Source organism: Zosterops lateralis, assembly GCF_965231275.1.
Source record: "Zosterops lateralis genome assembly, chromosome: 3".
In the NCBI taxonomy this organism is placed as follows: domain Eukaryota; kingdom Metazoa; phylum Chordata; class Aves; order Passeriformes; family Zosteropidae; genus Zosterops; species Zosterops lateralis.
Genome location: NC_139764.1, coordinates 107,464,450 through 107,608,628, shown reverse-complemented (window position 1 = coordinate 107,608,628; position 144,179 = coordinate 107,464,450). Strand labels below are relative to the sequence as shown.

Below are 144,179 nucleotides of genomic sequence, written 5' to 3'. Positions count from 1 at the left end.
GACATTCCCCCTTGTCCTGTCACTATCTAGCTGTGTAGAAAATGTCTCTTGTTCTTTTTCGCATGCTCCCTTTGAGAACTGGAGTGCAGTGAGGTGTCCCCAGAGCCTTCTCTTCTGGTTGAACAAGCCAAAGCTCAGCCTGTTTTTGCAGGAGAGCTGCTCCAGCCCCCTGATCATCTCTGGGGCCTCCTCTGGACTTTAAAGAAAACATTTAACATCTATCTTAGGATAAAATGCATTTCAGCTTAGAAGCATCTCATTGTTTCTCCATTATTATAAAGGTAATCTGGACAGCTTTGCCACATATTAATCAACTGTCAGCTATATTTGTCTTAATATCCCACAAGAGGCCTGACCACAAGATTGTACAGATTACCTTGTCTGAGTGTGAGAAACTGCATGTTCTCCCTCTCATGCACAAAGACAAATTTAAAAATACCATTTCCTTAGTATCCTGAGACCACAAAACTTCCAGTAAGGAATGCAGAGAAGTGTTTTTCTGTTGCCTCCTATGTTACATCTGGGGCAAGCACATCAAGGAGAAGCTTGACAGCTCTGAGGTGCCTGCAAATTTAGGCAGAATTGCTGTTTGCATCCAGCATCACCTCAGGATGGGAGATTAGAACATCACTCCATGCTGACACCTTGTTTGCTCTTTGTATTAGTGCTTAGACATGTTTCAGGGCTCTAACACGGTGGTCTACCAGTAATTAAGATTAAGGCACATTCTTTGTTGACAATTCACTGATGAATTAACTTGTCTCTGCATTCAGCCCCAGATTCAGAGTTTGCTTCATTCCTTGCTGGGGACAGAATCCTTGTTATGATTTATTGCAATCCTTATTATGATTAATAGAGATCTGCATTCTTCATCTCCTGAGCAATGAAAGCAGGATGCAGACTCAGCCCAGGGAGGACCACGTGGACTCCCATCAACCAGCCTCAAGGCAGGCCTCTACATCAAATATTTTTGAAACCCTGTTTCTCACTGACAGAGAAGAGCTGACTAGTTTTGTGCTTTAGCTCCCTGTTTTTCAAATGCACTCAACTACATGCTACGTGTAAATTTTGTGATGCATCTGCAGTGTATCAAGCCTATCATTTAAACATTTTCATTCAGTATGCTTCAATATTTCAGCTGCATAACATCTAATAAAACAGTATGAAAACTGCTTGATAAAATGTCAAGGAAGAGCTGCTACTAATTAGGCAATAAACAGCATGAGAAAATGTGGGAAGTAAGAATATTAAAAAATAAGTAAAGGGCTGGGTCTTTTCCCACACTGATCAGAAAGTCAGCTTGAATGAGATGTGCTTGTTTAAACTGTTCAGAAATCCAATGTCTGCAGTTACTTACTTTAGATGAATTAAAGTAATTTAATACAAAACTCACCTGACACTTGTACAAAGAGCCAGAAGATTGTGTACTAGGTGATACACTAATAACAGAAGCTTTCCATGCTGAGTTGCCATTCCCTGGTACCAAGCTTGTGATTAGGCTGAGGCTCCTATTACCAGGTATCCTGAGAGCTCCCAAAATTAGTCTCTGAACACGGTTACACCAGCTAAGATTTCTTCCCAGTGCATCAACTGCCTGCTCAGGTAAATATGGAATTTTGAATGTAAATTGTCTAAAACTAATTATCCCTGTAAATACTGATTAAAAAATGTGATATGACAAATAATGAATGCCTACTAATACTGTAATAGATCCTATTTAAACACAGTTAATGCCCATTTATATTTCTAACTAACAGACTTCCTGACTAACTTTCCTGACTTCCTTCATTTCCAGCTCATAGCTGGAAGTCACTGTGCACAGCCTAAAAAGCTGCACTAATCTTATTGAAGTAAATATAAATAATTAATATTTGCCTGTGCAAAAGCAAACTGTCATGAAACTGCCCTGTAAGGGGCAACTGACAGCAATAATTTCAGTTCCTGAGGTACATCTCTCAGATGGCTCTGTGTGAGCAGTAAATGAGGTGACTGTCATCACTCACCCCCTTCAGCCTCTGGAGCTGTTTCCTACCCTGCGCTGAAAAATGGTTCTTAATTGACTTGAGTGAGACAGGGACTGAAAAGACAGAGAGGTTTTCTTTATGGAACCTGTTTCACTTTGCACTGGCATGGATTTAGGGCTGCTTTAATGATCACTTATCATTTCTCAGCTAGAATAGGTAGCAGAGAGCTCGAGGTTCAGTGACCTCTTTAACTATTCTTAGATCCACAAAAGAATGACAGATTTCACACCAAAATCTGCCTTTCAGAGTGGGTATCAGTGCACAGATGTGGCCTGAGGACCCTGCAGTAGGAGCTCAGGATGACCATGGTGCTGTGGTGGCAGGGGCTCTGGGCCTGTGCTTCCAATGCCATCAGTTCTTCTTTCAACAGTTATTCAGTGAGTCTGCCAAGAGGGGAAAAAAACCTAATTACAGAGCAGTCCTTTGAACGGGGTTGTGGTTCATATATCTTGATGTGATTCCTTTTTATCTGCACTGATGGCACCATTAGAATGCAATATCTAAGTTTAAAAGGGTCTAGTTTAAGGAGTATTGTGTTCCTGTTTATTTTCTTCCTTCATCACATCATCTTTTCATGTCCTTTTTATAGTTTTGGTAAACACTGCCACTATCCTAATATCATATCCAAAAATGAATGCCAAAGTGGAATGAAAAGGAGTTTTATTTTAAGACTTTGGTGGAAGCAGAAGGGACCTGCAAAAGACAGAGGAGCACCATAGGATCAGCATTTTTGTCTATTGAGAGACAGGATCAAATATTTCGAGCAACACAGAGACCTCAAGAAATGGAAGGAACAGAGGAAAAGCCAAGGGAAAGTAATAAAGGTCAACATAGACTAAATGAATAATGAAAAAACCTCTCTCTCAAACTCAAAGATATTTGGATGTCTAGAATATCTTGAAACTAATTATATCTCCTGGATTTCTCTGGACATTAGGCACCTACTGACACTTAGTACTTCAGACACTTGCTGTGGTTGTCCAGGCATTACTATCCCAGGAACAGTGGGGTGAACAACAGCGACCTCCCTCAGAGATGGAATGGAAATCTTCAAGGTCAAACACGAACATTCATAAACCAGCCTGGCAATGGAACCATGGCTCCAGGGAATCCTCTGTGGAAATTGTAACAGACAATGACACAGTTATTGAAAACCATGTCCCAAATTATTTTGTCCAATAACATTTTGGGGGTGGCACTGGAAGTTTGCAGGAGTTGTTTTGGTAAGCTTTGGGGTTTTGGTAAGATGGGGAGAAGCACCTGTGGGTGAGGCTGGTTGTTTTGACTATATCTCTTGGCTCATTAGTGCTAGAGAAAGGTGATTATTTGATTACTGTTCAAGAGGGGTTAGACAAAGTTTTGGCAGATCAGTTGCCCAAACCTGAAGTAAAAACCAGCCTCTGCTCTAAGCACAAACACAGGTCTCCTGCAGGCATGGGATTGAAATAAATTTTCTAGCCAATGCATCAATGACTACAAAAGGGTGTGAAGCCTCAAATTCAGAGAACCCTGAAGAACAACACCCACTCATTTCTTCGGAACACAGCCCAGGCATTTTGCCAAAGGTGTTAGGGCAGGTCTTCCTGATCTTTGCAAAATTGTTTTTTTGGCTCTCAAAAAAGTTCCAAGATCAACAAAAGCACTCAAATGATCTCATGTTGATGAAGAAAAACAGGAGCTTCTCTCTTCCAAACATCCAATTTTGAGTGTTAGTTTAGTTTGGTCATGCTGTCCAAAGTATAATAGATAATATATTTTAATTGGACAAATCCTCACCTGAAGAGTTCAATGAGAGAAATAAATCTTTTTCTGGCTCTACCGTGTTTGACATAGGCTCAATTCTAATCTCATTTACAGAAGTCTGACCACGACTGGCTGGATTGAAATCGACTGCATTTTCTAGTGTGAAAATAGGATCAGGCCCCACAGCTACAATTATGAATAAAAATGGCTCTATAAAGTAAGGGTTTAGGTTCAAAGGAATCCCACTGACAGACTTAGACACTAAGACCTTTTCTGTGAGGGTAAGAAAAAAGCACTTTTTTTTTAATACAGATGAGGAATAAATGTCTAGCAAACTTCTTTGCTTGGTCTATGGATGTAACCATCCTTACAGCTGGGAGAATGGAATTTGATGCCTCTGCAGACCCCTTTATTTGAATTTCTTTGTGCCACACTGAGAAGTTATGACCAAAACTTAAAATAAAATTAAAATGCTTACACTAATAGATCTGTGGATACAGGAGGATATAGCTTTGTTTATCCATGAATGGAATTTATGGGTTTTTTTTCCCTTTTGTCCTTTTTCCCCCCCAGTGTTTTCCTTTTAATTCTGATTAAGTGCCTTGGAGATGTGGGATCATCTGGCTTCTGAAAGTGAAGAGAGGGAAGCAAAAACCTTTTGCACTTTGTACCTTGTTCAAGTTACAATGGTTTGCTCACAGCTCTTTTCCCTGGACCCTCTCTACTGAACCCAGTCCGTTACATGAAGTCCTGAGTTTTTTTCCCTTCTCCTCCTCCTCTTCACTCTTCTCCTCCCCATCCTTGCTTACCCACTGCCACTGGTTCCAGCATCTTCCATCTCATTGATCAAGCACATCACTTGGCCACTGGTAGTGACTCCAGCATCCTCCCATCTCAAACCACCTGGATCTTGATTTTTCTTACCCTGCCAGATCTCTTTTCCAGAAATATCTGTGGAATTTACACTGAACTTTTCACTGAGATTGGATTGCTGATTAAAGCAATTTCTCCCATAAAAGGCTTCTTTTAAAGATAAATCTACAAAGTTGAAAGCCCTAATGCCCTGGAAGTCAGTGATTCTACTTTTATGGTGTCCCATGGGAATAATGGGTCAGGAGCTCTGTGTTCCTGTTCCCAAGCTCAGCTACATGGCTGGCTTACAACTCCTTGGGGGTGTAACCTGTGCAAGAAGGAACATTGTGGTAGATCATGGAGATGAAGCCTAAAAAAAGCTCTACCTACAGAGAGAAGAATTTAAATCACTCACGTTATTACTTCTGTGAGGAAGCATAACATTATTTCTCAGACAGAAGACAACTTGGAGGCAAACATCTGGTGGTATTAGAATTTGTGCTAAAACATATTTTTTATGGAAAATAGAAAACAATGTAGTGTTCTTGCATCAAAACTACTGTAAGAACAAAACCAGCAAATCTTTCTAATATTTTAATTTAGGCCATCCCCAATGAGCTCTGTTCTAGCCCCATTTTTTGTAGACTTGCAGCTTTCTGATAGACTTCTCCCACACCTCCCAGCCTCTTCAGAGCACATTTTCTCTGTTCATTCTTCTGAGAGGCTTTTTCACCACTCACATCCAGTCTTCTCTTCCTTCATCAAACCAGGTCTCAACCCTCCCTGATTGTTTACTGGTTCATCCTGTCATGATGACTCTCACATGGCCTTCTTTCCTCACTGGCTGCCAAATTCAGCTGCTAATTTCCCCACTCTTTTGACATGCCTTTGTACCTTCTTCTATTCAGAGCAGTCACATACATTAAACAATCTCCATAATTTATGGCATTTAATTTTTTCACTGGCAAAATGTCCTCAGCAACAGAATCAACTCACAGAATCTGTGATAAATGCACAGTCTTCAGCTTTTTCTCCTCTCTTTGGTTGTGAGAATGATCCACTTTATCTCTGCTCCTTCTGTAACATCGTAATTTCCATAATTCATTAACAATTCAAACAAAGTCCCTTTGCTGGTTTCTCATGCTCTTTGAATCTTGCTGATGCTACAGGATGCTGCTGCTCCTCTTTCACCATCAACACAGAGCAGGCTGTTGTTAACCGAGCTGTCTTTAAGCAGACAAGTTGGGTGCTGAATTAAATCAGGCTGTGCTGTGTGGTACTGGTCCAGGCATCCTTTAAGCCTCCTGAGTTTTTCATCTTTGCTCCATGAAACTGCATCACAGTGTCATCGACTTTCATAAGTCATTTGGAGCACTCCATGAGCTGAGCTCTGGTCCTAATTAATTTGTTCCTAAGTTTGCAAAGCTGTGTGAGCACTCACTGAAATTAGTGGAATCATGCAAATATGGAAAAACATAGAGAAGTATGCAAAATTACTTGCAGATTTCATCCAAGTGATTTTTTTTTCTAAGTGCTCAGTCAGGTTTGAATTGAAATCACAGGGAGGTGACAGGAAATCAGGCCATCAGAGCTGTCAAAATTGATGTGTGAAGAGAAAGTTTAAACTTTAAGTCTTACAGCTTTCTCATTTCTCATAAATTTGTGAGGTGATGAGCTCAAAAACTAAATTAGTAAAGAGCCTATACCAACTCATATTTATTCATATAGATTTTTCAATCTATATTTACTAATAAAGGAGAACATACATTTTGTATTTTCTCTAACACTGGGTGTCAGGTGAAGGAATTGTGAGTGACATTGCATCAAACCATTCAGCCCACCTCCAACCTTCTCATTTCATCATGCCTCAAATGTAAAATCAATATTTCCACCTCTGGAATATTTGACACATGATTCTCCCAAAGTGTAAAACCTTGTTCCATGACTTTCACTGCATTATGCAAGAGAGTAGAAAAGAAGGACCCTTGTCCAAGTGATAATAAAACTATGGCCTTGTGAGGAGTCATAATCCTGTGTCACTGCTCCCATACCTTAACTTGAGCAAATGCCAAATTCCCATATTATGTCAAAGCCATTTGGGCTTTTTTCTTCTGAAGTATTCATCAACTTTCTAATATTTTGGGATGAAATGCCCACGTTTATACTATCTAATAAAATTATCCAAGGATCTTTTTCTAGTGTTGAGGTCCAAGAGGGTGAATCACCTCCCATCTCCAAATCCCCAGTCCAAATTGCTTACTGGGAACAGTCCCTGGCTGATGCTGTTCCCTGCTCCAGGCCTGTACAGTGTCTGGGAGAGTTTTGTTTGCCATGGGCAGCATTGCTTTAAGCAGCATGGGCACTCATAGGCAGGACTTGATCCCATGTCCCAGCCCCAATTTATTTATTAATATAGTCAAAGTCTTCCAGATCTCTTAACTATAGCGTAAAAACCCCCCAACAAAATATTTAAAGATGAAAAAAAGAAAGGAAAATATGTATATTTTACATAATTTTATAATAATAATAATAAATACATATTTTCCTTTCTTTTTTTAAAAAAGAAAGGAAAATACGTATTTATTTTGGATGAAGTGTTCTTACTTATGATGATTACTTACAGCACAATATTAGGCTTTAGCAGTTGTACTTCAAGGAGCATTTATCTGACAAAATTGGTTGTCTCCGATGCCTACCTTTGACTAGCCCACCTCTGCCCCTCATTGAAGAAAAGTCTCACCTTTTTGGATGGGTTCATTTCATCCTAAAATGAATGTCTAAAGGATGTCAGAGACATTGCAGATACATTGAAAGTGTCTGGGTTTTAATATAGGTGCATAGACACTGAAAGGGTATTGCATATCTAAAATTAATAACTCCAAGGGCAAGTGCAAAATTAACTATGCCCTAAAATATATGATCTCTCAACAGCTGGAACTCTAATTTCCTCAACAGTCCAGCAGTTATCTATTTAGGAAACATCTACAAGGTATGTAATGGCTGAGCCAATGCCTCATTGGCTTTTGTCTAACAATCTTTTCTATTGTGATTTGGAAAGTGTCTATAAGAAGAATTTTATTGCATAAATCTCTGTGGTTTTGAATGAATATTAGCTGCATGCTTTGTGGATGAAAAGCATTATGTGCTACAAGAACTCCCCAGTATCATTTATCTTCTCTGAGGTCTGGGAAAACCTGGCAGGCCCAGTGATTTAGTTAGTGCTTCCATACCTGCAGGTGCTGCCTGTGAGGAACTGGGCTGACAGGAGAGGATGGGTGAGGCACAGATGGACACCCAAGTGTTCTCCAGTATCTTTAAATTATTTTTAAATAACATTTACAGTCAATCGATGGGTTTAGAAAGATCCAGGTATAATTTAATAGCATGTAGATAGAGGCAGGTACTTAGGTTCAAATTCCCATCCCTGGAAGTGTCCAAGGCCAGGCTGGATGGGGATTTCTTTGAGCAATCTGGTAGTGGAAGGTGTCTCTACCTGTGGCAGGGGGTTTGGAACAAGACGTCTTTAAGGTCCTTTCCAACCCAAACCATTCTGTGATTCCATGGAAAGCTACATCTGAAAAACCTCCCTTCACCAGGGAAGACACTTGGACTTAGAAGAAATCACCCTGTTTACCAGGCAGGTTCACTAGGTTATCTTTCTAAGAGCGGAATGTATCCAGTTCCTGCCTCAGACAACTGAATTGATTAACTCAGTGAGCACCAAGAATTTGGCATTGTTGTCTGTTGGTCAATAACACATTAAAATGAACAAGTCTACTCACAGCTCTATGGTTAAGATGTTCATAAAAGCCAAGGAGTGATTCTTGATACATTTTTTTTAATTCTACCTTCTCTACCTTCTACCTGAAAGCTAAATAATGACTTCCTCCAGAAGTGGAAAACTTAAAAGCAAGCTAGCCCTGTCTTAATTTCTCCCATCAAACAAGTTTCAGGAGGACCATAACTTCAGAAAATAGGTCAGAAAACCTCAAAATCTATGAGACATAATTTCCTACCAGGTGGGAAAAGGGGAGTTCTAAATCCTTGAAGAGTTTCACAGGAGAAAAAAAAATCACTACATTAAAAATATATAAAAATAATACAATAATGAAATAAAAGTTAGAAATAATTCTGGACATCTAAATCTAGGGCAGTTTTTCACCTCATCTGTATGGGCAGAATAATAGGAATCGCCTACACATGATTATTATAACTAAAACAGCCTTTGCTGCATATTTCTTTGCAAAGAAAATCTGAAGTTTTCTTTGAGAATTATTCTTTTAAATTATGGATACAATTTTCACCTCCAGCAGAGAGCTCCAGGTGTGGGATCCCATGGACCTGTTTTCCTGCCTTGAGCTTCTAAAAACTGGAACAATCTGGGAGTTCAAAGACACTTCTCCATGTGGTATCATATAATGATTAGCTGGAGGCATCTCCCCACTCATACAGATGGTTATTCTGGATCTTGCTCCCTGGGGAATCAATACCAGATTTTGAACAAAACATGTCTAAGATCTTACCTCTCTTCTTCCTTCATTCTTTGTGACAATTTTTTGGCATTCTTTAGCTCTAGAAAAAAAATAACATCCCTGCCGTTTGTTAATGGCAGTGACTGGATACCTGTATTAATAGCAGAGATGAGTGAAAGAAATTAGTAAGAAATTAGAAAGAAATTAGTAAGAAATTAGTCTCTTTTTGTTTTGATCCAAACCAAAACTGTCCATCAGAGGGAAGCAGCTTCCACAAAGCTGAGCCTTATTTAAATTCACATCCAGTTTTTAAATGAGCTGGACAGCTTAATTGCATTTGGTCAGTCAGTGGAATTTCCATTCGCTAATTAAATATTTGTAACCTTGCAATGCAGACACCTTTGAAAAGGAAAAAAAAACAACCAATACAACTAGAAAAAAAAACCAAAACTCATGTTCTTTTCTTTGGTTGAGGACATGGTATAATAATAGTAATCTATAGAGGTGAAACAGACAAACAGGATTAATGAATTCTAGAAAACATAAGCCTGTTTGGCTGTTTTGGTTTAACTTTGATTGGGAAATTGTGCTTAGGCTAAATTGAGCTAACATGCAATTTGTCAGCTGGACTAAAAATGCTGTAATTGTTCTTTGCTCCTGTCACCCTAACAGAAGAAAAATGAAAAGCAAACTCTCCAAAGCCTGGCTGGATGTCTGGCTTGTTTGAGTGTCTCTGCTGAGGGCTCTGGCGGGGGAGGGCGCGGAGCAGAGCCATGCCCTGTAGCCATGGGGATGTCCCATCCTGCCAGGAGACCTTTCTCCAGGGTGGAAGGTGCTGCAGTTCGGCTCTGAGATATCACAAGAGGCAAGGAATTGCTTCTCTGAGGGATTTAAGTTATTTTACACTTGAATAATGTTTAAAATAGTTTTCAAGGGTTCCAAGGAGAAGGAGTGAGAGTGGAAAAGAAGAATCTATTGGTATGTCCTGTCTATTGGCATGAAACAGGTAGGGTTCTTAGAATCATGGAATGGCTTAGGTTGGAAGGGACCTTAAGACCATCCAGTTCCAACTCTCCTGCCAAGGGCAGGGACACCTCCCACCATCCCAGTTTTCTCAGAGCCCATCCAACCCTTAAACACCACCAGGGAAAGTTTGGCTGACTTTCACTAAGCCATGTGAGCTGTTCCCTTGCTGAAGCCCAGCGAGTGACACATTTGTGGCAGCATAGATAAACTGTGACTGCAATCTCCACTGCTGATTTGCAGTTTATAAAACAGCTTTCTGCTTGTGGGAGAGTTGGCAAGCTCATAGGAGTCCAGGAGGGCTCCTGCTGCTGGCAGAGAGGTTTGAGTGGCTCCCATGGGAGGAGCATCACACCTTGCACACAGGCCACAGGTGTCACCAGCCAGGTGAGCTGCTGGCTGAGACTCTTGGGCTCTGTAGTTACATCTGCATTAATGAATGAAATAGTGACAAGGCCCAAGCACCACCTCAGCTGTCAATGCTGCCATGTCCCAGGACTCACCAATGCAGAGGGGTCTTGTAGGTGAGTTCTGCTTAGCAGATGCACCCGGATCCCCCACAGTGGTAGACACTCTGTAGGAAGAGTAAAAAGGATCACCAAGAAAAACACCCACAAAAGAAGTCAGGATCCCAAGGCTTCAGGGACAAAATTAAAACTGAAATAAAAAAGTGTTGTGCATGTAACTCTGAAGAAGGAATTCTTTGATTTGTCAAGATGTATTCAGAGACTGGACCACTCCTTAGCTCGGGAACAGCTGCACAGCTTTTGGTGCTATTTCTTCAAGAAGACAAAGATGTTTTCTTACTGCTCCCCTGCTGTTCTTTGCATGTAGGAGGAAAGCCAGGAACAGAATAACTGCACTTTTCTATTTTTCCACACTCTGTTCTTTTTCCTACTTATTTCTCCTCCTTCATTTAGCAGCAGTCAGCTAGCATCCATTCTCCAAAACAAGAACAAGGTCAGTCCCATCCCAGACTGAAAGCTGGAAGCACAGGGATGTCTTGCAAGGAGAAGTGCAGCTGCCATTCCATTTAACCTCCACTCACAAATGCTCTTAGCCCATGGCATGTGATGCCCTGAAATTGTTACAGATTGAAATATTTACATCTGAGATATTTATATCTCTTTACATTTGTTTGCTCTTTGGCTTCAAATCAGATGGCTTTTTGATATTTTGAAGGTTCAAGATACAAATTCATAGAGCTCATATGAGCTGCTAAGATTAGCTACATTGTTTAGATAACCAGAACAAATGACAAAATTACATGAAAGTTTATTTTCTGAACATGCCCTCTGTTACACACCAATCATCTGCAGGATTTGGAGTCTCCTAGCAAACCCTCTCATTAAACCCTACTGTTTCAGAATTCCTGTTGTCTCTGTCATCTTTCAGCAAATTCTATTCACATTCAAATTCCTTGTACTGGATTTTAACATGAATGCCAAAGTTTTCTTAAAGGAACAAAAACAGCTTGACAGGAATCCTGAGAATTTAGATTCTGACTGCAATTTCACTGTATCACAGAATCACAGGATGGGTATGGCTGGAAGGGGACACAGTGGATGTGCTCCAATCTCCCTGCTCAAGCAGGGTCATCCTAGAGCTCTGGCAAAGTTCTGGCAGTTTCCCTACAGGAAACTGGGAAGGATGGCAGGAAATTTTGAGCTCAAAACTATATTTTTTAAAAAGAGAAGTTTCAAAGTTGAATGTTATGATCTTATAACTTTTTTTTCCCTCTTTTCCTTTCTTTTTTCTTGTATGCATGAAGAATTTTCAGGTCACAGAATCACAGAATTACAGAATTACAGAATAGTTTGGATTGGAAGAGACATTAGAGATCATTTAGTTCCAAACCATCTACCATGGGCAGGGATCTCTTCCACCAGATGCAGAGATTTATGTGATACAGTTCTTCTACTGATCTCAGGCTTCCTTTATTGTACCTACAAGATAGAGCTCTTTAAAGTAATATACTAATGGATTCAAGAATTTTAAGCAGTATTCACCATGTTTCTAATCATGTTTTCTAATCACTTTAAGGTTGTTGTTTGACAAGGGACTCGAGGCAAATGATGCAGAAACAGAATCAGTGAATTTTTCCTGTGACCTTGAACAATGCCATGGGTAGTGCACACATGTGCCTATTTTGGTCATGAGGCTAAAGGAGGTTTAAATCACTCTGAACATTTAAAGCAGGCTGAGCTATATGAGGCTCCAAGAATTTAAACAAAACCACTTCCAAGACTTTAAGTAATTTGAGCATTATCTTTGCCCGGCTGAGCTTTACCCTAATGGAAGCCAGATTAAAAAAAAAAAAAAAAAAAAAAAAAAAAAGATAATTTTTAATAGCATCTTGTTTTAAAGAATAAAAAAAACCTTAGCTGCAAACAATGTATTTGGGAGATAAGGAGGTTAGAGCGGGTAGAGATAGCTGATAACAAATTTCATGGCTCTGATGGCTTTGGATCAAGGAGTTTAGCTGATGTTGAAGCACCAGGCCTAGCTAAAGTGTTGAAATAAATAAAATGGTCCTGCCAGCAATATCACCTCTGTGTGGTGATCAAGTATTTTTTAAAAGGTGGTGTGGGTACAAATGCCTAATGAATAAAAAATCCCTAGGTCTAATGATTCAGGCAATAAATCCACCTTTGCATTTCCTCATTAAATTCATCAAATATTGACACTGCACACACATCCAAACATATTTCAAAAACCAAACATTAGCTGAGCACAAATTAATGTGTATTCTTGAAAGGTAACTACGCCAGGACAGTGAATGAAAAGGAATTGGATTGAAAGCTGGTGGCCTTTACAGATGAATGAGCTGATACAAGCAATTTGGGCTGATACCAATTAAGTACATTGTGCAGTTAAGGAAACAAAGAGCAAGTGGAGAAAAAAAAAAAAAAAAAAAAGAAGATTAATTTAATTGCTTGAAGTGAAAATCTAACCTTTCCCTGGACTACAGAGGGATAATGGAGAATAAGCTCTCAGTTACCAAATATGAGCCATGTAGACCAGACACAAAAGCCTCACCTTGCTTGGCATTTTCCTGGCCTTTTTTTCCTCTCTCAAAATGTATAAATATCCCTTTCTGGTTGTTTTTTGGGCTTTGGGTTGTTTTTGGTTTGTTTGTTTGTTTGTTTTTGGTTGGTTTTTTGTTGTTGTTGTTTGTATTTGGGTTTTTTTGTTTGGTTTTTTTTGTTTGTTTTGTGTATTTTTGTTGTTTTTTTTTTAATTTGCTTTTATTTTCACTCTGTATTTCTGCATTTTTTCTCTAAGAATATCTGGATGTCTGATATTCTATTTAAGAACTGCTCTAAACCATAATTGCTTGTTTTGACACGTGATAATGACACTGTACTCCTAATTGTCCTTGTGTTTTTCCTAAGGGTAGAGCATATCAGGCATCTGACATCATGATGGGGGTGCACTTTATTTGCTAGAGAAAACAACTAAAAAACAGTAGCAGTGTTCTCCTAAGATTTTGCTGGTTTATTACTGGCTACTCACCTTTTTAGTGAACATTGACTTTCCTGTTAGAACAAAAGTATCATTTGGGATCTGCACTATCTTCTAAAATACCAATGCAATTTACATGCCATTTCATCTGCAAATAATTCAACCCTGTCTAGAAGTTAATGTTTAAATTGGCTGAATTAAGATGCTGTTGCAGAAAATCGAGTCGTATAAATGCTGTGGAAAAAGAAAGTGTAAGGTCTTTTTGTAAGACAAAAATTACTATCCGAGAGCATCAGATCAGTCAATGACACTTTCAGCACTTATGGCAACATCAAAATCGCTCACAGAATTGTTTATATTTTTCTATATTCACACTCTGCAGTCGGGGCTCTCGGAGCCAGCATGGAAGGGGAGGGAGCAGGAGGTGTCTCAGCCGAAGCAGCTTTATCAGCAGCTCAGTGTTGTACTCAGTGGCTGTGCCTGGGCTCTCCCTGGGAGCATTGAGGGGTTGTGCAGGTGCACACCTGAGCACACCAAGGCACACAGAGCCTTGCCCAGGGAGGGTGTCTGAGCCTGCCTGCTGTCCTGATGGAATGTGATCTGTGTTATTGCTGGGCTTCCCAAAGGGTTGTGAGCCAGCAGCAAGGAAGGAGTTTGCCCCTCGGTCTTCTCCTCAGTGCTGAACATCAAATAAATGGCAAAACCAGGAGGAGAAGGAAAATGAGATTGCAGTTTCCTTAAGAGCCACTGAAGGTGCTCAGGGGATGGTGCTGGGTGGGTCAGGAGGGCATGAGGAGCAGGAGGAGCATGAGGAGCAGGAGAAGCAGGAGCAGGAGGAGACAGCCTGCAGCAGGGCAGGCACAGCAGAGCATAAAGTGAACTGCTCCTGATCCAGCCCCGCCACTGAGGCTGAACAGATTAAAGAGGCAAATCCATCTTTAACCTCTGGCTGACTCCCAGCCTGCTCCCACCAACTGAGTCATAACAGAATGGATTTTGCTTCTGCTAGTTTGCCACTTGCCTTCACTCTTGCATAATGTGCAAATGCATTAGGAATTACTTCCTGTCCTGTCATTTCTGTGAGGGAACTCATGAGTTTCTTTTTAACCCACCAAGCTCAACCTACAGAGCAGTCCCACAGTAATATACTGAGGGTAAGGGAATGTACTGTCTTCACCCATTGGTCCAGAGGTTTTCACTCCATATTTCTCATCAACTGAGAGTTATCCTGTCACTTGACTTCCATGGAGTTGGCTTTGTTTGGCCTGGAGAAATTTTTGCTCATAAAATCATAGACATATAGAATGGGTTTATGTTGGAAAGGACATTAAAGATCATCCAGTTCCAATCTCACTGCCTTGGGCAAAAATACCTTCTACCATCCCAGCTTGCTCAGAGCTTCATCCAACCCAATCTTGAATACTTCCAGGGATGGGGCATCCACAGCTTCTCTGGAAAACCTGCTTCAGTGTCTTACCATGCTCTGAGTGAAAAATTTCTTCCTAATATCCTGTTATTGGAGTGGCCACAACATTTTCCAAAGCAAATATCCTACTCACCAATACCACAATTCTGTTCCCACCACATCTTTGTCAAGGAAGGGATTTGCTTTTGCAAAGACTCCTCTAAATGCCCAGCCAGCCTCATGTGTCCTTATTCCACTTAGTCAGCTGGTGGTGCCAGGAGGGAGAGGTGGCTTTACTGCCAGGTGACAGGAGTGCAGTGCTCAGGGAGGTCTGTTTAGTGGCAGGAGCCTGAGCAGGAAACTCTTTGCTGCAATTAGCATTAATTCTCTGAGGGGTGGCTGGCAGGAGGGTCCTGCTGGGCAGGGAGGAGGCAGCCAGCATTTCACTGTGCCAGGTGTCACAATGTCTTTGCTGGACCTGGTGGGAAGATCTTGAAGGAAGCAGGGTGGGAGAGATGTTAAATTTCTGCTCTAACTGTGAGGGATTTAATGCAGCTGGGGTTGTAGGGGATTTTCCTGGCGGGAAGGACTTGCACAGAGCTTTTTGGCAAATGTCCTTTTGTTGTTGGCAGGTTGCAGGCTGGGGCTGCAGCTGAGGCAGAGAGGGCACTTCAGGGGCTTGTGCTGCTGACCTTTAAGGAGAAACAGAAGGGCATCTGAGACACCTTGTCAGGGGGGAAGGTGGAAGAAAGGAGAAGGGTGCACATGCCAAGGCTATCCAGGGCTTCTGGAAATCCTGTTCCAGTGTGAGTAAGCATTGCTGCCTGGCAGCTGGACTCAGAATCTATCTCTAAGTTTAAACACCTCCTTTAATCATGGCAGCATCCTATCACTGTGTTTTTGCTGGATCCTGCTCATAAGATATTTATCATGCTGTCTCTGCAAGTTGAAAGCAAACTGAAACAGGAAACAAGGACTTGGCTTTAATAGGATAAATGATTTTTTTATCATTATCCACTTTATCCATTTTATCATTTATCATTAACCACCATTTTCCCTGCTGCATTAAAACAATCTGCTGTTTTGCAAGACAAACAGATATAGAAGAGAGGGGGCATGCACAGGAAAAAGGCATTTGTCACAATTTAAGATTTACTATAGAAGGTGTGTGCAATGATGACCCAAGGGAATGTCCTAAATGCTGCAAGATCTTGTGATAGATTGGACTAATAATAGGTACTTATTTCCACTGGTGATGCTGGATAATGGCCATAATAAAACTCTATTATGATATTAGATTATTGTTTCTCAATTACATAAGCTTCAGTCTTCAGAGGAAGAGAATGCAGCAAGATAATTTAAATATCAAAGTTATGCAGTCAAAGGAACGTGACGCTATTTCAACTCTCACCAACTATTTCTGTTATAGAACATTGCAATTCCCAGAATTTTTCCTATTGTCCTTTCTGCTGTCCCAGCTCCTGGAACATGGGAAACTCAGCTTCCCCCTTTTAATGCACGAGAAATTTCTTTTCTAGCTCTTACTGATGCATGGAAAAGCTTGCAAATGTGAGCGCCTAAGAAAATAGGACAGATGAAAATAACTCTTCTTTTTTGTTGTTATTTAACCTCACAATTTTCAGCAAATCTTCCAGTTCCAGTCACTCCTCAAAATTACCAATACTGGTTGTGGTGTTACTGGCAGATGTTCACCTAACCCCTGTCTCAGTGTGGCTGACAATGTAGAATGGTAAAACCCAAGCTTAAAAATGGCTACAGAGCAAAATTAATAACTTACTTGAACTTTCATATAAGTGAAACCTACTTCCTCCAGCATTCCTTGATCCAAAAAGCATTTAAATGTAAACACAGTGACAAATCACATCCAAATGTTCAAAAATATGAAAGAACAAGTATTTCTGTTATACTTCATTCTTACATAACCTCGTTTTTTTCCTTTAAGGACTGAAAATAATGTCTTTGTAATTGTAATTATTTAGCTGTTTAAAGTGAACTTGGTGCAAATTGCAAGAAAAGTATTATTGCATGTTCAGTTCCTTTATCCTGTTGAACTGAAAATACAGAACGACATCTTTGCAAGCTCTGAATTTCCTCATTCTAAGAAGCACAAATTTCTTTTAATGCAATTTTTTTCTCCATGACTAATACATTGGGCAGAGATGAAGCATCACCTGATTTTTTTAGTAGAAAACTATGTTTTTCCCCTTGGGCCTAAGATACCCAGAAGCCAAAAAAAGCTGTGATTGGGATTTTAATTGAGAGATTTGCCATGGGTGAAAGCAGGTTTTAAATTATATGGTGCAGGACAGAACCATCACATTCCACTGCTGACTAGTACTGTAGCTGTGTTTGCCATTTACAGTGTGCGGCCAGGCTTGGAGAGATAAACCTGGAAAATAATGAGACAGAAAAGAGTTATCTATCATCTGTGTTTCATTGATTGCTCAGAAACAGCAAACCTATAGTTAGGTGGAACATATAGGAAAGAAGTGTGTATTACTCTCCATCAGAGTAAAAGATCCATCAGCAGTGTGGATGGGTGATTTCTGATGTGACAGCCTCAGAGTCACAGCAGTTACCCTGACAGCAGGCAGAATCAAATACATTCTGAGTTTGGCTTTAGATGAAGTAAGCAGATACAAGACTTTCCCATTTAAGTGGAAAACAAAGCCCAGGATAAGCTGGAGCAAAGGCCTGTGCAGGCAGCTGCCTCCACAGCACTTCTGTGCAGGGTGCAAGTGTGGCTTGCCCCAGGCAGACATAGAACAATCACTGCAGGGAGCTGGTTTGGATGCTGCTGTTGGAGGGAAATGAGCAAAAAAAAAAGCATAACCTGTGAATGCCCCATCCCTGGAGGTGTTTATGGCCAGGTTGGATGGGACTTGGAGCAACCCAGTCTAGTGGAAGTTGTCCCTGCCCATGGCAGGGGATTGGAACTAAATGTTCTTTAATATGCCTTCCAACACAAACAATTGTATGATTTTTTTAAAAATTAATATAAAGAATATCACATGGGGAAGGAGTGATCCTTCCATTTAAAATCCAGATGCATCTGTGTTCCGTTTTATCAGTCTAAACTCATATAACTTATCAACTTCATTCTCCTTTATTCTTTCCATAACTAGTAGTTCAGTGTTACAGAAAGTTCATATATTCCCTATTTCCTACCACAGCAACAAAATACCATTTCAAGTTTTTGAGCACTTTTGCACAGAAAACCTGCCAACAAAGAATAAAGTGGGGGGAATCAGAAGAGTGAAGCTCATTCCTGATCCCAAGCATTTCATGAGTGCTCACAAGAATCCCATGCCTTAACCTTGGGGTCAAACATTTGCTGTAACAATGCTCAGAGCTTAATTCACTTGTAGCCAATACCACAGATACCAAAATCTGCAGAAGTATATTGAGTTTAATGGGGTTTGGATTCAGGCCATGCCAAAGGAAGTTTATTCCTGGGAGTTATACACTTCTTTGGACTCCTGTAAGAACAGGCAAACATCTCTATTAACTGTTTGGTTTTTTTACAGTGACCCAACAATCCCACGTGCCTTAGCTTGGGTGGGTCAGTTTATTTAAAACAAGTTGAGATGTACAGAAAGTCAATATAATTTGAGTCTTTTAGAAAAACTGCAGCATAAGAAACTGCAGTGATTTCATTTCTCAATATTTTTTCTTCATATTGCATTAAATGACCCATGACTTTGATTAAATTGAAATTTTAATGTATTGGCATTTTCAATGCCTTCAGATTTATATTTTTTCATGGTTTCTATTTATGTTCCAGTTTTACTTTATTATATTTCTAAGAAAAACTCATTTCAGAGGACTCTGCCAGCTGCCACATAATGAAATCCAAATATCAGAAAAGTTACTGTTTCTTTTTACACCCCCCAAATCAGGTGGGACCAGCTATTGTAGCTGTCTGCTCCAAAGGGGTTTAGAAGGTTTGGGCCCATCTTTGAGCTAGGCTTTTCTCATTTTCCTATCTGTGCAAGGTACAGATACCAATTTAATTCTTAGAAAAAGTTGTTTATGTGTGAGGAGTCAGATGCTTTCAGGGAAATCAGGGTTTTGTTGTCCCTTGTGGCAAGGCATACAGGAGCCACAGCCACCACCTGCTTTTCCAGTGTTAAAGGGATTACCAGAATTTCTGGGTTTTGCTGATAGTTATCTATGTCTGAAAAGGTGTAACCATCAAGCTGATTTTTCTACAGAAGCTCAGTGAAAATAATTCAAGTTTTTCCAAAATGAAGAGCGAGTAATACAGGATTTTTGCTACCAAAAGAAGAAGAAAAAACCCTAAACCCAACCAAATGTGACAACAGTTGCACCGAGAATTCTTGCAGGATTCAAAATTTGGGGGTGTGTGTGATTTTGGGAGGGATCCTGTCTAACACTGTGAGCACACTTTTTATCCTTCCTATGAAAACCCAAGCCAAATCAGCCACAATTTAAACTTCCAGTTCTTATTAGGATGATCTTCTTCATTAGGGTTGATTTAAAGCTGAATTTTTTTTTTTTTTTTTTTTTTTTTTTTTTTTTTTTTTTTTTGTGGTAAAGGATGTTTGTCCCTGTCTGCTGATTGAACCTGCTCTGTACAGAATATCTTAGAGCAAAGCACGACTTTGACCTGCGGTTGTTGCTCCTTCAGGGGCTCTGCGCGTGATGAGCTCCAGCACTGAGAGGATGAAGTTGCCTCTCCTGTGCCTTTAGTGCTTCCTACAGCCTGACAGAGAGGAGAGTGGAGAAGGCAGCCTGGATCCAACACAGAATGGGGAGGATGGGAGTGAGATGCAAAGTAGCAGCAAAGTGAGGGGTGGGACAGAAGGGCAGGTGAAGGCTTGGAAGAAGGAGGATGAACAGAAATAGAAAAAGTGCTGGAAAATAAGCCAGAAGTTAGAAACTCTACAAAAGATGGTGAAGAGAGTGCAGTAGAGAAAGAAGGAAGAGGCTGAAGAAAAAGGATCATAACTTCCCACCAGGGAAACTATGTCCTTTGTAATTCAAAGCTGGTGCCAAATTTTGGCATCCTTTTGCTTCCCAGGAAACTGCTGTGAGGAGGGAAGGCACCTGAATATACAAGTCCATGTAAATTTTCCTTCTGCATGTAACACTCTGTGTATGTGTATGCATCTACTGCCTCTAAAGGGGACTGGAGAACTGGGCTCCATATGTTCCTTGTTCTTCAAGCACTTGACATTATAGCCCTAAAGCTAAACCTCTTTATTTTGGAGTACCAAAAGAAAGAGTCCTTGGCTTCCTATTGGGAAAGACAATGAGGTGTGTTCTTATTGTAAGCACAAATGGGACACTAAACAGGTAGACCACAAATAAAAATAGCTGTTCAGTACTGCAGAAGGAAGAGAATGGAGCTGGAACCTTAATTAACTCCTTCCATAAGTATCAGACAGCAATCAGCACAAATTATGGAGTAGGAGCTTTTGGCTCTTGAAAACATGGAGTCTTTGCTTCCCTGCTTCCTCCTCTCCCCACAGCTGCAAGAATCCAGCTGAGACTAAGAATGTTGGGGTTTTTAATAGCACTTTTAAAAATCAAGTCCACAATCAAGTAGACAAAGAAAGCCATCATGAAAGGAAGCAAACATCCGGCCTCGGTGTGTGCACGGAGCTCCGGCTGGAATGGAGCCTCTTCAGCACAGCTGAGAGCCTGCTCAGCAGTCTGAGCTGGCAGCCTTCAACTAGCCCCTAATGAGCCTCATCAAACAAACAAACAGAGAAAGAGGCTTCACAAATTAGTGCCAACGACAAGTGCTGGATGATTCCTATGGCTTTGTGCAGTGCCTACATCCTTCTGGCCTCTGGGAGTGAGGGGAGCCTGTCCTAACATCACCCCTCGGAGTGTGGGGCAGCTGCATTCACCCTTCTTTCACCCTTCTTTCATCCTTTTCTGGGGCCTCTACTGCAAAACTGCTGTGGCTGGGGATGAGCCCCCTGACTCTTTGGAAAACATCTTGAGGTGCCCCCACCACTGATGACAATGAGCTGTTCAAATTCTTTGCACAGTTGTTGTCTCCTGCTCATGGGTAGTGAGAAGGCTTCAGTTCAGGGGCCATTGCCAGGAGGAGGAGCACAGCCCACCAAAGTGGGCTTCAAGAGCATCATCCCACTTTCTTGTGTTTCACTGGCTTATTGAGGAGCAGCTTTGTCCTGCCTGTCTGCCTGAGGCGTTCTTCTTTCTCCTAATACAGCCTCTCATGTCAGAAATTAAATGTTATAATTTCTCAACATAACTAGGGGTGTCTATTTCTCACTCAGCAAAGGACCATATTCCTCAGTAAAATTTGCATGTGTATGAAAATATGTAAGGAACAGTATATGCTTTCCTATGCCAAAGTTTCCTTCCTGTGGCAGGAACTGCAGAAACTGCTTAATAAACTCCCTTTTCCCCCCTCAAGGAGCTCTGGTTTGTAATAAGAACAGAGACTAGAGAATGATTCTTACATAAAGCCAAACTGCACAAATCTGCCTAATTATTTACCCTTGAAAGGAGACCTTGTAATCTATTTTCTGATGCATTTTTTTCCTCACTGTGAATCTTTGCACAACTGTCCTCATTACAAATATCATTTGATCTGGGGACAGCCCTGTCTGGAGTGTTTTTGTCAAGAGCCTTTTGCAATAAGCTGCAGCTCCTACCTTAATGAGAATAAGAGCCTTATAACAAATACAGGGCTTTCAATAGCAAATACAGCATCTGTGCAGCACACTCAGGTCTCTCCTTACTGAGGAATAAACTAATAAATTTTTCTTCCCTCTAGTTAAAAAATAGCATGATCAGTGCAGTGTTTGCATAGAGGAACAAGGCTGTGTTTCAGTCTTGATTCCTGTCTCAGAAAGGAGTGTTGAGAAGGCTTCTAGGGAAGTATCTACCCCAGCATCTTGGTTATTCTGCATTGAAAAGAAGAGATGAGAGAGCCCAAATGGGATTTTTTTATCTCTGAAACTGAACAAGAAAATGCAATTCCAAGACACTGCTAACATGCTCTGAACACTTGCAGTCCCTTGGGACCAGAATGGACCTGGAGCAAAGCAAAACCCTCTGAAATGTGGAGGTTGTTGCATCCTCAACACCAATTGTGTCACTCCATGGATCTGTTTCTGCTGCTCTGCACTGCCTGTTCATGCAGGGCATAACCCAGGTGTGCAAGGGCAGGGATGAGGATGAGGAGCTCTGGGGTCTCAGGTATTGCCAAAAAGAGATTTCATGAACAGAGTGACATGAAGATGTGTCTGCAAAGGAGACTATCAAGGATAAATAACAGGAGAAGGCTGTAGGGCTGGAGGTATCTGAGAAACTCAACACTGTTTGTAAAGCTGCAGCCATGCCAGACACCAAAATGAGTTTGGGAGCTGTGGGAGGAGAGGAGATGTTGACATGGGATATGTAGAACTTAGGGAAATCAGCTGCTTACAGAGATGGGTCTGCAGCATGTTGGACATTTGAGGTGAACACTTGGGACAGAAAATACAGAATTCACAGAAATCATGTGAATTCCCAACTGATTTTAGCTCTTACAAACCCAAGCCTGGGCAGATGAGGCTGCAAAAGACCCAGGATGGTCCCAGTTTCTTCAGTCCATTTCCATCCTGCTTGCAGGCTGAGCTCAGCAGCACTTTCCTGGACACTCACCACAAGCTGGTTTCACATACCGAAAGCACAGCCAAAATCGTGGCTACAGGTGATGGCAAAGCCCAGCTCTATTTAGTGAGTCCTTATCCAGCCAGAATTAGCATCATCTTTTCTAAAATAAGTCTGAGGAACAAAACACAGTGTCTAAAGGCAGCGACCAATGAATCAAAGTGAATTGCTGATGAAAATGTCGCTTGGGATTGTTTGGCATTGCACCCCCAGTGATGTCAGCCGAGTGCAGTGAAATGGAAATAATCCATCTTATCCTGCCTTGCTTGCTGAAGCACTGACTTGGCATCAAATTGTACAGAGCAAAACTTTTGCTTTTGATTTTTGATGCTTGTTTTCACTTTTCTAAAGACTCATGGAAATGTTGAAATGAAAACTGAGATTTTCAGTAAAAAAATTTTCCTTTTTAGAAAAATTTATTTTGGATTGCCTCTGATTTTGTGAGTTGTGTTGGTGAGACTCACTTCATGTGTTCTGGCAATGAGAAAAAAAATTCAACTTTATTGGTAAACTGGGTCTTCCAGCTTCATCCCTGATTGACTCATAAATTTTGGAGACTGATCCATTAGTAATCATCTGTTTGGTGGGATGTAGCCACTCTGCTAAGCTCTGAGGGCAGCATCAGGGCTGGGTTCAGTTTCTACAGGTGGATAATAAACACTACCCTGAGCCTGCACTTAAAAATGTGGAAAATCTAAAGTCTCTGCACAGACAGCGAGTGATAAGTCCTTCTTTCTGACTCTTAAATGTAGAGTATCATCCTGAGGGAAGAGAGAAAATTAAGAGAAGGAAATAAAAATTGCAAAACTAACCAGCTAACCTTTCCTTTTCATTCAACAATACAATAGCCTATTTCTCTCATTGTTTTCAGATGGAGAAACTGTGAAGGCAGCTGGAGGTTTCCCAGCCCAGATTCCCCAGGACTCTGATGAGCCCTGGATGCTCTCTGGTGCCTGGTCCTTATCCCACACTGGGATAAACAACATCCTTGGTGCTGCACCTGCTTCAGTGCATAATGATGCTTTCCACTCCTTCCTCACCAGCCTCCTTCCTTCACCTGATACTTCTTCTGGCTCATCTTGTCCTTCCTTTTGCCTTGGCACCTTGTATTCTGGAGCCAACACCACACCACTCTGAAGTGCAACTGTACTTTTCAGCCAGCAGAAACTTCTCAGATAATCTTAATGTGTTTTACCAAAAACTTTCCCATAACAAGGCCTGAAGTAATTTTTCTACATCATGCAGCCAACTCACCTCAGTGTGTTAAGTCACATCTGGGGACCCCAGGCTTTCATTGTTTATTACAGCCATATGCTTAACTCCAGCTCATGATACAGCCATATGTTTAAATCCAACTCATGATACAATTATTTTTCATTTCTTTAACATAATTCCTCCATTTTTGGTAAAATAAAGAATGAAAATTGAGCCTTGTCCATTGGTTGTTTTTATGCAATCCCTTTCTCTGTGCCAAGGAAGATGAAGTTTTTGTTTTTCTTGGGACCTTCACCCCTCCTTTGGAAACAGTTTCTTCTTTGAGTACACACCAGCAGGATTGAGAGCATTTCCCTTCACCTGCATTTCCAGTTTCATCATGAACACATTGCAGCTTCCTTAAGACTTAGCAAATATTACAAGTAGTCATCCAATATTTGTTTATCTCCAGAGTTCTCCACTTGTGGCCGAAACTGGATGAGTGCAAGGTGCCATGTGGAACATGGGTGTTTATTTTTATCAGAGAATTCAGCCAGTTATGCTGTTTTGTCATCTATACCACCTTAATTCCACAGCACATCAGAACCAGAGCAAAATCCAGATATTTTAAACTGAGTACAGCAGTTATACACAGGGCATATCAGCCTCACTGGTTAATGACACTGGTTAATAATCCATTAATCCATTGACCATTTCTTATTCTGTCTTTGCCTTTTATTTATTGTGTAGGAAAATACTCAGCCCTTGAAAACAGCATCTCTGCAGGGGAGCACCAGCATGGGAATCTATACTTAGAGTGCCTTCTCTTACAGAAGTGTTAAAATTCACCCATTTTTCACTGAAATGTAAGGAAAAGCTTTTACTGTGAGGGTAATCAGGGCTACCCAGGGAGCCTGTGGAGTCTCCATCCTTAGAGGCACCCACTGAACACAGCCCAAAGCAGTGCTTGGAGCTGAGCATGCACTGAGCAGGGGCTGGATCAGGTGAACTCCAGAGGTGTCTTCCAACCTCAGTCATCCTGTGATTCTGTGAATCCTTCATAATAATGGACAGAGTAAGTGTTTTAATTTGTTTTCTGGAGGCTGGAAGCAGCAAGCAAAGACTTCTGGTCTGAATAAGGATACATCCACAGCACAACATCATTAACAGAGACTAGCCAGGATGGACATTCTGTGTTGAGCGTAACAGTGCAGAGCTTACAGTGGGGCATCCTAGAAATGGCAGGTAGAACTAATTTAGGTGATGGAGTTAGGAAAGACAGTACAGGAGCATGTTACACTCCCAGAAGGATGGGGAAGTGGGGGAGCATTATCCTGCAGCTGTAAACCACAGCTATGGATGAATGTTGAACTCTGCCTAGCACTTGTGTGTGGCTACCTAGTACCCAGGGCTGGGCTCTTCTCTAGGTGACCTTAAGTGTTTGCATAATACACTTCTCCTTGTAAGAGGAACTCTGCTGTCTGTCCCAGGATTTAGTAATTCAGCAATTTTGGAAAGGTCAGATCTGGAATTTAGCCTATTAATAAAAACGTAGGCAATTCATTGCAGGCTAAGTGGTAATTTCAATTTAGCATCAACCTGCAGGCACATACCTCATCCTTTTAGCTGGCTAAATTTATCATTAATAGAAGCACTGAAGTAACCGATGTCATTGCTGGCAGTGCACGGATCTGCCATCAGGATCAGATGATGGATATAATTCCTGAGCTGCACAGGGGAAGGGCAATCAGTTTAACATGGACGTGTAAATAAATGCAAAGGGTTTGGCTTTCCAGACTAAAAAGAATGGAGAGTGTTAGATTTGCCTTAGGCAGCCAATGGTTCCAACTGAATATTTTTGAGGCTTCTCTTAGTAATTCTAATGGCACAACATGGAGGTTAATGTTACTCACATGAACATGGCTTTTTCTTGTTTTCAGGTATTACCATAAGGCAAATTGCTGTCTACATTCAGAGACAGGAGTATTGACTTACAAAAAAACTGGGGGAACAGCCTATAATACCAGAACACGTGAAAGAATGGGAATTCTTTCCTTTTGCATGTGGAAAATCAAAATATAAGGGGCTAGATTTGCTCTTTTAAAATAGAGAGCAGAGGGGGCAACAGAGATGTGGGTACATGCCAAAATCAGATCTTAGCTGGGCTCAGGTTCCTCCTGAATTCCCTTTGTCTGTCACTGTTGCCTATGGGGATGATACAGAATATCAAGTCTTCCATCACAGGCATCTCAGGAAGATGTTAAAATGAGGTGGGGGTGAATTCCCACCTAAATAATTTGCTCCAGCTTGGGATAGGTGAATGATTAAACAAGGTTTTCCAGAATCCTGGTTGACATGTTCACCATAAAAGAGGACTCTTGATCCTGCAATGAACAGCCTTATTTATTTTTCTCTGTAGCAAGTACAAAGACATCACATCTCATGTCTGTCAGCCATTTCAGATCGTGTAGTCACCATTTTCCCATGAAATTTGTAACAAAACAACCAACAGTAGCCTTTAACACTAAGATATGAGCAACTACTGTGGGCAAAAATAGTACTTTGTTCCTGAAATCCACTCTGTAGCATATAATCAAGAACTGGACCTTTTTATTATACTGCTGGTGAAGTATTTAATGAAAAAAAGAATTCCTTGACTGCAAATGTTTTGGTGTTTTTTCTCATCCTGAAAGAGAGAAGAAATAATCAAAGTATCAATCACATTTGCAAAAAAGAAAGTTTCCCCAACAAATGTTTTCTGTAATATTTGTAAAATTGCAGTTATAATGAAAAGCCTTTTAAAATGCATTGTTTGGAGTTCCTTTGGATATCCCTTAGGGCATTCTGCCTAGACTGACATCCTGTCCCTGGAAAATTTTAAAGGAAATGAAGCTTCACATTTCTCTGCAGGAGAATGTTTCAGTTGAACAAATACAAGCAGATTCAGTTTAGGAATTTCAGTGGAAACACTGGAGATAATTATACAGAAATTCCAGCCTCTTCAAACAGATTTCCCACCAGTTTTACTAGTAAAAAAAAAATGTTCCCCCAAATTGTTAAGATTGTGTAATAAGGTATATGTCTACGTTTAAAATTTTTTTTCTTTCTAATCTTAAAGTTAGTCTTGAAGTCCTCGTATGATGGAGAGTTTCTTTATGTTTAGAGTTAATATTCAGTCCCTCCTGTTATTTGCAAATACGTAAATGAAAGATGAATTCCTGACTAGTGCACTTAGCAGCTGAATTTATTTTTATGCTTTTATTGTTTTATTTATTGAATTACACAGAAACTCAGTTACCCACAGACCTTCATCTTCACCCAGTCTTCATCTGCTGATGAACATGAAGCCACTACTGACACTGATAAACATTGCTGGAGCAAAGGGATAACACAAAACTGAGCAGGGTTAGAAAGGAAATAGGAATGGTGAAAACAGAGGATTTGACTGGAATGCTGGTCATTCCTTAGGGTAAGTACAGTGACCTTGGACTTTGGTTTGGGTACCAGGAGAATATTTCTTCACCTCAAGGGCAAGGCAAGGCAAGCCAAGGCAAGGGACAGTACCATAAAGAGCAATGCTGAAATTTAAGAGGATGCAGGAGCTGAGATTATTTCTAGTTCTGACTCAAAGACCTCATATTGGTGGCAAGACACACGAATGGGAGTTGTCCTGATGGGAGATGTATCTCAACAGAAACAGGCAGTTGTATCCCACACTAAGGTTCCTTCTGAAGTCTGTTCAACATTCATTCAGGCTAAGAGTAATTACTTCAATTGTGTTAAGAGATTTCTACCCAAATGAGTCAACATTCATGGTAACAAAAGACTTTCTATATCTATTTGCATCAGGGCTAAGCACCAGAATTAAGACTATGGAGAAATTGTTATTTTTTTCCCACAAACACAGCATTTAGCAGAAACTAGAAAATGAGGAATTGTTGAGACAGCAGCCCTTTATACTTGTACATGTGAGCTGAACAATATGCCAGACTATTCCCATGTCAGAATGTCCTACAGTATTTACCTTCTGCAAGACAGATGATAAGTATCAGTGGGAATTGTCACTTTCCTGATACTCACTGGCTTTCCCCCAGCCTTTATGTTTGCACTGGCAGAGTCAGTTTTCAGAACAAACCTTCCTTCATCATAGAAGTTGCAGGAATAATATTCTGCTCCAAGTATGATGTAATGAAGCCATCATTTCGCCAGATTTCTTTTTCTTTTTTCAGGTGTTTTTTTAACGGCAACATGTATAGATGAGCATTCAGTGCAGGACTATGAAAAAACTTAATTCCCTAAATACTTAGCAAAGTCTCCCATGAAATTTCAGCCAGGGTATTAGTCATCAGGGCCCATTGTCCATTTTCCAGGAAGACTCTGATTAAGATAGATTTACGACCAGGTCCTGCTAATGCAACAGTAAGAACTGAATATTAATGATTGCCAGTCAGTTTGAATTAACCTTTCTTGGAGGAACTTGAGTCAGTTAGGATCTCAATTTATAATTTGATTTAATGGCAGTAGGTTTGGCTTTAAAATCATCATCTATTATACCAGCACCTGGATATTGCAGGAATGGAACTCTAAAAATTTGATTTGATCAAAATAATATTAAAACATTAAGAAACAATATGTAAGAGACTGCACTGACACCACAGATACAAGGAAGAATTTAAAGATGTTTGAGCTCCCCCAAAGTGTTCCTGGTCTCCCATACCTGTTCCAGAGGAATGCTTGTCTCTCATGGGCTCTGCTGGCTCTGTGTGAACATCTGAAGACTCCTACGTGAAAGCAACTGGATCAAGCCTTGTTTATTTACCAGTCCTGTGGGCAAACACCGTAACATTTACTCCCTCATGAAATAAATTGGACAGCAAGACTAAACTGAAGAAGAGCTTTTATCCTGTGGTTTCCACAGGCAACTCATCGCTGTGTCTCTGCTTTTCTTTTTCTGTTGTGTCTGAACCACAGACACACAGAACTCTGTGTCTCATCAGGAGCCTGGAACAAAACAAACACAGAACCTCTGAAAGGTTCTGTTGCAATGGAACATTCAAATAGATGCTAATCATCAACTATTTAAGGTAATGGCAGCAGATTATCAATTTTTCCGTATATAAGCCTGCTTAAGCCACATTGCTCATTCTCCATGTCCACTTAGGAGGGCACAAACCCTTCCCATCTCTCACTTTCACTGCTCCACAACCTCCAGCAGAAAATTCATCTGATCTTGACCCAGCTCCACTAAGTTTCTCAGTGCACCATGGTAAGAGCACACCCATCTCAGCTCATTCCACTGCCCAGATCAAATGCAGAAAGTGGCTGAAGAAGAAAGACTAGGACATTGTCTAATACACTAGTCCAGTTGGTGAAGTTTTTCTGTTCCAACCCTTTTGTCTCCTTTTATCAGTCCTAATGACAGCAGCAGGATTGTTATAAAATGGGGACCTGTAATTTCTTCACAGTCTACTCTGCTGCTTTACTAAAGGCCAGCTGTGGGAGAACACTGTTAGGCCTTTTTTGTGGGTGAAGCATGTCAGGGTATCAGTCTGTCCTCAAAGGAGAACTTATCTGATCCTATGCACACACATTCCAAGTGCCTCAATCTATGTGAAATTCCCAGTACAACAGGAAACTCTCTGCCTTTTGTCAACATCTGCCTGACACATTAGTTGGCACAGTTTGTGAAGGTGAAGGAATGTCTCTAACCACACTGGTAGCTACTATAGACCAGTTTCAATGGAATAGGGGCTTAAAAAACACAGTTCAGTATCACAAAAGAAGTGATCCAATTTGGCATACCATCTGCTAAGTGCCTTGTTACCAAATATCAGCTGGGGAAAAAACTTGCTATGGGTTTATGTATAAATAGAAGATGTCAGTTTGGAAGCTTGTCAAACCAGCAGTTTTCAGGAAACTATTTGTAGAAGAAAGATGTCAGCTTCCAATTTTATTTTTGTTCTCTTGAAGATGTATCTTAGAATTGACATGATTTTTTATTCTTTGCAATTAAAGAGCAATCATATTCCTTTTATGATAGTGTGTTTATTCCTCCTTAGTAGAAGTTTTGTAGTAATTGACCTATTTTCCATATAATTTTCACAGCTGAAATGAGATAACCCTATATAAAATAGTTTTGAATTGACTTATTTCCATATTCTTTCCACAGATGAACAGAGACAGTCCTATATAAAATTAAACCCTACTATTAGTATTCTTCATCTTTCTAGTGTTCATTTACTCATATAAATCCCACTGGCAATAAGGCAATTACACCACAGATGGTAGAGTTCAAACAAATTACATTCTACTCTCTCTTCACAAATAGCTTCACTGCACAAACTTCTCCAAAGCACGTATGTGCCGAGCCCTCATCTTGCCACTCAGTCGCTTGCGTAACATCACCAAAATTCTCTTTTATCTGCATTTCATCTTATCATCTGTGCCTCTTCCCTGGCTCCTTCACCTGCCTTAGCTGGCCCCTCACAGCCAGATACCCTTCCCTTGTTGCTGCCCTTAAAATGCAAGGCAAAGACAAACATCAGGTGTGCAGTTACTCCCAGAGTGCTTTTCCCATGTTTTGCATCCCTTCTTTCCAATCCCTCTTTCCCTCTCCCACCTCCCCACGTGTACATGTGCATGTGCCTTCCATACCCTCCATCCCTCAGAACACAGACCCTGCTTCCTTGCATATCCATAGAATGGCTTTTTACAAGGAGACTTCAACTCTGGTTGCATCAGGGGTTCTATTGTGCTGGACAGAAAATAATTAATATCTTCATTAACAGAGCAAACCCCTTCCCCTGCAGGTTTTTCATAGACAGATAGATTCATTCTTATTTTAGCAGTCAGACCAGCTTGACTGCTGTGTAAATAACAGGAGTCTTGCCTTGTCATGAAGGAGAGCTGAGGCAATCTCTCTAAATACAGGACACTGATAAAGCTCGAGGAGCTGGGTAGCTACCACCATCAAATCAAATCAAATTCCAGAGCAGTGCAAAGGCAGAAAGGTCTCAACACGACGTTCCTCTGGTGGAATCACCTCGGAACACGTTGACGCAACAAGAGGAACAGAATCGCTCTCGATAATTCTCCCCATCTCTGCGTTGGGTAACCTCAAGCTCTGGATCACTTCCATCCAATTTCAGCCACAGCAGATGCCCAGTCCTCTGTGGGACGGGACTGGTCCAAGGTGAATGTGCCTTTGGATTGCCTGCCTGTACTGTTTGTGATTTAAATTCATAGGACACGCACCCTCAGAGTAAAAGGGGCACCTCTAGCTATATTTATGAGGCTCAAAGGAAGACAGAATGACACCAGACCTCTATATTTCAGCTGAATCAGAAAAGAGGTGGACAGAGGACAGAAAAAATATTCAAGAGATCCAGCTTCAGCTCAGGCATCACAGAGTGAAACAGTGAAATTCTGAAACCAATATTTGATTGTGATCTTAATCAAATCTTAAAGATTCAGTATATCCTACAAAAAATTTTAAACTTAGTGATCATAGGAAATCTTCCCTGCAAATACCAAGTTTTACATTTAAGGACAACATCAGATATTTATCACACTAAAACCTAAGAGAATTTTTAATTGACTACACTTTACAAACTGCTTTCTACGTTCCAGGTGCTTGGATTGGTGCTTCCTGCGTTTTGTGAGTAAATATTTTCTTCACTATTTTAAATTTCCATTTAATTCTTTCCTTTTTAGAAGGAAAGAAGCTATTATTGGTTGACAGAAACAGTTTTCAGAGCCCACTTCCAGAACTTTCTTGCTACTAAAGTTATTGTAATCATAAACGATATAATCAGCTTTCCTTCATTTACACAGAAATTTGACATGGAAACCCAGAGAAGTAAATATCTTCCTCCAAGGTTTAGATAGGGAAACTAAACTCTGCTCACAGCCTGACTGAGAGTTTATTAACTTAAAGAACTTGTAGTATCTGCTACCCTCCATCTGGAAGGAATTTGCAGTGCTCTGTAAGATGTATACAACCAGATATGGAGGCAATCCTGAAAGACTCAAGGGGACAAAAAGATGAAGGATGTGGGACACTAACATGCCCAAATAGTGAACATGGAAAAGAACTAATAAAACTTGCCTACATTTGGAGTTGAAGACCTTTATTAAGGTAAAGTTTTACAGGAAAAAAAATAAGTTACAAACGACATGGAAATAAATAAAAATTTAAAACATGTAGAAGCAGAAAAAAAATTGGAAATGAATAGTTTATTCACAAATGCAAATTTTGAAATGAAATTACTGAATTAACCAATGGCCAAATTTCTACTGTGTCCCGAACATATCTTTGCTGCTGTTTTTGTCCTGTTTCAATTGAATTTCTCTCTTTGTTTCTTTAGTTGATTTTTTTTAAAAAATTACTTCTAGACTACTGGTTATAGTTAATAGCAATTACTTCTAGTTGCATTTTACACATTTAACTTCAGAGTAGTGAAGCCTCATAGCAGCCAACAGTGCACAGATTCCTTTCAGATGTACAGCCAAGTGTGTTAAAGATGGGAGGAGGACAGTTCCAAGTATCTAATACTAACATCTAAATCTTATAATTTGATGTATACATTATATAATACATAATATCCAAAATACTCTGGGTAAGCTTTTAGTTGACTCAACTGAGGCAATTTTAGGGTGGAGGGGAAAAGCTGGAACTGATGTAAAATGGGGTCCTGGTTTCTAGAGGAACTCTAGAGCTCCTGAAGACTTCTGAGACCTTGTCATGGAGCAGGGAAAATTCGCACGATGGCTTTGAAACTTTCTTTGCTTTGAAAGCTAATGGCATCTGGAAATACTGTAGGCAAAGCACTGAATTTTAATACGTGGCATTATTTCTGTGAAATGCTGGATCATGTGTCCCAAAAGTGAGAAGGGCAACTAGGAATGACAATGTCAGAGCAGGAAGGGCTGATGGCTGGCTGACCATTGCTTGGAGTGCACAGGGAGGCAGCAGCCAGTAAAAGAATTTAAACAGCCAGACCCCATTCAGAAGTGAATGGAACAAAAGCATCAAAGGCTCTTCAGGAAATATTTCAGTAGTATCATTTCCAGTGCCAGGATTCTGGGTCTGAGCAGGAGCATCACATTTGATAGGAGTTGATGGAAATTAACTTTCTCTTGTGTTGCAGTAGTCCTGAGGCACAAAAAATCAGCATTCCAGAAGGGCAAAAACCAGCAAGAAAACAGTGACACAACCATGAGCCTTCCTCAAACCATGTGACTAGAAAATAAGGAATACTGTTACCAGCTGGAATATATATGTTTAGGAAGAAAATTAGTGTGAAAATCAGGAAAAGAACATGGCAAATAGTGCCAAAATGGCCAAAAAGGATTGATACCACAATTCTAAGAAGCACCTCTGGCCATCACATTGTTTTAGAGCACAGTAAAAGGAACTGTTGGGTTTATTACTGCAGGTGAGTTAGATGGAAATAGAGACAGAAATAGAAGTACTGTTGTTACAATCTGTCTACTTGACATGTACATGTATAAAAGAAAGAGTAATAATTTGTGTTGTTTCTCAAATGCAGAAAATTGAACAAAGTTATATTTGGGTTAAAAGAATGGCTTGTAGGGCTAAAAAATACTCAAATGTATTAGGAAGAAAAGAAAGCACTAAGGAAGTAGATAAGCAGTCAGACATGCAATGATGCAGAGAAGTCAAATGTATTCAAAAACTTATTCTATTCTGTATTTTGAAAGAAGCAGAACACTTATCACTTTAGCATGACAAAGTCCATGAGTTACTCAGGAGGGTATTATACCATGACTATAAGAAAGAAAACTCTCTAGCAAAGCAAAATAGCTTGCACCTGAGGCAAAAAAAAAAAAAAAAAAAAAAAAAAAAAAAAAAAAAAAAAAAAAAAAAGGCTCAGAGGACTGTGCAGAGCTGTTGTCTATTTTCAGTATACCTGGTATTAGCACAGTCTAGAACAATGGAGAAACTGAAACATCCTGATTTTCAGAAAGTGAGCAGGGATAACCCAAACAACAAAACTTCTTTTTATAACCCCAAATAAATTAATGGAAAACATGACTGAGCATTCATTTATCTAAGAGAAGTAGGTAACAGGGATATAAGTACTGCCTCTCAACAGTGTCTCTTGAAAAATAAGTCACGCCACATAATCCTGATTACATCCTCCAGGAGAATACAAATTCAGCTGATAAAGGAGATAGTAGAGATATAATGTGCTTAGGTTTCTACAATACATTTGACTGAGCACAGAACAATCTGATGAAAATATTAGAACATTACATTATTAATAAATTCCAGTTTAAACATATTAGACAACAACCCAATCTCAAAAAGTAGCCGCTAATGTAAAATCTTTAAATGGAGAGATTAGCTGTCTTTTTTTTATGAGATTGGGATGACACATTTATTGAGACAATAAAAATATCTACTGGTAAATTCAATAAGAATAGGCAAATTTGTAAATCTCCATTTCAGAGCAGGCAAAAACAGGGATCTTGATTACTATCTTTTTAGCATTTTTTTTAACTGTCACAATGTATCTGCACGAGCAAGGGCTGCAATGCAGGTAAGTACAGACCAGGGCCTGTGGAGCCATCAAAGCATTTAAGAGTTCTGGATGGATATCCATGGAGCAAAAATGGAAAGCTGGGAAGAAAAAGAATTGTTCATATACCATTGGCAAAAGTGAGAATGGTACTATATAGTTTTGATTTTCACATTTTATAAGGAATAGTGAAATGCAGATGAACACATTGATGGGAGTTCATCTACTGTGAATGCATGCTTCCAAAAAATGTGAGAAAGTTATCTCATACAATACCAGATGAAAAGCAGGAAGGAAAACAGATGTTAATATTCAGCCATGAGTATTTAGCCACAGATTGCACTCTTAGCTGATGGTGGAATCCCAGACTCCGTCTCTTAGATTAAGAGATATCTTCCTTCAAGGTTCGGTGCAGCAAAAAGTAAAATTAAACTAATATTTGAAGCTTGACACAGGCAGAACAGTAGAAATTAATGGCCCACTAGAGACATTGAACCAGGTAAAGATCTTGTTGCATTGGATGTCATGGGTAGTTTGCTGATCATTATGCTGGCAGATTTTAAAAAGCTGCATCTTCATCAGGGCAGTCCTGAGCACAAATACAGGCTGGGTGTAAATGGATTGAGAGCAGCCCTAAGGAGAAGGACTTGGGGGTGTTGGCTGATGAGAAGCTCAGCATGACCCATCAATGTGCACTTGCTGGAGCCCCTCTCCTGTGGGGACAGGCTGAGAGAGTTGGGGTTGTTCAGCGTTGAAGGTTGAAACCTTTAAGCCCCTTCCAGTACCTAAAGGGGCTACAGAAGAGCTGGTGGGACTTTTGACAAGGGCATGGAGAGACAGGACAAGGGGGAGTGGCTTTAAAGTGAAAGAGAACCTGTTGGAACAGGTACTAGGAAGAAATTCTTTACTGTGAAGGTAGTAAGTGACTGTCACTGGTTGCCCAGAGAAGTTGTGGATGCCCTGGAAGTGTTCAAGGCCAGGCTGGATGGAGTCCTGAGACACCTGATTTGAGCAAAGGGGTTGGAATTAGATGATGTGTAGGGTCCCTTCCAAGCACTTCTGTTATTCTATGGTCTTAAAAATGATATATGTAGACTGAGAGGAGCAGAAATCTTGCCTTCATCTATTTATACTCTGAACTGGCTAGAACAGAGCCAGTAATGCTCTGCAAGCTGAAAAACTTCATATTTCCTCAGCATTATACCTTGGCTGTGTCTCACAATTTCGTACTTCCAGCAATATAGGACAGCAAAAATGTGACTGAAGCAAATGTTGCTGAAGAGAGAGCGGAGGTTTTTTCCTGCACTCATTATAGCTGTGTTTTGGCACCAAGGAGGAAAGCTAAAAAGCTGGTGGTGCCCTCTTATCTTAACATTTCCATCCCAGCCGTGGGCAGCCTGCAATGAAATCACATTTTCTAGTGTGCCATAATGTTACAGCAAATGCTGCCATTCAGCTGGGAATTCCACTGCCCTCCAACGAACAGTCAGGAAATTCCCTATAGGATAATTGACAGTCTACTGTGAATTACACAGCTATAAATAGCACACCATGGGTGCCTGGTGGAAGGATGATAAAACACAAGTGCAAGTTCAGTATTTATGAAGTCATTTGCACCACAGAGAAGTATTTATCGCTGTACTTGCAGTTTTTATATTTTTCCTTCCCCAGTACATATAGAACAGGGAACAGCCAGTTATAAAGAACTGTGAAATATGATCTTTAAGAAGTTCACTCTCTCTTTCATTTCTGTATTCTTTCTGTTCCTGCTCATTTGCTAAAGCTCCTGCAGCACCATTCATATCTGATCATTTTTATCCTATCTTCCTCCAAATTGCTTTTCCCATCAATAAACCTCCCCTATTCTTTGGATTATCACAAAAGACAGAGGGGGAAGGGTGGGCTTCACACGCCTGTGGCTTCTGCTTTCAGGAGCACAGAGACACAGAACTCAAAATTCCCCTCTAGTGAAGAAATGAATCCTTCATTTTCTATTCTCAACATTGAAGAGACAGCTTGAAGGATCATATGGTTGATTAGAGCAGAAATGCCTCCCCCTGAATGATACAGAAAAGATTGGTAGGAATTTAAATATTAAATGCAACCTTCAGGAAGGTTAAAGACAAACACTTGCAGACATGGCTGTTATTTCTGCATGGACAGTGTGCCCTTATCTACATATACAGTGCTTCAGCAGTCTATGAAACATAGATTATGACTCATGAAAATGAGCATTAACCCAAATACATCAGTGGTTTTGTATTCCCATATACTCAGCAGAAGCACACAATGGTAGTGGAAGGAATCTGAAAGCGTGCACAATTGAAGTGTCCCTCAAAAATAAGAGTTTCTATCCTTGCCACATTAAAGTTGATCAAATAATTGCCTGGGAAGTCTGGTCATAGCAGCTTTTGAATCCATCAATAAACAATTACCATTAAAAACCACTCATCTTTTACTGAAAACAGAAGCAGAAATGTAAATCACTAAAAATGGTTCTTAAACCAGTGCTGCTTCCCCCCTCTGACACAACAGCTCTCAAGCTGCTCTTTGGGGAGAAATAAGGAAAAACTTAGTTAAGACAGACTGTGACCTTCATGTTCACTCAAGGTCAGTAATCCTAGTTTTGTGAACGTGTGATCTGACATAGTCAGTGAGAATAAAAAAAGAAGTAAAAAGAAGATGCAATATTTTGTTTCCATCCTACTCCACTGCAGAGGAGAACAACCACACCACATCATCTCCTGTACTGTGCCATAAATGCAATCTCACATTTTAGTGATTATTTCAGCTCAGCATTGACCATGAGGTTATGTCTGATTATCTTTGAGGAGAATCAAATCTGTACCTGGTGGGTATGTCACTGCACATGGCTTGTTTTTGGGTTGTGGTTTCCTCCAATAACTCAGTCAGTAACTGCAAGAAAATAATAAATAAGGAGAGAGAAAAGTCAAATAAAAGTTAACAGGAAAAAAATAAAGAACACAAGTCTCACATTGCAAGCAAGGACTGTGATCTCTCTCAGGCTTGGGAGATGTGATAGAAAGCAGATCATTCTTCCTCATTCTGTCCATTGAGACTGTCTCCCAGACTAACACAAGCCTCAGAGTGCCACAGACCATCCTGGTATCTCAGGAAGTAAAGGGCCTTTCCATTTCTATTTCATTCATCTGATCTCAATGCCACATTAAGTTCTCTAGGAAAAAAAAAAAAAATATATATATATATATTCTCGTGTTTTTCTTCACTTGTTTCAGTTGATCAGCTTTTGTTCATTCACTTCAGATCACAGTCACAGGCATGATCCCAGCATTGTTCCCAGGTGGTATCAGCAGACATTTCTTCTGAGGTGCATTAATGTGTCCCCATGCACATGGCTAGACAATGGCAAACCTACCCACTTAGTATTGCCTTTAATGAGCAGAAGAATAAATTACTGAGACTCAGCTGATGTAAGGGAATTTATTAAACTACTCTGACTCAACTGTTTATCTGAGTCATTCAGATAAATCTTCTAATTCATAATTTGTAAGAAGTGAAAGTTGCAATTTACCTCTTCTCCACTTATTGCTTTATCTTATCCATTTAATTGGAGGTTGATTTCATGTCAGGGCAAAGACGTTTTCATCCTCTGTGCTTATACAGAATCTTTCACCAATGCATTTCTGATCTCATTCACAGATTTAATTAGCTCACTGTCTACTTATCCAGACACTTCTGTGGTCTTTGTTATTCTAAAGAGGAATGGAAAAAAGAAAGCTTCAGCTTACTTAGACTGTATGAATGAAATCTGTGATATGAAATTATAAAGTGATTCACATTTTCATTATTATCAGTCATAACCAGTCGGATTTCCTGACAGAAACTCATCAGTTTGCAGAGTATTTTCAATGTTCATTCTGAACACTCACTCCAAGAAGTCTGGCCCAGAGAAAAGATTTTCATCACAGGGAGTATCAGTCAAATAGTATCTCTGTTCCTTCAAATATTTCTCAAAATTTTAGCCCTGCTAGTTAGGTTTTTCTTCCTCTTTAGTCCACTGAACTTCACGGACTTTAATTTAGCCTATGATTCCAGAGAGAAAAACAGTCCTTATTCTTTAACTTCCTCATCTCCTTGCCCATATATTTAAGGATGTGATTAAACCAAGTTCTCCTTTCCTGACCTGGTCCTCTACAAGGTTCTTAGTTTTTTTATTAATAACATAAAACTGCAGTTAGTAAGAGCTGGTTTTGAATGAAGGAATCTCACACAAATGAAGAATCTTTTACTTGCAGCCAGACAGGTTTTTCTATACATTAAAAAACAGTAAAACCCAGACATAATACTACAGGCATGCAAGGGAAAAAAAAGAGAGATATTAATAAAACAGAATTTAAAGGAAGTCACACCACATGCAAATAACCAAATCTGTAAGTGATGCTCTGAAGAGAGAGAAGCTCTCTAAAACAGTTTCAAAAGAAGAAAGGAGGCCAAGCTTGACTATTTTTACATAGTGTCAATTTGCAGCTCATCATCAGGACAGTGCAAGGGAGGATTATGCAACTCCTTCAGGATGGTTATCCTGTGAGGAATGTAATTAGAAGGGCTCTGCTCTCAGAGCATGTCAGTCTTGAGAGGTTTTCTCAAATGGAAATAGCTACTACCCATCCTAAAGATGGGTCAGGGTCATGGAAAGGGAAAGGCAATCAGAGAAAAGGCATCTCCCTTCACAACAGGGTCCAAGAAGAGGCAAAACCCGACAGTGCAGAGTGGTCGTGTCATCACTTTGGTGACAGCAGTGGGATCAAGAGAGCAGGAACTCATATTTACAGCTGGAAAAAGACCAAATATATGTGAGGGGAGCAGTGTCTCCCCTTAAAGAGGGAGGGGTTTGTGCACTGTAGAGCTGCATTATCCTATAGCTGTGGATTGTGAAACAAAGCCAAAGCTGTGTTTGCTTTCACATGGTAATTGTTTCAGTAGCAGTGTTCTCTGACTAGTTATGCAGCACATAACTACACTGAAAACAGATGGCAGGCTGGGCTTGCAGGACCAGAAGCAAAAATGAATTTGTGTGCACAAGCTTCCTGCAGCATTCAGGTACCAAAGCACCTGGCAAAGTGCTCAAGTTGTTCTTCTCAAAAGACTCCAAGGGCTAATGCCAGAGTGGGTGCAGGTCCTGTGGTGCATCTCTCTTCCCAAATGCTACACTGAGATCAGAAGGCACCCAGCTCAGCTGCAGGTGTGTGAGAATTCATTTAATTTTTCAGCTATTGAATATAAAACAATACAAAAAAAAGTTTTCTCACTCTTATTATTAAAATGTGGGTAAATTTTCAAGCTGAAAACCTTAAGACCATTATTGCATTTTGTGGACCATTGCTTTTGATCAGCAAAATAAAAGATGTAACCTAATTGAGTCATTTAGTCCTGTAAAGAGACCACAGCATGGGAACAATAGCTGCCCCTATTCATTCAGGAAGGTGCTCAGTATATGGACTTAATGAGCACAAACAGCAGCTCTGTCTCCACAATAGATGGTCCTGTTACTGATCCATAAACCATGCAGGATTCCAGCAACATGCTCCAGCAAGAGATCTCTATGAGCCCATCCTATTTTAATGGATTGATAATAGAAGTCATTCTCCTTGGAAGAGAGAAATCAGAAGGCATCTGATCATCTGTGCACCGATTTGCATATGCTGCTGCAATGATCATTTCTCAGCTGTGCTTTGGGAGTGAGGCGGCTCCTCAAAGAATGGGAACAGAAGTATGGGCAGTGTCACTGTATTGTGTTGTTTGTCTCAGAGAAGAGACTCCAGGACTTGTTTTCATCAGTGAAACCAAGCAGGCTGACCAGTCTCCTTTCCTCTTCACTACCCAGTGTGCATAAACAAAATCTCTCATCTCATACACTCTGTGTGTGGCTACTCAAGTAATTCAGAGATAGATGCTACGGGGAAAGGAGACAGTACCATCAGGTTTCCTTCTAGGAGCGTCCCACCTTCTCTGCACTGGGAAAGCATGATCTGTACAGAAAAAAACAGAGTTATGGGCTAATACTCATTTTCCCACCTAAGCACCAGCCCAGACACCAAAATTAATCACAAAGGGTCTTATTTATATCTACCTGACCCTGGCTAGGTCCATCCTCATACCACCTGGAACTGAAAAACCTATCAGTTATCAATTCATCAGGGTGTTAGCACGCTCTACTTCAAGACACTGGTCCCTTTCTGACTCTGCTGTCAGTGGGCAGAAGAAATCACAAGTCTCCTACTGACAACTGCTACCAGCAGGTTCAATGTGTCCCAAACAGCAGCATCACAAACAAAACCTTTACCACACAGTGGTCCCAGACCAAAAATAACACCCAAAACTTCCTGGGGGTCTGCAAAGCTCTGAAGTTGGTAAATTCCAGGGGGTTTTGCACAGCTAAGAAATAATCAGTTATTTTTAAAACAGAACAGGGAAGGCCCTGAGGAATTTGCTAACTTAAAATAGGAAAGAAACACCCACACCCACAGCCTGTTTTAGATCCATGCACTAATGAAGATGCTGAAACACAGAGTCCCCCTCAGAATTTAATTTTAGTGTCTTAGCTACTGTCTTATCTCAAAAATAAAGACTCTAAGAACAGAAAATCAAACACCACCCACTCCCTTTACTACATCTGTGTCAGAACTCCCACTAATCTCCCTTCCCCTTGGCTCCAAGCTTCTCTATTTCCTGATTAGAGGGGAAGGATTTTCCCATTAACACCTGCATATTACATCCTAAAGATGTGAAAAGTCTTGAAACAAGGGGCAGCACAAAGCCTTAAGTTAGATAAAGGACCTAAACTGAACACATTCAGCTCATCTCTGTGCAGGGGCAGGATGTGGCATCTCTTTTTATTTGAGTGGTTTGCATAGAGATTTGTATTGTTTTTTCAACTATTCCTCCTAAATATGTATTGGATTCCTGGAGGGAACTAAGGGAGGGATGAAGGAAGGATTTGAAAGGTTCCAAAAGATCTTTACCCATTTGATGCAGGTGCCTGGGTCTGACAGCACTGATGAGTAGAAGGTCTGGATTGTTCCTTGCTCCTCTGGATGCATATGACATCATGAATGCCTGATTTCATCAAAGATGTCATGGGAGGTCACCTAAAAAAAAAACCATCATCCACGCCTGCCCCAAGACAATTCCTGCCTAACAAAACACAGCATGGCACACACAAGAAAAAACCTGCTGGAGGATTGCCTGAGGGAACAAACCTCATGAGGCAGATGCTGGTCTCAGTGAGCTGGTGGAAATCACTGTTGTGATTTGAAAGCAAAATGAGTGAGAGGCTCCAAGTCAGAAATACAATTTCATAAGAAAGGTAAAAAAGTAAAATAAAAAAAAACAAATGCAATAATACAAAAGACAACTGACAGAGTCAGAATACAACCTGAGCAGGGTGGTGGAAGCAGTCCAGGTGAGGTGCTCTTCCTGAAGCAGTGATCCTGTAGAAAGGTCTGGTAGCTCTAGTCCTCTGGGAATCCAGTGGGTAAAGGCTGTTTGTACTGTCCCAAATCATAGATTATATCCAAGTGAGAATGCTTGGCTCCTCTCCCTGGGTGGAGCATCTCACAATGGGATGATGAGCTGTGAAGTGGGTCCTTGATGGCCCATTAAACAGAGATAACTCCTGGAGGGAGTTACCTGTGAGTCATGGGCAAGGCATTGATGGGCCATTGGCAGAAGAGCCCAGAGGCAGGGGGGGCTGGGAAAATACTACCCTACTTGGTTCTAACAGATCATGAAGATGGTGATAGAATAAATACTTTGTGTACATCCTACACTACAACCCAGGACAATCACTCAGACATGGGCTGGGTGAGGATTGAACAGCTGCTGTGGAGGAGATTCAGTACTGAAACAAAACATGTTCCACTGCAATCAAACCCTCTCTACCTGTGTTCATCCACGGGGTAATTTAGTCTTTCCCTGCTGCTCAGCTGAAGGAGATTCTCTCTGCCTCTTCATACGGAGGAATTTGAGGGCACCACCTGGCTGAACTCTCTCAAGTGGATCCTTTCAGAGTGTGTGGTGCGGGCTGGGGAAAGGAGGAGGAGAAAGACAAAGCTGCCTATGTATGGATGTATAGGAAGATGAATATGTAAAATACACATCCATTATGCATTAAAAATTTCAGAAGTGTTCTGAGTGTCTTTGTTCCTAGTATGAAAAAATTATGTATTAATAATGAAATAGTGTATACCTTAGCCATACTCCCCCATAAACACATTCACTTGGCTGTAGCTTGAAATTTTTAAATATTAAAATGAAAGTCTTGAGGCCTATTTTATCAGCTGAAACTAATTGTCTTAATTTTATCTCTATTTTGGCTGGGAAATTGTCAGTCTCTGGTTTTGCTTCTTGGAATACAACTTTGTCTTCATGCCTGCAAAGATTAGGCTGTAGTAACACAAGCACAGCAACACTGGGCAAGACCAAACTGCCTTAGAACAATCCAGTGTTTCTCATAATGCTCATTAACAGATGCTTAGTGAACCTGTGAAACAGAATGAGCATGTTAGTTAATACTGCTACAAATTCTGATTAATTTAGGGAAATTCTGAGGTCATAAGAGCACTCCTGTTATCACATTTAATAGTTTTTAGTGACCCTTTCTTGCTAGATTTTTCTCCTCACCCAACCTTCTTTAGCCCATGTAAGGCCATTCTTTGGCATCCCAATTACTCTCCCACAGTAAGGCCCCTGGTTTTATTAGGCATTAGGTGAAAAAGCACTGTTACTTTATTAGGTTTTCCTTAACTGTTCTGAAATAAAAATAATTTGATTTTTCTTTTTCAATTCAACTTTTTTACTGCCCTCATTGCAGATTCCTCTATCACATTTTCCTTTCAGCCATTTCTTCTTCATACATTTTCACTCTTTTTCATTCTCCTTGAATAACTTTTTTGTTTGTTTGTTTGTTCTAGGCATCTTCATGCCCCATCTTTTTACTATTTCCACGTCTAAACAGCTCCTTTTCAGGATGGGCTCATTGGTATTCTGGATGTGGGCAAGGCATAGATTTATACAGTGCCATAATGATCTGTTCTGATTCTTTCTTCATTACTTTTCTAATGCATCCTAACATTTTATTTGCTTTTTTGACTGCTGCCAAGAATTAGGATGAAGTTTCCAGAGAAACTGTAAATATCCAACTGCAAAGTTGTGGCAAACTATTTTTGCATGTCCTGTCCCTGATCTAGTTTTGTTGAATTTTAGCTCAGCTGATATTAGTAGGACATTTTCAGAGATATACTGGGAGGGCTCTGAAGAAATGCTACAAATGCTCTTGGGATGAAGAGTGTCATGTGAATGTGCTGCATTTTAACTAGGTGAAGGCAATTTAAAGAAATAAAATTTTGTTCTGGCTCTGGAAACTGGTCCTGAAAACACTCACATACACAAGGAGATAGTTCTTGCTACTGCAGACTCCAATCCTTCCTTGCCCAAACATCTCACCTCAGAATGAAGGAGTTTTACTACAAAAGTGAGAAGAGATGAAAGGGGATCCATGCCTGTCATGTTAAGCACAGATAAAAAGAAAGTCCTTAGTGCAAGGAACTTCTGATCTAAGTAATACAAAAAGAAAGAGGAAGATGAAAACAGGAACAAGAGCAACACAAACAAATCAATGCCACGTGTGGAGTTCTGGACACCACAAAAAAAAAAAAAGATATAAAGCTATTAGAGAGGCCTCCACAAGAGGGCAATGAGGATAGTGGAGGACCTCGAGGGGAAGCTGTGTGAGGAGCAGCTGAGGTCACTTGGTCTGCTGAGCCTGGAAAAGAGGAGACTGAGGGGAGACCTCACTGCAGTTACAGTGATCTGGGGAGGAGAAGCAGAGGGGCAGGCACTGATGACTTCTCTGTGGTGACTGGTGATGAGACTTAAAGGAATGGCCTAATGTTGTGTCAGGGGAGGTTTAGGTTGGCTGTTAGGAAAAGGTTTCTGTCCCCAGAGGGTGGCTGGGCATTGAACAGGGTCCCCAGGGCAGTGGTCACAGCCCCAGCCTGACAGAGCTCAAGACGTGTTTGGACATCGCTCTGGGGCACAGGGTGTGACTCTTGGGGATGGTCCTGTGCAGAGCCAGGAGTTGAAGTCAATGATCCTTGGGGGTCTCTTCCAACTCAGCATATTCTGTGATTCTGTGTTCTGTCAGGAGAAATAGCTGCAGTTCTGCAAGGAAAACAAAACCTGAGCAGAAAGATGGCAGTGGAGAGAAGATGGAATACAGAAATACAAAGAAACTCTGAGAGACTGGAGTCAAGATAGACTGACATGAAAGCCAGTGTGGGAAAGGGTTCTGGACTTCACAGCTGCAGGGGAAAAGAGTGTTGGGAGCAATGAGCAGGACATCACAATATGCACTGCCATGGAGCCAAGAAAAGGTTCCAGTAATCATTAACCCTTAAAGCAGTGGGGCAACTGAACCTCAGAGGGACAAGGAATGTGTGTACTGAGGCTGTGTTTAACCTCAAAAGGCAGCTAAGCGACATCTCATCTGATGCCACAGCCTTGAGAAACAGAGACAAGAAGCTGCAGTACTGGAGAGATTTATTGTAATTGCCCTTTGTTTCTTCATCCCTGGCAGAAATGCAAAGCATGTTCACTGTTCCTGACCCTGCCTTCCTAGAGAGTGGGAGGAAAAGGATTACTCTGTGGCACTGAGCAACAACAGTTGTCCCTGCAGCAGGAGGAAACCATGCTTCACACTTTCCCAGTAAATTTCAAAATTTGTCCTAGTCCAGCTCTCCCTATTTTTCCCCACAACAGGGTTAGATAAGGCTTTTAAAAGACAGCAGTTCATCAGATGAGCAGATTTGGAGGATGAAAGGGTTTCCACACTCATTTTTCTGAATGTCCTCATGTCACAGCGCTGCCTGGTGTTAATCCAGGAGGTCCAGGAAAACACATCTTGTCCACTGGCAGTGCAGACTTCCCCAAGGTCTCAGAAGGAAGGAGGCTGCTATTGCCCTGTGAGTAGCAGAGTCCTATTCTTTACTGCTCTGGGACAGTTTTAGCAACTCATGGATGGTGAGCAAGCTTTTCAGAATTTGAGCCCACTACATGTGGTGCTACAGAAAAACATCTCCCACCTGCTTTCCAGCACAATCCAGCAGCTCCTTGATTATCCATCAGATCAGCCATTTAGCAAATTTCATGTCATGCTGACCAGCTGCATCTGGCATCACAGCTCATTTGGTAAAAAAGAAACTGTGCTGCTGCAGCTCAGTCAAAGACAGAACATCTGGCCCATCAAGCCAAGCAAACCAGACACTATCAACGTGGTGCATTCTCCATCCTCATCATCACTGCAGCCTCTTCCTCTTGCTGCTCCCTAAAACATCTGAAGCACCCCTGTTATGTTCAAAGAGTCAATCAGTGATTTACAAATCAGGAGTAACAGTTCAACTTGTTTCATCCCCCCCTTTTCAGAAGCTTTCCCTTGTGATAGAACAGCACATGATCCTGGGGAAATAGTGAGTCAGTTTTAGCTTCCCTCCCCCTGTTCTGTCCCCCGTGATTAAGAACCAATACTCTGGCTGGTACCTACACACTTACATTGGCTCCTTGGTGAAGACAAGGAAGCACAGGCCCACCACAAGGCCACCTTGTGTAGAGGTGTCTTGTCTCTCTGCCTTGCCCTGACACCTAGACAGGGTACGGTTTGGTAGCAAGACGAACCTCACCGATCCCTTGGGTTTTTGTTTGCCCAAAGGAGTGAAGCGATGATGGCAGGAAAGAAAGAGGGAGTCTGCTCAGGGTTAACTACTGGCTTTATTTATCCCCTAGTGGGGATAACCTCAGTTCAGGGTATCTGCCTCAGCAGACACCCCTCAGCAGAAGTGACCCCTTGGCAGAAGCAGCAGGGAAAAAAAGAGCAGGAAACCCCCTAAGTAGCATCTTTTATTGGGGGGAGGAACTCAGGGTTGAGTTTAACTGGGAACAAATCAGGGATCATGGGGATATGGCCCTGCAGGTAAATGACACATATTAGAACAAATCAATAACTCGGGTGGGGAGACAACCAGGGTTTTGTCCTATTACTCAAGGCCCTCACTGGAACTTTCTAGACTTTTGGGAGAGGCTTCAAAGTGACAGACAAGACCCAGGGGCTCTATAACTTATGATTGACACATAACTGGGGTTGGGGTAAAACCAAGAAGGGTTGAACATGGGTGATATGGGGCAAACCATTACAACTTATAAAAGACAATACAAAACAAGGAACAAATACATACATAAAACTGATAAGACCAAAACCACACCACTACAATCTTGAATTGAGCTCATAACCTCTTCATTTTCTCTTCTGCCTTCATTAATAGATTTTTTCCTTCTTCTGAACCTAGTCCCTTGTGAAAAGACCTTTTTCATTCTCTCCCTCACCCAAGACTCCGCAGCCTACCCAGCTTTGTTTGCATCTTTTGTCTATTTTACTATAGGTAGTGTTAAAAGACAGGGGGAGAATATGTTGCAGTGATCACACAAATTCACTGTGGCCTTTTTTTTATTCCATTAGCAGAGAGTTTTTTGGGAACAATCTTGAGTTTTGCGAGTTATTTGTTATCATAAGTCTTAGCTCTTCTCCAGACTTTTTCTCAAAGATCCAAAATTGCTCTACAAATGTCAATTAATTAAGCAGCGTCCATGCAGAAAGTTTCATAATATTCATTTTGAAATGAAAAAAAACTAGAGCAGGGGAAGTGTGGTTGCTCATTACCAGCTAATGGAGAAATTAGAAATAGAGCTTTGGAGTCTCCCAAACCTTGTGTTTTAATAGATTGCAGCTATCTCCATTATTATTTAGAATGGGAAATTTTACCCCATATTTCTAAAATGATATCTCCCCTTCCTTCTTCAGTACAACAGAAACATCTCCTTTCTCCTCATAACAATCATGCGAGTGCTATTCTCCCCACAAATAGAAGGAGCCTCTCTCATATCTAAAAGGAATCCATCTTTAGCCTTTCTCCCCCCTCTTTTCCAAGGGCTCTCTGGTTACTGGACAAGCCAAAATCAGAGCAATACATTATTATTATTCACAACAGGGAAATTAGTGCATTTAAATCCTGAGTTTATGAACAGATACTGCTTTCTGCCCATGAAGCACAGGCGGGACACACGGCCAGCAGATACAGACTCAATAACATTCAGACACCTAAAGCCTTTTGTGTGTGTGAAATCAAATCCCACAGGTAGCTATGCTATCAATCTACCCTCCAAAGTGTATGTGAGAGGAAGAAATGGATGTGGGGGAGGAGAGCAGAAACTCAGGCTGAGCTACACAGCCCACAGCACCTCGTGGTCCAGTCCCATTCCTTCATTTCATGTGCTGCAGGGCAGATTTCTGGGAAGTCACCATTGAGAAATGCAAGTGTTCTGAATTGATGCCACTCAGACTCAGTTTATTCCTCATACACAGCATCTCTAAAAGCACTGCCACAGAAAGGAGAGCCCTGGGACGGAGGCTGATGGCAGAACACAGAACCTGTGCTCCAAACCACTGCCAAGGGGACAGGTTTTCCAGCAGGTTTCAGATACTTGTACTCAGAGCAATCTCCCTCTTCAGCTGCCAGGCAAGGACTGGTGTGCATCACATCTAATGCCTTGCTCAGGGTGGCCTCTCATAAGTGACTGGCTCAAAAATAAAGTAAACACAAAGAAACGGAATTTCACACTTGAGATCCATTACCCCTTGCCCTGCCACTTCATGCCTTTATAAAGTCTCTCTCCATCTGTCTTGTAGTCTCCCATCAGGCACTGGAAGGTGCTCTAAGGTCTCCCTGGAGCAATCTTTTCTCCAGGCTGAACAATCCTAATTCTCTCAGCCTTTCCACCTAGGAAAGGTGCTCCATCATCCTTTTCTACTGCACAGTGCTGGCTCCAAAGGCATTCATTTTACTCTATTAAATGTGGACACCTCCACCCACAGCAGTTACCCCAAGATTCCTTCATACTCTAATGAGAGAAATAAGCATATTTAGGAGGGAATTTATCTCATCAGCTTTTGCTGATGTCTAAAATAGCTCAAATGAAATGCAGACTAAAAGAACCCATCTTTCTCCATTGATTAAAGAGGAAGCCTGTGGGGTTAGATCAGATATAAATGTCAGCATTATAGGCAGCAAGATAGGTGAGATGAATCTTAAATTAACTTACCAGTTAGATATGATGGACAAAGATAGAAGAAAAGAGAAAATGAGGACGTTCATGAAAAGATATACAGATAAACATTGCCTGGCCAGAAGTAGACCTCAAATAAATCCCATTTCAGTCCACCTCCTTGGCTCTTTCTCTGCAACTTCAAATTAATTCTTGTACAGCATAAGTGTGCATTATAAAATTCAGCAAATAATTTCGTACACAGAGATAAATTTGATATATATATATTTAATTTATGCTTTAAATTAAGCCTGGCTTTCGACCCAGTGAGTTTCTCCTTGTGGAGGTCAGCAAAACTGGTGTTTTGAAATCTGGTAATCAGGGAGGCACATAGGCAAATAAGCATATCCTGACTTTAGTTTGGTGAATAAGTGTTATTTCACCTCTCAGTTTTCACATCCTTTCTACCTCTGGGGTCACTAATGTAATTTCTCCTTTCAAGAATTAATTCAAGAATTAAAATTTTACTAGCAACCTGTGTGATTGGTTGGATTAGCTGAGTAAGTGTAGCAGTCTGAGATGATACAGGAGTCACTGACTCACTCCCATCCAAGAATATGAAGATTGATTGTGCCACTAAATTAATAATGACCTTGGCTTTTCCTCAGGTGATATTACAACTAAGGTCAGTGAATATTGATAGTCATTAGCACAGAATATTATATAATTATATAATTGTCTATATGGTATATATTAATAGCCTATATAATTATATATTAATGCAATGCCTTGGCATATTTTAAAAAATATTCCATACAAATTTATGTCAGGATTTTGCAATGAGGAGCTAGGAATTTTGGCCAAAATACTGCCTTATGCAAGTGTGTTTGGCAGAATGGAGCTAGAAAATCACTATTTCCAAACCCACTCAAGGTGTATTTGTTAAATAAACAATGTTGGGAGACACCCTCTGGTCCTAATTGATATGTCCTGGCCTCATCCATACAGCTAAACTTTCTTAACATCCCAAACATCACCCAACTGGTCTTTCTGAAATGAGCCCAAGTCTCAGGAATTGTCTGGGAATTGTCTAAAATAATTCTGGTTTGTGCAGTGAGAACTCTGACAGAAGCTGCCCCAAACACTTCATGCCCCAGCTGAGCTGTGCAGCCTGTGCCCTTTGAGCACTGCCCAAAATACCAGGATGAGCAAAATCCACTTGTTTAACTCTTTTGCCTCTATACACTCCAAATAGTTACTCAGATTGCTCTAATTAGGGTTTTTTCCCCAGATCTTTTCCAAGAAGTGAGAAAAGGATGATAACCCATCAGGTCCACACTGGGTGTCACATCAGCCATGAGATAAATGAGCTGCCTTGCACCTGTGGCTGCTGTGGGTGTTGGTCTGCTCAGTTATTGCAAACCTTTCTGCCAGTGGTGAGACAGCACCTAGAGATTCTGCATCCAGAGAGGAAATACAAGCTGTGTGACTCATGATGAAGTAATTAGTAATGCTCTTTTTTCCCCCAAAGAGTCAAATTGGTGATTTGGATTTGTGTTTTGGGGGGGGGGGTTAATCTATCTTGTCTTTCAAGTAACTTTAATATTGCTTAGCACATGAAGATAACAATTTAATCAGCTGTGAGACTCAGGCTCCAAAGAAGTTCACTTTTTTTTTTTTTTGTATTTAAATACATTTTTACATTTAAAATAATTTAAATTTTACATTTAAATATTTATTTAAATAAAGATTTTGTCCCTTGTTTGTACTTAATCATTTGATTTTACTTACTGAAGTAATTATCCCTTTGGATTTTCTTTTTCTACTGTTTTTCCAAAGTGAATTTTGGCATTACCTGTTGCAATAACTGCCCCTGCAGCTCCTTGTCACAGCTGACTGGGCACCTGTCAGGTCAGTCACAAATTCACAATATATTCTCCCCCTCCAACTCCATTACACATGTGTGCAAAGATGATTTTGCAGAGGGAATTAAAAATGAGACACTATCTCACACTGCAGGATGACAGGTGAGCTTTCCAAGATGCTACAGCCCCAAAGGTGATTTAATCATGACTTTGCTCTATACCATGAAATACAATTATTTTGCAGCTAACCAGTTTCAGAAAAGCTTAAGTTAGTCTGAAGCAGTGACTGTGCTGGGCTTGCATCTGAGGCAGGAGGATTTTAAATGGATGTACCTGCAGCCCCTACTGCAAGTAGATGATGATTTGTGTGGAATGGTTTTTGCATTCCTCCTTTTGTGAATGCTGAATGCTCTGATTAGTTTTCAGCTGCTCTCCAAAAGGGCAAATCCCTTCCCTCTTGTCCAGGCTCAGTGAGGTGGTCAGCAGAAACCCCCAGCTGGGCTCAGCCCTCGTGATGTCCTATGGTCCTTCCGAGCTTGTTTCTCCGGCTAGCTCTGCTCTTCAGATACCATATAAATGAGTTATTCCTTTGGGTCCAGATTTCAGACAGAGACGTGACCTTGCTTGGAAGAAATGAGTGGCTCACACTTGGTGATAAAGAAGGTGTTTATTCAGGGAGAAGGCCCAGGTGTCAGAGAGTGTGAGAGGAGAGTCTATTTTTGGCTCTTACCTCCCCTTAAGTACAGGGGTGTTACAGATGGAAATGAGGGGGAGTGATTTAGATACAAAGGGGATTGATATTGCCATTTTGGGGCAAAAGGGTGTGGGGATACCTGATGCCGTGGCTGAAGCCTCTGGCTTAGCCAGGGTACTCAGGTATTGAGGTGTGTCTATAGATAAGATACAGTAGAAGGTACAATACATTGGGACAGGCTATTGAGGAGATACAATAGAGAGGGCAAGGCCTATTGGGAAGATAACGACAGGGTTTAGGGAAAGGGGTGTGGGTAGGAATGAACCATTACAGAAATTCAATAATAAAAATCATACAGAACCTTAGAAAACCCAAAATGCACATTGCAACAGTGTCCCTCCACAAAGTTCTCTGGAGGGGATCTCCACATCCCTCCCCTGCTCTCAGTCCCTGAGCCCCAGCACCCAAATCCACCAAGAGGAGGGGATGCACTCAGGGCTCTGACATCAGACAAGCACCAGCAGATGATGAAATAGGACAGGAGTAATGGGGTTTGGATTGAGAGAGATGTGGAGAGTGAAAAGCTGCTTCCCCTGGTGCCCACCTGCCTTCATGACCCATCTCTTTTTAGGACAGCACGACTGCACAGTTATTGAGTGAGCAGCTCATTGAAGGAACAGGGGTGAGCAGGTCATTGCCATTAAACCACTTAATGAACTGGGTCTCTTTCTTCTCCATAAGTTATGCAGACTGATTTTCATATTTTGTTACTCAGTGAGTGCCTGTGACAACATTTTTCACCCCCAGGGACCACTTGAAAATTGGCTGATGCAGCTACTGTTTCAAACCTTCACTCTAAATAATATGCTGTTGGTTCCTTAGCCCAGCACAGAATAGCTTTGCTGCTCAGTGGGAGAACTCAAAATCCTCACAGGAATTTTCTAGGTGGCTGCACAAAGGTTTCTGATAATGGTACTCATGAAAGAGCAGTTCTTTGAAGTATATGCTGCCTTCCCTTTCACAAAAGTGTTAGACTGGAAGCAACCTTACAAAAAGTCTTTGCCAAATTCTGAGATGGTTTTTGTCTTCCTTGCAGTCTCTTCTCCTTCCCTGTAGTATTTGGAATCCTTCACTTTTTGTACTAAAAGAGCAGGAAGGTGCTTGGGCTGTAAGGAAAACCCTGCAGAATTCTGCACATATCCATGCATTATCCAGTTTTTCTGGAAAACAGCTTAAAGGAAATTAACTCCTTCTATGAAATGTGAGTTATTTCTCTGCCTCAAGAGTGTCTATGACTGAAAAATTTGGGAAGAGAGTTTAGTGTCATGCAGAGTGCTAAGAACAATTTAAGCAGTATGAGGCAATGAATTTTTTTTTTATGCTCTTTCTACATCTGTTGGTGTTCTTTTGCTCTTTGTGTTTATTTTTTGTAGGATTTCCAAATCATGTTGCTGTTACTGTATTTTTGTATCTATATAAATACATAAATCTGAGTATCTGTCAGACTCCCTGGAGCTTTTAATATAAACAAATTATAAACAAAGAACTTAATATCTCCATAAGTAACACATTTCACCCGACTGTTCTCTGATAGAGAGCAAAAAAAACCTGTACCATAAATTTAAAAAAAAAAATCTTTGGGATTTCTCATGTCTAAGATCATGACAGTCCCTTTCAGAGAGATTGATCTGTAAGTATTCACTTTGCTTCATTGATCTCATTAATTTCTTTTATTGTAAGACCTATAAAACTTCCTACATGCAGACACCCATATTTTTGTACACTTTATTTCTGTCTGCAGACCAATACTTTTATTTCTACCTTTCCCAAATATCTGTGTCTTAACTATTTGCCATCTTTGTCTTCATCTGCAAGTTTTCTGGGTAAGAAAAGGGGATTTCTGTATGTTTTCTTCCAGCATGTTATAACACAGCACAGTGAAAGGCACCAAATGGGATTCCTTTGTGATCCAGCAGTGTGAAAAAATAGCCAGCGTTTGGCTGAATTCCATTTTCTACATCTGCAAAAGCAGATGGACTCAGGAGAATAACTAGAAGGTTCTCAGTGTTGTTTTCTAGTTCTGCTCTACCAAACACAGCTTTGTCCAGACTGGTCTGAGAGATTTTATCTTGAGGCGTCAGGGTGAAATTTGTTCCTCTTTCCAGGGAGCTGATAACAGTCCTTTCTCGTTGCAACCTCAGTTTCAATCAGTCCCTGGGAGCATTGAGAAGTCTTCCACTTCCTGAATTGCACAGGCTTCTGAATTACACAGACTCGTGAAATACCAAGGGTTTGCTTTCTTTTATCTCTTCTGGGATCCAGCCTTTCTATAGAGTAGAATCATTAAGATTGGAAAATACCTCTGTAATATAATTTCCAACCATTAACCCAGGACTGCCAAGGCAAACACTAAACCACGCCACATCTATGTATCTTTTAAATCCCTCCAGGGATGGTGACTCCATCACTTCCCTGGGAAGGCTGTTACAATGTTTTGGTGAATGTCTTTTTCCTGATATCAAATCTAAACCTTCCCTTGCACAAGCTAAACCACCCATCTGCCCTTCAAACTTGGAGGGTATCATTGCCCTGTCCTAACCAGTTCTGCACATTTGCTCAAGGAGCACTCAATTAGGATCCAAGTTCTGCCACTCAGCAAGTTCTAAAGCAAATCCACAGAAGCATTTTAGGTTACTGATATCCCTGTTTTACAATCTATCCCACTGTGTCATTGACAACTGGAACAAGTTTTCCTTCAGTTGCCAGCACGGCCAACTAAGGTCCCATTCTACCCTGTAGTTGGAGGCATTTTTTATGAAGCAGAGATAAAATCTTGTGCTTTGATCGTTAGTTAGCGTTCTTAGAGGGAGGAAGTAAAGGCAGCCATGCTGTCAGTGTTTGTGTGGCTGCTTCTCCCATCCTTTTAACCTTAATCAATCCTCAGGACCAGTTTCACACAAATTTGGCAGAGGAGCAAAAGCCCTCAGGTACATCAATCTTCTGGAATTTTCATGGGAAAATCACTATGAGAATGACTCTGTCAGTGACACTTTATTGGGAAGATTAGAGTGCAAGATTAATTTTTCATACAGTTTTGATGCAAAGACCTTGACAGTGGGAAAGGCTGAGGACATGCTTGAATCTTGTTGAACAGCAGAGTGTTGCACAATGCACAACATTTTAGGAAATTAGACTTTATAAGTTTTGCTAGTCCACAGAAAATTTGTAAAATTGCAGATTCTGTCTGTGCCATCCATATGTATAGGAAGTAACCAGAACACACTAAAATAACAGGAAAGTTCTATTTTAAAGTAGCTGTGCTATGAGCTCCCAGCTGGAAGGGTTGCTTGTTTATCTATCAAATGTTCTTTTTGTTTGAGACAAATGTGGACATGTTTCCTAGAGAACTGGTTTCTAAAAAAAGCAATGCAATACAAACTGTTTATCCCAGAACCACAAAATCGACCAGGTTGGAAAAAAACCTTTGAGATGATGAAATAAGGCCTTGAGCACCCCATATGAACAAGCAGTGAATCCCCAAATGAGAAAGAACTCATCCATGGCATCATGGTACTCATGGAAATGAGAAGGGTCAGTCCAAGCTGTGGCTGTGCATCATCACAGAATTGGTCAATGCAACTGATCCAGTGAAGAACCCCATGTCACCTCCAGGTATTTTCTATGCGTGTAATTTCTCTGTCCTGTTTAGGAAAAACTTAGAAACAATCTTCGAATCTATCCCTGGAAACACAATCACAACTTGATTGGATGTCAAAAATAATTGTATCAAAAGAGGCACAGCCATCTGACACATAATAATTTCCCTCAAATCTCATTCCAGCTAGTCACCAGCTTTTGTGCTATAATTACCTGCCTTTCTATCTCCACTAACCACAGGGGCTACAAACGTTATTACTTCTGTTCTGATTAAGTACCTTGCTCTGCTCAGATACCAACTGCCTTTTTTCTTTGAAATTGTCTAATCAGCTAACATAATTAAGTTGTATCCAGAGCAGTTTCCAAACTCTTCTTAGCTTGAGGCTCTCTGGTTCTGCTTTGGAACCAAAGTTCCAGTGAAAGCAGAAGCTTGTCTATTTTTCCAGCTGCCAATAAGAATGTCTAAGAAATGGTATTTCCTCTCTTTGCAAGTTTTGATTCACTTTTCACCCAAAAACTATAACTATATAAAAATCCTCCAGTCTTTTGAACCAGACATTGGCTAATTCTCAGCTCTGTGCTCTTTGTAGGAACTACTATATATATTATTAACCTTCCTCCTTGAAACAATACAATTGCAAAAATAAGGAAACCTTACAGCATGTTAGGAATTATGCAGAAAAGTATTTCTGGATAAAGATATGCATTTTACCTGGCTTCTTCTACCTTTTTGCACTCACATGTAGTGGAGGCCATGCAGGTTTCAGTGTGACAATTCCCAAATGTGTGGGAACAAAAGCCAGGGCACGAATGTAATAAGATACCTGAGGATCCCAATTTTTAGAGGCACAAGACATTACTTAAAATGCTTTCTTTTCTGAACCATAGAGTAAAAGCTCTGGCAGTGAGTTATCTGCAAGCTTTGGACAAATTTTAGTCATGGAGATGTCTGAAGGAATTGAATAGTCCTGAGATGTCTGTGGTGATGGACTCAAGGGACAAGAATGAGTCAGCATCAGCGTAGGGACAAATCAGGACAATTGCCTGAGCAGTCAGTAGCACCCAGTTTAATGTCATGAAACACTGATTTCCTTTTCTCCCAAATTTTAAAGCCGGTCTGACAGAGGAGGTTTCTCCATTTCCTCTGCTGCTTCATCATTGTGGGTGGAAAGAATAGAGATGTTATTGTCAAAAGCTCTGAGATTCTCCACAGAAATGGCAGCACCTCTACCATCTCTATCCCATTCCTCAAGCATTTCTTTTTCCTTGAGTCATTTTTAGTGTCTAAATTCGTTGGACCTGCAATCTGTATTCATATATCTTGCAATCGCTGCCAAAAACTGCCATGGGAAGATTTGTTTGTGGTAAGGAAAATCATAATTTGCTTTACTGCCAGAGAAAATTTATAAAGGTGATTTCTCCTTTTCTGAACCCAAATCATTAAATAATGTGGTTTTTTTTCTTTTATTTTAGCAAATCTTGTCCATATATCTGACAATAGCCATACATTAAAGATGGTCAATGCATCTGCACAGAATGATACATACAGGGCAGTGAAAAAAGGAATTATAGAATCATCATTTGAGTTAAAAATGCTGAAATGTTTTTCTTCCAAACGAATGAATATTCCTTATAAAGAAGGAGGAATGAGAGACTGGATCTATGACATTAATTCATAATAATGCCAAATCCCTATCTGAAAAAAAATAATCCACATTCAGCAGAGCATTTGCTTTAAATGACAACTTGAAAGGGTTTCCCTCTGGAACATGCAAACAGGAAGATCCCCAGCCTGTCTTCTTCCTGTCTCAAAAATTGTGAGCAGATAAAGGAAAAAATCATGGAAGTGAAACAAAACTTTCCCCAACTGTTTCAAGCCTATTTTCTCCATGTAATGCCTGTCAAGTTGTTAGTAAAGCTAAAGGGATTTGAGTTTGAATCTGAGCAAGTACTGAACACCTCATTTCGTCTTAATTGTATGGATTGAATTCTGCAGCTATAATGGAACTCGCAGTTGTTAAGTAAACTGAAATGCTCCTGTAATTGATTGCAATGAACCTGCATGGTTTGTGCTTTATTCAAACAGAACTGGGAGTATGTCTTGTCTTCTAGTGGGAGGTTCCTTGCTCATGGCAGAGTGGTTGGAACCAGACGGCCTTTGAGGGCCCTTCCAACACAAACTAATCTGTGAATCTATGAGAAAAAAAAAAAAAAAAAAAAAAAAGCAAAGATAATTTATATAATCAAACAAAATCTAAATGCCACCAAGATTAAAACAATATAAATTTTCAAACATTCTTATAACAACCATTCTGGGGCATGCTTGCTGTAAAACAAATATCCACATACATATGCACAACATTTATTTTTATAGAACGTGTCCATTTACAGATTTATAACATAGAGCAAACCTCCCATTTCCAATGGAAAATTCAAAATCAGTAAGAGACTGGTGGGTGAGTCCAATCCCTGTGCACACTCCCCAGCTATCTCTTGCTGTTGTACAATTGGATTTGCAGCTCCCAGCAACTACAGATCCCACTGGGAATGTGCAGACCCCAATCTGCAGGTCTCATTCAGTGTTTCAAATATAGCAGCTTATAACTGTGATCATCTGCATTTTATATTGGGAACACACTCACCAAGGATATGACCTGGTTTTTGTTAGAAGTGAAAGGGGGGCATCAAAACTTCCTCCTCTGCTGATGCTCCTTCTGCCTCTGTAACTTCACTGAGGTCACGAGAAGTTGGACAGGATGGTAGAGCTGAGCTACATAAATGGCACAGTGTTAAAAATATATTTATTCAGAATGGCTAATTAAGGTGAATGACTACCAGTCTTCATTAGCACTGAAGTGGTGTTAATTTGATTAGACTTCTGGCCTAGATAGACTTGCAAGGCGTTATGTTCCTGATGCAATTTCTCTAACGAGAAAGCATTTCAGGTGAAATGTTACCCCATCAGTGTCTTTCTTTGTATAAATATTAAGTAGACATTTGCCTTTTAATGCTGATGTAATTTTTAGGGAGCAGGGAAACAGTGAAGATGTGACATCTGCATTGCCTTGGGATATGGGGAAAATGTGAGAAAATAAACTTGAAAATCTTCCTCCAGTTTCATTATTTAAATACTTTGCAACATTTTCATAGTAGAAAGTCATACTTGAAAAGTGTTCATGAAACCTGCCTTTTCTTTAAACACACCATTATATACTTCTTGCTCTTAACTCAAAACTCTCTTCAATCAATATTTCAATGCTTAAACATAGTGAACATGGCAACATAAGTTTTAGATTAGGAAAATTTCCTTCTGCTGTGCTCCTTTTACCATGAGCCAGGGGGGAATAGCAGGAGCATACTGTTTACTTATTAATTAGAGCTCACAGTGATATGTGCTGGAATGATGCTCAAGAAAAAAATACCCATTTAGTTGGACTATGGTTCCTTTAGCACAAAAAGTCTTGCTGAATGACTCCTGAACTATAAGGTGTTATAGAAATCAGAAATCAAGACATGTTTAGTCTTTCTCTTCCATCCTATCTCCTCCACATGACACAGTCCACACTCATTCTCCCACATCACTTCTCTAAAAGGTTTCCTCCACACAGTTTTCCCCCACTCCCTTCCCTTGTAGCCACCATTTAATTTCATGTCATTTCATCCATAGAAGAAATTAAGAAACAACATCACTTGACATCACTGGTGTGGCAAAACCAAATTTCCTCTGTCATCACAGGATAATTTATGTTGGGTCTGTCTCTTCCTGAAGTATACTTAGACTTACAGAAATCTCTTGCAAAGATACATGAGGGGGAACATGAACAGGAAAAACAAATTTTAACAAAGACAAGTGAGACATAAAATTCCAAATTTCTTAGATATATTAAAAATCCCAACAAAACTCTGTGAGAAAAGTGTTACATTCATTGGTATTTAACATCTTCTCTGTGTGTTTATAAACATACTTTTGTGCCATAAAATTGTGTGGCAATGAAAATTTGGTGGTTTTGAGTAGAAGATGATGGAGGGCTCTGCAGAAGTAAAGGATCAGGATCTTGTCCATAGGGAATAAATTTTTCCTATGTTTTATTCCAATTTATCTTCTGGTCTTGAGTATGGAATAAAAATTCTGCAGATGGAGAGTACAGGCTTGGCTCTTGGAATGAGAAAAGCAGTGACCAAGGGAGTCATGGCTTTGCCATGGCGTTTTCTCTTAAAAACAAAACAAAACAACCCCAAACAAACAAACACGCAAAAAGCTAAAAGCTGCCCCCCTCCTCCCAAATACTTCTCAAAATCTTCTTAAAATATTTTTTTCAATCTCATTCAAAAATTTCCACTTTTTAACTAAGTAAATACTTTTAAACACTTTTTTTCTGGTTTGAGTCAACGTCATAATAAAAGTTATTTTACTTCCTTATGAGTAAAAATAGTTGCCAGTGATTTAGAATCTTAACAAGCTGAAGAGCAATTAGAGTGTTTAATACTCTGTTGGGCCAATATTTGAGTCAAGTCAATGCCCAGTACAGATGGGAAAGGATGGAGTTTAGATAGACATACACAATTGGAGTTTTAGTACTGTCACCTCCATAATTCAGGTTGGGATTGTTTTTACATTGATTTATGTTATTTAACCCTAAAATGCAGATAACTCCATGGCAAATGGCCTGGAGTCAAGGTAAGATGGAAGACAAAAGCACTGGGAGAAAGAAGAGGGTTCTGGAGTCCTGACTGTAACTGTGATTCATTCTGGCTGTCAGCTGTACCTTGTTAAAGAAATAACTTTATTCCCCCTCTTTCAAAAAAGCATTGCAGAAAGACAGCTCAAGAGAATGGATTAATGGTTGCACCCTTGTGTTCTGTAATATTAAATGCAGGGAATGCTTTTTTCATCATTGAAGCTATATATGTCATTAAAATTTCTAAATAGATTTATATAAAAGCTTCACCAGGATTTATAAGGCCAAGTTTTGAAAAAATGATGGTCAATAGGATCATAAAAGATGATAGTTCTCCCAAAATTAAAAAGTTGGCATCACAATAAATAAGGAAGTACATTATAAACTAGTAAAAATTTCTCATGCACCAATGCTCCCAACATCTTTACTACCTTTTTAGAGGACAGAAAAGCAAGGACTTCCATTATATTTGATTAAAACAACTTGAAAGTTTAACTCCATTCAGCAAGCTTCTGCAGCCTCTGAAGACTTATGTCCTTTTCTAAAAAATGAGATTTTGTATAAATATTAAAAGACTGATATAACAAAGATGTTATATAATCTAATAGACTTACAATAAACAGGGATGGCCTGGTTTAAATAGCTAAACACTTAGTGATATTTCTTAGTGAAATACCATATTCTAAATGTTTTCCAGTTGTTTTATTTTTTTTCATATTTATTAAAAGTTTTTCCATGAGATGGACCTTTTCTCCTTGCCTATGGGCAAAAAAAAGTATCATCTTCCACACAAGCTATTAATAAGCAGTTCTATTGAAACAAATTAATCTAAATTAAAATCTTTTAAAGAACAGAACTCAACTAATTTTATAGACATTAATTAGATACATATCAAATGAAATTGGATGTTATCTAAGGAAAAGTGAACAACAAAAGTTGCTTTAACAAGTTAATCTGAGGGAAATCAGGTCTAATAACTTTGGGTTTCAGGACAGACACAATGTGTATTTCGTATAAAAAGTAGGAATAGTCTAACCTATGCTCTAAATTACATCCATCCAACATATTGATTTTAAATTGAGAAGCCAGAAAACAGAATTTAGCACTTTATAATGCAAAAAAGAAGTCAGTACATACAACTCTTCTAGGTATATCCTTGCCTATCTAAGTACATCTGGATGCAGCTAAATTTTCACCAATTAATACTTTGAACTCCTTGCCATCATCCATCCTTCTCATCTCTATTTCTTTGTTACTTTCTATATAATGAGGCATGCTGGAACTGAAAATAAAAGTACAAAAATTGTTTTAATTTGAAAATATAATTGTGAGACAGTATTGAAATTTTTGAGGGAAGCCAGGAGTGATCTACCCAAGAGAACATAAAAAGTGCAATGGGGAAAAATAAAACCATTCATTGTCCTTTGCAGATTTTCTGGGTTCTTTTTTCATTAAGGCAGAAAAAAAACACATGCAGCTTATTTAACATTTTTTATTTTAATAATTTATTACATACCAGAGGAAAAAAACCTGTGCAGATGAATTTGACACAGTACAAGGGTGTTAAGGATAAGGATGTCAGTTATTCCTGGATGTTTTCCTACTTCATAATCTTCAGATGCACTTAAGAGAGAGAAAAGTACACTTTGAGAAGAAAAGGGGCACATTGGAATATTTTCTTTTTTACCAAAAGTCAAACCTCACCTTGACCTCAAACTTTTCCTGGTGCCTTTGTGAGTGATACCTTGTTCAAGCCCATTCCTGTCTCTCCAAATAGAGATTTCCATCCTCCTTTGCCAGGTCTGACCATGGAGACCCTGAATGCACTGCTCTGCTCTCCAGACATGGGAGGAAATGGGAGCCTGTGTTCCAGAGCACGTATATTTTGCTTTTGTGAATTTAAAAACAAACCTGCATCTCTTTCTTAGTCCAGTCAGAGCTAATTGTACTGGGTCTTTATGATGTCCACAGTGGGATTGATATTTATTCTTGAGAACTGTCAATGTTTGAATACAAAATGAATGAGAGGCTCCAAGTAAGAAATACAATTTCATAAGAAGAAAGGTAAAAAGGTAAAATAAAATAGAATAAATGCAATAACACAAAAGACCACTGACAGAGTCAGAATACAACCTGAGCAGAGTGGTGAAAGCAATCCAGATGAGGTAGTCTTCCTGAAGCAGTGATCCTGTAGAAAGGTCTGGTAGCTCTGGTCCTCTGGGAATCCAGTGGGTAAGGGCTGCTTGTACTGTCCCAAATCCCAGATTATATCCAGGTGAGAATGCTTGGCTCCTCCCACTGGGCGGAGCATCTCACAATGGGATAATGAGTTGTGAAGTGGGTCCTTGATGGCCCATTAAACAGAGATAACTCCTGGAGGGAGTTACCTGTGAGTCATGGGCAAGGCATTGATGGGCCATTAACAGAAGAGCCCAAAGGCAGGGGGCCTGGGAAAACACTGCCCCACGTGGTTTAACAGTTCATGAAGATGGTGATAGAATAAATACTTTGTGTACATCCTACACTGCAACTCAGGACAAGAACTTACAGGTGCACGTGTCAGAGAAGCAGGGTTGAAAAACTTTGTTAAGATTCTTCTTTAGTCCTTCAAATATGTTTCTTCCCTCTCATTATGGGCTGAGTTAAACCATGCTTTGGAGCAAGGTGCAGAGATGTCAAAGCTGCTGAAGATCTGAGCATTCAGCCAGTACACGGCATTTCAATCTGCAGAGCTGCTCAAGTTTCTGCACACCCACAGGACAGCCTGCCCTGATTATCTCAGTGACAAAGAGCAGGATGCTCAGATTTGATACCCCAGTCCCTGCAGGATACAGCAGCCAGGTGAAATCAGGTCTGGTAAACCCCTGGTTGTGCTCACTGGTGCTGCAGGATCCTGGTAGAGATGGGCTTTAATGGGGCCACAGGCTTTGAGACACAGGCTAATGCTCTTTTCCAGCCAAGACATGACATGGCTGCTGTTAAAAGATAGTGTCTAGAATGTGGAAGGGAGAGTAAAGGACAAAATAATGGGTTTTATGTCAGTTCCTCAGCTTAGAACTCTCAGAAAAATAGATGCCCCCAACTGGAAGAAAAACAACATGAAACTTCCTGGTGTTTCACATCCTATTTCTTCAGTGAATGCACCTTGCAAATATAGAAACACAGAAGCATAGAAACATAGAATATCCTGAGTTGGAAGGGCTCCACTAGGATAATCAAAGTGCAACTCCTGTCCCTTCACAGGACAGCCCCAAGAATCCCCACATGTCCCTGACAGTGCCATCCAGACATTCCTTGAACCCTGGCAGGCTTGGTACTCCTGCTTTAAGAGGTAATCTCAAACATGGGAGTGGAAAGTGTGATCTTGGAGGAAAGAAAGGGGTGAAGGGAGTGTGTGAATGTGTAATTAGGAAGTCACTCTGGGATTTCATGAGTTTTCAAGTTCAAGAGTTTACCAGGCACTAAGTATTGGCATGGGCACAAGCAATTAGTAGCAGTGTTAGAAAATCACTGATTAGATGTGCAGAATGCTCAGCTCTGAGGGAGTCTGAAAACAGAAAAAGGCCATGAGGAGGGAAAAGCACTGACTCAAATAAGAGCAGTTTTGCAGAAGGGGCAGGAAACAGCACAGATGCTCCTTTGCCTCCTTCCACAGCTAACATTGCTGTGATTGGAGCAGACTTCCAGATGGAAAAGTTTTCAGGGAAAGATCTCCTGTGAAAGCAAGCAAATAAGTGCTTTCAGCACAAAAAGAAGAGCCCAGCAACAACTAACCCAGCTTGTCACTTCCTTTATTACAGCTTGGATACAAGTCCATCCCCTTGTGGGACTGAGGCTAGTGCACTGACAAAAATACACTGTTTTCTTGCCAAATGGACACATTTGGAGAATCTGTTATTTCATCATGATGAGACATTTAATTTGCCTTGCCATCTAATAGATAAAATGAGAAAAAAAAGGGGACTCTAAAGCACAACACTGATGTTCCAGGCTTCCGAGCTCCTCTCCCTCAGATAACACATCTCCTGCATTAACGAGATGGAGGCACTCATGTGTGGTGCAATAAAGACAAAACCAAGTATTCTTTCACAATATTCTATAAAATCCTCCAGGAGAATCTGTGGCTGCAGCTTTTATGCCCTGATTCAGAATTATATCTGAGGAAGATATAAAAAAGCAGAATTCAATATGGGCAGACTCATTTTGAAGGCTGAAGAAGTTTCTAAGCATTCTAACACTTCCAGGGAATAATTAAGCAGAGGGCAACATAATTAAACAGACGGTGCAAAGACTAAGGCCTAATAAAGTCTTTAAGGGTTTTCTTTAAAGGTTATTTTTTTTCTTTCACTGGACTTGATGGAATGCAGATTTGACTTTAACTGCATGTGCTATATTTGTCCACAGCTTTACCAATAAGATTGTTCATTATATTTTTCATCCCAGCATGAAGCTTTTGTTGCTAGTTAGATGAAAACATGTAATTAATCAGAAGCTCTGCAATAGCACGGATACTCTGTATTAAAAACATGAATCAGGCCACACGGGCTTCTTGCTTTTCTTTATGAAACCTTGTTGCATCTTTTCTTCCTCATTATCTCTCAGAAATGAAAACAAGGAGCCAAAATTCCCAGTCCAGAGTGTCTCCCATGTGGGACTCCGGCAGATTCTACCCTTGATGTGCTGTGCAAACAAAGCTTTTGCAGTGAAGGTGTCACTGCCCTCGTGCTTGGTTCAGAGTGTCCAACCTGTGAGTCTCCCAGATGCTTCTCAGCTTTCATTTTAATAACTCCTTGGTGCAGGTGTTCCTTGTATTTCTTTCTGTTCCTCTTAATGATTTTTCTTTCCCTCTGGAAAGAAGATGGTTAACAGAAAATTACTACAGGTAAGACACTTAAGTCTGGAGTTCTACAAGGCAGGTGTGGAAATCGGAGTAAGTCAACACTTAGGTCTTTTCTTATCATTAAATGGAAGGAAAAGTAATTTTAAAAAACTTAATCTGACTTGTTTTGCTTCAGAATGGGAAGGATAATGCTCTAAAAATGTCTCAATACAGAGGCAGCCAGGGTGACAGCACTTGTCATAAATGTGGGTGTCTACATCTGGTGAGATGAAACATACAAAATTCCCAGAAAACATTTCCAGACTATGTTCACTTCTTCTCCAGTTTCTACAGGATGAAAAAATGTGCACTTGTGCCACAGAAATGCAGCTAGAATTCTGCAGAGTCAAAAATTGAAGTTTTTACCATCCTTTTTCCACCTGTAAACCTACTAAAAAGCTCCATGTGGCATCCTGCAGAAGAACTGTACCTCAAAAACCAAACACGCAATTAATCAAATACCAAGATAAATCATCATTGAGAGGAAGGAAACAATGAGGTGATTTAGACAAGGAAACAGATACTTGTTCTCCGTGGATGTTTGATGAGCCAGTGTAAGTCAATGAGGCAGAGATGGAGGAGGTTGTTCCAAAAGACTGGAGCCTCAGAGGAGAAATTCCTGACATGAAAAGCTGTGGATGCGTGTTGAGGTACTCAGAGAAACTGAGTGAGAGAAGTGGAGGAGAGGAGCAGAGAAGGTCTTTAAAGGGCCATGATCACAGGCACTGGGAAGACATGCAAAAAACTTCAGTGCCAACCTGAAAAATAAAGGAATTATTTGTTGAGGTGCAGCTACTCCTGTAAAAAGCTACAGGATTTTTTAGTATTATTATTTTTGCAGTTATTTTGCCTCCAGTCAGCTTGTAGTGCTCACAGTCTGGTTCTCTTTCCATTAATATTCTTCCAGTAAAACATGCACTGATGTTCACTTAAGCACCTATCAATTGGACATATCACAGCAGCACCCCTATTTCTTTTAACAATGATATTAAACTGTTTATGGAAGCTGCTGACCTTGGCTGGTCGCTAATGGGACATTGGTTCATTACCCAATGTATTTTTATCTCTGCTAAATCATCAATTAGAAGGCCTCAGATGGGAGTGCTTCAAGCTCTTTATAGGATTCCATTTAACAGGTGAGACAACACTAAAATATGTGAATAAAAGTTTCAATGTTTCCAAAGATGCAAAGAGAAAAGAATATTAGAGAAAAGGTCTGTTTTCTCATTTCATTGGTACAAACAATGAGGTTTGCAAATAATTTTTTCTCGTAGAGACACATCTACTGAAGAAAATGTGCAGCTGAGGTGGAAATAAACCTTTACAAAACCAGTTACAACTTAGAAAAAAATGTATTTGTACCACAAGCAATTAATTCTGCTGAGATTTATTTAAATTGCAAATGCAGGAAGGAAATAATTTCACTTCTGCCCTATTCATCAGAAACTCCACCCTATCCCAAATCTATCAGCATTAGATCCAATCACAAAATATGCAAAACAATGTCATCAGAGCAAACTTTAATTAGGAGATCATACCCAGAGGGCTTGGCATTTTTTTCTAATTGAGAGTTTTTGTCCCTTTCAAATTAACATTTCAAAAGGTGTCAGATGGAGTAAAGGCTTGGTCCTTTCCAACAATTTTAAAGTCCTTTAAATTTGGGATATTACAGAAGGAAGAGACATGACACCTTTGTGAAATTATAGAATTATGAACTTTCAGGCTGCTTGTTGAACACAGGTAGATTTCTGTTGTATGAGAGGTCTATCCATGAGGAAGGAAGGAAGGAAGGAAGGAAGGAAGGAAGGAAGGAAGGAAGGAAGGAAGGAAGGAAGGAAGGAAGGAAGGAAGGAAGGAAGGAAGGAAGGAAGGAAGGAAGGAAGGAAGGAAGGAAGGAAGGAAGGGCAAATCATATCACTAAAGTTAAAAAAGAATACCTATGAAGTCTAGAAATTTTTTTACCAACTGGTGCTTCATTTGTTCAGGTTACCATGCCAGAAGTCTGAAGTCCCCAGCACAGGTAGGGCAAGGCTCAGGTGCTGCCCAGAAAATATTGGCAGCACATTCTTCCATGCTCAAAAGCATTTTGACAAGGCAAACTTATTTAGTTACAATCAGCATTTGGATAGAGATTGAAGACAGCAGCTGCTAAGTGGTCTTCTCCTTTATTTCCCTTGATGGAAAGAGTCAAAAGATCAGAAGTTCTAGATGAGAAAAGCATCATGTGAGATATTATGAGCTGCAGGATGTAACTGCCATATGTCCTGCTAGGTGATCACACATTCAGTACCCAAGAGTGGCAGAAATAGCATCCCCCACCCAATCCAGCTCCCACGCTTTCCTTTTCCCATGAACCAGGAGGGAGGGATGCTTCCCAAAGTTTAAGTGACCAAAGATGCTGAAAGCAGATGGTCTTTTTATTTTCATCCTGTCCCTGCTTACTGCAGGGCAGCAAACCTCCTGCAACTGCCAGAAACATCTCTTGGAACCATCAGAGGACAGAAGGGCAGGAGGGATAAATAGGGAAGGGCCATGGAGAAAAGTGGCTCAGGGAAGTGAAGGGCAGCCAGGTCCATGTCTGGGGAATTCAAAGAGAGAAGAATTGATGAATTTAACCTTGGAAAGGAATGCTACATCACGATTTGTGGTCTGTCACTGAAGGAAAAGTGTTTTTGGTTTTGTTTTTTTTCTTTTTACTGTAATTGCTAGAGAAAAAAAATAGAGATCTAAAGAGCAGCTTATCACTGGCAAAAACCAAGACCGCTGAGGAAGAAACAGTATCATGATCTAGTTCACTCTAAAAGACAAGAATCACATTTATTATTTGAAATAATACAAGGGGTTTTTGGTTTTTGTGGCTTCTCTGTTTGTTTGTTTGTTTTAACTTGATTGATGCTCTGCGAAACTCAATTTTTAAATATTTCCCCATGTCTGAAGACTGCATTTTATCTCAAAATGAAAGTTCTGTTATTTATGTAGCAGGACTTCAGGAAAACAAAAGGAAAACAGTAAATATCAGGAAGTTTGTCATAAAATCACCAGAGCTGATAGCAATGGCAAAATAGGAGAGTGTTTCCTTGCAGTGACAGTGTTCGAAGTACTGGTATACTGTGTCTGAATAGACACCAGGCAACCTGCAGCAGAGTGAAGAGCTGTTCAAAGTTGTCTCTGAACCATTAAGTTTGCAGATGATGCAGCACAGTGTGGCCTGGCCAGAGCAGATCTGTGTCTGCCTGGGCTGTACCTCTGCTCTCTGTGCAGAATTACCCTGCTGACAGCATGAGCTGGCTCTGCCAGCCTGTGAGAATTCTGCTGCCCACCCTTCTGGTCCTGCACAGTGCCAAAATTCCCCTGGCTCAGGGCAGATTTCCCTTTGTCTGAGGCAGCCACCACAGCCCCTCTTTGCAAGCAGAGATCTCTGCAATGTTCTTGGCCATGCAGCTCCTTCTAAGGCAGGTCAGACAGACAGCATTCCAGAAGGACACACTGCTTAGTGCCTGGAAAGAGGGTTCCAGGAGAGTTCATAGAATTATGTAATCACAGAATGGTTTGGGTTCAGAAGGGATCTTAAAGACCACCTTATTCCAAACCTCTGCTATGGGCAGGGACACTTCCACTACCCCAGGTTGCTTCAAGCCCCATCTAATCTGGCCTTGGACACTTCCAGGGATGGAGCAGCCACAGCTTCTCTGGGCAGCCTGTGCCAGGGCCCCACTACTCCCACAGTAAAGAATTTCCTCCTAATATCCAATCTAGATCTTAAGTAAAGGCAGCTCTGTGGTAGTGATCCAACACCAAATGAGAGAAATCCACCTTTTGGGGAAGAATGAATCCATGGGGAGCAGTGGACACTATCTAAAGGATTGTGAACACAATCTTAGATGTCTTTTACAGCATTAAGGATTCTGTGTGTGTATAATCCCAGCATCCACAACAGCGAGAGGCTCCAGTGAGGAGACTTCAGGCCAGGTGTGATCTCCTCACAGTCTCAGTCACACACAAGTTTAGCAGAGAGCTCCAGCAACCTCTGTAACCTTCAAGGTTGATCAGCACAGCATTTACTCAACTTGCACCGGACCTAGGAAAAGGAATAATTAATGTTTTCAGGAAAATTAATCTTGCTGGGAGCACTCAAGCACTAGCATTAATCTTTCTAACTATTATTGTTGCACTATTGTTTGCTTCCTTTTTTTTATTGGCTTCAGTTATCCCTGACCTTGTTGACTATAAAAGAATCAGGCAAGAATTTTATGTAGGTCGACAAGGAGGTCAAATTAGAAAATACAAGAGAAAATAATTAATTTCCTTAGCTCACAGGAATTAGTGATCTGATCTACTTAGCTATTCTTCAAGGTTCTTATGCATTAAAATAGTGAATAAGAATGTGTTATAAATAAAAAGACAACTAGTGGAATTTTAACATTTTTCCAAGGCAGCTGGAATGCCCTCTAAAGTCAGTGCAGCAAAATGGAAAGTTGAGTTGGTTTTGATACCAGGAGGGATAAGCACAGGTAATGTAATGTCAAGTTCCTTGGTAAAATATGGGATGTGAATTTGCTACTCAGGTTGCAGTCTGTACTTAGTACAGACTTAGTAAGAGAATAAGCTTTCATGTAAACTTGAAATGCTTGCAGGACTTCAGTTTTGCTACAGAAATGAAGCAAAAAGAAAAGTGGGGACAAAACTGCTAAAGGGCAAACAATTATTGATCTACATAAGGGAACATTACAGCAGAACAAAGTGAGCTTCATGACTATAGAATAGTTAAGATACTTGGAGATTTGATTGTACACAAATCCTCAGCCCCTCCCTTTGATATTCTCATTCAGACACAATACTGACATCTTCCTCAAACTGAAGGTTCTGGAAAATAGGAGATACTGAACCACTACATTTTCATCTGCTTTTTTTTCTGGGTTTTGTTCAAAATATGTGATTTTCTGAAATTCAGATATTTCTCTTGGACTTATTGAACTAAGTTCAAGCACTGCTCCATTGATGTAGCAATCCCATCAGCAATTACAAGGGTTTTTGGAGCAATAGTCAGGTGTCATCAGCTTTCTCCTTCTGGTGATGCTTCTGCCTTGGATTGTGTCTCTCAGAAACACAATTTTATGATAACCAGTTAAAAGACCTTTGGGTGAGACTGAAAAAACTAGTTTTACTGTAGGTCTTCAATCTAACAGAAACGTCAACATGGAAAAGGAGAACAAGTGTACCAAGAATTAAAGTACAGCTCCAGAGGGAATTATGTTACATTATGGGGATGAAAGTTACTTTTGAAATAGATAAAAGATAAAATGCATTGGGGATTTTTGTAGTTTGTTTTGTTTCTTGGGGTTTTTTAAAAGCATCATTCCAGTAATTATTTATTAGTGGTAATAAAAGAGATGAAAATGGTAGAGGAGGACTGTGTTTCCTATTCAATATCAGAAGTAAAATTGAGAAACTTTCAAATATTTAAACCATTCTTCAGGTCTGAAAAAAGGCAAGAAATTTCCAAGCTGCCTTGAGAAAAAACACACACACACAATCTCTGTACCTTTTGTAAGTACCCACATAACTTGAGGCAAGAAGAGAAAATTTGTCTTGGCTTTTACAAATGATATGCCCTTACAAATGTCCCAATCACCTCCAGGGTTGCTGCTTATATAAGGGATCTGTCCTCCTCAGGACAAAACAAGATAAAGTTCAATCAGCTGAGAGGCTGCAAATCCCTTATCTGACCCAGCTGGGCTCATTGCAGGAGGAAAGTGTCCAACTATTTTCCTGATGTGGTTTTTAAGCCCACACACTCCCTGCACTCTTCCCGCGGTGATGCACTTACCCTGGCCCTGAGCTTTGCAATCACATCCTCCTGTGTTCATGTCATACCTGGCCAGGGCTGCCTTTATCTGCAATTGCTGCCACTGACCATAACTGATAGAGGAACACAAATCACTCTTGTTTAATAAATAAAACCCTTGACATATTTTGGATTTGGTTTTAATTGATGAATTATAGGATGAGTTGTAGAAGACATCCTTGTGTCCTTGTTTCTAATTCTAATAATATCAAAAAGTGACCCAGCAGAGGACTATTCTTTATCTGGAACTATACAGATGGATTCTGTATGCTGAAAATTCATATAGACTTGAGCTTAAAGGAATTGAAATTTCACTATGGGCTCTTCCTAGACAGCCAAAGAATTCAGGTGACAGTAGATGTGAGGATACACAAAGGGGTTAAAAAAAAAATCCAGAAAGTTATCAGAGAAAAAGGAATTTAAGAAGCCAGGGAGAAGTAAAACAAAGTGGTGGGAAGGCAACACTTTTCTTTTTCTGTCCAGAAAATGGATGGAATGAAATGAGTGACCTGAGAAGGATGTGAGTGGATTTACTAATCAGAAGAAGTGTTCAGAAATACTCAGATATTCTGACTTCATTTGTCATTTGATCACAATCAAACCATTTGTACGGATTGTTTAGCTCAGATTAATGTTGGTCCAGGAATCTGAGAACATTTTGATGAAAGCTAGCTTGGATTCTTGCCTAGACATTTCTCCAAGACTGTCACAGACCAACCATTTCAGGTAAACTTACTGATAGATTGACTTGAATCTTGGACACCAGACTCTCCTAAAAGTCACAGACCTTTTTGGGTCCAAATATCTGAGATCATTTTACCTAATCAGGTTTTGTTTTGTTGTGAATCAAAAAAAGAATGCATTCGATAATATTAAAACACTCTTTGAAATAAAACTTCTCCACTAAATGCTGCAAAGATCAATTTTATGGAAAATTATGAAGCAGAGCCTGGGATAGGTAACTTTTTGGCTTCTCTGTATGAAATCCTGACATCCCAAGGTGCAGATTGGCACTCTCTCTTTGAAGGTTACAAGAAGGTCCTAATGGTGCTTGTTGTTCCCATTTTCAGATGCTGCAGTTCTGGCTTCCACTGTGTTCAGGGCTCTTCTGGGTCTGCAAACACCTGAAACCTGTCCAGTGCTTCAGGCTGGAATTCAGCATGAGTGGGTAGGAAGGGTATACATGATGTGAGGATTGTTCTGCAGCCTTCAGGGCAATCAGCACAGAGCAGCTCCTGTTTCTGTAGCCGGACTTGCCTGGCACACAGAACCGGGCTACATCCAAAGTGACCATTGGGAAAAACAGTTGGAAATGGATAATACAAACATCATTTACTAAATCAAGTATGCTACAGCAGAGATCTGAAGCTTGGCACAAGGCTGTCACTGAAACAATCCCTCTTGCTGCTGTCACCCATCAGTTAGCATTGTTCCAGTGCTGCCTGGACACAGGAACCAGCCCTGGCCAGAGATGTTCCCCATAGGAATCCTGAATGTATTTTTTTCTTGTTTAGAGTCAGAGAGTGCTTATCAACAAGGTTGTGTCCAAAATGTGCCAGCTGGCTTTGGGGCCAGAGAACAGGCCTTGGTGCTGCTCAGCATTAGAAGGGCTGCCAGTACAGACTCCTCTCCTCCAGCCTCTATCCCCACCATCTCCTGAATGGATTTTCCTCAGAGCTCTCACATACCATCAGTCCTGCTGTGATCAACACGTTCCCCAGAGCCTCTGGGCTCAGAGAGAACCTTTCCAACCCTGTCCCTGTCCTCTGCCATCCAGAGTTCACTCTGATGAGATTACTTACCATTCCCAGATGTGCCAGAGGCAATACCCACAAATCCTCATGCCCTATTCATTTTGCCCCCATTCCTTCACAGCCTTTTCTCTCTCTCTCTCTCTCTCTCCCTCTCTTTGGGATCCACCCTTTAGGGTGTCAACACTTCAAACTGTTGGGAAACAGTAACGCTGAGACAATTTTCACACTGGAAAGTGTCAATATGTTCTGTCAACTGTTTATATGATACAGAGGCAGTGCCAAGAGCTGGCTACTGACAAGATTTCAGCACGTCTGTCTAACACCAACGTCGTCCTCCTCACTTCCTTCATCTCACTAAAATCTGCTTATATTAGATTGCCTTGGATATTCCACCTGGTTTCCATCTGCCAGATCAGAAGGATATGGGTATATGTACCTTCCCACCCCATGTAAACAGCCCAGGCATCTCCTGGGCATCCCAAATATCCTGGGCAATAGAAACGATCCCTAGAGTTCTCTCCACTACAGCAAGGATTAAGACTGGTTTTGGCCCCAGAATGGAGACTCAAATTATATATTTGAGGTGAAGGTCAAATTTTTAAGAAAGATTTTACAAGTGATACTTTGACTGGGAAAGGTCAGCTGACAGGCATCTTACTATTAATGATAATTTCTAATAGAAGAGATCCTTTTCTCTGAACTGGAAACAACATTACCTTGGAACCTGTGGTTAACAATATCATACATCTTAATCGGGCTGCAGACCTTCCTATGGGAAATGCTATCAAATCTTTAAAGCCAATTTATTGAAGGAAATTGCAGACAGCTTGAAAACATCCACGATCCTTTATCCTGACATTGGCTTGTTAACACTGTACCATGACTTTGTGTCACTGTTCTTTCTTATTTTGGTCTTTCACTTTATCTGACTTTGGCTTTCATGTCATGTCTTATATATCACTTTGCCTCTTCCATCCCACCATCACCTCCTCCCTTTTCCTATTTCAGATATGACAGGATCTATTTATTTTCTCCTGGGAGTGCTCTGCTCATGCAATTAATGAACAACAGTTGTGGGCATTTTTTTAATTCAAAAATTTATTTTCCCTGCAAATGACACCTCCCATTTCAGAGATTGGTCTCTAGGTAGGATCTTTGAGACAGGTATTGAGACTATTGTGGTTTTTGGGCCCATGGCACACTGTAGAGTCCCTGTCTTCTTTTCTTCTTAGTCTCAGCAGTCCAAATTTCATGTCCCAGTGCTTTCATTATTTTTTTTAGTAAAGGAGGCAAGTAAGTCAAAATCTTTCCATTCTCTTTACAAAATTTTGTCTATTTTCACTGTCTGTTTGAATACAAATTTGCCACATCATAGTTCCGTTCAACTGATAGTGAGGACACCACAACTTTATAGTCAGGCTATTTCAGCTGTTTAATTGCAAGACCAGGGACCAAGATGAATTTTCAAACTTTATTTTCTCCCACATGCAGAAATAAATATCTTAGAATGATGGAAAAAACATGTTCCTCCAAATTTTCAGGATGGAGAAAATAAAAGACTCTACAAACAAACAAAGAGACAGAGCTGTCTAAGCAATACCCTTTATTATTATTTATGGCAAATGAATACTAGTTTTATTGCCAATTTCATTTGAAAATATTCAAAAGAAGTAAGAAGTTAGAGGTGGAGTCTGAGGAGGAGGTATAGTGCTTTTCCCCTTGAACCATTCTTGTGAGGAAAAAAGTCACCCAAAGTAGCTGAAAAGCAGATTTTCATTTCTGTCAGCCCTTCCTAAACCTCATCCCAGAGAAACTTAGGAAACTCCCTTCCAAGGCAGGAGCATCAGTCTGTTCCAGTGAGAGAAGGAGCTCCCCTTCTGGTTTTGGACTTCTCACTTTCAGAAGGAGAACTCCAGTTATTACATGGAAAAGAAATTGCTTTGTCAGCCTGTAAATGGTACACACATTTATATTTTGACTGTTCCCACTTTGCTTGAGCTAAAATGCTCCATCAAGAATAAAAAATCTTGCTTTGATTGATATGTATTTTACCACAAATCATAAAATAAAAATGAGAACTATGAGCCACCATAACATTTCTACTCACCTGAAGGCAAATTTCTTCCTCTGGTAGACCAAGGTTTGAATTCCAGAAATATGCCTTATTTTCCTCAGAATAAGAACAAATGAGAGTTAATGCACACCTAGAGTTTAAAATGAAAGGAAAATTATTTAGGATTTGTAGGTACTTAATGAGACAGTACTTAATAAGACAACATAGAATTTCCTTCTTATGCAACTAGTTTGCATTACGTAAAAAAAAAAGAGTCAGAAAAAATGTCTGTGATCATGTTTAAATAGCAAAGATTCAGGAAAAACAAATATGGAAAATGGAAAATAATTTTAAGAAATTTCGAAACCTAAGACATTTTCAAAACTCAGGTTTGTTACTTGTGCTTTGTCTCCTCTCTTTGACTTGCATATAGAAAAAAATAATGGCCCCTAGGTTTGATGGAAAAAAGAAGGTTTTGAGATGATGTTACATTTCTTTTCAATGCCATTTTTCAAAAAGACAACATTTTTACAGAACAAAAATTAAAATATAAAGTTAAGAAATATTTTAAAAGCCTCTCAAGCTCTTCTGCTCCTCAGTGGTTGATTTAAAAAAACTCAGAGTTGGGAGATTTTAAAAAGTGCTATATATGACTGCTTACACAGCATTCCTACTTAACAGTAATTGCATTACCCAACATGCATCAAACAAAGTGTGAGCAATTAAACCCCTTTTCCAAACTATACCTCAAGCCTTTAAGAGAGCTAAAGAGTGATTACAAACAAGTGAACAAAGGACAGTCACAATATTTATGGTCTGTTTTGGTTGATCCATCTCAAAGCATAAAAGAGGCGTAAAGAGTCTATCCATTAAGAACAAAGCTTCCATGATCTCATTATTTGGCAAGGAAAGAACTTGAAGCTAAAATACACTATTTATTAGGGAACATTTACGTTGTTCAAGAACTCTGGGTGGTGAAAAACCTTTGAGGAGTAGTTTAGGTGACCCTCAAGTCTTACAACAGTCACAGTGAGTCCATGGGTATCCCTGACATCCAAAGCATTGGCAGACAATTACCCTGGCTTGCAGAATTTCAGCAAATGCTGGTTTATTTGTCTTCTTCCAACCATTGTTTTTCACTATTATGCAGGAAATAGCTTGAAAGTGTTAAAAAACATTTTGAAAATTATTTTAGCTGCATACTAGAGCGGCAGCTTCTATACCAGAGTCCTGCTGCCGCCATGGAAACTACACTCAGTCAAACTGGGATCTACATCCAGGAGGGGCCAAATACCACACCAGACTGAACTTGGCTGGCTCTGGGTCATGCTGGAGCACCTTAGGGCATCAGAAAACTTTCAAAGGAAGAAGGGAGAAGCTGTTGGAAAACTGCATTTCAAACAGGGAATCATAGAAGTGAACCTGTAATCACCAACTCCCTGACAAAAATAGAAACCAACTTTATATCATATTGTTGCCATATCATGGCAGTGGAGAACATGTACATCTTTAGATATTTTGAGAATATTTTGCCACAAGAGTTTTATTTGTCTCAAAAATCCTCACAAGAGACAACATGTTCTTGTAAAATCAGTAGGAGCATGCAAGTAACTAAAAAGAGAAACATAGGAAAACCTTGCAATTCTGAATTGTGATAACATATTTGTTGCACTGCATCCTATTGCTTTTATTGGCTGAAGATGGATACTGAATGCTGAAAACAGAAGGTGTCTGAGTCACAGGAAGGATAAAAACAGATAGGCATAGTCTTTTGTAGAAGGCTGATGACAAAGACTCCTCTTAATCAGAAGAAAGTTTTGTTGTAATATTTCAGCCTACAGCCTAGTTTCAGTGTTGCTTTGTCTTAATAGCCCAAAAGTTGTAAGGGTGATAAACAAAATCGCTCCTCCTGACTATACTACAGGACTCAATCCTGTTTCTGTGCTCAGAGAACTGTGGGTGGGGAATCCTCCTGGCTCCCAGGAGTGCATCCACCTGTCCAGACCTTGTGGCATCAGCAGTTTCCCATGACTCCCCATAGAGTAATTAGTTTCTTTAACTGAGCTTGGGTGTTTTATTAATTCCTAAAACTGTGTATGTTCCATCTCATTTAAAAGCCGATGAGGAGAGTGGAAAGTGTCTCGGTCAGTGCTCCTTGGTAGGTAAGGCTGAATGTCCATGGCAGCTCCCTGTGCCCTTCTGACCCCTGTATCTGCAAAATCAACCCAGCTGGCTCAGATTCAGACCTGTGAGGTACATCCTGAATGGTTCAGCAGCTCCCATCCTGCTGAGAGGGGAGAGCAGGCTCAGCCTGCTTTGCTCCTCTCACAGCTGAGGAGAAAAAGGCAGGAGAAGGACTCAGCTCCTGTGTCCTGCCAAAGCAATTATCCAGCTGCCATATCTGGAGGACTTCAGCAGCAGAGGCGTCCACTCGGTAGGTGCCTGGAGCATCCATCAGCCCTCAGATCCTTTGGCATGGAAGAGACTTTGAGACTCCTGCACTGGAGTTCAGGGAGCAGGAGAGGCTGGCAGGGTGCACCTTTGGGGATCAGCCTCTTCTCCCAGGCAACTGGTGATGGGACAAGGGAAAATGGCCTCAAGTTGCACAAGGGGAGGTTCAGGTTGGGTATTAGGAATAATTTCTTCACTGAAAGAGTGGTTAAGCATCAAAACAGAGTCCCCAGGGAAGCAGTGGAGTCACCATCCCTGGAAGTGTTAAATGAAATGAGTAGGTATTGAAACAAAGATAAAACCATTTCCCAGTGTTGTTTAGTGAGCATGGTGATACTAGATTGAAGGCTGGACGTGGTGATCTTGAAGGTCCTTTCCAGCCTTAATGATTCTATGGTTCTGTGACTCTCTTGCTACCCTTGGAGGCCTGCAGCAGCCCAGTCACTCCCTCACCAGGCTGAAGCACATTCCTCTGTGCCTCAGGTTCTCTGACAAAATTTAGACAGAACTGGTGTATTTGCTGTGCTTGGCCCTAGTGGAAAAGAAGCTGTCCTGGTTTGAATAGACAGGTATTTGCCAAGGAAGATTGGAGCTTCTCTTGGAATGCAAGCTCCTTTCTCTCCTTTTTCAAATTATTATAAATTTGCAATTAAAAGGCTGTCAGGCAAAGATTTTGGGAATAGGTATAGCAGTTCTTTATTAAGGATATTAAAAATACAAATGTTGCAGTACAAAAGAATAAGCAAGCAAACAAACAAGGAATTCTAGAAAAAAAACCAAACCTTGGACAGAGTCAGAAAATACAACCTGACACCCTGTTGGTCAGGGCATTGGAAACAGTCCAAAGTCAGCCCTCCTGGGGTGGCAGATGTGGTCCTGTTGGAAGCAGAGATGATGGTCTTGTGGAGCCAGGGGTCCCAAAGTGGGTCCGGTCTTCTTTTGGGAGTCTTGTGGGAAACACCGGAGTTCCTGGTGATACTTGCAGCTTCTTTTTATCTCAGTGGAAATGGTCGCCCTTGTGCTCTTGAGTGAAGCATTTCACAATAGGGTGATGAAATGTGTCATGCCATTGGTGAGCTTTGATGGTGCGTTGACAAAAGATATTCCCATGGGGGCAGTGAAAGACTGAGCAGAGATAAGAGAAAATACCCCACCCGGTTTTCAACAGCTGGCTTGTTATCAGGGAGGCAGATACCCCCTCCCTTCTGGAGTTACAACAGATAAGAAAAACAAAACTTTGGCCATCTCTTTGTTTTGGTCAAGTACCCTTAAGTATCCAACACTTAGTCTCTTTGGTAACTTATGGGGAAAAATTGTTTAAAGTAAAAAAAGGAGCAAACCTCCCCTCAGCAAGGACAGGATGGCTGCTGACGTGGCTGCTGTTCCTCACAAAATGTCCACCATGGTGGCCAGTCCTCACTGCAAAATCACTGCCAGGACAGACACTACAAAAGTTCAGCTGGCTTCTTATTACTTTGCCCTTCCCCATGCCAAGAGTTTATTTTCTTTTCTGTTGCAAACGTGGCCTCTGCCTGCTGAAGGGGAGGCACTTCCCTTTGGGGTGCCATTAGTAATCCTCCCACAAGGATGATGTGAAGAGGAAAGATCACAGGCTCCCAGCCTCACTGGTACCTTTCCTCACTGCAAAAGTTATCTAGTGAGCTATGGGAGAATAAAAGATTACAATTCTTAATGTTATTGATATGGAGCAAAGGAGATGAGGGAATGTAAACAGCCAGGGAAAAGGCATGGGGGAGAAAACAGAGACGGGAAATAGAGCAAAAAGGAAAATAGGCCAAGAATAAATTTGCATCCTAAATTCTGCTGAACTTAGTCTATTAATAAGTAGACAAATCTGTCAAATCTGCTCATCTGAATGGAAAGTTTTATATGAGGCTGCACATCCCTAGCAGAAGTTAACACAGGCTGTGCAAGGAGAGAGGCAGTGAAAGCCCTACACAGCAGCTGTTGATTACCTGTTCTGAGGGGAATGGGGCTGACAGCAGGACAGGCTGTCCTGGTTTGACACTGGAAAATACAGAGTTCTTTAGCAAAATCAGGTGTGTGTGAACTAGGAGGTGACACCTTGGAAAGACTCCTGCCTGTGTTTGACTTGACCAAATGGGAACAGCCATTGGTGTAATTGCAATGGAAATTAAACTTCTGAAGCACAAGTTAATCTTGATGTTTTGATTTTTTTAGGAAACTCCAGGGTGCATTTTTCCCAAAGTGCCATTTTCTGGAGACATGCCATGAGATGTTGTTTTATTCAAGATACACACTCCTAATCTTACAGGTGAGAAATAAAGGCTGAACAAGCTGGGTCCAGCAAAGAGAATAAAAACAAGCAGTACCCAAACATGACCAACTGTATTATAATATTGCTTCTTGAATGTTATGGTCACTGGGACCTGAACCATGACTTGCAAATTGTCAAGGCTGTCATAACTGTGCAGTTTTTTGTTCAGTCCTTTACCATCAAAGTTTTCTTTCCTGAACTACTGTACTTGAACATTGAGCCATCCTTCCACAGAAACTTCTCCCAAATCTCCCCTCCTGAGTGAATAACTTGAGGTGACTCCACAACAGACTAGCAGTTCTGCTGTATTCCAGAATTTGGTCTTTCACTCTTTTTTTCCCAGTATTAGAAACTTTCTGTCTTTTTATATAAAGAAAGCCCGTGCAGTGACTCACCAGCCACAGGTAGCTTCGATTCTGACATCCAGAGTGTGTCTCAAGCTGGAACATCTACTATCACTTGAAATGTTGTGGTCTCTGGTGTCAGGTCCCACAGCCTGATGGCACAGAGGACATGGGTCCATCTCTAAGCCTCCTATCTCTCCTGCTAGCCCCATGCAGATTCAGAAACATGGTGTGATTTTTTGGGGCTGTATTTCACACAGCCAGGGGTTGGGATCGATGATCTTTGTGGGTCCCTTCCAACACAGGATATTCTATGATTCTATGATTTTTGGGATATTCCAGGATGTCTCAAATGGTAAGTACCTATTTTATGAGCAACTGTGTCAAGTCCCTTCAACTCAGCTGAGTTCAAGATTTCGATACCTAAATTTAAGTGATTAAACTAGTTTGGTTTATGGACACTAAGAGCATAAACATCTATCAAAATAAAAGGTCTTGTCCACCTTGTGGAGCCTAAAGAACAACTTAGCTGTATAGTTAGGAGATGTTCAGTTTGAACATTTGAGGCAAAAAATACTGGGCATCATAAAATACTCCTCAGAGGGATGTTCTCCTTCCTCCCTTTATAGTCAATGAAGAAAAAAATGGCAACTCTAGAATTCTAAATCTAACCTATTTCAGATTACTATTTTTGGATAGATTGTTTGCAACCTAGAAATATCTTTTGTTACCCCTGTCCATGTCAAGAGTCTATAAGAATACTTCAAAGGCAGAGAATTACAGAAGGGGTGACTGGGGTCAGGTGAAATGGATTCCACAGTTTGAGTCACCTTAATCTGTATCTCATTTTCAAGCCATACTATGGATCAAGGTTACATTGTAAAGACACAAAGCCAAAAGTTTTCCAGGCAGTTAGAAACTCACTTTTTTGCTTCAGGGTAGGCTGGTCTAAACCACCTTCAAATAAGAAACTGAGCAAACTTCTTTTTCTGCAGAATTAATTTAAAACTAATAATCTCTACTGATTGGCAAGGAGGAAGGATGTATCACTGTGCTAAAAGACTCCTCAGGACTTGCTTTTGGAGGTGGTTTGCATCCAAGTCCTTTGTTAGTTTGCTTCAGATTAAAACAGATTCTCTAGATTTACCAAAAAAAAGCAAAAGAATATGTTCAAACTCCAACCTTAGGTTTGTTCTAAAAATACTGGACAAATTTCTTCTCAAGTCTTAGTCTTAGAACCTAAGGTTCTCTCTTGATCCTTCTTGCTTTTAATTTTTTAGAGGTACTATCAACACAAATAAGGATGTTACAAATGTACAGTGGGGGTTTTGTTGTTGTTGTTTTTGATTTTTTCCTTGAAAATACAAATTAAAATGTTAATGAGGTATTTTAAAGCCTTTGAAGATTTGGACCTCAGCCTTTTTAGATATAATCTACTTTTTATTCAGGCAGTAGTTTGTATTTATTCCACTGATATCTATAAGTCAAGGTCAAATATTTGCAGTTTCATTCTGTGGTGGATGATAAGCAAATACTACCATGAGAGCACAGTTTTGTATCACAACAGAAATACTGAAAGAGATTCATTATTCTGATAACTAATGAAATATTTTGTAAATATAAAGAAAATTACAAATAATACAGTTTTATATTTGTAAATATAAAGAAAATTACAAATAATACAGTTTTATATTTGCAGAACAAATAGCAATGGATAAAAAAATCCCAATATTACTAGCTGGTGTTATATCCATGAAATGCAACAGTAATATATATTTGAAGTGTTGCAAAATGCTTAATTCCTTTCTAGGAAGGAGTCTTGTGTGGCAATACTTTAAAACAGAAAAGCATTTTGGCATCAATAAAAAGATCTAACTATGACATACGTCAGAAGAAATATATGTGCTTCAACGAGCTGCTAATGCAAGTTCCAATCACCAAAGTCTCAGCAGAAACAATCTCATTTAAAAGTTGGCAGTCAATTTCAAACTGTAACTGTACTTTTCCTTTCTAGTCTTCCCTAATTTAATATATAGCAATAAAAACATTTGGAAATAATTCGATGCCAAATAGCATTAATAATTTACCTTGTGACAAAGATCCAGTCTCTGAAATAAAATATCTTAGTGCATCTATTGAAACCATTAATGTGTCTTCATATTTAAATTCTATAATCGCCAAAGAATTTGAGAAATGCACTTATCTATATGCTCTGGGATGGAATGTAGGTAGAATTTGCCTTCAGATGGACATTATAAAGGCATTCTTTTTGTGATAAGTGGGGATTATATAATCTTTGCTTTTTAGTGAGTATTTGTGTACTTTATATTAACTGCCCAGGATGGGTGAACTCACAGTATTTATATCCAGCAAAGACAGAACTGCATTGTAATTTATATGCACTGTCCCGTGTCAACAATATTTACTCAACATTTTAATAATTATCCAAATAAGTTATAAGATTAAACATAAAATAAACATATATTACCAGATTTTAAAGAGGAAATTTAACCTGAAAATAACCCCCCAAGCAGACATGCAATCAGCATGATGAGGTACCCCCCACAGGTGGGGCTGGAAGGTAATCTGCAAATCCCTGTGCATGTTTAGGAGTAAATTACATCCTTTTGCAGACATGCCAATTTGAGGAGATTACTATTTCTTGGCAGGTTTGTTTTTTTCTTGTTTAGGTGGAGCACCAGCCACCTGTCCCAGAGGATGTGCTGACACCTGGCCAACCTCTGTGTGCCCAGAAAAACTCCTGTGTGCTCCTCATGGGAATGGGCCACATTCACTGTCCCTACCAGAACTGGAATAGAAGCCCCTTGTCCTCATTTCTCACCTCTTTTAAGGACCAAGCAGAAATCCTTGTGTAAGTATTGCTCAAAGTCTATCAGTCAACAGTTACTATACAGCAGAGATCATTCCAAGAGCATTCTTTCAGGCAATGCTTTTATTGACAGTGATCACCATTCATTCCCTCGAATGAAGACTCAGAACAAATAACACAGAGCAGTGAGCACTAATAAGTTAAGAACAAAAAAAAATCCACCACTGAAATTTGTCAATACACACTACGTAGGCAGTGCTGGCCATGCCAAGGAAAAGCCAGATACACTATTGGGAGAAGTGTCAGATTGTGAGGGCTGGAATAGCAGAGAAGGAATAAAATCCAATAGCACAAAGTACAGGCTTGTGCTCTCAGGGACCAATAACAAGAATTTCTACTTTTAGGAGGAAATTTATCAGTCACAACTAATGAAAAGTAAAGGGATTTGGATGTCTTGCACAGTGACTGGATGGCTGCAAGCCACTGATGTGATGTAGCTGTGAAAATGCTAATGCAAAGCTTGTCTTTTTACAGTCCTCCTGAGACCTCAGTTACAGCATCGTTGTCATCCACAATTAAGAGAGACCAATTTTAACTAAAAGAAAAATGAAGGCCAACACAGTGATGTTATGAATAGAGAACCTAAGTCTTTAAGTGGAGTAAGTAAAAGGGTTTGGCTTAGGAAAACAAAGACTAAATCTTGTATAGTTACTTGGCCTGAATATATTGGCACCTACACTCTAGAAAGATACAAATACTAAATATGGGTAAGGAACAATCAGTTATTTACAGATTTTGAGGGCTGAAAATTGCAAGGTGAGTATAAAGTCATTAGATTTTTGAGTAAGAGAAAATAGGGATGTGACAATGGATAAGATGGAGGGGGTAATATTAGAGTTAGGACAATGGAATTTGCTTTCTGAAAAAGGATTTTGATTAATTTATGAAATGATCTATTCAAATAGCTATTGAAGATATCAGGAAACTTGATTTGGTGACCCCGGAACTTTCCGGGTTTGTGCTTTCATGAGGGACTAGCTGCTAGAAGACAAAGTTTACATATAATGAGTCTTGCTGGTGAATATCAGGCATTTTACCTGTTTTGCTTGTTTATTGCATGTTGGAATGTGTTTGGACTCAAATCCAATTAAGTGTTTAGGGTCTCTTATTAATCTACTAAGTTCTTATTAGATTCAATAATTCACTTATTTGGGAATGAAGGCACTTTAAAAGATTTAAGGAGCCCAAATTTGAAATGGAAACTCTGTCATAGACAACACAGAGAAAGGGCAAGATAAGAATACAGGGAGGATGATCACGTATAGAACAGAGCAGTGTTCTCCATAATAAGAGCCTTTATCAGCTTAAAAGAATTCCAAGGCTGAAAAGATCTCTACCTTTACCTCCACTGCATTAAAAAAAAAAAAAAATTAAAAAAAAAATTATTACCCACAATATTAACCTCAGTTACAGGCATTGTACTTGACTATAACATGTGTTTGGCTATCACATAAATTGCAGGAGTGCATGCAGTCTTGACTTAAAGGCGTCAAGAAAGGGTGAATTCATCAATCCTACTGGTAGTTTGTTCCAGTGATTAATCATTCCTGGTGCAAAAAGCGTGTGGTGCTTTCCTAATTGGAATTTGTCTGCAAGATTAAAGACCCGTTTTATATCTGGTATTTCCTCCCAGCAGAGGTTTATGTATTCTGCAAAGAAGCCAGTGTTTAAGCTCTGTCTATATGGCACTCTGGCACCATCCCAGCTCCTTATCAGAGTGAGACTAAGGCATATGTCATTCCCCTCCCATCACCCACACTCTGACTTCTTTGTAAACAAAATCCTGGCTTCCAAGCAGCATAGAAACCATGGGTCAGGACTACCAAAAATCCTCCACTCCAGGGCATCTTCTCCCAGCAGATAAATTAGATGTAACCACGGTATTTTATGTTCATCAGAGAAAAAAAATTACCAAAAAAATCATTTTTCACCCTTGAAAAAGAAAAAAAAAGTGGCTCTGCATCATCTTGCAGAGGATTTCAGTGTTAGTTTAAAACTCATATTAGCACTTTATATAATGTTCCATTACTAGTCTCACCAGTGCCATCACCCTGGTGAAAATGACCTTTCTGCCTTTACTTCATCAACACATTTAAAAGATTCTCTGACTGGGTTTTCCATATAACTCTAAAGGGAGGCCAGATTCTATTCCTCCTCTCTTGTGACCCAACATACTTTCCAGTCATTGTCTTTCCCTAGGATGCAATTCCTTCTCTCTTGGTGTGATAGATACTCAATATCCTACTAAGTCCTAGTTACTACTGTGATCTGGAAGAAATCTAGCAAGGAACAGTACCCTTAACCATTAGTTTTTTCATCACCTTGAAAACATGTTTCCAGGATGGATTTGAATTTTTTCTTGGCTTTATTTTGGTGAAGTGCTGAAAAATAATCAGGAAGAGAAGGTAAGATATTTATAATTTGTCTTTAGCTGACTGTCAGAGAGACACTTTGTACTAAGGCCAGGAAAATACAGAGAAGGCTGAAAAGGATGATTCCTGGTGTGGACTGGCTTTCTTTCTAAAAGCAACTAAGGCATGTAGGATTAAGACAGCTTTGACTTTTCAGCTTGGAAAAGGTTACTCCTGAAGGAAATAAAAATGAATGCATGACAAGGATAGAGTCAATACAAGATTATTGCTTCCTACCTCCTCCAGTATAGAAAGAGCTAAGGGTCAGCTATTAAAGCTTTTGGGAGAAAAGTTCAAATCAAGGACAAAATTATTTTTCTCAGCAAACACAATTAGCTATGGAGAGCTTGGCCATCACAATGGATATTGTGAATACCACAAATTTTGCACATGCTCAAAAGAAAACGGGTCAAAACAATATTGCACCAAAATTATTAAATGCACAGAAATTGTACAATTCTTGGGAAATATTCAAACATGGGAATATACTACGGAACCTCTTTTTTTTTTTTTTTTTTTTTTTTTTTTTTTTTTTTTTTTTTTTTATCCATTCTGCTAATCATTCCTAGGTATTATTGTGTGTACATTCTTGTAAATAATGTCTTTTATATTGGAGCCTTTGTTACAGATCAAAAAGCCAGTGCATCATGAGAGATCATCAATAGAACCCAAGAAATTAAAATGTGCTGCAGTTCAATAGAGCATTTAAATAAATTTGTAGCTTAATTTCATTGAATCTTTTGTTTATGCTTATAACTTCTTAATAGAACAGGAAAGGAAATAACCATCTGCTCAGGTCTTCTAAGGAAATATGTGTTTATACAACTCAGCAAAATACAGACCTGTGTTCTGAAAGGGCCTGCATTGAGAAAGCACATTTTACATCCAGAATTGCCAGTGCTGAGGATGTTGAATGAGAGCTTTAATGCGACACACTGAAGGATGACAACATTTAAATGAAATTGTTTTGTTCTGGTAACATCAGCTGTAAGTAACAATGTATAACAGAACAGCCCAGGTCTTGTTGAACTAAAGAAATGCAACTTTAAAGATATCCTAAGGATATAGCAGCTCCTGGCCCATTTACCTGCTCGGCTTTGAGCTATAATTACCAAGGAAACAAACCTATCAGTTCTGGAAGTGGCATCCTTGTCCATGGGGGAATTTTTTTGTCCAGCCAGAGCTGACATTTTGCCACAAGACTTTAGGAAAAGTTGGGAAATGTTTTTAGCTACACTCAAGGAAAGTTAGAGTTTTTCCAAAAGGAAGATGTGAGCAGGCTTTCTGGAAAACTTGTGCCATAATGAAGCAGTCAGTGAAGGTGAGTAGGACACTTCAAGGCATCAGAAGGGCATGAGATATCTATGCTTATGTAGGTGAATTTTGCCCACATTTAAGGCATTTTATTCCAAGTAAGCTCAATGGCCATCTAGGCATTAATTAGAGCTCTACTGTGACTTCAGGCATTATGGTCACCACAGCAGCTCTCCAGCTGCCCCTTCTGAAGGTCCTGTGTCAACCACTGCTACCCCTTGGTCCTCTTGAACACCGGTCAATGACTTCATGTCATTGAATCAGAATTGGAATCAGAATCATTGGGTTGGAAGAGACCTCCAGGATCATGAAGTCCAACCCAACCCTAAACTCAACTAAAACCTGGCACCAAGTGCCACATCCAGTCTTTTCTTAAACACATCCAGAGGTGGTGAATCCACCACCTCCCCAGGTAGACCATTCCAATACTTTATTACCCTTTCTGTAAAAAACTTTTTCCTGATATCCAACCTACATTTCCCTTAGCACAGCTTAAGACTGTGTCCTCTTGTTCTAAACTGAGCTGAACTTGATCTCACTGACTACAACAGAAGCTCTTAGCCTGCCTCAGGTGTTGGTCTCCACCTGTCAACACCTCCATTCAGGAAAAAAAACACCATACCCACGTTCTATCAGCTGAATCCGGCCACTGCATTTAGGAAAGCAGCTCATTTGCCTAAACACAGAGCCACCTGGTGTGTCCTATGTATTCAGAACATCCATACGGAGACACTTATGCCATTCCAGGAAGTCTCACATGACATGAGATGCTTCTATTTAGGGAACTGAATCAAGCCCTGCTTCTCCGAAGCTGATTCCCACCCTAAATGTCAGTTTTATCTACATTAGTACTCTGATAAAGTTCACAAATATATCAGCATGTTTTAAGCTAATATTTAGGCCCTAGTTAATTAAAACCAGGTTTTTAATCAAGAACTTTTTTCATTTCCTCTTTATGAATGTTAATATGATTTTGTAAATCGTTCATTTTTATCAGTGTCATGCCAATGCTGAAGATTTTCAAAAGGCTTCTTGCCAAACCAGTTTAGGTACATGAAATAGCACAGCCTGTGATAAGATTCACACAGAAAGCTATTCCATTACGAATTCTTTTCTGCAAGGATTTTAAGCCTGCAGGCTGCACTTACAGATAAAAGAGAATCTTGGAAATGAGTAGCATCTAATCTGAAGTATCCTTTTATTTCATTCTAATAATATTGTTTTAAAAGATTTCTCATTTTTATGGGAACTTTGTGAACAAATACTCATCAATTCATGAGCTTTTTCCCCCCTCTTAAATTATAAATCAGCAAAAAAATAAGGTTTAATTCAAATTACTTTTTCCAATGGAATACTGTCTGGCAAAGAGCATGAACAAAAAAAAAAAAAAGATAAAATTCTCATTAATTAATCTGTTTACTAGTTTGCGTTGCTCTGTTTTCTCCTTTAGAAATATAATATATTTTGCCCCAGAAGGGAATACAATGACTGATGGTCTCCATCAAGGTTTTGTTGGCTCTCTCTACAAAGCCCAGGGTTTACAATATGCTGCACTATGCTGCACTTGTGGTTATTGAGCCTCTGACAGCTATAACTGTAGAACAGAAATGGGTGATCTAAGTTGGAACAGGTTGTACAACACTTCCTAGGTAATATATTATTCAAATGATGTGATTCTTGAGCAGTCTTAAAAACTATCAGTGGACTAGACTGGGTATGAGAGGAATTAAACAACACATGTTTGCTCAGTTCTCTGCTGTGCTAAAACATCCTTAGCTGAGGTGGCCTTGCTGCTTCACAAGTTAATTTTTTTGGAGCTAGTTTGAATATATCTACATAGCACTGCATTTTATAGCAACACCAAACTTGGAGAAAACAATCCTTAATGTCCATCTTCCCAGACTATACAGAAGGTAGTTTTGCAAACAGTGCAGCCAGGAGATTTTGTTCTTCTGGATCGTTCTTGGTGAAATAATTTTTTAGATCTAATTTTCCAAAATAATGTTAGAAGACATTTCAGAACTTGAGAAGTCTTTCATTTGTCAAATTATCATGTGTACAACTGTAAATATACCCAAATAACCTCAGAAGATTAAAAGCATTTCCTTACACTGGAGTTGAAAAGCATTTGTGAGCAATTAAAGGGGAAACACTGGTGCAAGAGACAGACGGAAAATGGCTAAAATCTTAAGACTGGCATCTTATTTTTAGATTATTGCATTCTTATTAAAATAAAGTGCCTTTGAAGGGCATCTGTTTCATACTGGACAAATACATCTGCTTAGAAAACCATGTCCTTAAGTCAAGGTGCTTGAACTCCAAGTGAAATTCATTCAGTATTTGAGGAGTTATGGAGAAACAGTTGCTAGGAATATAAAATATTTCTAAACCATCTTCATGAGGTAATTTCACTAAAACATATGTCAAAGACAGGGAAAGACAAAAATAATCATCACAATTGTGATCTCTGACTTCTCATTTAGCATTGGACACAGGATCTTAGGATCTGATATTCTTTTCTGCATGAAGTAATGTATTTCACAAACTGGTCTAGTGGAAGATGTCCTTGCCCCTATCAAGAGGTTTGGAAATAAATGATCTTTAAGGTCCCTTCCAACCCAAAGCATTCTGTAGCTCTGTGATGTAGTGGAGACTAATGTTTGTATTTCAGTCCTTCAAAGCTTTTGGTTTGTGAAAGATTTTCACTCATAAAAAATGCCTTGGGTTTTTCTCCTTAATGGCAGCAAATGTTATTTCTACTTGTCTGGCTTCAGATGTAGGTGTTGCATCCTTTTAAACATTTTTCAATTCTAATGATTTATCTATAGCCATGAAAAACATTCTCTATTTGTAGGAATAAGAGAGGGTGATCCAATCACTGCCTGACTCCTTTGAAATTAGCTGATAGAAAGGCTTGTGTTTCTCCCAGAGAGGTCAAGCTCACACATCTGTAGCATTCAGTAGCTATTTTATGGGTAGGTTTTTTAATTCTGTGATGCATATGATTCAGTTTGTTTATTGCTTTTGTTTAAGAAAGAGCTTCTTCAATCTAAGCATCACATCTGAGATGCAGACAGATAAAAATACAAGCTATGGCATGAACCTCCACTGTGACAGCTACCATGGCTCTCTCTGTGACTTCTTTTACTTCAAACTAGGAATTCAAAGTAGAATTAACAGTCTGCAGGCAGACTGAGTTACCTCACCTCTGCACTGGGTTGCTGATTGTAAGGATTTCTGAAAGGACAGTGACTGTGGAGCAGGTGCTGAACTTCAGGTTCCCCACCAATCACCCGTTCCTCCGCACACACATCACAGGAGGTTTTAAGTCTCTACTGAAAAGCACTGGGCTTTTATTACCAGGAAATGCTTGCCTTGTCCAGGAGCTATTCCATGTCTAATACACAATCAATGATAAAAGAAAAATAAAGCAAAAATGACTGGGCAGCCTCCTCATCCCACAGCAAAACTGCTCTCTGCAGCAAATCTGCATGATGGAAATTCTTCTCTTCTTGCAGAGTGCTGATAATGCAGCAGCAGCAAGGAAATGTCATTAGCACTTCCACTGAGAGCAGAAAATCCCATATAGATGGATCCTCACTGCCTTTGTGAAAGATTCTATATATCTCATTGTTTATACCCAGTTCCTACCAGCATATCTGATCAAAATGATTTTACAGTAGCAAAATACAGAGGATTTTTTCTTTCTTCTGAAAAGAACAAATGCCAGGCAATAATAGGGGGAATAAGGCAAACTATGGCAAGACAACAAAGTCTTTACGCAGACCTTCCAGAATGTGCTGAAGTGCTGATTAAGACAAACACTTAAGCTTTACTTGATTCCTTTCTTGAGATAAAGGGGTTTAATCACGAGCTGTAAGTATACCCAGAAGGCTAATGCTTCCCTGAACACTCTGCTGAAGAGATTGCCATGAAAACTTTAACTTACAGAGAAACTTGACACTTTTATAGAAGGTAGACTTGGGAGGAGTGTCTGGTTTTCTGTCCTTTAGAATCATAGAATGGTTTGGGTTGGTAAAAATAACTAATTATAATAAAAGGTAGGAGGGAGAAGTCGATGCATTCGAAAAGTTTAGACATCAAGCTCTCCAATTTTAACTAAGATATGATGACCCTGAATACAGGTGTAAAATTTGAGAAAGGATGAGTTAAAATATGCATACAGCCTATTAATTTTGGCAGGAAGTCTTCAGGATCAGTCTCTTGAGAGAGAAGTGTTGAATGTTTTTCTGTACAGAATAGTTATATCAAAGTTAGGTGACAGCAGAAGGGTTTTGATTTATTTTTCTTTGCCATCCTGGGGAGACCAGAAAATGTTCTGACAGACACAACAGCAATTTTTTAAAACCTTGTTGGCTCCTTGTCATCTCAGTCTCTCTCCTCCTTGTAACCATTCACCTCCCGTCTTCCCTTACCAATCATACCTTTACTTATTATTTTAATAAATAAAGGTATGCCTTGTACGTGGGGTAGTTCTTTCCAGCATCTACTTTGGCTGCTTTTCACTTTTTCCTCTGACCTGTGCACCTCAGAAGGAAAACAGAATCTTCAGGCAAAGTCCAGGTGAAGCTAATTCTGCTTTTACACACCCCAAGGCAGGTTTAGTCAGGGAGTTTGAAGGGGACAAAGCTGAGCTGTATTACTTCTTGTGAAATCACATCCACAAATGCAATAGCCAAGGTAGAGAAACACAAGATTTCATTCAGAAGAGTTAAATCTGCCAGGATGGAGATGTAAGGCCAAATCCTGAGTTAGTGTAAATCAGCACTGACAATAAATATATTTATGATCCACTCCAGTATCTTCCTCCACCTCTGCAATAAACCTCCCATGATTTTCCTTCAGGGAACTTCAGCTGTAAATGCTCATGACATTAATTCCTCTCTTTCTTCCTCAAAACAATACCTTCAAGTACAATTTGAATCTTGATGTTGCTATAAACATCAGAAAACACAGTGCATTGCTTAGGTCATGCAGATGACAGCTGGAATTATTTCTCCCTCCCCATCCTAATCTTTCTCCATAACCTCAGGAAAAAAAAAAAAAAGGTGAATCATGCCTTCCAACCATTAATTAAGCAGAAAGAATCCTTTCCTCATCATATTGATTTGATTCATTGGAATGTTTGATTTCCATCTCACACAAAAGCCTGTGGTAACTTCTGTATCTCTCAACACTGTTTAGCAGAAAAACATATTTCCTTTGCAGGGTCTTTTGCAGTTGCAAACATCACTTTTCAAACTAATAAAATAGATAACTCTTCAATCAGAGATGAGCCAGAGAAAAAAATCTTGCTCCGCCCCAGTCTGTATCCTGATTCCACTTGACATCCACAGGCCCTACCAGGCATTTTCAGAAATTCTTTACCAAAAGAAATTAAAGAAATAGGAAAAAAGCCCTCCCTACTTATTCTATCCTTTTATAATAACTTCTGAGGGAGCCATTCCTAACACACTGTGCTCCCAGACTATCAGGATATTGAAAGGGGAATATACAGACCACAGGAAACTCAGTCCAAATATTAAAAAAAAAAAAAAAAAAAAAGAATTATTTGAGATTCTGCTGGCATGTGCAAATTATAGAAAGGGAGCTGGATACTTACACTCTTCTGCTGACTGTAATTTGCTGCATTTGACTAGTCTGCTATTTGCTTCCCCACAACCCATGGGATGCCTCTGGCTAAAACATTGCTTGTAACCTGGATTTCTATTTTATTAACCTTCTCCTTTATCTAATGACAGTCTGTCATGTTCAGGGATGCCAGAACAATGTTTGCCTGATAAGATGTCTCCTGGGAAAACAAGCAGTTATAAGGGATAAAAGCATACAAAAATGGCCAGCTTCAGCAAAAACTTCTGCTCTGTGAACCTCCCTTAATTAATATGTGCTCTATCCTTGGCGTATTTGTGCTGCCACAAATGTCATTATTTCCAGTTTATTAACGATGTCTGCAAAAAGAGGAGAGTTTTTCTGGAAACCTGATCTCTTGTATATCTTTCAGATTGGCAGTCTGGAAAATAAAGTGTTCTTGGGGGAGGAGGAAGAATAAGCAAAGATAAATTTTATTGTGAAACTGCAGCTTTGAGTTACAAGTTTTCATTTGGACATATTATACAGAAATATTCCAGTACCATAACTCTGCTATGAGCAATCTGTCTTCATTGTGCATATTTAATATGCATGGAGAAAGCAATAGCTTGTGATTTTTCCCCTGGACTTCTTCATTTCATTTCCCTCCATTAACTCCTTTACAGCTTGCAGCACCAAAGAATAGATATTCCTTTGGCACATTCTTTTTCTGTCTTCTCAGCCACCACTGGATTTGCTCCTGACAAGATAATCTCCTGACCAATAAATAAGCTTTCTTTGGACACAGTTTGAAACACAGGTGTGAAATGCAGAGAAAATGTTGTGTACTTCAATTTAGACATTCTCCATTTTAGTTACTTGGTCAAATTTTCATCCCCGACTCATACATCCATCATTGCCTCATTCCTATTTTGAGACTGAGGCTTAAGAGTTTAATATGGACCATGCACTGTCCTGTGAGACTCCCCTGAGGAAATCAGAAGACTTTTTTTTTTTTAATGAATATATCACCATCATCACTGTAATAAGCAGTTTCCTATTGATAAAAAATATGAAAATATCTTATGTCCTTCTTGCCTCATTGCCATCACACAGATTCCCTGGACTTCACCTGTCCTAACATCAGCTGTGTTATATCATGGTTTGCATAAAACTCCTTATCTTTGGTGCTTTTTTGATATCTCTTTAGACTAGCAATCTCAAGTGAAAGTTAGTTTTATCTTCTTTATGGTACATAGAATCACAATCTCTGGCAAAAAAAGTTTCAATAACTTCAGATACTGAATATTTTTTCAGCATTTCAGCAAACAGCCCTCTGTAGTAGCCTCATAGCAGTTAACTGAACACTCTTATTTTCCCCCCTAAATTCTACAAACTCTATTAACTCTGGGATGTGCTTTTTTTGTTGTTTTCATGAGTTTCTGCTGTTGGGTTGCATATTTTTTATGTGTTGGGTTTTTTTAGATTGTTTTTTAATGAAGCAAACGATAAGCCAGGAATAGATTGTGAAGTAGCAATATAAACAATTTAATTTCATATCTGCTTCCTTCTCATTTTCATGATTGACATGTCTTTATTGCATATTCTGTATGTCCTCTGTGCTCAGTAGACTCTGTATAGCTATAATATCTCTAATTAAGCAAAGCCAATTCCATATCAGCCAGAAATCTTCCAGGTAGAAGGATCAAGCGATGTCAGCTCCAGCCCAAGGGTAGTTCTCCCTTGGAGGCACATTGATTAGATTTTACAGCTCATTACTTAAAATCAGAAGAAATATAATCTTCAAGTAAACTGTTCGCAGGCTAATTTCTCTACATAATTAATTATTCTTCCCCAAGAAGGGCAGGTCCTTCTTGCCACATGGTCTTTTCATTGCTGTTAAACTATTTATTGAGGTAGTGTGCATGAGAGGCTCAGCTAATTGTAAACAGCTGAATCCTAATGTGACTTTGATAGAAGTAAGGCTTGGTGACAGAGTGCTGGAAATTTTTTAACTGGAACTAAACTCTATCATCTTATTTTAATTCAGAGGATAAATTAAATGCAAATCAGAATGCCTGCACCTGTTACAACAGCCTATATTCAATAAAGGTAGTTGAGAAAGCAGTCAGAAAAGAACATTGTGCTTCTCCAGGCTTGGCTTTGGAATTGCCCTGCCTCTAATTGTTCAGGAATGTTCAGTGTGGTTCAGATACAGAACTGATACCATATGGTGAGGCATCTCTGCCCACCTATGGACTCCTGATACAGGAGCCACATGGGCTTTCCAGACAGAGGGGAATTGGTTGTGGTGAAAAAAATGTGGGCAAATAAATGATTTCATTGCCTGAGAAACCGCCAGGAGAAGGAGGGACCTCTGATGGCAGGATCTGGAGAGCTGTCAGCAGCAGGTCTGGCTCCCTACCTGCCACTGAGTGTCTGGATGTCCACCTGCCATGAGCAGAGCCCAACGGTAAACTATTTACTTAACTGTTCTCATTTCAATTTTCAGATGCTACTAAGTGTGAAATAGCATTAGGTTTGCAACAAAGGAGGTGTCAGACTGCTAATGTTCATAGCTAGATGTACACAAGGATGCAAATACACCCCCAACAGACAGATTCCACTGTGCTCTACCAGGCAGCTTGGGCATCAGTTAACCATAAAAAAAAAAGTAAAATTTATCTTTCAGCACTCCCAGCTGACACTGCAAATGAACTGAAAAACACAATGACAGTTTCTAGTCCTTGTGCAGAACTTCTCTCTGTAGTATCTTCATAGCTAGAGAAAAGAGGAAAATGCTGTGTGGGCAGGAAAATAAGTGCTGTTACAGGATTGTTCCAACACATTTTTATGTTTCAAAATTGAATGCAAATATCTTAATATTCCTCAACAGAAACCATGTCTTTATAATCAGTAGGGAAATATCAGGATGTCAGGACACTCTTCAATTTTCTTCCTTTTTTTTATTTTTATAGAAGGAAATTATACTGTATTTTCAGAAAGGAAATCAAAAAGCAGATGTCAGGAAAAACTATGAACTTGGAACAGTAATGAAACCACATATTCTAGCAAAAGCTGGAGCAAGGCTAATTCAGGTAAGGAATGACTAGGAAACATTTTACTCCTCATCACACAAAAGGCTCAGTCAGTGTACTGGATAGGAATGCACAAATCCAAGTGCAAGATGCACCTTCATTAAAAAGCCTCCATATCAGTCTGTACATTTGTTAATAAGGCCTCAAGACAGCTGAACATGGGCAGGAACCTCACGCTGCTGAACAGGGGCAGGCACAAGTACAGCCTTACAATTAAGGTTGTTCTCTCAGAAGTTTGTCCTGCTGGGATCTCCTCACAGCCCTCATTATAAACTTGTGTGGCAGACATGAATCTAAAACCACAGAAAATTAAGATAAATGCTCTGTTTGTGATGGAAAAGACAAATTGGGAACAAGAGCATTAACGTGCACAGGGTTTTATTTCTGCCTGCTCTGTCTCTGGTTTCATCCTCTGTGGGGAGAATTATAAGGTGCTGTGTGTCCTGCACCACCCCAGCCTCAGCCCAATGATTTCTTACTTATTTCTGTTCCAAGATTTAAGAGCAAAAGTGACAAGCATAGTCTCTTTCTTCACAGCTGCATAAGCAGGCTCATGACAACTTAGGAAAGAAGAAAAAAATGTGCTTTTGCTATGACCGTACAAATATAAAATACATCTTTTTTCTTTGTTGTAAATTTCCATAACTGAGATCTCAAGAATCAGAACTGGCTGAAAGGAACATTTTCTTTTTAAAATGTGAGTTTTACAAATGTGGGGACAGTGTGTCCATTCTGGTCATAGGAACATTCAACAACTTTCTTTGAAGGACAGAAAAGTTGCCATGAGATTGAGTCCAAAAATAAGTAAAGTAATAATATTCTTAATCATGAGATGTTTATCAGATAATTGTACCACTATTACTTGTAAATCAAAAAGAGAGGGAGGGCTCTGAGGGAACATTTGTGTAACTCATCTGGCCCCATTCCTTTGTTGTATCAATAACAAGGTCCTGCTGAGCTCCTATTTCTGTCCTCAGATTTAACCTTCAGCCTCTTTTTGTTATTTGTGCTGTTCATGTGTCATGCAAGACTTGTGAGGCCCCACCTTGAATTCTGCATCCAGCTCTGGGATCCCCAGCACAGGGAGGATGTGGAGCTCTTGGGGTGAGGCCAGAGGAGGATCAGCAAGACGATCAGAGGGATGGAGAACCTCTCCCACAAGGAAAGGCTGTGAGAATTAGGATTGTTCAGCTTGGGAAAGAGAAGCTTCAGGAGACTTAATTGTGGCCTTCCAGTCCCTGAAGAGAGACAACAAGAAAGATGAAGAGGGACTTTTTACAGGAGCCTTGAGTGATAGGACAAGAGATAATAGCTTCAGACTAAAGGAGAGCAGGTTTAATTAGGTATTAGGAAAAAAAAATCAATTACTTGTGAGGGTGGTGAGGCCCTGGCACAGGTTGCCCAGAGAAGCTGTGGATGCCCTGTCCCTGGAAGTGTTCAAGGCCAGGTTGGATGGGGCTTTGAAGGACTTGACTTAGTGAAAGATGTTCCTGCCCATGGTAGGGAGTTGGAAGAAAATTATCTTCAAGATCCCTTCCAACCTGTGATTCCATGATTCTGTGATTCTGTGAAGATGACAAACCCATTAAATGTGTGCACATTGCAAACCCTACAAACTGTGCTCGTGCTCGTCACAGCCACATTAGGATGGTGCCTGCATGGAAAAGCATGGGAAGAAGCTACTTTCCTTAGCATCACTTTCACAAGTGCCAAGTAGCCCTGCAGTCCCTGAATTCCAGCAAAACCAAGGAAATGTTACTGAGAGCATAGGGTTAAAATGTTTCATGGAAACATTTTAAAAAATGTTTTTTTAAATCATGGAAATTGTATACAATAGACTCAGAGGAGGTGGAAAGAAAGGTTGGGCCTGGATAGGTCTGGGAAAGGGAACCAAAACTACCCTAGAAACGAAGTTTGGGCTTTGTCTTTCCTAGATCATGTGAAACTGCACCTGCATAATCATCATACGATAAATGATATGATTGTTAAATGTAATGATGGTTTGGTAATTGAATACGATTATTATTTAATCATAACAAGAATCGTGAGAAACTATGTTTCGGGGGCCTGGTGAACACTACAAGAATTCATACAATAGAACAATATGGGTTTAATAAATAATATGTAGTTATATAACCAAAGAGTATAAAACATGTCCATCTCAAATCCATGTCAGAGTCAGATTTGGGTCTGTAGCCTGTACCCCTGATTCCCAGAGCGCTTCAATAAAAACACCTGCATATAATCATTTTGTGATTATGTTTCAACGTTAACATTACCTTTTCCAGTGTCCAAAACCAATAGAAAACCAGAGACGCAAAAGTGCTTTATGAGTTCTGGAGCATGAGACAAAGACTGGAAGAAATTTGCTTCAAATTGTAAAATGACAAATCTCTCTATGAATAAGTGTATATTTTAAATAATTAGGGAATTGGGACTAATAATAATAGTAGCATCATTCCTTCAAAATGAAAACACAGAAAGTTACACAAATAACTTTTGATCACCTATGCAAACATAGAAGGGCTTAAATTCACAGAAATTTCATTGCATGCCTAACTCTATAACAGATGGATATGTGCTTATAAAGTTGTGTACCTGTGTGTCTATCTGCATATATATAAAAGAAATAAATTTTAATAACAACAACAACAACAACAACAACAACAACAACAACAACAACAAAAAAAAAAAAAAAAAAAAAAAAGCCACAAAACCTTCCATATTTAGAAATTCTGTTTCTTGATGTTTCTGCTTTTGTTTTATGTTTCTGTGGTAAACTGACCCAACGAGACTTTCTATGGCCATGTTATTGCTCTATTACTGTGCTTGATCTGTACATGTAAAAAACCAATTTATCTAAGGTGGTCTGGTCCTTCTACTTCAAATGTGTTATTCATCTAAATTCCTGTATATAGATTTTGAAGTATCTCAGGCTCTGAGTAATTTTAAACAAGTGATATTACTTGCACAAAAATGAACTGAAAGGTATTGCTACTTTTCTCATAGTGTTAGATTTAACAGTGACTGTGCCTGAAGATTCAAAGGGTAGTTTGGCAACTGAATGATTATGAAAAATAATGGAACTGGCTTCCAGAGCACTCTCAGTTGTGATTTGAGTTCAGCCAAGTGACCAGAAGGAGTTAGATGACAGTTTAATTTCAGGAGAACAGACGTTTACAGCACAAAACCATTACCAAAACTTACAGCAGTGAGATTCATCTGAAAAGGGTGAAGGACTTAATGGATTTGGAACCTGTACTACCTCTGGGTCAAGCCAAAAGTGCCCTGAGGAGAAGCTTGAGCTGTCATGGGGAATAGGAGACTTTGATCTCCAGGGCTGTATCAATCTTCAATCAGCACTGAATTAACAAGAACAATTCAGAAGCAAAGTGAAGGCTTCTGGGCTCTTATCACAGCCAGTCCTCTGTGACCTTCACAAATAAATCTAGGCTGGAAAAATAGTTGTGTAACAAAGGCTGCACAAGGAAAGTGATGCAATAGCTAAACTTTAGAGGACAGCACAGGTCTGTAGTTCCTGATGAAAGGGAATCCAACCAAAAATAGCCAGGGGACACCCAATGGAGGAGATGGATAGCTGATGACCTCTGTAGCTCTTGACAGTAAATGTCATTGTTTGCTAACTAAAAAGATCAAAAGTCCCTGCTAAGTTGCTTTGCTGTTCTTAATCCGTTCCCTATTTTCACTGCATTTATTGTGATCCGCTGAGGCTGTTGCTGCCTTTTGAAAGGGGTGCAAGCCTCTGGTATAAGCACACACCTCTTTGCCAGGTTCCATCCTGCTGAAGTTTAGCTCTTGAATAGGCTGGAAATGATTCCTACATTTGTCTGTGACATTAAAAAAATACTCAACAAAACCACTTAAATTTGAATATTTGCATTCAAATTCTTCCTAAATATCATACACTTGGAAGATGTTTAGATTTCTTTTTTCTTTTTTTTAGCCCACCATCTATGGCAAGGGCTATTGCAAGATATGAGAGTCTCCAGCCTTCTATTCTGTGACTAAACAACCAAACAACTAAACAACTAAACTAAGCAACTAAAAGTTGTTAGCCACCATAATTTTTACCTTTCTTGTAAATGAAGTTCTCTTGCAGCCCTCCCTGGTAGCTGCAACTCCCTCTCAGTTTCTTTTGTTTATGGTCAGCTTCCCATGCTGCAGTTCCCAGTGTCAAATCTCTGATCCATCCCAAGCGGCATAAGGCCACATGGGAAAACAGGAGCACAGAGCTGCAGAGTTGCTTACTCACTTTTGTTATGTCTAGGCTGGTAATCAATGTGTTATATAGTTCTCAGGGAGATTATCCCTACAGATTTTCACATGAGGTGAAAGCCATCAGAAATATGCATCTTCCCCTCAGATGCACCTGATCCTAAAGGAATCCTGAGTGAAAGCAGGAGAAGGATGCATTCCTTGTGACAATCTGGCTGTACATGCTCATCTCTTGATTTCTGACGGTCTGGGAAGTGTTGGACTTTCCCTGAAGTGCAATGATCGCATTGGATTCAGGCACACCTGCAGTATCCTGCACAGCACAGCTGGGACATAGCATTGAATGCCAGGGACACAGGGTTCTGCTGTACATCACAACCCTGCTTTTCCCAGACTGGACTGATGGAAGAAAAGGTCCACTTTCTCTTCCCCAAGGGATGGTTTACCTCCAAGGCAAATCACAGAAGCAGAGAATGGGTAGAGTTGGAAAGGACCAACTTTGGGATGGGATGGGATGGCTCCTCAAAAAGAGAAGGGGAGCCACTGTGCTTGGAGTGGTGGGTTGTGCTTTTCATCCTCCACAAATTTGTTTGTTTGTTTGTTTGTTTGTTGGTGGGGTTTTTTTGTTTGTTTGTGGTTTTTTTTGTGTGTTTTTTTTTTTTTTTGTTTTTTTTTTTTTTTTTTTTTTTGTTTTTGTTTTTGTTTTTGTTTTTTTTTTTTACTGGGATGGTGCTAATGTCAATTAATGTCAGACTGTTTCACTCTTTCAGAAGAATCAGTCCAAGCATCAGTGCAGCACCTCATCTGATTCATGGCAGTGAATTCTCCTGCACAAGCACTGTACACACAGAGCTAAAAAAAAGTATTATAATGGAGACCTTGGCAGCTGCTACCTGGGTCTCAGGGCTGGAGAGACCTTAATCAACCCCTGAGCCTGCTGTGATAAACACCACTGCTCTCCAGCTTCATGTGATGTATGTCTCAGTCCTCAGCCATTGTACACAAGTTGTTTGAAAGCATAAGGCACCAATATAGATCAGTCCTGGCCAGAACAGGACCATCTACCAGGTGAAAATTGCACTCAAAACAAAACTGATTTTCCTGTCCTGCAAATTTTTAAAAGTGCTGCTAAATGTTTAGTGGTGTTAATAAATGATGCTTAAGGCACTTAGGAGAGAATAACAATCTGTGCTGTTATACTAATAATGCATACTTTTAATCTCTTATGCAGTAGAACATGAGAAAGCATTTTCTCTTTGCTCAGGGCTTCAGCTAGAGTTGTAATATTGTTAGATAAAATGTTGAACAGGGAAGAGGCTAATTATTATTATCCTCAAACAGTTACACATCATGCGCTGAGCTCTGCAATAAATTCGGAAATTATGGCAATAACAATCCAAGTAAAAGTATTGCTTTTAGTCACTTTCAGGTTTTGAGAATTTATAGGTCATATCTTATGTTTTTTCTATGTAACCATGAAAACTAAAGCATTTTTGTCATAACTGGATTCCAGGAACTGGAGCTATTTGCAAAACAGACAACATTTTGGAATTCACACTGGCAAAAGCATATTCTATTCAGAGGGCAATGATTGAAAACTGAAAATGGGCAGGTTTCAATTAGATATTAGGAAGAAATTCTTTATTCATTGGATGGTGAAACACTAGCACAGTTTGGTCAGAGAGGTTATGGCTTCCCCATCCCTGGAAGTGCTCATGATCAGGTTGGATGAGGGTCTGAGCAACCTTCTCTGGTAAATGGCATCCCTGTCCCTGGCAGCAGGTTTGGAACAAGATCATCTTTAAGGCTTCTTCCAATACAAACCATTCTATGATTCTATGATTCTATGTTTGTGTAAACTGACACAAGAGCCAGAACTATTTGAATCAGTGAAAGTGCTGGTGTATTAACTCAGTTGCAGAAGAAAGCCCACTTTTTTTGCACAGCTATAGATTTATATGAGGGCATTTGAAACAAATCAAGTAAACCAATGAAATGGATGAATTAGGATGCATGAAAGATGGTAACAATTAAAACTGGACCTTTATCTTACCCCTACAGATGCTTTACACCACTGGGCACTGAACACATGTAGAGCAGCCATTAAGGTGGGACATTGTCATCTACCAAATACTTTAAGCTGTTTGACTGTACTCATCAAGGTTTGTAAGACACGTGACAATGCAGAAAAAAACATTAAATCTTACCAATCTTACCTCTTTGAAAGGTAGTAGTTAACTGCAGAATCCCTTTCTCTTTGCTGGTTGGAGGTGGAGCAGATCAATCAGTCAGCTCAGCTGAGCCAGGGTGGGTTACCAGAGCAGAGTAGAATCTGATCCTCCGGAACCATAAGAATTTCTATTCTCTAAGAATTTCTTTAGTAACAAATCCAGCCAATCTCTTGAACGTTACTTTGACCTGAAGATCTTGAGAATGTCAGAATAGATCCAGGCAGAATGTTTCACCCAGATTTTGTTCTTTGGTTTTAAGGGGGGTGATACAATGAAGAAAAATTAATTCACTGTCCAAGTAGGGACTAAACCCTTTAGACAACTGTGAGACTCATAAAATTAAATTTTCTGGATTTGTAGTTTGCTTTTATTTTTCTTTGTGTTTGTGTTTTTGGTTATAGTTTGATTTTGTTTTGTTTTCAAAGGAAATGTGTCAAAACAGCAACTAGGACATGTTTGATACTTGATAAAATTACTTCCTTTTTTTTTAAAGAAAATATTTCTCCAAGATTTCCCACCCATATTTAGTCTACTTCTAGTCTAGCACCAAAAAAAGACAGTGTGATACTCTTTCACCCATCTGAATCATATCTAAAGTTGAATCCCAGGTGTTACCACATAAAGCATGCTGTGAGCCAAGGATCAATGACATATCCTTCTATTGATATAATAGAAATGCTCTGGATTTATTTGCACATATTCTCTGTCCTGTCTCTCAAGACTGCATTCTATTCCTTATACTTAACAATATCCACATGCTGCTGTGTTCTGACCACAGAACATGTTCCTCTTATCCCAGTCAGCTGCATTACACCATTAAATATTTACCTTCTGCAGCATAATGCAGCACTTAAACATTGAACTTGCCATTTCTGCCAGACAAACATAAACTATAGCAGGGCTTATAAAGTTATAAGTTCCAGATGGTGATGAATAAGTAATGGTGCACCCTGGGCCTAATTGCTCTAAGTTTTTAGATACCTGCAAACCATCAATTATACATTACAAGTGCTGCTCCTTAATTGTTTCTTGCTGGCACTTCAAAAGAAAATGTAGCACAACAATGGCACTGTATTGCAGGGGATTTCTCTTTGAAAAGTATTTCTTTACCATTGCTAGATTTTTAAAAGACTCTGAAGGAAGTTTACAAAGATGGCATTGAAAAAGTTCCCTGAAGATTAAAAAAAGAAAGTCCTCACTGCCTGTTTTAAGATAAAAATGGGATTTTACTTGCTGCATAACACTCATTGTGCCTAATATATAATCCAACAAGAGGCTGGGCACTGTGCTTGCCTTATTAGGGACTTAAGGAGGCTGATCCAATTAACTTGGAATTTTAGCCTAAATCAGACTCCACCAGCAGCAGAAATAATGACTACTGACTGTTCCATAGTTTGCTGTATCCTTCCAGCTCCCAGGAAGCATGTTCCCAGCCTGCCTGCAGGCTCAGCAGGAATTAGCTGCCCTTGTCCTTCACAAATCAGCAGATCTCTCTTGCCTGGTGAGCTCAGTTGTAATTTTGCTCATCTTAACCCAGCCCTGTCCCATTGCAAATGCACCAAGGGGCTGGTGGCACCTGCAGAAGACCTCCAGTAAGAACCATTCTGCAGGTCAGACCAACCTCCAGCATCCTGTGTTTGCCTCTCCTCAGTGAGCACTGGCCCAAACAAACCCTGGGCATGGCTGGGAATTAGTATGAGCAAGAAACTGCTCTCAAAAACAAGTTTGTATGTGGCCATCTTCCTTGGAGATTGAGAAGTTTAATAGCTCAGGGAAAAGCTCTCTCTGGCCAGCAGGTCACACAGCCAGAGAATAGAATCACAGAAACAGAATCAATCAGAGAATCACAGAATCATAGAAACATAGAATCACAGAATCATAGAATCATATAAATATAGAAACATAGACTCTTAGAACCATAGAATAGTTTGGATTGGAAGGGACCTTCAATGGTCACCTAGTCCAGCACCCCTGCAGAGAACAGGGATATCTTTAGCTGGATCAGGTCGCTCAGAGCCCTGTCCAGCCTGATCTTGGGTGTCTCCAGGGATGAGGCATCTACAACCTCCCTGGGCAATCTGTGACAATGTTTTACCACCTTCACTCTAAAAAACCGCTTCTTTCTTCTCTAATCTAAATCAACCCTTTTTAAGGTTAATACCAGTATCCACAGGTCCTGTTAAAATCTTTGTCCTGATGTTTTTTATAGGCTCCCTTCAGGTACTGAAAGGTCACAATGAAGTCTCCCCAGAGTCTTCTCTTCCCCAGGCTGCACAACCCCAGCTCTCTCAGCCTGGCTTCCCAGGAGGGATGCTCCAACCCTTGAGCATCTTGGTGGCCTCCTCTGGACTTGATCAATTTAATTTTAACTAAAGCAAAGATTGGAAAACAACAAAACAAAATCACAGTCTGATGAACATAAAACCTCCTGACTGCTGAGAAAACAATTTTCACAGAAATATTGAAACAGAGCATAGAATCAGAACAAAATACTTCACCTCCTGCTACTTTCATCTTGCCAGATTTAATGACAGGAAAAATAAATACAATTTTGAATATCACTCTGCCAGAATAAAATGCTGTAGTGATTAGGATACCTGCAGCCTGGACCCACTGGCTGATTGCATGGGTCTGTTCAAACACTGATTTCTTCTCAGGGAATTCATTGATAAATTGGACTAAGGAAATACACCTAGACCATAGTCTATGTCTTGGTCTCCACATCAACACACTTGTCACTGCCCCAGCTCTTGGAATCCTCACAGTAACTTGGGAGCGAATATTTATTTCATCAATATTTTCTGCTGTTTACTGTGCTAGTGAACATCCTCAGAACAGAGATTTGGGCTTCTGGCTGAAGGCAGACAAATTATTCTCATCAGAATATTAGACTATCTGAATGTCCAATTATTTTAAAGCTGAACTCCAGTGTCAGCATTGCCATCCTGTTTCCAGATTGTTTATTAGTGAACCAAAAGAGCACAGGAGCAGAATAGGAAAATTTCCAGGTATTTCTGCAAACAGCTGCAGCTTCTTTAGTGTCTTCACAATAAATTTCATCAGGAAAAACTGAACATTCTTTAGGGAGAAACCTTAATTATTACTTAAGCATTCCTCTACTAATATATAGCATCTGTCCTGCATATGTAGGCAGATGCCAAATATTTTTTGTGTGTCGATGAGTTTTCTATTGAGATTTTCAATTTTACTGTGAATTAATTCTCCTCTCCTCTCCTCTCCTCTCCTCTCCTCTCCTCTCCTCTCCTCTCCTCTCCTCTCCTCCCTCCACACAACAGAGAGCCTGCAGTACTCTTCTGATTACTATATACCCACGTGAGTCACAAAACATTTTTTTTCCAAAAGTCCTGTATAGAGGGCAGGTAAAACCAGGCACTGTGATTCATCTAATGTAAATTTAGACAGCCAGTACGTCCACAGCTACCTCCAGAATTTTCAGCTCACCAAAAATTTCCTTAGTATAAAACCTTAATGCATGATTCCTCCCAATTATTCTGTCCACTTCAGGACATCTTCTTCTGGAAAATATATAGTCATCCAAGTATTAGTCATTTAATTAGTTGAATCTATGTGTCTCTTATTTGACTTTCAGTTGACTTGAATAATTTTTCTGTGTGGTCTCTGACCCCACTGACATCAGTCAGCAAACACAGCTGCTCTGCCCTGTGTTTTGTGCACAACTAATTCTTCATCTATTCTTTATTTCATATGTTTCCTCTGACCCACCTGCTCAGGGTTCTTCTGAACAGACTTTTCTTTCCTCTGTGAGTTCAAGTGCTTTGGTCTTTTTAATTCCTTTTGCAAAGGGATGGATCAAACAATGACTTCAGGCTCTAGTTCTAACCTACTGCCCCATTACCAATGGTCAGTATAGGATGTTCTGGTGAATTTTTCTCTCTTGGCAATGCAGAAAAAGCTTTGGGCTTCCTCCCCCTCTATTGGAACAGTGACTTGGTTGTTTGTCTTATCATTGTGAACCCAGCTGCATATATATTTTATTTCAGTCAATCTGTCATTTCACAGCCTGATCATCCAAGTGCTGCAGAGTTCAGGCACCATTTTTTTATTTATCAAAAAATCAAGAAATAGAAAAAAAATTGCATTAAAAAATGAGCATTTGATATGGAAAAGATGGCCCAGACCTACGAAGATGTCTACATTTTTGGAAGAGAAAAGAGGATATAGAAGAAGAAAATTGTTCAGGCTCAAGGAAAAATTTCTGCCATCTGAAGTCACTGGAGACAGAAATCAATAGACCCCAACTGTGCTCACTTGCACTATTTTCTACAATCACAGATTTTAGAGTTGGAAGAGGTATATTAGGCTTATCTAATCCATCTCCTTGTCATAGAACTGTATTGTTATTTACTGTACATTCTCCACTGCCTTTCCTGATTTAGCTTATAAAAACCTGTAAAGCTTAAAATAGCAGGCTAAAGACAAGAAGGGAATGGATAACTTGGGCTTATTCTGTCCTTCTACTAAACTACAGTACTAGTGCACTTTTCTCTAAAACTGTGACCTCTGTGTACTCCTCAGCTCCTTTGTGACATTGCATCTGCTTTACAGCAGTGAAGATACAAAAAGTTTAAGCTGATTTCACTTGAGACTAAAGTAGATTGTCCCAGGGTTTTCCATCCATTTTAAAGAACACATATTTCTGTCTCATTACACTTTGCTGAGTTACCCTGAGTGTAAAATAGCAGTGCAAAGGGAGAATCCATGGCAGAAGAAACAAGGCTCAGGTAAAGTCTGGTTGTCAGCCAATATTATAAAAGATTATTCATATCCTGCATACAACACACAGCTCTTAGGAGCTCAGCATCTGGGAGATGGGAGGGTTTAGGGAAATGGCTTCAAATGATAAAAGGGATCTGTAGAAAATCTTTGGGAAATGGTCTGTGAAATAATGGGCAAAGTAGTTGCTGAGACCCTGGAGAGTTGAATATTTCACAATATACCATTTGTCAGGTAAAACACCTTGGCCCTGATGCTGATCTCACCTGCTCAGATGTTACAGTGCTGCCTTTTCTCTGACTCAGAAGATGACCCTGATTTCTACCATCACAGTTCAGAGCAATGTTCGTCTCTTGCACTGGAACACAAGAGGGTTATTAATATTTAAAATCTAAACTTTTGCAAGTTTAACCTTGTAGCCTCTAAATATTCTAGATATCATATATTTTAGGGGGCTATGAGTGAGAAAAAAAGTAACCTCAGGAAAAGCCATGTAACTAATTAATGTATTCTGACTTCTGACTGGATCCTGGGTCTTCCCATTCCCTGATATTCTTTCAGTGTCAGAATGTGTTCACTTCTGACTGTTGTTGACATTCTCCTGTGTCTTTCAGTGAGAATATTTCTCTTGTATCATATATTCACATCTTCTAGGTGCTTCCTTTTCAGCTCAAGCATTCAGAAAGTTGCTGTTTCCAAGTTTGTTTTTAGACAATTTTCTTTTTCCCCACCAGGGAATGTCTGATACCTCTTTTCAAGGAAGAAAGGAAAATCTCAGTAGGCTGCAACACAGAATGACAAAATCACAGATATTGCTGGTTCTTTCTCCCACCTTCAGGCATATGTAATGCAAATTATCCATGCAGCCACATGGCAAAGGAGATGTTATGACAGAACAGATGTAGGGGGTGGAGAAGGTCCATTGAGATCCAATAAAATCACAGAATAATAGACTTATGGAATTGAAGAATGGCCTGGATTGGACCTTAAAGATACCCTTCCAACCCCTCTGCTTTGGGAAGAGACACCATCCACTGGACCAGGTTGCTCAGAGATCCATCCAGCCTGGCTCTGAACACTTCCAGAGATGGGGCAGCCACAGCTTCTCTGTTCAGTCTGTGCCAGGGTCTCACCACCCTCACAGTAAGGAATTTTTTTCCTAATATTTGATCTAAACCTACTCTCATTCAGTTTGAAACCATTCCCTTATTGTCCTGTCACAATATGCCCTTATTAATGGATAAAATCCCTTAGCTTTACCCATGATGAGGATCTCCATCCTGTTTGATCAGGGCTGGGCTTCACAAATCAGCAAAAATCTACAGCACCAATTCAATGAAAATTTTACATCAGTGCTTTGTAGGGCAGGGGAGAGGTTACAAACTGCCTCTGAAGGACGATTAAAAAAATTGCAAATGTTATTACACAGCTCTGTAAATGAATGGCAAATCCACAGATTGCATATGATATGTTGTCCTGATTCCCCTGTCTCCAAAGGAATAAAGGAATTAGAGAACAAAGCACAGCAAAGGAAGAGATTCCATAGAAAGAGAGGGAATATATAGGACATTCTTCTTCCTGGGACTTAATGGAATGAGAGGAATAGAACAAACTGTGCAGCACCTCAGAATTAGCATCAGTTGAAGTCTTTAATCCTTTGCTGAAATTTGTTAAGCTGAAGAATGTGTTTCAATATTCCTTGATCTCCTTCTCCATTAGAAAACAGTGATTACTTGCAGTTACAAGTAATAACTATTGGAACAATATATACTTCTTCCATTTATTAACTGGAATTAACAGGAATTAACTGCCTTTGAATGTTGCTAAACACCTTTGCATCAATGATGGAGAAAAGCGCACAGTTTTGCACTAGAGGTCCATTTAGGTGCAGCTGCTGTAGCTGCCCATAGGGATGCAATAACTGAGGCATGGACACAATGGAGCAGTGCAGGTTCACCCCCTGCACAGCCGTGATTCAGCCAGCAGAGGGACAGCCCAGGGGCCAGAGTCAGGCTGGTGTATAGTGCAGCCAGACACATCCTTGGCTTACAGGCATTTTCTTCCACGTATTTCAGATTCCTCCCACTTCACTTCTCAGCAGACCCTCAGAGTGAGACCTTTCAAGGCGTGTGTCTGACTCCAGTGACCTGGCAGGGATCACAGACACCAGCCTTAGAAGGTTGCTGTATTAAATACTTCACAGTAATGTGCAAGTGAGGAATGCAAGAGAGATGGCCTGGATCTCAAGATTTCATTTTTCTCCATGGAAATGGGAGTATGGAAATGGTTTCCCAGTGGTAGCCTCCACCTTTGTTTAGATTTTGATAATAACCATTTGTAGAAGGAAGGGGTTACTTATGGATCACCAAGGAGTCACTACATGCTATTTAAATAATGCCTTTAGCTACAACATGTTCCAAGTTATTTTGACTTCCTGAATGGAACATCGACAACAAAATGACCGAACATTATATAGTTTGGGTTAATTCTAGCTAAAGCAGATAACACAACTCCTTACAGGTAAGCTGAGAAGAGATGGACAAATTCCAGCAAATAACATCATCAAATAACCCCAGAATTCCCAGCTCATATGCTCCTTAACTCACAAAAACTCAAATCTTCCCTAGTCTGGTGTGTGTTTTTGTACTCTGATGCAATTGCTCTTTCATGCATATTCAGATTTAAAAGATTAACATGTTATGTTTGAAATTTTAATCTAGACACATAACAAAGTACAACCTGAGTATGAATGCAGAAGAACCTGCAGTTCAGAATGCCATTGGAGCCAGATTTTAAGGGTGTTTTTGTTCTCTCTGAGTTTCGGGTTCTTAAACATCTTTAACTATCTGGCTCTGAGTGAGGCTCTTTATATGCAAATGATAGGCAGATTAATTCAGTAGCTCACTTGGAAGATTTAAAGAGAGGAAGAGAAGACCTGCCTGCTGGAACACTGAACCCTGGGTACAGCTGTGCAAGAAATACAGCAAAGGACAGGTTTGAACACAAGAGAACATAATGTACGAGTTAAATAGGTTCTTTCTGAGCTTGTAGCAGACTCACTTTTAGCTTTCACTCCTTTCCAATTTGGCATCTGGCCCTTCTTAAAGTTTCCCTCTATTACTGTGGAACAAATTTAAACCCACTCCAGAAGTACATTTAATTCAGAGCTTGTCTTTTCTCTCATTTTCTGGTAGATGCTCTGTTGTCAAGCAAAATAGTCCTGCCCCTCCCAGCAGAATGAGAAGGATTCCAGCTAAATGCATTGCCCTCCATCTTCCAGCAAACATTCAGAGCTCTCTTCCATTAATAAGAGATTTATTTCAGATGAAGAACATATCCACAGGGGAGCAACGGGTCCAGCTCATTTTCATGCTGATATATTTTCTTCTCTGGGAACTGCAGAGCAACAGCATCACTGCTGCAGCACACGGCTTAGAAGCCACTAAAAGGCACTCCTGAAAACAGGCACAAAAGGCTTTCTGTCCCCAAACTCTCTACACTGCAGTATGGGGGACCCTCTCTAGTCTGAGGCAAATTAATGTGCACTTTCAGAGAAGCTGTATTACTTCTGCTGATTGGCGGAGTGCAAATTTTACTGAAATCTAAATCCCTGATTTAATCTAAGAATTTTGGGCTTCGTGTCCAGCTAAATAAACAGCAAAAATTTTAAAAATAAAATAAATAAATAAATAAATAAATAAATAAATAAATAAAGGGATCAGAAAACAGGGGAGGAAGATACAGCACCACAATTGCAAGTTTTATACAAGTTTGTGTTCATGGATTCAGCTGATGTCTTCAAGATCAGTAGTTATAAACTCATCTCCTGCCCACTCTATTACTTGATAATAACCCACAAATGGTGACAAAATTGTTGTCACTGCCTTAGATTACTGAGCAGAGGTCCAGAGTTACATAGATCTTGTTTTAAGGGTCCTCAGACTGCAAAAGGTGGGAAAGCATTGTCATTGTGAGAAATAGACTGAAATAAGTAAAAAATGAGTCATTGTTTGTCTAACTGTTTCACATCTCTTTCAGAAGGCAACTTACATTGCAGCTGACAGAAAGTCAGTTTCCAGTAGGTAAGTGCATCAACCAGATCCTTTGTGCTGTGACACGGAAGAAGCTTCCTCCTTATAGAAGATCTCCAATGGAATGATGATAGTTTAAATTTGAAGGACAACATTGATCAAGTAACAAGTGTTACTGAAGGCTGAGAATTAGAAAGCAAACAAAGCCATGCTGAAATGGATGCAGCAAAATCAATGAATTTCTAAATTTAAAATTAAATTAATGAATTAAAGAACTGAATTATGTTTCTCAAGTTGTTGCAGAAACCTGGAAAAAGAAGCAGAGTAAATTTAAAACATAGCAATTTAATGGACTCCTTCCCTTCCCTTCCCTTCCCTTCCCTTCCCTTCCCTTCCCTTCCCTTCCCTTCCCTTCCCTTCCCTTCCCTTCCCTTCCCTTCCCTTCCCTTCCCTTCCCTTCCCTTCCCTTCCCTTCCCTTCCCTTCCCTCTTCCCTTTTTTTCCCCTTTTCCCCACAGAAATCCCATCAGCTCTTGGCAGGATAGCTGGAGTCACAGCCATTCTTAAATCAGGAGACACCCATTATAGCTGCAGCTCCAGGCACACACAGCTTTCCCCTCAGCTTGAGTTCCAGCTTGTTTTTTGTTTTGCCACAGAGCACATCCTACAGCTCCATAAACCAAAGACATCTGCAGGTGAAGATCTCAGAATCACTTGCTGTAAAGTAAAGAAATGCTGGAGCAAAGTGGTTTTAGAAAAGACAGTTTCCACTCCATGAAAAACCTGCTGAATTTAACATGTTTTAGGATGACTAATAAAGACAAGCAATATTGCAATAAACCTATTTTTTGAGCTGTTCATCATTTTTTATCATGGAAATGGAGAAAATATGAACAGCATATTCATGAAATGTGACGCTGGAATGTGATCACAGCATTATTAGTAATCATTCCACAAGCTGTATTTAATTAACTTCAGGAATTGGAAATCATTGGAGGAAGGATTTCAACCACATGCACTCCACTGACTGGTATTGTATGTGATGTAGAGATATCTCAGTGGATTTAGTGTTTTTCAAAAGAGAATGTGAATTCCTGCACCATTTTTATTAACAACACACACACACAAACAAACACAGAAGACCAAACAAAAAAACCTTCCACCTGACTGGGATTTTATCACCAAGGGTGTACCAGCCAACATTCCAATGAACCCATTAATTTGTGATGGTAGAATTATCTAAGTTTTCATCCATGCCCTAGAAAAATCAAGTATTAATGTCCCTTAATACCAGAGAATTGTGAGGAATTTTATCCATGTCCACTCATGAAGCTAGCAGTGGGCATCCAGGTTGTCTGCGGTGGGATCCCAGACAGACTCAATGCTCCTTCCCTCAGAAATGACAAGTGAACCAAGGTGCTCCACAGACTGGATCCTGCTCCCTGCACACTCTTGGAGAGGAAAGTGTTCTGTTTCAGATATTTCAGAAGACAAGATGAATTTGAACATGGCTAATTTTTCGCCTTTCTTTCCCCCCCTGCTCGCCCCTGTTTTTCCATCTTTTTCTGCATCTACTTAGGCTCCAACAGCCCAGGGTCAAATGTCAGTGGCAGGAGCTGACAAAACCCCAACATGGTGAGGCTGAGACACCATGAAACTCCAGCTCCTGTGACACCATCTGACTGCTGCCACCTCCCTCATGGGACATGGTTCACTCCTTGAATCCTGAACTATTTCAGCTCAGGACAGTCTGACAGACAAGAAAATAAGTTATCACAGCTTCATCCTTTTCCTGGGGGGAAAGGATGAAGAGTAATGTGGCTCTTTTCACCAGAGCCTGTTCTATTTACAAACACTTTTCTCTGCTGTTCTGTTTCAATCCCATATAAACAATTATTAGAAATGCAGATTTATTTTTCCAAATGTAATTGTGTTCTGCAAACCACTGGAGTGCTGCTAACCATGACTAATGTTAGCTGGCAAGGCTCACAGGGGCACAGCTCTAGGAGGTAGAAGTGTTTGTGGCATTTCCCTTGGATAGGAAATGCAGAGGCTGAAAAATTATGCATAAAGTATTCCTTACACTCCCAAAAACACTCATTTGCCATTGCTACCTACAGTAAAAACAAATACACACTGATGAAAAGCCTCCAACATGGGACTCCCTTTATAAGAAGGTTATGAGCACACTATAATTGTAGCAGTGCTGTGCAAGCTTTTTAACCAAGGACTTACAGGTCACTGCCACCCAATAATTACAATAAATAATAAATTCAGCTTCCCTCTATTTATTTTTTTTTTACTTTGCAAACTGGTGCTGCAGCAGTGAAAAAGCCTGTGTGGCCGCAAGACTGCTGCAGATTGATGTGCAAAGCAAGATGAAATTGTAAAAAACCAGCAGATTCTTAGAGATATCACAGGCAGAAAAATCAGATAAAATAAGTAAACTGCCTTCTCATCATAACAGTTTTCCTTTTGTGGGTGTCTGGGCACAGTCAAAGCTCACCTGATTAAATGTAGGCATCTGTATCAGGTAAGCTGGATCACAGATTTCATTGCTTGTTTGACAGAACAAAATATCTAGGAAATTAACTTTTACTATTTGTATTTACCTATATACCTTTTTAAAAAAATTAAATATATATTATACTGCAATACTGTACAAAGAAATATGCTGAAATTATTATTAAGGTCAGAACATTAATAAAGTATAATTATCTTAAATATGACTACTGTTATAAAAAGAAATGTTTTATTTATTTACTATCATATAACAGTTTTCTCACCATAGAACAACTTTTCAATTTCATGAATACTCTTAACAGCTGGGGTTGGCACAGTGAGATCACTGTCAGTGTGAGGACCTGGCTCCAAAACCATCCTCTGGGTAATCACTGTGGTTTGACAAGTTAATTGTTGATCTAAATGCATACAAACAGGAATATGCTGGCATGTTTATAGTAGGTAAAAGGTCAGTGAAAATTTGGGGTTTTTAGTTCTCCAAACTGTCACGATTTATGAAATCTCCATTTTATAGATAATGAGGTAGAAAATGAAGTGTCTTTTCCAAGGTTCAGTGGAAGGTCATATTAGAGCCTTCTATTAAAAAGCATTTGTTCTGTAAAAAATGTTCTAAAATTACTAGAATTGTTCTAGAATTACTCAGTTCTCTAATCCCTTTGTCCATCTTTTTTCTTCTGCAGTGTCACTGTTGAGCTTTATCTCAGAGAAATATTTGAATCTTTCTAGGGCTACACTTTCTTTTTAAATATTTGTACAAGGATTTACACAAGGGAGTGCTGGAAGTTAACAGTGTTCTTTGGACAGGAGGATGATAAATAGCATCGAGAAGAATCCTGATTAGCAATCAGTTTTATTGCCTCCCAAACTTGCCAACTCACAGGTTCAGTTGTTTCTGGGGAAGTCTTTTAATGACCTAAAGAACATGCAAAAGAAAAACAATATTGATGGTCCTAATCGAGGCTGTTAATCACTCCAGATTTCCAAACTTATCTGGGAGACGAGATTCCTGTTATCAGCCTTGATTGAAGCAGAACTTTAGAGAGGAAATGGCCAAATTTCTCCTCAAAACAGAAATTTGTAAACTCAGGAAAAAATACTTTTTAAAAATGTAACCACCGAAAAAAAAAAATAATCAGGAAAATGTTTGAAAACTGAGCTGCAAAGACAGTTGAGGAGAGAGACACAATTCCTCTCTGAAGGGTGAAATGAATTTCAAGGGTGTGAGACAAGGTTGAATGTGTCCACCCTTCACCGTAAGACATACACAAGTGGGAAGAGATTTAAGGCTCCCTAGACTTCTATTAATTTATTATTTTCATGCTTATTAGCACTTCTCTTTGCAAAAAAACCACCCTATTTATGGTGATCTTTCTTAAATATCTGCATATAAAAATAATATCTCTGGTCTTTTGCTCTATAATTTCTTATTTATAGTTGGAAATGTTGCCAGAAACAAGAAAAGTAAAACAATGCCATACAAAGGTTTAGCTCAGGGAGCTAATGGACTTTGGGAAGGTCATAGAATAAAATGTAGAATAAAACAAGAAAGAGAATAAAACTTTCCAAACTGTGATTTGAGCATAAAATGTAAAAGAACTTTTAGACATGCAGCTCTTGTACTGTAAGTTGATCCCAAGTACAGTTTGATATGGCCACCATCAGAATTTGCTCCTATTCAGAATTCATGAGATATGAATGTGTGCATCCGTGGAGAGCAAACATAATCCTTAAAAATTTCACCACTAAAATACATAAATAGTCCTGCTATTTATATAAATTTCTGGGAATTTTATCATCAGAACTGTGGCACTTACAATTGTACACATCAGAGATCGAGGGAGACGTGTAAATGTTTTGAATAGAACACAGTTCATTATGGTTCTTTTAATCCATAGAGTTTTATGAGCTGTAGAAGGGACACCATATAAAATTAGACAACATTCATCCACATAAAATGCATTGAAATAAAATGGGTGACTCTCAGTGAATATTCAGCTCTGCAGTGCTTTTTCACAGCTCAAGGATACACTGCTGAAGTCCTTGCTGCTAAATAACACCCTAATGATTCTTTCTGTCAGCTAAAAGTCTAAAATATAAAAATAACTGTAAATATTTATCTATCATTACAGGGGAAGATCTCTATAAAGAACAAGATAACCACTGTGCAGTGTTTACATATTTATTTTAAATGCAGTAAAAGCATTCCTCTAAACCTAAAAGAGTAGCAATAGTCTTTTATGCTCTATGTAAGGAGAAAATTTAGGTGGAGTTTCTATTTGTTGAACCTCCCAAATGATGAATGATTAATAAACTCCTAAGCCTACCAAAGTAAGAATGTTTAAATAGAAATAAAATACTCGGCTACAATAGAAGGGATTAATTTAATTTTATGTGTTTCATACTTTAGATGCCTCCTTTTAAGATAGTACCTCAGCCATTTTTATTTGTAGTCAGTGGAGAGAAATAGAAAGTGGGATTCATCTCATCCTACTGCAAAAGTTGAAAAGAGTCCAAATTATTTTAAAAATACAATATTTCTCATAGATGATAATTCTATTTAAGTTCAGTGGTCATTAAAGCCACTAAACCTGGAGTCTGTTGGAGTGTGTGGAGTTTCATCCCTTAAAGCCAAACCACAGTGAATCACAGCAGAAGACTCAGGAATTTCTAAAAGTCAGTGAAGTCAACAAATGTTGAGGTTAGCAGGGTTTGGGAGGAGTGAAGATTTTTATTTACTACAGCAGTTTAGTTTACCTTACAACTCTGATCACACCCCACTTAGAGCAGAGAGCATTTTAAAGTTCCACAGCAAAGCCCTCGTAACAGATTGGTGGTGTCAGCAAGTGTCAGGCACCACGGTAACACCGAACAAAGCTGCTCTTACAGCTCCCACAAGGCACTTATAATTAATGTACAGGAGCAGGATTCTCCACAAGAGATCCCATCCAAGGCATTAAAGGTGTTTTAATGAGCAAAATGCATGAACTTCCCAATTTGCTGCCTGATTAAACCTTACTTTACTTTGCTCCTCGTGATTTGTTCCTGCACAGTCCCTTTTCTCATGCAGGGGTTTGCACCATGGATCAGGTTTGCATATGTCACAACAGCTTCATTTAAAAAAACACACTGTTTAGTCTTAATGAAGGACAGAGGACCAAAAAAGTAGGACCAGATTTGTCATTTTGTAAGAAGAGCAAACCAACCCAAGCTTTTGGTGGAAAATCAGAAGAGTTTTAGACTCAGCTGTCATCCAGTACTTTCACAATTGAATTTCCAACTGTTCCAGTGTAATGATAATGCATTCAAATAGATAGATTCAAATAGGGGTTTATGACTTTCTCTAAACATAGTTAACTCTGCCTTGGACTCACCATATTGAGAGCACAATACAAGACCACATCTGCTTACCCACAAGACAAGGAGAACCCTGTTCCCAGTGTTTGTCAAGGTTCTCTAAATAATTTTGTTATAGGATTATCCCAAAGGCAACCAGGACTCAATCCTCTTGCCCGTGCATAACCTGTGAAGCTTATTTTTTCTTTGGCAGATGTGGTATGTCCCAAAGAAATAAAACATGCAGGACATTTACAAGTGTGTGCATTTCCCTTCAGTACTGGGATACTTGGTGCACAGAGTCTGACTCCAATACATGGAGGATAAATATTGATGCACCTGCTTTCAGTGATTAACCATGTGGGACACCAGACATCCTCGTGGATCTTGAAGAGCCTAAAATCCGTGCCCAAACATTCTAATTTGAGTGTTTTCTGAGTCACATCAAATATTTCAAAGCATTGATTCAAGAAAGAATTCCAGAAGCATCAAAAATCCCTTTGTCCTTCAATTCACAGCAGTTGCTTAAAAAAAAAAAAAAAAAAAGGCAGGCAAACAAACAAACAAACAAACAAAAACAACCAAATAAAACCTCCTAACAAACATAACCCAAAAAGCAGCAGACCCTCAAAGCAGTAGAAGTTGCTCCCTTCTATGAGTAATTACTTCAGTTCTTTTAACTTCCATAGTCTGTTTAATTCCTCTTATGGATGAAATAGGTGTTTGTACTTGTAGGAGGACACAGAAGGACAAAACTGTCCACTGCTATAAGTGTGCAACCACAGGCAACCAACAAAGCTTCTTTGATTTTCTGTCATATGTCATCAAGCTTCAGCACTTGTTCTAATCTCTGCTGCTTCCCCCAGTGCACCCAAACATTTGCCTTTGTTTCCCTTCCCCTTCCTTCTATTTTTCTTGTTTTCTGGCTGAACTTCTGCTCTTGGAACCTTTGTGCCCTGATCAGCACAACTCTGAAGAAGCTTCATCTGCTTCTGCAGTGTGAGCTCCAGGGCTGGTGCAGAACTGGTCTCTGCTCCAATTATGGCACCAGCACTAACTACATAATTAAGTGTAGGCAATAAGAAGCAAGTAATACTTTCAGTTTATTTGCTTTGTGAGGAATCACACTCATCTGCTTTAAAATGACCTGACAGATACTTCTAAGTGCCATCTGTTTCTGTAAAACACACACATTGCTTCTCAGTGCAATATTTACCCTTCTCCTTGTGTTTCATCACTTATCCTGGATTGCTCTTTGATGGAGCATTTTGCAGTGGCCAAACCATGTAAAAGCCTTGAAGATACAAAGGAAGACACAAAGGCATAAAAAAATTACTCTCTCAGAGGGAGAACCTCTCAGTACTTCTGATCATTGGCATCATTAGTAAGAGTGCAAGGGTTTGGAGTATGTCAAGTCAGAGGGGACCCAAGGATCTCCAAGTCCAAACCCCTGCTCCATACAGGATTACCTAAAACTACACCATGTGACTAAAAGCACTGTCTGGACACTCCTTGAATTCTGCCATCATTAGCATCCTCACATTTCAACAGAACCTTGAACATTCATCCTGTTTCATGAAGAAAAGCAATATCAAAATGTGATCAAAAATGATAGTACCTTATTTACTCGTGCACCTTGTCACAGCCCCTTCTCAAGGTGTTGTCCCTTATGCTGCTGCCTTCATTTTCTCAGTGATCCACTTGAGAGTACACAACCAACAGCTTTCCTTAAACATGGTCATTGCCAAGCTTCTACTTGGGCAGCACTTGAATTAACCCCATTCTGAATTGTGCCTCGCTAAATTCATGGGAATGTCATGTACCAGTGGTTTCTGAGCTTCAGGCTACAGAGTAATGGCTGCAATTACAAGGGGAGCATCTGTCCTCCTTTTATCCTGTTACTGGTGACACTGATGGCACAGGACATTATCCTCTGGAGAACAACTAATATTAAGAACTCCCCAGGGATGGGTTCTGCCAGACTGTAACTGCAGAGTTGAGATTTCAGCATGTTCAGTACCATGATAAGGCCTTTTTTAGTGTGTCTTTGGCCACATCTGAGAAGAACACACAGTGGCTGAAATCACATCCCTTCAAACAGCAGCTGTTCCAGATGTACTCCTGTTTTCTCTGTGAGATTCTTACCAACAGTTTACCTGCTAAGGACAAGATGAAAAAAAGAAACCCAAACATTTAAAATTAAATTCCATGATTTTACATTTCTGGAATGACCACGTCTACTGACCTGACATGCAGGACAAATGAAGGCTGCTATGAGGAACCAGAATTAGCCCAGATTTTGGGACCGCAAGCTTTTCCCCAGAGGAAACAGCTTTGGGAAAAGAGAAACAGAACAGGGTAACCAAAGACTTCTGTGTCAGGAAGAATTTTTGGATTTGTTGGCTGTGATGTCAAAGCTATAGCAACTACCACAGCCCCTGGCCTTCTGCACAGGCAATGGTTTTCTGCCTCTCCTCTCTATAGGTGAAGGTTGTCACACTATCACTCTTCATGAGGCTGCTCTGTAACCAGAAGCACAGAAATACAAGGTACAGAGAAGTGAAATACAGCCCTTTAAAATGAGCAGGGAAACAGAATGAAGTTCTCCAAGCAGTGTAGCCGAGGAGGTGGGAATATGTGTGATATGTGTGGGAGCAGAAGGAGAAGGCATGTATTTTTAAGACAGTTTTACTATCAAAAGTAGAATTTTGTTTAATCTGCCCTCTCCTTCAGCATCTCATTTAACCAGCTGGTGCTACAGCACACCAGATTTGGGGTTTGCTCTTTTTCTCACCATCTCTGTATGTGTCTTCTACAGTTTCTACATCTTTCCTCAAGTCTGTGTTTGTACTTTGCCTGTTTTTTTCTGTGGTTCTATCAGCTGTCTTCTCTTGTGCCTTATTTTTTCACTCCCTCATTTACTTTCTCTTCTGTCTTTCTGACTTACTGTGTTCTCCTGGCCTCCTTCCAGCTTTGCAGCAGTATTTGTCCTCACAGCATCTTGCAAAGTTTTCCTTGTGAAGATAGGTCTTTTCTTTTTCCTAAATCATTAAAAATTTTAGGCCTTTTCAAACTTCATTTTCAAGTGCAACATTTTCAAGTGTATATTTGAGACACTCCCACCAACATCTGTTCTCCTATTAAAAAACAAAACAAAACCAAAACCAAACAGAAACAAACAACTCTCGCTGTAGACGTGTTGGATAGAAAAACAACACTTGCCTAATAAGAAAGAAAAGCAGAAGGATTCTTTAGGGGAAACAACTTTACCAAAACCAAAGATAGATTATATAAACACATCTCCACCACTCCTCATTTTGGGAACAGTGACTCAGATCCCCCCAAACCTGGTGACTGATTGGCTGAATTACCCTCCAAGCTCTGCAGACCTCTTACCCTCTCCACTCACTTAGATACTTGTTTTCCATGTAGATATTTCCATGCAGACTCTTGTATTGTGTTGTCTGAACTCGAGACTGAACCGTCCCCACAGAGCCCATCAAGCTCACTATATATCTCATTCCAGAAAAGAAAGCCTTTCAAATCTGAGACCTGTTTCAGAAGTCAGGAATGAAGTGGCACATCAGGGCTCACATCAGCCACAGACACAAAGGAATCTCATGCCTTTTGAGATGCACTGGGGTGTCCAAAGATAACCAGACACTTTTGGCAGATGCAGCATGCAACCTACAGGAGACATATGAATTTTGGGACGTCACCCTTAGGCCAGGGAGGCTAACCATAAACATCTCAGACACATATCCTCAGTGGAGCTGCATTGTGGGCACCTAAGGAAGTCTATATTAAAATTATTATGAGCACCAAATCTCAGCTTTGACTACATGACGATCCTTCTTCTCAGTCAGCACACATAACTATGTTGCTCTCACCTTGGAAGGTTCTCTTGGAGGATATTGCACGGTTCCCCACTATAATCTAAGTCCCACTAATAATAAGAATTCTTAATTATGAGGATGGTGAAACAACTGCACAGGTTTCCCAGAGAAACTGTGGACTCTCAGCTCCTGGAAGTGCTCAAGGCCAGGTTGGAAGAGGCTTGGAGCAAGCTGGGATAGTGGAAGGTGTCCTTGTCTATGGCAGCGGGTTTGAAATTAGTTGTTGAAGGTTTCTCTTAACCCAAACTATTCTATGATTTTATGATTTGATGTTATGAGGTATTGGGTTGTTTTGTATTATATACATATATATATATACATATATATACATATATATATAAAGATTATTTCAGCAATGCATCATAAGGTTGAGATGATCTCAATACTTCAACCATATTGACTTGGCCTGAGGCTGGATATGCAGCAGTGCTCCTGTTTTTCACAGACTAACACCTGTAGGTATTTCCTGCACTCCCTTGCCTTTTTTGAAGATGTGACTCTTCCTTTTTTTTTTGTTCTCCATATCACCCCATTCATACCTTATTTTTCTTTCTACAACATAGTGCAATGTCCCCAGTGAACAGCTTCCCCACTTGTTCTCCATAATTTCCCTTCAAACCAGAGGCTACCCTCCTGCTCGGCCAAGTTATTTCTTCTTTCTGATAGTTCTATTCCTAAGGTTTCCTATCAGAAATCCAGGGAAATTCTAAGCATGGTGCAGTGCTCTATATCTCTCTTGCTTTATGGAAAACAAACAGTTACGGCCAAAATCCAGCCATGAGATGTTATTGCAGAATTAGATATGTCCTGAAATTATCATTGTTGACAGGGGCTGAGTTTTCCCATACCAAGGTCCTATTGGTCCTAAAATATTCTTAAACTTGTGAAAGAAAGTAATATTTGTACAAATTCAGAACTAGGCTGACATTATTTCTCACTATAATGAGAGTACAATAATCAAAGCATCCAAACATATTCATAGAAAATATCCAGATTCTTTTAGAAAATAGTTTTTCTCTTTTGGGTCCCAGTTTCCCAGCATCTTATTCCCAGTTGCAGTGTACCTGTCCATCCCTTGAGCTGGACTTTATCACCTCTTGACTGCCCTCATTCTGAGCCTCTGTGAGTCAATAGTCCCCAAAGATGGGCTTAGGTTTTAAATTTTCATTCCTCTTTCTGTGTTTTTCTTTTTCCATCGAGTATCCTGGCTAGAGGAAGTCTTTAGCACTATGGAGATGAGCTTGCATTTAATACTGATGTCCCTCTTCAAGCCACTTGCAAATGACTAGAGCACTTTGATCTCCTGAGGGAGAGAATTTTCAATAATGACTTAATTCAGCCCTATTAATTCTCAAAGTAAAAGAAGGACTTATGTTGGACTCCAGGTCTGGGGAAGCAGAACCAGGAGCTGAACCTTGAAGAGTTAAGAACACCAGGTTGTTCAGCTGAAATATTTTGCTTGGCTTTCCTTTTGTGCTGAAGAGAATATACTTCTGGTCTGGCTCAGGTTTAATAAGTAGGGCTTCCTTTGTTAGAAATAGTCAGCAAAGCCACATTCACCTGAGACTGGCAACCCTGGGAAGGACTCTGCAGTGAGGTGGCTGCAGAGGGAGTGAGGGACAGCCAGTGCCCCAGGATCTGCCTCTGGGAACAGTCACACTCGTCCTCCAAAGCTGGAACAGTCTCTGATCTGCACCTTCCTTTCCCTCCCATGTGCTGGCAGCAGTCCCTGCTTTGCTGCTCACAGGGGGGAAGTGAGAGTTCACAATCACAAAATCACCTCGTTCAGCTGCCACTGCTGCTGCTGCAGCTGAACAAGCTTCTCCCTGTGTGGAAGGAGTGGCAGATCCCAGGAGCAGCTCAGCTCCAGGATCAGCCATGGGATGGCAGCAACTTGGGAGGTTTTGCAGCTGTACCATGACAGCAAGGGGATGGGAGGTGTTCCTTGAGGTCTGAGACACAGAGCTGAGGGCTACATAACTGAAAAATTAAGAAGAAATGATACATCAAACCAATTATGTAATTGAAGAAATGATACATCAAACAAATTATGTAATTGTAGCTTAATAGGAGCTCTTTGATGTCCTTTGATTTATGTTTGGTCAGCATGTGAAGGTTTACAAATCAGCTCTCCTGCCTACACCAAGTGTGGAGCTGTGGTTTTGATAATTTTGGGGTTTTAGGACTCAAGGAAAAGTACTGGAAGGCCACAGTCCACAGCTTGGAGGCTATGGAGGTAGACACTCAGAAGCACATGAGAAATGGGATCAGAGGGATTGTGTGGAAAAACACAAGCCAGACCTTATATGTGACTTTTCCTTGGTGCTGGTGGGAGAATTTTTGCTGTCCTGCCTGAGCACAGTGCATAATCAGAGTGGAAAGCACTGGGATGAAGAAAAGCCCTCAGGTATCCAAAGTATTAGATTAAATAAACTCAGTGCAATTTGCATTTTAAACATCTTTTTGGGGGATTCTGTGGCTTGTGAATTGCTATATTGGATTATAAAATCAACTAGATTAAGTGTCATGCAGTTTGTGCAGCAGTCCAGTTTTTCAACTCACCAATTATAGGGAGCTTCTTCTCTCCTCTCTTTCATTCCACATGCAAAAATCCAAAGAAATAAGTAAAAAACCCAATAATTATGGCATCTAATTTTTAGTATCCTCAAATAAGTATTTTTTTCAAACACCTCCTTTTTCATGGTCAAGGAAAAAAGTTCTTCAAAACCATGCATCTCAGCCCTGTTTTCATTCATTTTCAAATGATTACAAGTGTCACTTTTAGCACTTTTTAATTGGAATGTAATGGGGCATCACTCGATTCTGTAACCTTCTAAGTCTGGCCTTTCTCTCCTCTTATCATTTCACTTAAAGGTCAAATTTAGCAGGAGCTATGGCTGTTTCTGTTAAGACCAAATTAGACTCATGGATGGAGGAGAATAATATTAGATACCCATTAAAAATGAGAAATGCTCAATGAGCTCATGGTGCATTTGTCTCCACTTGACCATTCTGAGTCTCTGTGTGTTCATGAGACTCACCTGCCTTGCAAAACCAGAGCCCAGCAGTGAAGGCGACACTGTTTTAACACTTGGCTCTTCTAATACCCAGTGTGAAATCTATATTGACATTTAGCAATCCAAAAATATTACATTCCAGCTGATCTGATTCCCTTTTTTTTCCTTTCAAAAAGCTTTATTTCATCCAGTAAAATTTACTGTGAAGTCCAGAACTATGCATGCCCTAATCAGCATATTCACATCTGGGGACCGTCCATAGCACCATTGCTTTCACGAATCTCAGTGCATCTGAGATTGATATGTCACAAAAGCTTCATTTAAAAAGCACACTGTTCAGTCTTAATGAAGGACAGAGGACCAAAAAAGTAGGATAAGATTTGCCATTTTGTAAGAAGAGCAAACAAAACCAAGCTTTTGGTGGAAAGTCTGAAGAGTTTTAGACTCAGCTAAATTTGCTTGGTTAAACTTGCTTTTGCAGAGCCAGTAATACTTTGTAATAATTCCAGAAATCATCTGAATTTACCTCAGTTCTCACAGCTTAATTATGCAGGAAAGGTCATCATTATACACCCAACAATTTGGAGGGAAGGTAATCACAGAATCATAAGAAGGGCTTGGGTTGTAAGAGACCTTCAAGGTTATTCAGTTCCAACCCCCTGCCATGGGCAGGGACACCTTCCACTACTCCAAGTTGTTCTAAGCCCTATCCAACCTGGGCTTGAACACTTCCAGGGATGGGGCATCCACAACTTCTCTGGAGAATCTGTTCATATTTGGTTAAGAAATTAAGCCTCAGTGAAAATGTCCTGGGTTGTACTATGGGATGTACACAAAGTATTTTATTCTATCACCATCTTCATGAACTGTTGAAACCAAGTGGGGCAGAGCTCTAGTGTTGGGCTGTCTTCTGCTAATGGCCCATCAATGCCTTGCCCATGACTCACAGGTAACTCCCTCCAGGGGTTATCTCTGTTTAATGGGCCATCAAGGACCCACTTCATGACTCATCATCCCATTGTGAGATGCTCCACCCAGGGGGAGGAGCCAAGCATTCTCACCTGGATATAAGCTGGGCTTTGGGACAGTACAAGCAGCCTTTACCCACTGGATTCCCAGAGGACCAGAGCTACCAGACCTTTCTACAGGATCACTGCTTCAGGAAGACTACCTCATCTGGACTGCTTCCACCATCCTGCTCAGGTTGTATTCTGACTCTGTCAGTGATCCTTTGTGTTATTGCATTTATTTTATTTTATTTTTACCTTTTTACCTTTCTTCTTATTAAATTATATCTCTGACTTGGAGCCTCTCATTCGTTTTGCTTTCAAACCACAACAGAAAACAAGTGTTATAAACATTCTGTATAAAGGGAAGCATCTACAATACCCTTAAAACTATCTCTTTCAGTATTTTAGGGGTAAAATAGTACAAAAATACTTTAAATTTCCCATTTATTCAATTCATTTTAAAATCATTTGTAACATAAAACCATATAATAAACACATGACGATGGACTTCAACAAACTCTACATGGATCTTATGTAGGAAAAAAGGGCTTTTTTCCTAACTAGAACAACAACTCAACAACTGAACTTCCTTGTGGAAGTTAATCTACTTTGTTTCCTGCTCAATTCCATTTGTGAGCTTTTCCAAGTATTAAGCCACCTGTAAGGGAAAATATTTGTCTAGCAAACTTACAAGTGTTGTTTTCTGTTTCCATTCTCCTCTCCTTGTTAACATTTTGGGGGCTTTGCAAAGTGAGTCTGAATTGCTTCAGTTCCTTTGGTAATTGACTTATTGGTCAAATTCAGAGACATTCCTTCTGTGGAGTGTCTGACAATTGTATCCAGCACTGGGGTCCCAGCACAGGGAGGATGTGGAGGTGTTGGAGTGAGGCCAGAGGTGGGGCACCAGGACTATCAGAGGGATGGAGCAGCTCTGCTATGAGGAAAGACTGGGAGAATTGGAATTGTTCAGCCTGGAGAAGAGAAGCTTCAGGGTGACCTGACTGTGGCCTCCCAGTACCTGAAGGCAGCCAACAAGAATGATGGAGAGGGACTTTTTACAAGGGGCTGGAGTGACAGGACAAGGGGGAATGGCTTCAAACTGAAAGAGAGCAGGTTTAGATTGGCTATTAGGAAGAAATTCCTCACTGTGAGGGTGGTGAGGCCCTGGCACAGGTTGCCCAGACTCCACCACTCCCCTGGGCAGTCTGTTACTGTGTTTGTCAACTCTTTCCATGAAGATTTTTTTTCCTGTTATCTAATGCAAACAGGGAAATGAAAGGCAATTTCTGTATCCTAGGAAAGATAATCCAATCTGGCCTTAAATTCAACCACTGTAACAGAGCAGCCAAGGACACACCTTGATTTTGGATAGTTTGTCTTTGTGCTGTCTCCAAGCCAGCTTTCAGTAAACTCAGCTATGTAGCAAATGTTTTATAGGGACAAACAGCCCAAGAATACGCAGTTGTTTGTCACAGTGAGAACGTCTCAAAATTTTTAGAATCAAAGTTGTTTGCTTTCCTAACTTCAACTTTATTCATGACAACTATCACCCAGAATTGCCATATTTATAATTTTTATTGAAAATTTGGGAGAATTGGAGTATGGCAGTTACAGGCAAAGACTAGAAAACTAAAATTCATGAGAAGAGCACAAAAAAATATGGGATGATTTCTCCCAAATTGCTTTTCTAGGGAAAAATATAATCAATCATAATTCTCAATCTGGCTTTGTTAATATTTCTGGTTTTAATTATGCACAGATCAGAAGGCTAATCAGGGAAGAATCATACCTGCTAATGTGTGATCAGAGGAGACAGCTTGTCCTAAATGTTTCTGAGTGACAGTGATCCAGGAAATTAACAACTGTCCATACATATAGAGAGAGAAAGTCATAATTAAAAAAGGAAAGCAAATAAAACAAGAGCTTCTGTTGGGCATATTTCTTCATCCAGTGCAGGTCTATTTGTGGCATTCAATTAAAAGTGTAAATCAGCTTTGCTAAAATTACAATACAATATTTCTTGCAGCGGTGCATTGGTTTCAACATTGCTCTGTTCCGGCTTGTCAAGGTCATCAAAAGAAAATTCTGAAAAGCCAAAGTTCTCCACTCCTAAAAACAACTGTTTCCCACTGAACAGAACCTTGAAGGGATAAAATTCAATGCAGAAAGTATGAGAAACTTTCACAGTGCTACACTTAAATATAAGCTAAAATAATATATCAGGAGGAGGAAGAATAGGAAATCCAAGAGTCTTGTGAGACAATGATGACAAGAGGTTTGGCTGCTTCTGTGTTTTTTTCCTGAGAGGTCATCCTTCTTGGAGCCCTTGTGACTTTGGTTTCGGGAAAGGAGAGTAGAGCTTGCAGAAGGAAGAGTTTGTGGAAAACATAACAAAACTAGTCTGTAAGCACATGCTATAGGCAAATAGTTTTCTCCACAGGAGGCCAATTTACCTCCAGAAATGTGGATTCTATGCATTATTTATCTGCCACAACACAGAACCTAAAACTTGGTGGGAGATAGATGACTTGGGCTTGTATGAAGGTTCTGTAAGAAGTCACAGATTATGAGAGAGGATGGTGCAGGGGGAAAACCTATATAGTTGTTTAAACTCAGTCAGAATAGAAGCAGTTTATTCATTTTTTATCAATACATGATTAACTGACGGATGGTGAACTGTCTGCTCAGAGTCAGGACCAGTTGTGTGACAATCACAGGACTGGGTAATTACAGATGTTAAATCCTACCGATTTCTAACTGTGCTGTCCCCCCCTGTCCTGGGTTGCAGTGTAGGATGTACACAAAGTATTTATTCTATCACCATCTTCATGAACTGTTGAAACCAGGTGGGCTAGTGTTTTCCCAAGCCCCCTGCCTTTTCTGCTAATGACCTTTGGGGTGTCTTCTGCTAATGGCCCATTAACACCTGGCCCATGAGTCACAGGTAACTCCCTCCAGGGGTTATCTCTGTTAATGGGCCATCAAGGACCCACTTCACACTCCTCATCCCATTGTGAGATGCTCTGCCCAGGGGGAGGAGCCAAGCATTCTCACCTGGATATAAGCTGGTATGTGGGACAGTGCAGGTGGCACTTACCCATTGGATTCCCAGAGGACCAGAGCTACCAGACCTTTCTACAGGATCACTGCTTCAGGAAGAGCACTTCACCTGGACTGCTTCCACCATCCTGCTCAGTTTGTAATCTGGCTCTGTCAGTGATCCTTGTGTTATTGCATTTATTTTATTTTATTTTTACCTTTTCACCTTTCTTCTTATTAAATTATATCTCTGACTTGGAGCCTCTCATTCGTTTTGCTTTCAAACCACAACACACCCTGGCTGGGGACCAGATCCCTGCAGCATCCCAGGTTTGGCCCAGACTGGTCAGGCTGGTGATGCCACAGAGCAACTTCTGGCAGATCCAAACCGGGCCCACTCTGCCACTCCTCTCCTTTTAAGAGCTCTCTACTACAATACAAAATTTTCATGCCACTCCTTTAGTTCTATTTGGGATGACTTTTCACTTCAGAAATCTTTTTATAACTCACTAGTTAATGTTTCATATGGCTTATGGTCATCTTGCCTCTTAATATGATGAATTTGGGGCACACTGACCTCCAGCTTGTGTGTTTTATCCATGGTCCCTGTGTGCTCTGACACTCGAGGCAAACAGGGATGATTGTCCAGGCTGTTTGCCAAGAGGGCTGTGCAACCCCTCCCACAAAGGGTGACAGCCACATCACCTTAAACTGCATCTCTGGCTTTGAATTTTAATACTACAATTTTGATTGTTGTACTTAAAAGATGTTGAAAGAGGCCATTTGCTCTCATAGTTTCCTCCTTGAGTTCCCAATGGTCTTTTCTCCTTGAAGTTTACTCCTTGCATATAATAAGTCTTCCTTTTTTCATGTCTCTGTGTTTATACTGATAAAATTGTCTTTAAATTTAGCTGCTTATTCTATTCACTGCCTGTGGGCTGAAGCCATAAATCTCTAACAGCCATAACCAGAGCATCTGGCAGCCATTTTACATTTGGTTCACAGGAAGATATTGCAAAGGATACTTATGTGTTAAGCTTTCTCCTTGAAAACGTGCAGTTATTCCCTTTGTTTTGAGTAGAAAAGGAGGATATAAATGATCCTAGATGTTTCAGGAAAATATTACAGGGCAAACCATATGTTCCCTGACCATGCAAATCACATTAGCGAGAGCTATGGATTAATTGGTCCAATCCCCATATAATTTCATCACATTTTCTTTGCTCCTTCCCTGCCATATAACCTCATTAAACAGCTCTCTTTGCCATCTTGAGAGAGAAAGAAGTAGCTGCACACTGTCACAACTTTGGTATTCAAGTACATAATGAATTTGAATATCTATTATTGTAGAAATAAATACAGATAGTGATCTCTCTATTAACATTCTCTGTACACAAAGACAAATGAAAAGACAATGTCATTAGCATCCCAAAGAGAGTCAGTATTGACTGAAGGATGGCAGCTAAATCAGAAGCAGGGGCTGTAGAAAGTTTCAACTTGCATTTCTCAGACTGTGATCAGATTTTTTTCTGCAGTAGTGATGTGTATATTTTGGCAGGCCAGGCAAGGAGCTGTAGTACCACGGGAACTATTTACAAGTGTAAAAGTGCACACAAGAGAGGACTCAAGTGTATCCTCAAGTATGTTACTGATGTGCTAACACAGTTTCATGGATCCCAGTGGACTGTATTATGTCTCACATAGCTGAAGCACGGTGCAGCTGGCAGTAAAATACACAGAGACCTCCACTTGTTTGGGCAAGTTTATTAGTTTCTGGGCTCAGCTGACTATACCTGCTGCTCACTTAATATTTCTGCAAGCATTAGCAAATTGAAAAGCTGACGGGAGTCTCTGGCCTCACTTGGAGCTCAGGCAACTCATGATGGGCTGCTGCGGTGCTGTTAAGATGCCACATGCTGTTGTGCTTCCTGCACTGTGTTAAAAATCATCTTGCAGACGTCTTTTCACTTCTGTGAGGCTTAGCACAAGGCTTAGCAGAGGTGGAGAGTCTTGCTCTTCAGTTCTTTTCATCCCACTTCTGGATAAACTCGGTTTTGGCTACTGAGCTTGCAAGAGATAAGCAAATCCTTGGGCCTTAGGGACAATTGCCTATCATGAGGTCTGTTTTTTAATTAAGAGGGCTGAGAAGCAGTGACCTTGCTGCATTTTCTCTGTATGAGTGGAGAAGTAGGATTAGGGATGCACTCTTTTGGGACATTACATTAATTTGAGGGAGTCTTGCTTTGAAATGAGCATCATTCAACTTCAGCCAGTTTCAGTTTTGTAGACCCAGCAGCTCAGGACACATCACTTACCCTTCACCCAAAGGAAGCAGAGTCTTCTTCATAACATGTCTGTGAGATGGACATCTTCAGCTGCAGCCCCAGTGTTAGGAAGTGGGCTTGGCAAAGTGTACTGCAGAGAGTGTGAGGTGTGTTTGTCACAGCACTGGGCCAGCTGAGGAACCTGACTCCTCATGAAAAATAAATTAGCACAGACACACCTGATTTAACAGGAAACCTCTTCTTTGTGCTCTATTATATGTGGTGGTTGCAAATAAAGAAAGGGCAACACTATGTAGTAATGGGTCTATTCTATAAAATATGGACAAACTACATGCTCAACCTTATTTCTAAACAGCTAATGGTAAAAAACAGATGAGATACCACAGCCCATCCTCAGGACTGACAGGGAGTGTGTGGCAAGTCTTCAGTCAGGGAATGGGATGTGCATTTCTGACTGCACCCTGATCCCAAGAGTCCCAGACTTGGTTTGGAGCCAGGCAGCTCAGCCAAGGCTGAGGAAATCCTCAGAAAATCATGCACAGAATCCACTTCCCAGGCTGAGGCAGTTTGTGTCACATTGTCTGGGAATACATCCTAGGTGATTGTGGAGTGAGGCCTTAAGTGCCCTTTGAAAACTTCCAGTGATGGCTGATATCAGTAATTTATTCTGCATTATCCAAGCCTCATCCAGCCACTGCTTACAGCTGAATCCCATCACCCTGAGTGAGTGCTCTACTGAAAAGCAGTGGTGGTAAAATATCTTGAGTAAAGCTTTTGACATGTGATTGCAAAGCATTTTCTGTGATTGAGAAAAATACAGCCTGGATGAATGGGCTTAAATGGGCTGGATATTAGTTGGATTACCAGGCTTAAAGGGCAGTAATGAATAGTTCAGCATCCAGCTGGCAACTGCTAAGTGGAGTACAATAGGGAGTGATTCTGGGACAATATTATCCCACATCTTTATCACTGGCCTGAATGATCAGACAGAATGCATCCTCAGCAAATTTGCAGGTGAAGATGCAGTGTGTGGAAATATGTCAAATGACGGTAAAACTTCAAGTTACAAGGAACTTGATAAACTTGAGCCTGGGAACAACAGAAATCTCATGATGTTCAGAAGTGAAACAATACAAAATTCTGCACATGGGTCTTTCACACTGCATAGTTGGCTGCAACAGCAGTAAACTTCTCTTGCTTGTTTATAGGAAGTTCACACCTGCAATGTTCTAATCTGCTTTGGGTCTCCTATTCAAGAGGTGATTGGAAAAATACTTGCAGAGTGCTAAGAAAGTTGTCAGGGAGTTAGAGGATACAACTGTCAAGAAGAAGATGGGGGAGTTGTGTTTGTTTAACCTGGAAAAAGGAATCAAAAAAAGAATCTAACTGCAGACCACTTTGAGGATTTTAAAAGGGATGGAGCCAAATTCAGCTCAGTAATACTGAGCAGTGGTAAAACATTCAGAAATAGCCATAAAGTGGTTGAGGTAGGTTAGTAAGAAATCCATTTTCATTAGGTGGGTGGTGCAGGCCTGGAATAGCTTGCCAAGAGAAGCTGTTGAATTTTCAGTTTCTGAGGTACTCAAAATCCAATCAAACAATGTATGGTTGACATGATTTGGTGTCAGCAACAGCTCTGCTTGAGGTTGGATATTGAATTAAGTCCTTCTAGAAGTCTGTTCCTGCCAAGGTTTCTATGATTTGTTCTCCAAAGGTGCATTGACCACACAGATATGGCAAATGCTAACCAAGAACATTTCATTTTCCGATCTCTTTCTAGTGGCTGTGGTAGGTAATGCTGGCAGAGTTTCATTTTGTGGTCACCATGCCATAAAAGTCCTTCACACAATGGAATCTTAGGAAAAGCTACTGGATCTGAAGGGATAGCTGGAGGTCTAGTCTGAACTCCTTCTCAAAGAGCTGTCTTCAAATAAGCTCAGATTGCTCAAGGTGATTCAGATCTTGAAAATCTCCAATTTTGTCATCATAGAAACATAAAGTTATTCAGTTTAGAAAAGACCTCTAAGATCAAGTCTGAGCGTTAACCACCATGGTTCATTGTTGCAATGTGCATTTTGGGTTTTCCAAAGTTCTGTATGATTTTTGTTATTGAGTTTCTGTAATGGTTCATCCCTACCCACACCCCTTTCCTTAATCCCTGTCCTTATCTCCTCAATAGGCCTCTCCCTCCCTATTGTATCCCCTCAATAGCCTCTTCCAGTGTATTGTACCTTCTACTGTACCTTATCCATTGACACACACTGGTACTTGATTGCTGTGGCAAAGCCAGATGGTTCAGCCAAGGCTTCAGGTATCCCCACACCCCTCTTGTCCCAAAATGGCAATGTCAGTTCCCCCTTTGCCTAAGTCACTCCCTATCATTTCCAACAGAAACGCCCCTGTACTTAAGGAGAAGTAAGAGCTCAGACTCACACACTCATGCTCTCTTCCCTGGGCTTTGCCCTGAATAAACACTTTCCAAATTACCACCCAGTGTGAGTTCGCTCCTTCTTCCAAGCAAGGTCACATCTCTGTCTGAAATCTGGGCCCAAAGGAATAACTCGTTTATATGGTGTCTGAAGAGCGGAGATAGCTGGGAGACAAAATCAGAGGAATCATAGTTCATCACTAAACCCTGTGCCCAAGTGATAGATCCACACACCTTCTGAACACTTCCAGGGTGATTTCACCACTTCCCTGGGAAGGCTATTCCAATGTCTGACCAGCCTTTCAGTGAAGAAATTTTTCCTGCTATCCAATTTAAACTCCCCTGACACAACTTGAGGCCATTTCTTGGCAAGCTGTTCCAGTGTTTAACATTTTCATTATGAAGAACATATTGAAAAAAATATATTGTAACTTCTTCCTCCTGACCATTTTCACTGTGTGTCTCTGCAAAGATCCTGTTTCTCCTGTCAGTCACTCATTAGGACATGGGAGACTTCAGTGAATCCCCCCATTACCTTCTGTTTCCTGGCTGAATAAACCAAACACCTTCAGCCTCTCCCTATAAGCTGAGTGCTCCAGATCACTACAACACACACTACAACACACTACAATTCAGCACACTGCTGAATTCTGTCCTGTTTGCTTTTCCCCAGGACCTTTCTTGCAAAGCTTCTTCCCAGTGTTTGAGTAGCAGGCCTGTCCTACAGATGATCAGTTATTCCCCCAATTATTTGCAATTTGCTGTAATCCACAAATTTGCCAAATGGATCCAGTTTATCTTCAATTTTTCTGTTCAACCATCCAGACACACCCCCTTGTTCTGGCTGCAAGGATACCGTGGGAGACTCTGAAAGGACTTTCTAAAGACAAGCAGAAAAACCAACCATTTCTGTCCTGTCATTCCCAGAGCCCATCTTCTCCTCACAGAAAGCAAATTGGTCAGTGTAGTAAGATTTAACCCTGGTAAATCCAATCGAGCTATTCCCTGTCACCTTTGTGTCCTTCATGCACATGGAAACAGCTTCCTTGGAGACTCTCTCCAGCAATCACTCTGGCAAGAACCAAGACTGACAGTCAGTTTCCCCCTCGACTTTTTTTCAGGTTGGAGAAATTATTTTTATTTTATTTTATTTTATTTTATTTTATTTTATTTTATTTTAATCAATCCACAGGGAAACCCCAATGGGCACAATATTTTAAAGGTAATAGAAAGTGGCCTCAGGATAAAGCTGGCCAACTCCCATAGCACCACAAAAAACATCTACTATAGAATTAAATCTATAATTACATTTTCTAAAGGAGCTCAGAAATATCTTTCCCCTTAGCTAGAGCTTGTATAGAATTAAGTCAGCAGATTCAGAGCAGGGAAGCTCTCCTCCCTCCCCTTCCATATCACAATTCTTGAAGTATTATTTTCTAGCTATTACTAAGAAATAAAGGAGGATATAAGGGCTAAAAATAAAACCAAAAGGGTTTAATTAAAAAAAAATAATAATCAGAATTTCAGAAATACATTGGGGTGTGCAAAGTAGGAAAAGCTTTGGAAAGAGCAAGAATAAAGTTCTTGTGGAAAATTTTCAGAAGCCAAACTGAAAGTGAGTAGCAAAATAAACTGACCCATGAGCTCCTGTTGGCCTCCAGCAGGCAGCGTGCCTCTCTTCATCAGAGGAGTAAGAGCAGAACAGATGATCTGCCCTTGTTGTTTCTTTTGCATAGCTGCCAGTGGTGCAGCAGACAAGTGCTCCTAAGTCTCCATGCTGCACAGAACTCAGATTAAAACCAGATTTAAAAACAAAACAAAACAAAACAAAACACATTTTTTTCCCATCTTCTAACCAGTCCTATTTTATTTCTCCTCTTTTCTGTGAAATTTGTCGATTTTCTTTCTCCTTGAATTTTTTTTACTGCGCTTCTCTTCGTTATATTTATTTTTAACAGCTTTCCTTGCCTGCTTTTTGGTTATTCTGTGGTACCCAGAATATTCTGGGTACAGAGATATTCTGTGGTATCTGCAGCACAGCATTCCACCTGGTGGCTTGTCTTCTATTTTACAATCTCCAGACATACAGACTCATGGGGCATTAATGCAGATAAACTTTATTGTGTGCCTGGAGCTCCATGGCATTAATGTAACACAAAAAAATGATACTGCACCATAATGGTTAAGAAAATGTATTTCTATTACAAGGGAAAGTTATTGAGACAGTTTCCTAAGGCAACTTGCAAATTCATCAGTTGGAAGACTCTGCAGTTAGCTAGCCTATCTTTAGGTCTGGATGGTCAGAACTAGTGAAACCTCTCTGATTATTTCTGCTCAGTCTCTTTTCCTGATTGTTCACAGAGCAGAAAATTCAGTCAGATCCTTGTTACCCTGTCTCAATTTCTGCCCACCTTCCAAACAACTCTAATTTTGTTTCCCATTGGAAACAGGTTTATCAATCCCCCTTCTGCCTCCAGAGCAAAATCCCCTCCAGTATCAGGTCTGAAGTTCATTTCTCATTCTCCAGCGTGTGCTCACAGCCATGAGCTGCAGCCACCCTCTCTCCCTGGCTCAGAGGGAGCTGCTGTCCTGTTCCCTGAGCACTGCCAGGATTTATGTGAATGATCTCTCTTAATGCCTTCCGTTTCATTTTAACACCAGCCTCAGAGATGGACACCCACAGTTTGAGAAACATCCCTGTCATGTGTCAATATTCTCCTTTTTAAGATTCTCTCTCAGTTCCTGTTCTCTTACAAATCAAACTTCAGGCATGGACAGTTTATGACAGACCTGCCAGGGCTCTTTCATTCAATGCAGCACAAGTGCATCAGGGCTGCTCTTGGTATCAGCAGCACGTTAAGTTTTCAGACACCTTCAGCTTGGTCTGCCATATTAAGTATCCCCATAAACACCTGGGAGCCAGATTTATTGCTTCCCCACCTCCTAAGATCTCCTCTATATTATAACTGCCTAAAACAAGGCAAGTGTTGAGCTCCGCCAGCACAACAGCCTCACTTCCATGGCCAAGAGGCTTTTGTTTTGGAGATGTGTGGTTTCTTCTCTCATATTGCATTATAGGTCCTTGCAGGGCAGGGAACCAGGCAGCATGTGGCAAATAAGAGAGTTGGGGCACCTGAACCAAAGAGGTGCTAATGTTCTCTGCATGTCACATTACCTGACTCAGCAGGGAGATTCTGTCAATATTTGAGTGTGTGTGGAAAAATTTGTCCTGTATGCTCAGGTACAGCCTGGATAAACACGGCTTGGCTGGGCAGCCATCCACAAAGCTGCACATCCATCACAGCTCTGCTGCTCTCCTTGACTGCTCCAGAGCCGTGAAATCACCAGGCTGCAGAGAGCCTCAGTTCCTTCACCAGAGCACCAGGCCTTCCCAGTTCCCTGGTGGCTGTTAAAAAGCTTTTCTGCAGCCTTTCCTCCAATTTCCTCCCATAGCACAGGCAGCCCATGGGACATTCAGGGAGAAATAAAACTCAGGAACCTCCTCCCAGTGTTCAGATCCCATAGGATCTAAATCACTGCAAGTTCTCTGAGCTTCACCACTCAAAGACTGTGGCAGGAAGAACCTCTCATCCAGAGCTCTCATAGGAGCCAGTTGCAGATGATGTGAATGCAGGAAATTGTAGAATTAGCCGAGCTAATGCCAGGTGCTAACACAGGGGAAGAACTGGAATTGGCAAACCTTCCTAGCAAAGGGGTTTTCCTGTAACAGTCAATGTGTTAAACACCAAAGAAACAAATTACATTGCTGGATGCTGACTCCAGGAGGAAACATTTGTTTAATACATTAAAATTCTTTGTTGCAAGAGAGATACAGTTGTTCTCCAGCCTCTTCTGATTCCTCAGAGAATCATAGGGGGTTGTTTCCATTTTCTGGTGATTCTGATTTCAGGTGATGCTGATTGTTTTTCATCTTCCCAGAAATATGTCTGCTAAGTTCTGTCATCCCCTTGATGTACACTTTCTTGGCATCACTGCTCAGCAGCGTGGTTTAATGAGAGGAAAGAGCTGGAGTTTACCCACTGGCACATTGTCTCAGTCCTTCTCCAACTTCTCTTTAGATTGAATGAACTTCTGTCATGCCAGATATTAAATTGCTCTGAATTTTACACCTGGCCAATTCTATTATTCACTCTCTTACATTTTTTTCAAAAAACAGTTGGCTACTCTAAAAAGGTCTTATGCTCTTTGCATGGCTTATAGGCTATATACTGTGCATATTGAATTTAGTGCACAAATATCTAATCAGGTCAGCAGAAACCAGTAAGTGGGAATTGGAATATATATAATGAAACAGCCAGGAGGACCAGTGTCATTAAAAAAAACCCTAGTGCCAGGACAGGAACCACAGCCAGGGGTGACAGTGCAGCCAAGGAAATGTCCCCAGACCATGAAACAGTGATGGAGTCACAAATTCCAGCCCTTTGGTGCTTCTTCACCCACACTAGGAGTCTCCTTCCGCCGTGGAAAAGCTGTAGGTGAAGTGTAGGAGTGGCTGTGCTGGGACATGAAACAGGGATGGGGAATTGTAGGTTTAGGTTCTGGAGCTGTGGCATTCCACAGTTCTACTCACCTGCAGCAGCTCTCACCTGTGACCTCCTGGGAGTGAGCATCCTGCCACTTATAAGCCACATGAAAGGCACCAGGACAGTGTGAAGGACTCTGGGGAGCACAGATCAATAGATCAATGCTCAGCAGCAGGAGCAGCAGGGTGGAAGGACTGGCTGCTCTCACCCGCAGTGCAGGCGATGCTTTGCTGCCTCCTCGGCAGCTGCCCAAAGCAAGGGAAGGCTCTGCTTGCCTCCTAAACTGTCTCAGACCTCACTAAACCTTTGCAGCGCCCTAAATCCACACTGAGCTTGCTGATATCATCCAGCTCTGTACTTGTCCTTTCCCCAAACTTGCAGCAAGCCCTTCCTTTCTTCCTGAACCAAGTCTGCTGCCACAGCAAAACTGAGTTTTGTCATCCCTTGGATATCATCCTAAGGCAGTTTATCTCATTCCTGCCTGCAGTGCTGAAAAGCCTTGAAATGGCTTCTCTCCAAAATGAAGCTAAAAGGGTATTTTCCTCTGCTGAGGAACTGAGTGAATGATTACTGAATGGCTCCTGCAATTTGTGTCAGCTTTGGCAGGGTGGCTGCTTGAAGGGAGTACCTTTGCTACAGTCTTCTGCAAGGGCAAGGAATCTCTTTGCCTGTGCCCCCAAATTCAGACAGCCTGACAGATTGGGCCCCCCCAAAATCAAATCCCACAAATGAAAGCATTTGTAGGACATAAAACTGAATACCTGAGTAGAGTCAAATGCTTTTACTTCTTCAGTCAATTCTTTTTCCACTACATTGCACTGGATCTTAACTAGATAAAATCCCCCTGAAACCTTAAGTTGAAAGAACAGAAAGCTATTCTTCATGACAGATGAAATATTTTCTCAACCTTTAGAAAATGAATCTGAAGTACATTGTAAAAATATTTTTAAGTAATTCTGAAAACGCAAAACTACTCTTTCAACAATTTCTCCTTGTGTTTCTCTGAGTTTTTAAATGAAATTTCACTAGATTATGTGAAAAAAAATAGCAAAGTTAGTATTTTTTACCAGTCGTGCTTACCTTAGAGCTCTTCCACCAGCTCTAACACCTGATCCAGACAAAATGTGTTGTCTGCTAATTTCACTGGGGTGTAGTTAGCAAAATCGCACGGAAGATCACGTGATGTACGAGGAGAATAGGGTCCTCCTCCTTTCCATGCTGCTGCCCCGTAACCTTGCTGTCTATCCCTTTCTGAGAGTCATGTGGGCGCACCGAGGTCACTTAAGCAGGTGCCCGTGGGAAATAAATCGCATTCCACCGTTCATCATATTGGTGTCACGCATGGTTTGTCCGGCCAGTTTGTAAGTTCGCCGTGGCCCCCGATTTACCAGGTCGCCAGCCTCACACCAGAGGCAACACTGGGGACTCTGTTGTTCAATGGGAAGCTCACTGGAGCCAGTTTGAGGCCAAATCCCATCAATCCATACACATTCCACTAATATTTAAAGAGTGACTTCATGGTGCTAAAAAAGACTGAAGCAAAGCATCACATTCCTGCTGTGTGACAGACCAGTCCTGCAGGAAGGGCTGCTTCCAAGTGACACTGTGAATGAGGGCTCACAGATTATCACCTGACACAAGTAATCAGGTTGGAAAATTGCTGCTACTGTAATTGAGCTGTTCAATTGCAACTATTGTTGGAGTTACCTCCTCCTCCTCCTGGCCCAGGAGGCAGAGAAGCAGTCAGATTCTTGTACTTCAAATGTGCCTAGTATGGAAAGCTGCAGTGCTGCTGCTTTGTTTCCCAGAAATTAAAGCTGATCTTTGGGGAAAATGTGTCACTAAAACATGCATGGAAATTCATCTATGAATCCAGAAGAGACTGTCGAAGTGAATATCTCTGAATCAACCAGTGTTGGTACTGATGTTCCATTGGCTTCCAGCTTTCCTTGCCTATTCATGATTTCTAAAAGCTTGGTGTAAAATAATCTGGAAAGAGAAATTTGTTGGGAATTTTTATTTGGTGGCACCCTCCTCTGGCAGTTCCTCAGCCGTCTCTGGCTCTTAGGATCAAAGTAAATGAGAACCACAAACAGACTGAATCTGATGGGCTACTTTAAAAATTCAGCCAGGTCAGTCAATTGATCATCACATTGCACATATCAAAACATTACAGTATTACTAAATAAAACTCTTTCTCATCTCTTCCTTAAAAAGCAGCTTGATGGTCTAAGTATATCAGGACTACAAGTTCGTCTCTCCTGGCTCTGCAACACAAGCATAACCTCAGCCTTTCAAAGTACATGAAGCCCTATGCATGCAGTTAATTATAAACAGTGTTGAAATGGAAGCTTAAAAATGGAAGGTTGTGTTCCCTCCATCTGAACATTAAATCCCTTCAAGATCAGTCTGCCCTAGATAGAAGTGGCTGCATTCAGCTGTGTGGTATCTGTATTACAAAATGTTCTTTGAAATGATCAGGTGGTGAAGGGAGTTTGACTTGTACTTTGCCAGAGAGCCAAAGCAAAGAGGAAGGGTTAGGTACACAGCCTCTGCTAAGTGCTCAGCCAACAACACAACCGTGTTTGTCAGAGCCGCCTGGCCTCAGGGGTGCCTAACAGAGAGCTCACTTTATCCCCCTGGAGATGGGCTCCCAAGGAAGGGCAAAGCCCATTAATAATGGGCTTTGGGGTATAATGGGGGTATAATGCCTGTAGCCATTCAAATACACATGCTGGACTTGCTGGTGTGCCAGGGGCCACTGGTAGGATTTATCACAGCCACCCCACTTTAAACTAATACTCAGTCACAAATGTAAAATACTGAGAGTCGGAAGCCTTTGCTAGTTTTCTGTCATTGCAGATTGACACTGCCCAGAATCCTTTGATTTTCCCCAAAGGTCAACAACCAGCAGAAAGCCATGCCAACCTTGACTCCAGATCACCCTTGGAGAAGTGCTGGCTCTTCTCCCCTCTGCAAGGGTTTTCAAGCAAATCTGCCCAAAGTTGTTTTGGGGTCTCCACCCCTGGAAGCATTTAAGAAATGACTGAACACATGGCATTTGGTGCTATGGTTTAGCTGATACGGGGAAAGCTGTTCAGTCAAAGAATTCATTGATCTTTAAAGCCTTTTTCAACCTAACTGATTCTCTGATTTTCTTTCTGCCCATGTTAACCTGGTCAGTGGTAGCTGTTTCTCATGGTGTTAACCTGCCAAAGACAAACCCTGTGAACCAACCCCAGCAAATGTTTGTGCAAATAACTTCTCTTCTGGTCTGACTCTTCTACAGTGACCAGCTCCCAAAGGACTGCTCCTTCTCACTAGAAGCTCTTTGTATCAGCTTTGCCTGGAGCCTCTGAGTTGTTGAAGGGGTCTGGGGTCTGCCCAGGGTCCACCTACAGCTCCCATGTAAGACAACACCAGCCACCATCAAAGACTCTGGGTGCTCCCTGGCACCAGCTGTGCAGCACAGACACACTCTGGGTTTGTGAAAATAAATTTCTTCCTGAGATTCAGACCCTTTCAAACCAGTTCAATCCACTCTTCCTCACTCCAGAAAATACCCTCACTTATCTCCTGGGTGAGCTGCATAAAGAAGCTGCTGCTTTTGCTTCTTATGGAGAAGGGAAATGGGTCTTGGCACGGCCACCTGAAATTGCAGCCAAATACTTTTCCTGGGGTTAAATAACACTTTTTTGTTCAAATTTGGTCTCTGGTTTAAATTAAAAAAAAAAAAATAAAAAAAATAAAAAAGTGTAATTCCTCTTCAGTTTACTTTTTGTATGGTGTTTTTAAGAGTGGTGAGGTCTACTTTAGACCTTGAATTGATTTGTGTGTGCTGTAGGATCACTTAGGAACTCTTGGAGACAGTTTTGACCTTCAGCTGCAACACCAGACTGTCCTGTATATCTCCTTCCACCTTTAAAAACACAATAGTAGCCTCTTTCCAGCAGAGGCATGTGCTTTTGGAAGCATGCAAGTCCTATCCAGACAGAAATCAAGTGTCACCAGTGAAAAGCTCCATTGTCCCTTGTGCAAAGAGTAACCATCACCTCCCTGGCACAGAGCAAGGCCAAAGCCTAAAGGAGCATGTGAATATTCCCAAATGCTGCCTTTTAAAAAATGGAAACAGCATGAAGAACATTCCTGACACAAATCAGCAGAAAAGCAACTCCAAGACAATGATGTGTGATTCAGATTATGCAGGTGCATGGGAATCAGTAGGATTAGATACCTTGAAAAGGAAAAATAGTGCTGATACCATTTGCAAAGCAATTTTTTGCAACTTCTGTTCATATTCAATAGAAATTGGTTCAACTCCAGTATTACAATCTTATCAGAAAGGCAAGAAAACTATAAAGTATTTTACTGACTGCTCCCCCAAGGGCTTGGATGAGCATCAATTTTACTTGGGCAAGCACATTTTGCAGAGTCAGAGCTCTGCTTTTTGGACCTCACTGGCCATTTAACTTTACCCTCTCCACTTTCTGCTCTTGGCCAAAATTATAGGGTATACTTGTCATCTAAAATTCCAGCACCATATTCATCTGATAAGAATTCAAATGATAAAGAAGCTGCCATGAAACAAATCTAGCAGTGTGGCAAAAATCCAAATGGATAACATGGGAATTGATAACATGGGAATTGATAACGTACAAGCTTAATCCATCCCTCTTTGAGTCTCATTGTCACTTCAAGGCCCAGCTGGGGTTGTTATTTGGGATGGCTTTTAGGTTGAGTGAAGTTTATGAGAAGAGATTAATAAGTATCTATTGATTATATCTAAGCAAAGACAACTACAGTACACTCATCCAATACTTTCCAATGGCACATGGATTTTATGACAGTATGTGTTAACTGATATAATCTTAAATCAAGATAACAATAGCTCCTTGTCATAATAGTAACCAGAGATGATTCAGTTTCTTCTTGCAGAAAAGCCAATCTTTATTGTTACATTTTTTTTACAGTTTTCAAAGACAAGGTGTTTGACTCTAATTGGTTGGTAACTTTCTTGCAACTCAATCCGTTGGTTAGAAGGTGCTTGTGTGTGTAGCTGCTAAGACTCTCTCTTTCCACAGGTATTTACATTTTTTCTTTGTGGATTCTCATGGGATAGGCTTTTATTTTTCACAGGTGCAGCCTGTTTTTCTCCCAGGAATAGATTGTTATGCAAACTGATTTTGATTCTTAGATTCCTCCTCATGGGAATTAACAGGCTAGTTGTTAATCCAGATGAGCAAGGCCTGATTTTATAAAGCTTTACCTATATGCAACAGGTCTAGTTAGAAGAGGTCTGATTTTTGAAAATCCCTTTTATAAAAATTCTCAGGAAAGAAGGGATGATTAAAACCAAACCCATCTATGATTCTTCCAAGCTGGTTTCCCAGCTAGCTTGCTCTTCAGATACCATGAGTTATTCCCTTGGGTCTAGATTCCAGACAGAGATGTGATCTTGCTTGGAAGAAGGAGCAGCTCACACTTGGTGGTAACTAAGGTGTTTATTCAGGGCAAAGCCCAGGGTGTGAGAGTGTGAGCGTGAGTCCGGATTTGAGCTCTTACCTACCCTTAAGTACAGGGGTGTTACTGATGGAAATGAGGGGGAGTGACTTAGGTAAAGGGGGCATTGACGTTGCCATTTTGGGACAAGAGGGGTGTGGGGATACCTGAAGCTTTGGCTGAACCACCTGGCTCTGCCAGAGCCATCAAGTACCAGGGAGTGTCAATTGATAAGGTACCATGGAAGATACAAAAGACTGGGAGAGGGCTATTGAGGGGATAAGGACAGGGATTAGGGAAAGGGGGGTAGGGGTAGGAATGAACTATTACAGAAACTCAATTAAAAAAAATCATACAGAACTTTAGAAAATTCAAAATGCACACCACAACACCCATCCACAAAGGAATCAACATAACAAAATTAAATCCAGTTAATTTTTTTTTTTGGTGTGCTCCTAAATTACCTGTTGTCATTCCACTTCCTACCCCATTTCCCATCACACACAGTGAGCCTGCACTCAATGGCATCACAACACTGGAGGTAATTCCAGGACACTCGAAGTGTCTTCTGCTCAGTGCTTCAGTGCCATCCAGCCTGGAGGCATTTGTGTGTCAGAGGCCTGGAAGAATGTGCAGATGCCGATAATTTCCTGAGCCCAAAGACTGGTGACTGCAAATGACAGTGGTAATGATATCCTGGCAATCAGAGCCGAGAATGAGTCACCTGCTGGTTTTAAACGAGACAAAGAAAACCAATCATATTTCAATCCTGCAGGTGCTGGAAATTGCACTGGGGTAAATCAGTTTTTTACACTGATTTTCATTTATTTTTTTTTGTGGTTTGTTGATGCTTCTGGAAAGTAGGAGCTTAAGCAAAATAATAAAAAAAAAATTTGGTTGAACTGAAAACAAACACAACCTACAGGTAATTTTTGCTGATTTTCAAGGCAAATCCAGAAAAAAATATAATTTAGATTCTACAGTTATTTCAGTTTTGGACATTTCTCCAATGCTAAATCCAAAGAAATCTGAAAATTTGTATAATTTTGAATTAATACTTTTTTGTCTATTTTTATTAAAAAGGTGACTATTTTCTAATTACATTGTTGCTGTTGTTTTAGGAACTGGGAATTTAGAAAACTCTAAGCAATATCATGAAACGTGACTTTTTTTTGCAAAGAAAAAAAGAATAATCTAAAACCTTTTGTATCTTTTCATATCTGGGACATGTGTGATATATTAAGATTCCCTGTTACTCAAGTTACAAAAACTTCTTTTGTTGTAATCACTTGAATTTAATAGTAAAGCTGTGCCTCAAATATAATGTTTTATATAAAACAGCACTTTGGCTCAAGGGAAGCTGTCTTCATTTTAAGTCTGTTTCTGCAGGCAGAAGTTATTAACTTCTGTTCTCCATAAAGTCAAGCTACCCAAAATGTTGAGGGCAGCACACAGAAAACAGCTTTGGACAGGCAGAGCTCTGAGGAGCCCATGGCACAGAATCCATCCTGTGCCCTAATCCCAAAAGGACAAGACAAAACCAACCTCAGCTCCTAAAAGTAATAGCTCATGCTCTTTAGTTCTCAGCTCCCTGATTCAGTGACTGCAACAGCAGCAAAAATCACAGCTCCCATGCACATGTTCTAAGAGCAGGTTAGGAATTGCAGGTGAAATTGTTTCAGGGGGATGTTTGTAAAACACAAATGCCTGTCTAACCCATCCCACTATCTCTGGGATTGCAGAGGTATTAATGACACTTCAAAAATATTCCATGAGAATATTCTACAAAAACACTAAAAATTATTTTAAGGCTCTGAGGAGCAAATTCTTTCCCTATCCAGAGCTGAAAATGTGCTACTGTCTCACTGATGATCAGAACAGCTGGAATAGAAATTAACCACAAATGAAATCTGCTATCAGCACTGTAATTCATGCTTAAAAGGGGCTCTCACCCACAAGCCTCATTGATGATATCTGCATGGCATTGTGTCTGTTTTATGGAGTGTAGGGCAAAGCTGAATGTCTGGGACCTGCCATGCAAGAACTCATCTCTCTTGAGAGAGAAACCCTTGCAGACCCCAGGTGTGGTAGCAGAGACCTCACAGCAACATCAGGCTGCACGTCCAGCACCTGGGCAGGGCATAACTGCATCAGAAGGGTCTTGTAAGTAGTAATTAAGGAGATCCTCTAGGAAGAAGAGCAGGAGAAGAGGCTGGAAACCTTTAGAATAGCTATCACACTGCTAACTTCTGCCCTTGGGCAAACTCAGCATCCACTGAAGACTGGAGAACATTTTTAGGGGACTGGTACTTCATATTGCTGTAAAAATTAAATCCAGGCTGGCTCACCAAGTTCTGAAGGAGAATGTCTTTAGAAAATTTCCTATAAATGTTTAATCATTTCATCTTGGATGGCATTTAATTAGCAATCTAATTAACTTTTTTTGTATTTGTCACTCGCAGAGGCTCTTGGCACCTTCTGCAGCAGGGCAGGGTATCACAGTGTACACAGGGGGAACTCCTGGGCAGGGGAAGCCCAAGGGAGTGCCAAGACCCTCCAGAAATTCTCCAGAGCAGCTAATGAGGCTCTGGGGGACCAGGGCTAATGGCATTCACTCCCCACTCCTACCAAGGGCAGTCCTGGGCAGTGACACAGGGCTAGTGCTATGGTTCTTCTGAGCTTGTTTCTCAGCTAGCTTGCTCTTCAGATACCATATAAATGAATTGTTCCTTTGGGTCCAGATTTCAGACAGAGATGTGATTTTGCTCTGAAGAAGGAGTGTCTCACACTGGGTGGTAAGGAAGGTGTTTATTCATGAGTGTGAGTGTGAGTCCCAATTTGGGCTCTTACTTGCCCTTATGAACAGGGGCATTACTGATGTAAGTGAGGGGGAGTGACTTAGGTAAAGGGGGCATTGACATTGCCATTTTGGGACAAGAGGGGTGTGGAGATACCTGAAGCCTTCGCTGAACCATCTGGCTTTGCCAGAGCAATCA

General features: G+C 40.2%; 1 long non-coding RNA gene across 2 annotated transcripts; it reads right to left on the bottom strand.

Moving 5' to 3' along the window:
* Window positions 1-56,673: 56,673 nt before the first annotated feature.
* LOC310906687 lies at window positions 56,674-91,377 on the bottom strand. 2 transcript variants are annotated; one of them, XR_014589468.1, is made up of 4 exons: window positions 91,294-91,377; window positions 74,016-74,112; window positions 57,394-57,521; window positions 56,674-56,944 (listed from the first exon to the last, which is right to left on the bottom strand). It is a non-coding gene; the product is annotated as an uncharacterized lncRNA (long non-coding RNA). The 2 variants fall into 2 exon arrangements; XR_014589469.1 differs by lacking the exons at window positions 56,674-56,944; window positions 57,394-57,521 and adding an exon at window positions 68,026-68,387.
* Between the last annotated feature and the right edge of the window lie 52,802 nt (window positions 91,378-144,179).